The sequence below is a fragment of the Lagenorhynchus albirostris genome, chromosome 14 (genome assembly GCF_949774975.1).
Source record: "Lagenorhynchus albirostris chromosome 14, mLagAlb1.1, whole genome shotgun sequence".
Lineage (NCBI taxonomy): Eukaryota > Metazoa > Chordata > Mammalia > Artiodactyla > Delphinidae > Lagenorhynchus > Lagenorhynchus albirostris.
Window position 1 is genome coordinate 23,902,879 of NC_083108.1, and position 144,179 is coordinate 24,047,057.

Here is a 144,179-nt window from a genome sequence, read left to right on the forward strand (position 1 = left end):
TCAAGGTGGTGACAGAGCCTTAAACCAAGCGAGGTCCTTTCCGTCTCCTGCTTTAGGTCTTGATTTCCCTCCAGTGAAAGCAATGCTTTTCACCTGTCTTACCTTTCTTCCTGTTAATGTAAGAGTCAAACGAGGGACTTTCCTGGTGGTCCAGTGGTTAAGAATCTGCGTTCCAATGCAGGGGATGCAGGTTCTATTCCTGGTCGGGGAACTAAGATCCCATATGCTGCAGGGAAATGCAACTACTGAGCCCACAGGCCACAACTAGAGAGAAGCCTGTGCTCTGCAACGAAGATCCCACGTGCCGCAGCTAAGACCCGGCACAGCCAAATAAATTAATTAATTATTTTTTTAAAAAAGAAGAGTCTAATGAGAAAAAGCCATGTCCTGATTCCTGGGTGAGCATCAGGGTGATTCAAATGTGAGCCACTTAGATCAGGGGGCAAATGGCACAGGGAGGTGGCCCTGTGTGCTCCCACCCTTTACAGGGTGTCAACTGCTCTGGACCGAGTGTTGCAGGTGGGTGAGTCAGAGCGGAAATACTGATAAGGAGCAACAATCAACAGCTCAACCCCTGCCTCACTCCTGGAAAGGGTGCAGGGTTTCTCCTTTGTGAGTCACTATAAGAAAGGAAGAGCCTCTCAACTTCCGGACTTTCTTTCAATCTCTCCTTATAGATGGCGACGTTAGCTCCCTCAGCTGTCGTAGTGCTGCCCTCCTGCCATTCTACCAGCATTCCTCGAGGCAGGAGGAACTTAGCAATGGCTGTGAGAAAGGTCAGAGTCACATTTGTGGGCTCCCGGGTTGCAGGGAGTGAAGACTCTTGGCTCCGATTTATCTTTTCTTCTTTCATTTCCCCCAGATTTCCTGTGTATTTAGACTTTCCTCGAAACCGTCAGGAAAATTCACCGTGTAAATAAAAGCAAAAACCCAACAAAGGTCAAGAGCAAGACAATATAGCTCTTGTCTTAAATGACTAAATGCAGAAATACACAAATTCTCAGCAGAACATAGGCATTGTCGTGGGTCAAAATAAAAAGACTGATCCAGGAGTTACCTCAGTCAAATAACTTTAATCCAATCATGTGGGCTTTGAGCCCTAGTCTCTTCTTGTGTCAATGGGGATAATGTTTACTACTTCCCAGAGGTGCTGTGGAGACCAAATGGAATTGGCTTTAGAAAGTCCATAAACCCCACACAGATGAAACTCACAAGGAACTGCCCCTCACATCATGTTGGGCACAGAGAGACCCCCTGATCATTGCTCATTCCACCCCACAGGACCAAAGGCCAACGGTTGGTTGTGTGCAGATAGCCAGGAGGGCTTTTAGCAAAGCTACATTCTACTCTGCAATTATGCCTACCTCTGTTGTCCTTCCAGCAAGATGTTTGTCCCGTGAGTTTGTGTACCTGGCCCCCCTGGTTCGAGAAGAACTGTCTTAAAAGTGACACCAGGATTGAGGGTCACTGTCATAGTGCCTGTGTTGGAATTTGTTTATGATATTTTGGTATAAACAGTAGGATGTAGGTATGTGAAAATCAGCTTACATATTTTTATGCTTAGAATAGGTAATACGTTCACATGGTTAAAAAAAAATCAAAGTACAAAACGTATTACAGCGAAAAGTCTTGATTCCACTCCTACACTTATTGGTCCTATTTCCAATCCCCTTTCCCACCTCTATCCTCAGAGGGAACTTATTAGTTTCTTGTGTATCCTTCCAGAGACTCTTTTCGCAATTATAAGCAAAAACAAATACAAATTCTCATTCCCCTCCACCTCCACATACACAAAACGAAACATATTCCTCACCTCCACAGCTGCACCTTGCTCATTTCACCGAATCCTGCATCCTGGAAGTCTTTCCGCACCAGTTCCCAGACCAGCTTAATGTTTTCATTTCAACAGCAGAGTGTTTCATTACACAATGGTTCCACATTTTATTTAAGGAATCCCATCGGTGCACATTTTGTTATTTCCAGTTGTAAGCTAACTTTAATGCACATCCTAGGAGTGGCCAGTTAGCATTTGAAGCAGTCCACATTCCAGAGGTGGTGAAAGCAAGATTCAGATGTCTTGGCAATCTAAATGGTTCAATAATTAACATAGAAATTTTGGAAAACAATTTTTTATTGGGGAAATGAATGTGGTTAGCCAGAAAAATACTACAATACCCACCACCCTTGCAAGACCAGACCTAGCCCCTCTGGAGTACTGCCTAGGTCTAGAGCAACCTTTGCAAGATAGATCAGCTTTAAAGGACCAAGTTCCTCTCTCTCTCTCTGTGTCTCTCTCTGCATTTGGAACAGTGATTTATCAAAAACTTTTAACAAAATCCAGTGGCTGCTTTCAGTAATTTGGATTTAACCATTATTATGGTTTTCCTCTAACTTCTTTGTATACCTTTCCTATGTTTATAATGTTAAAGAATGATTAAAATAATATAACCATATTGCAGACAGTGGGAAAACAGAGAAGAGGTAAGATTGTTCACTCATAATCCCATCATTGTAACACAACCATTCAGGTGTATTCTCTCCTAGTTTTGTTTCTCTACTTAGCTAATGTCAGAGTGAAGGTAAAATACCGTGTGCTCCATTGTGGTTTTTTCCCTTTCACATTGTGCCATTAACAGATTCTCCCTGGAACTCTGTGGTCACCATAAATCATTCTAGTGTTTGTAGAATATTAAAAGATGAATATCTTTAACACTGTTCCTTACTTTTTAAAATTTTTACTTTCAGGAGAGCTATTCATTAAAAAAAAAAAAAGTGTTGGTTTTGTCTCCCTGTGCCCAGTTTTGAATGTCCCGTTTAGCTGTCTTCATCTTGGCTTTTGGTATCTAGGTCTCTAGAGAGTCCCTGCTTCTTCAGGGCTCTTCCTTTTAGCTACTCCACAGGGAAGGCACAGAAGTTGTTCCTTTAAACCTGACCTCTAGACATCACTCCTCTTGCAGCGTTTATGGTCGACAGCAGTGGATGCCATCGGGTCTGGAACAGTGTGGCAAGGCCTGGGAAATGAAAGTATGGGTCATTTAGAGTGGTTCCTGACCAGTGGCCAAGAGAGTGGAGCCTGTCTGCAAGTGGCCAAGCAGATGGATGATGGTTTTGCCAAGGTCCTTGAAGAAGAAATGAAATAATAAATTACAGGTCCTAGAGACGCCTTGACTAACAATGACAGGAACTGATGACGGGCTACATACACAAAACTATGTGTGGTGTAATTGTGGGGAAATTTAAGGGATTTTCAAGGGTAATTTTTAATTTCTACTTTCGTTCTGATGTTAGGATAAGCTATGACTCCATGATTGCTGGAATGACCTAAGCTAATTTGGTTGGTCTTCCAGCATGTTCTCTCAGTAACCTCTAAGAATGGGAAGTAGATAGAGGCCATTGGTCCCTTCCCCCAATTTCTCCCCGTGGTGGCATGTTACAACACAAGCAAATCTTAGGCCAGATTCTGCCAGGAGCAGCCTGCATAAAAGCAATCCACACAAGCTTTTCTCGTAAAATCAGGCTGTTTCCACGCACAGGCACACATCTAGCACCTTGCATGAGATGTTCATTTGGAGGTGGATAAACTAACATTCTGATGGTAGGATCAGCTGGCTACAGTGAGTCAGGCAACAGGCTGATGGTTCTAAACGGACAGAGCAGGGGGCAGGCAGCCAGCAAGCATCCCATAAACAGCTGTGTCCTTGACATGCCTTCCCCTCCACAATCTGAGCAGAGAAGGAGCTTGCACAGCAGCTTCCCGGCAGCCCCTTAGCAGTCTCCAGCCCTTTTCTGGCCCTGGCACCAGGGAGCTCGTGTTTTCCCAGAGTCAGGAAGCCCCCAGGAAGTGCCGAGAGTCGCCCTGGTCCAGAGCAGCTTGGCAGGATGCTGTCCTGGGATCAAGTTTCTGGCAAAGTGCCTAGAACTATAGGCTGTGGTTTTTCTCAGTATATAACCCCCACCTCCCCCTTCTGACTATGGGAGTAAAAGGAGCTGACTGTGGAAGCAGCATCCTATGAGGACAGGGCACAGGGACACGGTGGATCCCAGCAATGGTGTTGCTGGTGGCCTCTTCCCAGTCTCCTGTCCTCAAAGGAAACCAGGATCGAAAAATATGGAGCCTGGTCCAGTCTGGTTCATACCCAATCAGAAACCATGGCATGAAGTGAAAACTCTTCACAAACACATTTCTGAAGGTCTATTATGTGCCAGACACTTTGCAAGGTTCTAGGCTAGTGGGAGAGAGGAAAGGTCTCCACCGGAACCGACTTGGATATTCTAAGCGCTCTCAAGGTAATTGTATGAGCCGAGAGGAGGGAGTTTCTCACTGTGCAGGGGAGCCAAGAAAGGCTTTACAAAGAGATGATGCCTGAGCCAGATCTTGAAAGGCAGATTTGCCAGAGAGAAGATGACGGTCCCCTCAGAAGGAATGGTGGGGTGGAGGCCCTCAAAGGCGGGGTCTTCAAACTTCTTTAACTGAATTGCAATCATGCCAAGATTTTGAGTAAATGACTCTGAGGTCACTTTCCTCAACTGGAAATCTCCCAGTACAGTAACATGCTCTTTCTGGGAACTTAAAGGGGATTTCGTTTATTTTAAAACTAATAAACACTACAATACCCCAGGAGGCTGAAATTAGGTTTTGAAGTCAGCGAAGCTGAGTTTTCCAGCTCAACTTCCAGTTGGAACAAAATTAGTAAAGAATGTGTTATATCAAGAGAGAGTCGTTTTACTGAAATACCTTGAACTTTTGCTCACAGAGATAGCCAAGAAGTCTTAGTGCTGACTTTGACTTTCGTTGCATCTCACATATAGCTCCTCCCTGAGTCAGAAGCCTGGTAACAGGACTGACCGGAGATGGAGGTGAGTGGGCATATGGAGAAAAAGCTATTGAACCCACTCTGCAAATAGCAAGCGCAATAAAGTGAAGACAGCCAGACTGCCCACACCCTGTTAGAAAGTCTCTTTAAACTCTGTGGATTAATTAACAGCTGTTTAGGGGCATTTCTAGAAACTCTCTGGAAACCAAGCAAGTCTGAACTCAGCCAAAACTGTGTCTTCACCACTACTTAGAAACAAGCAGGTCCCCCACCTGCAAACTGCCCTTAACCTGTGCAGAGGCTGCTTTCCAGGCACGAGGCAGCTGACCAGCCTTATCTAGGTCTATTCAGACCCACCTAGAAGGAAAACAGCTGTGAATTGCTCAGGGGGGTTCTAACTTCCTTATCTAATATGTTCTTTGATAGGACGTTCCTTCTCTCTCACCTCTCCTCTACCTTCTCAAATCCCTGACCCCTACACCTCTGTCTGACCACCAACACAGAGAAGCAGTACAGCTTCAAAGTTTCTCTGGAGACTGACGCCTGCACAGACAGATCACATTTCAGAGATGGACGTGGTAGTGTTTGTCTCACCACCATCCAGAACTACTCCATGTGGCGAAAGACAAAAATGCAAACATCATGTCTGTTGAAAATTGGAAATATTTGAAGAGATAAGATATATGTATGAGGTTCTCCTGGTATTCCATTATATTTTCCCCTTTTCATTGCTGAAATCTTCTAAATATTTTATTACTTAAAAATTCACAGAGCCACATAAAATGATGTTCATCATTACCGATCATTAGTGAAATGCAAATCAAAACTTTAATGAGATAGCACTTCACATCCATTAGGATGGCTGTTATCCCCAAAATAAGGAGAAAATAACAAAAGCTGGTGAGGAAGTGGAGAAATTGGAACACTTGTTCATTGCTGGTGGGTAAAGGGCTGCAGCTGCGGTGGAAAAAATAGGGTGGTTCCTTAAAAAATTAAACATAGATTACCATATCATCCAGCAGTTCCACTTCTGGGTACATACCCACAAGAATTGAAAGCAAGGTCTTGAAAAGATATTTGTACACCAGTGTGCATAGAAGCATTATTCACAATAGCCAAAAGGTAACAACAACTCAAAAGTCCATGGATGGATGAATGGATAAATAAAATGTGTTGTTTATACAACAGAATATGATTCCATCTTAAAAGGGAATGAAATTCTGGCCCATGGCACAACATGGGTAAGCCTTGAAAATATTATGCTAAGTGAAATAAGCCAGGCAAAAAAGGAGAGATATAGTATAATTCCATTTATATGAGGTACCTGGAGTAGTCAAATTCAAAGAGACAGAAAGTGGAATGGTGGTTACCAGGGCTGGGAGATGTAATTGTTTAATTTTGTACAGAATTTCTGTTTGCGATGATGAAAACCTTTGGGAGGTAGGTGGTGGCCATGGTAGTATAACAATGTGAATGTACTTAATGCTACGGAAATGTACACTTACAAATGGCTATTACAGTAAATTTTATGTCACATATATTTTACCATGATAAAAAAGATTGAAAAATAAATAATAAAGGAAAATTTCACAGATATCTTAGAATGATTTAATTATAAAATATTTAAACAATATAGATAAAGCCAAAGTTCTGCTTGATTATACCATGCTCTCATCAGACACTACCCTTGTTTTCAGTCTGAGGAATTTCCCTGCAGGTAGTTTATGTATATTTCCAGTGGGGTACATTTACTTATAGAATTAACATATTTCCGTTTTTTTTTTCAATTTTCACATAATTATTGTCACACTCAGCATTGTGTCCAATCAAATTAAATTCCACTCTATTTGTCTTACTACATTTATTTCTGCCTTTATCATTGGACTTTCTTACCATTTCTTCCTCTCCTTCGTGTTTTCTAAGGCTTAGCCTTCTCCTCCCTGCCTGATGATTCTAGGCCAGAGGGTCTCCCCGTTTCTTTATTTAAAAAAATATTAATTTATTTGGCTGTGCCGTGTCTTAGTTGTGGCGAGGGGGTCTTTGTTGCGGCATGTGGGATCTAGTTCCCTGACCAGGGATCAAACCCGGGACCCCTGCATTGGGAGCACCGAGTCTTAGCCACTGGACCACCAGGTAAGTCCCTCTCCCCTTTCTTTAATTCCTAACATTTTAGAGGCATAAGGACACTTAGAATGTCTTTGGTGTGGGCTTGAAGTAGCACTGACTGCCCTGCCCCAGCACTGAACTTCATTACCCCCGTCTTGCCTCTGATTGGATCATCATCTCACTCAATCATGAGCTTCCTGTGTGTTTCCCAGCGCCCAACACAGCACTAGGCACTAAAGTTCCTGAGAAAGAATACAAAAGCAAAAGTTAAAGCAATCGGACCAACACCTTGCTGCGTGTTGAGTACTTTCCTGGTGAATCTGAGTCCTGCTGGGGACCTGGAGGCTCACGGCAGAGAGGGAAGTAATGTCTGCCTTGCTTCTGTTTTCCACCTGACAGCACAAGCGTGTATTTTCCATTTCATTCCACAGTTTGGAAAATCCATGAGCCAGAACCCAGCTCCATCTGCTGACCGCATGATGACCCCCTCTCTGGAGAAGCGGTTCCAGGGCACAGGTCCTCTGATACTGTCTTCAGCGAGCCCCAGGTGGGAACAAGCCCTTTCAAGAAGACGATTTAAACATTAATCAGAAATAAAACTCTACGAGGGTGGAGGTGAGAGTCGAGTACTTTTTGAAAGGCTCATTAATGGGAACATGACCAGGCCTGCTGGTGAGGACCCAGCAAGTTAGACTATGGGACTCTTGCTGGCAGTCACTTGAAAATAGAAAAGTGTGGATTCTAATGTTTTTTGCCAGCAAAAGGCAAAGAGGTTTTCTCCGGTGGCCTCCTGGAAACTCTGCAGACTCTCGCCAGCTGGGTCATTGAATGCCAGCAGGACAGGGGTTGGGTCCAACATTGGTCACAAGGCTCTGGCGAGAACAAGGTCCCAGGACTAGATTTGGTGAGAATTTTTGTGCTTTTGTAAGTTAGCTCTCCAAGATAGAACAATCTGGTGGCCTTTTTTTTTCTTTCTTTTACAACTTTATTGAGGTATAATTAACATACAATAAATTTACAGTTTACAGTTTGATATGTTTTGGTATACATATACGCTTATAAACCGTCACCTTAATCAAGATGTGGAACATTTCCAACACCCTAAAAGTTTACTAGTGCCCTTTGGAATCATTGCCTTCCTTCCCAGGCAACCGCTGATCTGCCTTTAGTCACTATAGGTTAGTTTGCGTTTCCTAGAGTTTCACACAAATGGAGTTGTATAGCGTATACTTTTGTTGGTTTGGCTTCCTTCAGCTCAGCATCACGATTTGAGATCCATTCATTTTGTTGCACATATCAATAATTCATTCACTCTTTTCATCGCCTGGCAGTGTTCCATTGTACAAACACATAATTTGTTTTTCCATTCTTCAGTTGATGGACATGGTGGTTGCTTCCAGTTTGAGGTTATTACCAAAAAGGCTGCAATGAATATTTGTGTACAAGTTTTTGTATGAACCTGTTTGCATTTCTCTTTGGTAAATACCCAGGAGTACAATGGCTGGGTCATATTCATGGTTTTTTTCTTTTTAATTTTTGTTATTTTTAAAATTTTTATCGGTGTATAGTTGTTTTACAATATTGTGTTAGTTTCTACCATACAGGAAAGTGAATTAGCCATACGTATACTTATATCCTCTCTTTTTTGGATTTCCTTCCCATTTAGGTCACCACATAGGAGGTTCTCATTAGTTATCTATTTTATACACATTAGTGTATATATGTCAACCCCAATCTCCCAGTTCATCCCACCCCCCCTTTTCCCCCCTTGGCGTCCATACGTTTGTTCTCTACATCTGTGTCTCTATTTCTGCCTTACAAACAGGTTCACCTGTACCATTTTTCTAGATTCCACATATATGCGCTAATATACGATATTGGTTTTTCTCTTTTTGACTTACTTCACTCTGTATGACAGACTCTAGGTCCATCCACGTCTCTACAAATGATCAGTTTTGTTCCTTTTTATGGCTAATATTCCATTGTATATATATGCCACATCTTCTTTATCCATTCATCTGTCGATGGGCATTTGGGTTGCTTCCATGACCTGACTATTATATTCATGGGTTTTTAAACAGACCCCAAAGGAGCACTGGGGTTTCTGCTTAAGCTGAGGGAGGAGCAGGGTCCCAGGGTTCCAGTTTCCATTTCAAACACAGCAGAAGTTCCAAGGGCATCCTCACATGGTTGCCTTCCCCTGTCAGCTTTTCGTTGAAGAAATGTTTCCATAGCCAAGAAGAAAAAAGTTTGAGAATCCAACTCTTTCTAACTACCCCACCCCATTATTTTATAGATAAGGAAAACTGAGTTTGCAAAAAGCCCATGGCCAAGGTTGGTAGACTGGATGTCTCTGCACCTTCCTAGGCCTGGGACTCTAGGTCAGTGACCTTGGCTTCTTCCCATTCATGACTTCCACCTCCCTGGGGAGTGTGGGAGCTGCTAGTAGTATCAGGTTGGCATCAGATAGAATCATATCTCAAATACGTGGACATTTCCTTTAAACGCCTGTGAAGCCGGATATAGCAGACAATTTAGGCCAAGGGGTCATGACTGTGGAGACTTTCCACAACTGCAGAGCACTCTTCCAGAGAATTATACTTAGAGGCCCTTGAGTCAGTCTGAGCCAGACAATGTCAGAGGGGAAGGGCTTATTGTTCCTGTGTGTCTTTCACCCTCCCGTAGGAGAGAGGGGAGGCTTGTCTGGGGGCTCATATTATTTTCTTTTAATTTTTATTTTATATTGGAGTATAGTTGATTTACAATGTTGTGTTAGTTTCTGGTGTACAGCAAAGTGATTCTGTTGTGCATATACATATATCCATTCTTTTTCAGATTCTTCTCCTATATAGGTCATTACAGAATACTGAGTAGGTTTCCCTGTACTATACAGCAGGTCCTTGTTGATTTCTTTACTTCACTCCTCCTGCAAGGAAAATGAAAGTCCTTTCCTCTAGGCCACTCCAGCCTGGCAGACCCCAAAAGCACCAAGCCTGAGGACGAGAGCTGAGCCCTTTCACCTCTGTTTGCCCAGCTGTTTGAGATGATTTGCATACAGTGTGCCTTCCTCTGGTCCCTACTCTCAAGCAGTTTACAGTTGAGGTGGGAGAGAGAGGCCGGATCATGCAGAGTCTTGAAGGCAGGCTCAGACTTGGTCTCCAGTGCCAAGGGAGGCCAGAGGGGTTTCCACCGGAAAGGCCTGGTCATATTTCAACATAGCTGAGCACACCTGGGAGTTAGGGAGGACTGTGATAATCCAGCTCTCCAGGATCAGCCTCTGGTGAAACAAGACCAAAGGAGGTCAAGTATGAAACAGAGGTACAAGCAATCTGATGTGAAAGCCAAGAGGTTAGTCCCAACTTGAGGATTCACAGCAGGCTCCCTGGAAGAGGTGGCATTTAAGCAGGGCCTTGAAGGGTGTGGTGGTTTGGCTGGGCAGAGGGATGAAAGGAAGGCTTAGAGGTCTGGAAGTGGAAAGCTTGCCTCAGGACCAGGTGGTCCATCAGAGTGGGCTGCTGAGAAGCAGGTTAGGACAGAACAGCACAGTGTACCAAATAGGACGCAGAGGATCTGTGGCTTTTTGTGTAGCAAGAGGGGGCTTTCGAGCAGGGATCTGGGGCCAGGCTAGCTGCCCAGGTAACACCAGGGTGTTACTCATCTGTGGGGGGTTCTGGAAAACTGAGCCTCACTAATGTCTCATATGCAGGTCCTGACTTGGGTTCATCTCTGAGCAGAGAAGCAAGGGCCACTCAGCTGCATGTTTTCCCCACCCCCATCCCTTTATTCAGAGAGATCAGGTTACAGGGTATGGGGCCTGGAAATAATGAATATTTACTGATGAATAAATGAATGAACAAATGAGTGAATGAGCGGATAAATATGTAATCGAAACCTTCTAAGGGAACTCACAAAAATACGGGGTGTGTGTGTCTGTGTGTGTCTCTGTGTTAAAGGAAGGTGCTCCAAGCCCACACTTTGTCTTGGGGTCATGGGGGTGGGAGTGCTTCTGAGCAGAAGCTTCAGGGTTGTTATCCTGCAGCTCCATCCCCATCATGGATTTCCCATACACACTCCTCCACCCCCAGGCTCCACACACAGGGCCAAGGCCTAAATTCCCCAACACTGGCAGAAACTCCACCCCTACCCTGGTACTGGGCCCAGATTCCAAGATTGTGAGGACTCCACGCTCTCTCTTGCAGGCAGCAAAAAGCTCAGGAGAAAGCCTTCCACATTTCTCCAACCAATAGTACTCTTTCTGCCAGCATTTTCTTCCTACTGAGTCCACGTGTGAAGCCCACCAGCTAAAGCGTCAGCCCACCCCAAGCCATGCCATGCTTTTTCCTTACCCTAAACACCTTTGTCATTCCCCAGCTCAGTCCTTAAACCTCACCTGAGTACACCAGCTTCCTGCTTAATCTCACCCTTGCACCTCATGATCTCAGAAGGCAGCACAGAGCAGTGGTGCCCGGGCAATCAGGCAGGACCGAATGGAAGCCCAGCTGCTTCTCATGGCTTCTCCAAACCTCGTCTGTAAATGGGAATAGTAATTACTTACCTCACAGGATTATAAGAACCAAATGGCCAAATAATAAATGCCAGAAAGGGTGTGAAGAAAAGGGAATCCTCCTGCACTGTTGGTGGGAATGTAAATTGGTACAGCCACTACAGAGAACAGGATGGAGGTTCCTTAGAAAACTAAAAATAGAGCTACCATATGATCCAGCGATCCCACCCTGGGCATGTATTCAGAGAAAACTCTAATTCAAAAAGATACATGCACCCCAATATTCATAGCAGCACTATGTACAATAGCCAAGACATGGAAGCAACTTAAATGTCCATCAACAGATGAATGGGTAAAGATGATATGGTATATATATACAATGGACTATTACTCAGTCATAAAAAAGAATGAAATAATACCATTTGCAGCAACATGGTTGGAGCTAGAGATGATATATGCTAAGTGAAGTAAGTCAGACAAAGAAAGACAAATGTCATATGATATTGCTTATACGTGGAATCTAAAAAATGATATGAATTATTTACAAAAGAAAAGCAGAGTTATAGACATAGAAAACAAACTTATGGTTACCAAAGGGGAAAGGGGGAGGGAATGGATAAATTGGGAATTTGGGATTAATAGATACACACTACTATATATAAAATAGATAAACAACAAGGTCCTACTGTATAGCACAGGGAACTATATTCAATATCTTGTAGTAACGTATACCGGAAAAGAATCTGAAAAAGAATATATATATATATAATATATAACTGAATCACTTTGCTATACGCCCGAAACATTGTAAGTCAACCATACTTCAATTTTTTTAAATGGAGGGAAAAAAACTTAAAAAAAAAGAACAAAATGGCAATTTACTATATGAGAAGTGATTACCCTTCAGTCTACACACATGAGTGAGCAAAATGATTTATTTTTCTTTCCCTTTAAAAAGTAACGCAACTCTGTCTCCCAGTTTCTGTCCTAGATGCAGCAACCTGGAAAGCGTATTGTTTCCACCACTGCAAAGATTTTTTTTTTTAAGCTGGAAAAATGGCAAGTTGACAACTTTTATTGAACCCATGAGAGAGCTGAGGGCAACCAACTAGAATGAAATCCAAGAAGAAACAGGTGCCCTCAGGGAGAGACAGGGAATGAGTACTGGCTTACCTGGGGTAGACACAGCTGGACAGCAGTAAGAATTCAGCTGGAACGCGTAACAGACTAGTAGAGACAGAGTGTGGGCTGCCAAGAATATGTGAAGCCCAAGGGGGAAATTTGCTTTTCTCTCCAGACCCCAAGGTGAGGGAGAGCCCTTGAGAAAGCATCTCTTGTGATCCAGGCCTGGGGGAAGTGAACATCTGCCACCATGGAAGGGACACGAAACCCCACCCAGATGTTTCTCCCCCATCCCCACTATGGGACAAAAGCCTTAATCTGTAGAGGAAAGGGCAGCAACACCATAGCCATAGGATGCACCATTTATAACCAATTTGAAGATGAATAAAATATTAACATACATTTTGTTTCCTCTAAAACATTATACGTAAATCAACGCAGTGCTCTGATTACCATCCTACACGTGCATTTAGATTGCAAATGAGCTCAGTTTTAAACCCTTTTGTAAGAGCAAGTGAGAGATGCATTATGTGGCCATATTGATATTAATGATGGTGACCTCCAGAATTGCCCCTTCCCAAGAGCACACACAGACACAAGAAGTTACTACACAATAGTTTTGCCTATATCCCATTGGTCCAAACTTAGATGATGTCTGAGAGACTGGGGAATGGTCTTTATTCTGGGTGCCCACACGTCCTGCTCAAAATATCAATTACTGTGGAAAAGAGTAGCATGTATCTTCCTTGTTAAAAAAAAGGCCTCATTTTCTATCACTATTTTTGCTGTAATTCCACTTTGATTTTCCAATATTAATTCCATATTAATATTGTTATACTATTTTTTTGCATGGTAAACTTGTTCCCATTTCTTTCTTTTCAACTCTTCTGAATGAATTTGTTTCAGCAAAGTGTCTTGGCTATAGCTCGTAGCTGGGTTTTTTTTCTTTTTTATTCAGTGTGATAAACCCATCTTTAAATAGGTAACATATCCATTATACTTATTGTGAACCATCTTAATTTTGTCTTCTGTTTGTCATGCATTTTTCCTTTATTTTTTTTCTTTCTTTTCCCACTGTCTATGCTGTATGTTGAGCTGGATAGTGTTGTATAGATCTTTCCACCCCCTTTTATCACTCTACTGTGGGGAAGCTATTTGTTCTACTACTATTCATGTAGTAGTTTCCATTTAAATTTTAATGTCATATCAACCACCTGAGGCAGGTAAAATGTCTCATGCTCAGAGATATTCAGGTTTGGTCAGGAGCCTGATGAAACTCCCTGGGATGTGCCTACTGGTTCTGATCAGCCCTTCTGGTGTCATGTATATACGCCTAAGTCAGCCATTGCCACAGGGATGGGAGTGGTGGAGGTAGCAGTACTCTCCTTGGTCATGACTGTGTCATGGACCAACCTGGTATTCAGGGGGAGGGATTAGACTCACCCACACAACAGAGACTAGGCATGGGAAAGGGGTGTTATTGCCAAAAGAAGGGGAACTAGATGCCTACCCAGGAGGGTCCATCATAAATGTGTATGCACCTAACAACAGAGCTTCAAAATGCATGATAGAATTGGTAGAACAGGAGAGACAGACAAATCCACAGCTCATTGGAAAGTCCACTGCTTTGTTTTCTTTGTCTCCACAGCATTGGAAAACTGGAATATAATTAATATTCTCTCACATCCTTGAAAAATTGGAAGATTAATAGCTCCTTGCCCTCAAGGGAGGGAAATTAATTTTTTCCATTGTTCATTATTCTGATTTAGAATTTAATGGGCCGTAGAAATGGTGGCAGAAGAAAAGGAGAAAGGAGAGGGTGCCTTTGAGATTGAGCAACGGAGGCAGGGATTTCACGCAGAGTAAGAGAAGTCAGCGATGAGAGTGGAAGTGAATCTAAGAGCAGAGCCACACCCCACTCAGTGGCAGAGTTCAGGGACGGAGGAGTTAAGGCCTCATCTGTGTGGCAATGTGGAGCCCTAGGGAGGTGGGTATGCAGGCATGGAGAGCTTCAGCCTTTCCAGAATTTTCTTCACCCAGTTGAATGAGAGCTGCTGGACCTTAAGCAAGATGTCAGCTATGACAGGGGGTCTAGGCAGTCTTCAATGGGGATAGGCTACTAATGAGGGCAGGGCCTTCCCTGATGTCTTGGTGCAGCCTAAGACCCCAGAACCTATGTAAAATCTGTTGGGAAGTGGAGGGGATGGGGATGGAGATAGAACAATGAGTGAAACTGGATTATCATCGTGGCCCAGTGGTAGATGGTAACAGTATGCTGCTCCCATGACAGGAACAGATGGTGTTTGCAAATCATAGAAGAGCCTCTATGTTGCATCAAGAAGAAAAAATTTCTCCACAGAGTACAAGTAGAGCCCCCATACCCCGCCACCTTCTCTCACTCAGCCTCTCAGCTTAAAAGGCTCTTGGAAACACAACACACTCCGAGCCCTAAACAATCCTGTGCGCGGAGCTATCCTCGCCCGCTGGGCAGGACGAGGCACAGCCCCCGGGCGAAGACCGCTGCCCAGCACGTCCCAACCCAAGTCGGCGGCATGATCCCCTCGACCTCCACGTTGCACGTCCCGGCTTCTCTTAGGTGTCCACGCAGAGCTGTGCCTTTCCCTTCCTTCCCAGCTAGAGTTACGTGATACGACATCCCTGACCACACCCTTCAACAACCCACATGCTGACTAGCTTTGGAAGGCCAGTCTAAACCAGTTGAGTCCGTGGCTGCCTCTTTTTAAAGTTGTTTATTATGCGTAACTTGCTTTTTACTGCACTTTAGTTTAAAACTTGGCTTCATGTAAGGCCTGTTCTTAATCTTCGAGAACCAAAAATGCCTTGTTAGAGTGCTAAGGAGTGTAAAAAGCAGTGATTCCATAAATGCAACGGCTTCCTGTCCTACGTGCTGTCTTACACCCTCATTCTCGCCATCCCTCTGGGTTACTCCCTCTGCTGTCACTGGTTAATCACCGGGTGCCAGGGACTCACTGAATAAAAGCTTGGCACGTAGAATAAATGGGGTGGGGGAACCTCGTGAATAGTCCTCTACTTAGCCTAAGAAATGCAGGTTTAGTTCTCCTCTTCCGAAGGTAAAGGTATTTCACTGGAGCTGTACTTGATCTATATAAACTTAAAAAACAAGTACTCTTTTATAGACACCAGGAATAAAGGAATACAGTAATCAGTTACTTAATGTTTAGATCTGCCCTATTTAATGTAACACTTGGAGACTGGAAGAAGCATCTTTAATAATCAATCTTTTGTTAACATTTTTCTTCTTTACATTTTTTTAAAAGTCAGTTCAAATCATTTTCCAACTTCATGAAATCAATAATGACTTTTAACTGAAATAACAATTCAGCATAAAGGTTTGAATTCTGCACCAGATATCTTTCTTTATTTCTTTACTTATGGCTGCGTTGGGTCTTTGTTGCTTCGTGCAGGCTTTCTCTAGTTGCAGTGATCGGGGGCTACTCTTTGTTGCGGCACTCAGGCTTCTCATTGCAGTGGCTTCTCTTGTTGGGGAGCATGGGCTCTAGTAGCTGTGGCTTGCAGGCTCTAGAGCACAGGCTCAGTAGTTGTGGTACATGGGCTTAGTTGCTTTGTGGCATGTGGGATCTTCCCGGACCAGGGCTCGAACCCGTGACCCCTGCACTGGTAGGCAGATTCTTAACCACTGCGCCACCAGGGAAGCCCCTGCATTATTTATCTTAGCTAGATCTTCTGGATAACTTGCTGCAGCCTCTATATCAGCACTTGCTGCTTCACCTTGCACTTTGATGTTATGGAGACGGCTTCTTCCCTTAAACCTCATGGACCAACCTCTGCTAGCTTCAAACTTCTGTTCTGCAGCTTCCTCCCCTCTCTCAGCCTTCATAGAATTGAAGAGAGTTAAGGTCTTGTTCCGGATTAGGCTTTAGGCTTAAGGGAATGTTGTGGTTGGTTTGATTTCTATCCAGACCATGAAAACTTTCTCCATTTCAGCAATAAGGCTGTTTCGCTTTCTTATCATTGTGTGTTCACTGAGTAACACTTCTCATTTCCTTCAAGAGCGTTCCCTTCGCATTCACAGCTTGGCTAACTGTTTGGCCAGGAGGCCTAGCTTTTGGCCTGTCTTTGCTCTTGACATCCTTCCTCACTAAGCCTAGTCATTTCTGGCTTTTGATTTAAAGTGAGGGATGTGTGAAGTCCCTTCATTTGAACACTTAGAGGCCAGTGTACGATTTTTAATCAGCTTAATTTCTTTTCTAAAAATTAATTAATTTTTTATCTTTGGCTGTGTTGGGTCTTTGTTGCTGCGCACAGGCTTTCTCTAGTTGCGGTGAGCAGGGGCTACTCTTTGTTGTGGTGAGCAGGCTTCTTATTGCGGTGGCTTCTCTTGTTGAGGAGTATGAGCTCTAGGTGCGCAGGCTTCAGTAGTTGTGGCACGCAGGCTCAGTAGTTATGGCTTGTGAGCTCTAGAACACAGGCTCAGTAGTTGTGGCACACGGGCTTAGTTGCTCCACAGCATGTGGGATCTTCCCGGACCAGATAATAGACCCGTGTCCCCTGCGTTGGCAGATGGATTCTTAACCACTGCGCCACCAGGGAAGTCCCCGGCCTAATTTCAATACTGTTGTGTCTCAGGGAATAGGGAAGCCCAAGGGGAGGGAGAGAGATGGGGGAACAACCATCAATGGAGCAGTCGGAACACACACATTTATTGATTAAGTTCGCCATCTTATATGGGTGTGGTTCGTGGCCCCAAAAAACAGTTACAACAGTAACATCAAAGATCACTGGTCACAATCACCTTAACAAATATAATAATCATGAAAAATCTGGAAATATTGTGAGAATTACCAAATGTGACACAGAGACACAAAGTGAATAAATGCTGTTGGAAAATGGCACCAATAGGCCTGCTCGATACAAAGTTGCCGCAAACCTACAATTTGTAAAAAACATAATATCTGCAAATCGTGATAAAGGTGAAACACAATAAAATGAGATAAGCCTGTATACAAGTCAGAATGAACTTTTTTTTTGCGGCACCCTACTTGATGAGAGAATTCTAATCCGTGGCAAAATGTCCTTGAACATAAGCTTTCATTTCCTTCTACTGAGTGGTCAGAACTAATGTCAAGGTTTGCTCTGTCACCTTCAAAAATTCCCTCTTCCTCTTCTCTTGCTCCGTTTCCCCCCTCATTCTCATTCTTGTGCCTGTGCAAACATTTGAGTAGCTGCTAACTGCTTTCACTTCTGCTGCGGAAATTACGACACAATTCTTTAAAAGGCAGAGAAAAGGGAAAAAAACATAGATCTTCTGATACCACGTCATTGGACTTTGGGGGGTCAGCAATCTTTCAAGCCCAGCAGGACCATAAAATTCCCATGTGTCTGAGAGAAGCACTGGGGCATGAGTGGGGAAGAAATTAAAAGAGTGAGAAAGGGAATAGGGGAAGAAAGAAAGAAAGAAAGAGAGAAAGAGAGAAGAGAGATAGAAAGAAAGAAAGGAAAGAAAGAAAGAAAGAAGGAAGGAAGGAAGGAAGGAAGGAAAGAAAGAAAGAAAGAGAAAGAAAGAAGGAAGGAAGGAAGGAAGGAAGGAGGGAAGGAAGGAGGGAAGGAAGGAGGAGGTAAGGACAGAAAAAGAATTGATTAGTGTGAATATTCATGCATTCATCTCTTGTACAAATCCCTTGTTGAGTGTAGGAAATTGCCCAGCACCAATCACATGTTGATGTCCTCTAAGGTCTGACGTGACAGCAAATATCTGCTGAATCAGTAGCTCTGAACTGAACCGGGAAATTCACCAAAATTAGGAAAGTCACAGTATTAGTCAGGGCCACTCCAAAAAAAGTTACACCCAAATGCAAGAATCCTCGGTCTGAATTTTTCTCCTCTTGTGAAATTCTCTGCTTCATATCCAAAGCAAAGAACACACAAGTAGCAGCTACTTGTCCATCAAATGTTGTGCAGTTGGTTTCTTCTGGCAAAAATAACCTGCTGAATATTTAAGTTAGATTTTATTATTCTGTTGCCCTCAGAGCATTAGCCCACAAAAGGGTCCAGCTTCTGTGATGACTGCTACAGAAACAGGTGCAGTCAATGTGCCATAGATATTAACCTTTTTAAAATGTCCATTATCCTTGCTATAAGTTAATTTTTATGAGGCCAGGTCTATGTCTCTTTTATTCATCATTGGACAATCCTTTGTCCAATCCTCCTTTGTCAAAAACTAGTTGACCATAGTTGCATGGATTTATCTCTGGGCTTTCTATCCTGTTCCATTGATCTATATTTCTGCATAGTAGAAGCACAGTAAATATTTCTTGAATATACAAATTAATACTGTTGGTAAATCCAACCTACAGCCATGTAGCAATGACAGAAAACACTAAACTAACTGATAATTATCATTATAATGTACTGAAAGAGCTTTGTCATAAAGAAGTTAGGCAGTCCATTATGTACAATGTCTAGTGCTCAAGCTATTTGCCTTATACATTCACTGACACCTAAAAAAGGATGTTGATTTGCATTTCTCTAATAATTAGTGATGTTGAGCATGTTTTCATGTGCGTCTTGGCCATCTGTATGTCTTCTTTGGAGAAATGTCTATTTAGGTCTTCTGCCCATTTTTTGATTGGGTTGTTTGTTTTGTTTTGGCTTTTGATATTGAGCTGCATGAGCTGCTTGTATATTTTGGAGATAAATCCTTTGTCAGTTTCTTTGTTTGCAAATATTTTCTCCCATTCTGAGGGTCGTCTCTTCATCTTGTTTACAGTTTCCTTTGCTCTGCAAAAGGTTTTAGTTTCATTAGGTCCCATCTGTTTATTTTTATTTTCATTACTCTAGGAGGTGGGTCAAAAAAGATCTTACTGTGATTTATGTCAAAGTGTGTTCTTCCTATATTTTCCTCTAAGAGTTTTATAGTGTCCAGACTTACATTTAGGTCTTTAATCCATTTGGAGTTTATTTTTGTGTATGGTGTTAGGGAGTGTTCAAGTTTCATTCTTTTACATGTAGCTGTCCAGTTTTCCCAGTACCACTTATTGGAGAGACTGTCTTTTCTCCACTGTATATTCTTGCCTCCTTTGTCAAAAACTAGTTGACCATAGTTGCGTGGGTTTATCTCTGGGCTTTCTATCCTGTTGCATTGATCTATATTTCTGTTTTGTGCCAGTACCATACTGTCTTGATTACTGTAGCTTTGTAGTATAGTCTGAAGTCAGGGAGCCTGATTCCTCCAGCTCTGTTTTTCTTTCTCAAGATTGCTTTGGTTATTTGGGGTCTTTTGTGTCTCCATACAAATTGTAAGATTTTTTGTTCTAGTTCTGTGAAAAATGCCATTGGTGATTTGATAGGGATTGCATTGAATCTGTAGATTGCTTTGGGTAGTATAGTCATTTTCAAAATATTGATTCTTCCAATGCAAGAACGTGGTATGTCTCTCCATCTGTTTGTATCATCTTTGATTTCTTTCATCAGTGTCTTATATTTTTCTGAGTACAGGTCTTTTACCTCCTTAGGTAGGTTTATTCCTAGGTATTAATGTATCACCTCACAAGGGTCAGAATGGCCATCATCAAAAATATTTACAAACAATAAATCCTGGAGAGGAGAAAAGAGAACACTCTTGCACTGTTGGTGGGAATGTAAATTGATGCAGCAACTATGGGGAACAGTATGCAGATTCCTTAAAAAAACAAAAATAGAATTACCATATGACCCAGCAATCCCACTACTGAGAAAACCATAATTCAAAAAGACACATGCACCCCAATGTCCTTTGCAGCATTATTTACAATAGCCAGGTCATGGAAACAACCCAAATGCCCATCAACAGATGAATGGATAAAGAAGATATGGTACATATATACAATGGAATATTACTCAGCCATAAAAAGGAAAGAAATTGATCATTTGTAGAGACATGGATGGACCTAGAGTCTGTCATACAGAGTGAAGTCAGAAAGAGAAAAACAAATATCGTATATTAACTCATATATGTGGAATCTAGAAAAATGGTACAGATGAACCTGTTTGCAAGGCAGAAATAGACACACAGATGCAGAGAACAAACATATAGACACTAAGGTGGGAAAGGGGGAGGGGGATGAATTGGGACATTGGGATTGACATATATACACCAATATGTATAAAATGGATAACTAATGAGAACCTGCTGTATAGCACAGGGAAGTCTACTCAGTGCTCCGTGGTGACCCAAATGGGAAGGGAATCCAAAAACAGAGGGGGTAAGTGTAAACATATAGCTGGTTAACTTCACCCTACAGTAGAAATTAACACAACATTATAAAACAATTATACCCCAATAAATAAAAAAAGGATGTTGAATTAAATGAGCAAGAGTGACATCACAGAGGAATAACATGAATCCTCTCTAATTTTGTAAAGGAAATTATTCAACATAATCAGTTCCTTATTATTAGTTATAACTAACTTATAATGTATCTCATAATATTTTGATTGAGGACTAACGAAGTAGACTATACATGCTATAATTGTAGACTAAATACAAGTTTTCTTCAAAATATTCAATGAAAATTATTTCAGACTCTTTTTTAGGATCTTATATCTGTTTCATATTTTCATGAACACTGTGAGCATCCTTCAATGCGATTCAATATTGTACCGGATTTTTTCATTGAGATATAATTGACATATAATGTTATATTAGTTTCAGGTGCACGACAGTGTAGGTACTGCAAAATGATCACCACAATAAGACTAATTAACATCCGTCACCACACAGAGTTAATACCTTTTTTCCTTGTGATGAGAACTTTTAAGATCTACTCTCTTAGCAACTTTTAAATATAGAATACAGTGCTATCAACTGTACTTGCCATGCTGTATATTGTACCCTAGGACTTATAACTGGAAGGTTGTACCTTTGGACCACCCCCAGCCTCCACCTCTGGCAACCACCAGTCTGTTCTCTGTATCTGTTAGTTTGGTCTTTACTTACTTACTTATTTTAGATTCCACATATAAGTGAGATCATACAGTATTTGTCTTTCTCTGCTTTACTTAATTTCACTTAACATAATGCCCTCAAGGTCGATTCATGTGTCACAAACAACAGGATTTATATATATATATATATATCCAAGTTTTCTGTATCCATTTTCCATCACTGGACACAGATGGTTTCCATTTCTTGGCCACTGTAAATAAAGCTGCAGTGAACATGGTGCAGATACCTTTTTGAGTTAGCGTTTTGTTTCCTTCATATAAATACCCAGAAGTAGAATTTCTAGATCATATGGTAGCTCTATTTTTATTTATTTATTTATTTATTTTGCAGTACGCGGGCCTCTCACGGTTGTGGCCTCTCCCATTGCGGAGCACAGGCTCCGGATGAGCAGGCTCAGCGGCCATGGCTCACGGGCCCAGCCGCTCCGCGGCATGTGGGATTTTCCCGGGCTGGGGCCCAAACCCGTGTCCCCTGCATCGGCAGGCGGACTCTCAACCACTGCGCCACCAGGGAAGCCCGGTAGCTCTATTTTTAATTTTTGAAGAACCTCCGTACTGTTTTCCACAGTGACTGCACTGATACGTACCCACCTATAGTGCACAAGGGTTCCCTTTGCTCCGCATCCTTGCCAGCACTTGTTATTTCTTGTCTTTCTGATAATTGTCCTTCGTAGTTTCTTCCTCCTATTTGCTGCTTAGAATGCATCTATGCTTTGGACCTAGAGATGGTGGAGGGCTAAGGGGAAAGAGTCCGAGTCCCTGAGGGCTCCATGGGACAGAGCTCCCCAACCAGCCTGACAATGTACATCTGTGGACTTTCTATCTTTTCTTGAGGTATTTAGTTACAGCTAAACTAATCTCAGTTATATACACTGATGCTATGTTATCTTTTTATGCTCACATATCTCTTTCTTAGTGGGATTAGATGTCCCTTGAGGAGGAAAGTGGTGGCTAAGAACTTCTTGGTATCCCACTTAATATCTAGCTTTGTGACTGGCTTTCACAATGGCCCAGTCTAGGACCAAGGCCTGGTGAGTATGTGTTGGCTTTGTAAAAATTCTAGAGACTAAGTATTTGTATTAGCCTCCAATGGTTACCATAGGACTGGAATCTCTCACCTGTGCCAATCAAAGACTGCAGGTCTAAATTTAGAAAGAGCTCGCACTGTCTGGAAGCCTAATTTCTTTTGGAGACTCTTACACAGCTGGGCGCTGTCAGAAACTCTATTCACGAGTCTGCTGTTCTCCACGCTAACTCACACCTTCCCTTCCAAACCCTCTGCCTCTTGTCTGGGACCCTGGGCATCCCCAGAATCAAACAAGTTAACTTGCACTGAGGGTCTGTCTGCAGTGCGCTACTGTTGTTAGCAAAGGCTGTCACTTTGGGAGGAAAGCACAATTAGTTCAAGATTAAAATGGTACATATCTACCGGCAGCTTCACAGAATTCACACCATGGAACACAATTCCTCTTATTCCTGGCTCCTCCCTCCTTTGTTGACCCTCGTTCACCGAAGTGCCCTGAGAGACGGCTCTCTGTCTGGCCCCTACATGAAGGAGTCAGTGCTCACAGAAATGACATAATTCCTTAGGTGCTGGAGGGAAATGAGGAGGCTTGGCCGCTAAAATGTTTGGTAGAACAGTCAAAGCAGAATTTGGGGAACCTTGTAAAGGAGTTTATATTTTGAGAGGGGGTTTATCTTTTTAGAAAGCACAGACAGAACCCAACATGCCCTAGACCAGGGCGTACAATAAATATCTTATCTTCTGCAGGCCATATGGCTTCTGTCACAGCTAATCACTCTGCCATTTAAGCATGAAAGTAGCCATGGACGATACACCAAAAGTTGGACACAGGGTGGCTGTATTCCACTGAAACTTTATTTACAACCCAGGCAGTGAGCCAGAAGAGGTCCATGGGCTTTAGTTTGGCAACATCCGCCCTGGGCCAATTCCAGAAGCTTGAGGTCTCCCCTGTAGTGGACAGATTTTCTCCTGCCTTTGCCCAGACTGGTGCTCTGGCTGTGTCGGGCCACTCCACAGCCCCCGCAGAGGCCTCCCACTGGAAGATGCTGCCAAAGTCCGCCCTGAACGGTCACTGCCCTGGGCCAGGTTTGTCCCTGTCAGCATCCTCCCTCCCTGTCCAGGGATGTCCAGCTCCTTCTTGAAGCCCTCTTGCCTGCAGGCTGCCCAGGGACCCCCTTCAGTGTCCACCCGGGATGCCCATCCTGGACCAATGCCTGTGCTCCTCTGACCTCCTTGACCTCTTTTCCCACTGAAACCGACCTATTGGGAGCGGTAACTCAGCCACCTCATAAGCCTAAAAGTGTTATCACCCATCATACACCCATTCAGCACTCATCCAATGGAACAAAGCCATAAGGTGGTAGGTATTTCATGCCTTCTGATGAACAAAATACCACGAAGCTGGTGATCTTCATGGGCAAGCTCTGAAGTCGGTGACCTTCAGAGCACCTGGGCATAAGGCTGGTGGACCTGACTTGTCTTAAGTGATGGACTTGAGGCTGGGCTGCCATGACCTGCCTGCAGGAGCAGAACAGAGGTGTCCCTCAGGTTGGAGCTCATTTAATGGTCCAGCCACTGGCATCTTTTCCCAGTGGGGCTCCTGGTCCATTTCCTAGCAGGCCCCACCCCAGACAGGACACTGACACCCTCTGTTTTTCTGGCTAATAGGGCCACTAGCAAAGGTATATGTAACTCTGACCATGCTCCAGAAAAACAGGCTCATGAATTCCCTAACTTCTGTTTCCCTCAAAGAGACCCTTGGCCAGCTTGTAGCGGCCCTCCATCCCATCCCCCACCCCCACCCCTACCATGCCTCCTTTACACAGAAGTTCTCCTTTACACAGAACTTCTGCAGAAGTCTCCTACGGGTAGGTCTGAAGACACCACTAGCTCTCCGCCAAGGTCCTTCTGTTCTTCTATCCCCACACCTTCCTCCCCTTTGCAGGCTTTTCCCCCACTTTATCCCTCACCGTAGCTACAACCAACTAATTCTGACAAAGCTGCTTCCTGTTTGGTGTGGATAGCAAATTCACTGGGGGGTCGGGGTCGGAGTGGAGTAATTATTTAGCTAGAACATCAGGAAGCAGGAATCTGTTACACAAAACCTTTTGGGAAACCAAGCTGATTCAGATGACTCAGACGGGATTCATTTCTTCTCACTCCAGTGCTTTTAGTTTTCTGAGGCACTGTGGCCTTGGAATGCAGAAGCAATTTCTCTTCTTATGCTACCTCTGAAGAAGTTAAACCAATAGCCACTTTAAGTTTTGCCTCCAAATTTTTTATTCTGCTTTCCTTTAGAGTCTTTTCACTGCTGGGGAATGAAAACGTTTAATGCATGATTGTATTTTAACTTCTGTCTTCTAGGATTGAGTACACAGAGGGTACAAACTGGACATATAATGCAAAAATGAGTTCTGTGTAGTAGCTCAGCAAGGGTGTGCTAGGAGGAGGTCGGGAAGCCATGGGGGATTTATCTATATTTGACTTTGGATCTTTGGTGCAGCAAATACGTAGGTGGTATTTTTCAAAACTTTTTTTAAAATGTAATTTTAGATTATGAAAAAATTGTAAAAATAATATACGTGTCCATAAACCCATCACCCAGCTTCCCCTGATGTTAAATTTTAATAACACAAACACTCCTATTATCAAAAGCAGGAAATTGACATTGATACAATATTAACTGAACCACAGATCTTAGGTGAATTTCAACAGTTTTCCCACTAATGTCCTTTTTCCTGTTCAGGATCCAATCCAGAATTCCACGCTGCGTTTAGTCATCATGTCTGGTTAGTCTACTCTGGTCTGCAGAGTTTCTCAGTTTAGAGGTTCGTCTGGTGTTGTCTTGTGATTAGATTGTGATTATGCATTTTGGCAAGAATGCCACAGAAGTGATGCCGTGCCTTTCTCCATGCATCATATCAGGAGTATATGATGTCAATTTGTATTATCACTGGTGATGTTTACCCTGACCACTTAGTTAAGGTGGTAAAGTCGCTCCATTATAAACTTACCATTTTTTTCCTCTGTAATTAATATCATATGGGAAGGTATTTTGAGACTCTGCAAACATTCTGTTTCTCATCATACTTTTGTCCACTGATTTTAGTACCCATCAGTGGTCTTTTATTGCTCGTAACCATTCTTAGTGTGATTTTGCCCCGTGTTCAGTTTCTATTTTCTTCATTTACTCTACATTTCCTGACTGGAATTCTGTCCGACAGAGCTATCCCTTCGCCAATATTTCTGTATTTAGTTATTTATTTATAACAGTATGAACTAATGGATATTTATTTTATTCCATCAGTTATAATATATCACTATCATTATTTATATTGTTACTAAACTTATTCTACCTTTGGCATTAGAAACTCCTTCAGGCTGGCTCCTGTGTCCTTTGACACCCTATTTTCTTTAAGCACTTCTTTACTTTCTGGTACCATAAGATATTTCAGGCTAATGTATCTTTCCATCCCCAGCCCTGGAATCAACCATTGCTCCAATGAGCTCTGGTTCCTTTTATTTGAGAATAATGTTTAGAAACCAAGATCTGGACACTTGATGTACTCACTGTTAATGAGGTGTTGGTTCTTCTAGGGCCCCTCAGCGCGCGCGCACACACACACACACACACACACACACACACACACATCTATATTTCTGTATCCATCAATCTGTCCATGGGTGTTTCATTCTAACCTTCCACCTTTCCTTATTTGTTACTTTTCTTGAACAGTAAAAAACCTGGCTTTCATTATCCACAATATTTTTGCCTATTTGTTCAGCCTTAGTATAGACATAAAGTAGTTTCAGAATTGCTAACCCATACCCCATGAAAAACAAATTTACTAACTAGAGTACAGCATTTGCATACAGATATATATGTGTGTGAGTGTTTTTGCAACTTTTCCTAAAATTTTTTTAAGGTTTTTTGTTCTTTATTCCTTTAGGAGTTCTTTGTGTATTAGGAATATTGATGTTGTCTGTAGTATATTGTGCAAATATTTTCTCCCCGTTAGCTGACTTTAGAGTTGTTTATGGTGAATTTTTGCTGTGTGGTTGGTTGGGGTTTTTGGTCATTTGTTTTGTTTTAATTTAGTCAAATTGATCAGCGTTTTCTTTTGTTGTCTCTGGGTTTTGAGTCAGAGTTAACTGAGTTAACCTTTTAACTGAGGTTAAGAGGGATTCAACTGTGCTTTTTTTTTCAATACTTTTTTGGTTTCCTAATTTTCATTTATTGCTAATCCATTTGGAATTTATTCCTGTGTATGGAGTGAGGTATGGATCTAATTTTATCTTTTTCCAGTTGTTTCAGCACCTTTTATTAAAAAGATCATCTTAGCTCTAGTAATTTGAGATGCTACCTCTCTCATATACTAAGTTTCCATGTGTACTTGGATCTATTCTATTCTCTTCCACTAGTCTATTTGTCTATTCCAGCACCAATACCATGATGTTTCAATTATGGCCACTTTGTGATATGTTTTAATGCCCAGTGGAGCTACTCCCCTCAGGAGTTTTTCTTTTCTTTTTTAATGTTTTCCTGTTTGCTCTTGTATTCTTGTTTTTCTACATGAATTTTACTTTATCAACCTGTCTAATTCTATAAAAAACTTGTTGGTGTTTTTGTTGTGATTTCATTAAACTTATAAATTAACATAGGGAGAACTAACATCTTTATAATGTTGAGTCATCCTATCCAACAACAACAAATGTCTTTTCCATTTGTTAAAGTCTATCTTTGTGTTTTTCAGAAGTAATTTTAAATTTTCCTCTTTTAGATTTTACATGTTTCTAACAAGAATAAACTTAACAAGGTTTATCCTAAAGTATTTCATTTTCCTCATACAGTTATAAATGAAGTTTTCCAAGTTTCTAGCATTGCTGTCTGCACATACACTGCATACTTGACTGTATCCTTCCTTGCATCATTCTCTCCATAAAAATGTGGGGCCTCAGTAAGACCTTAGCTTACTTGAGCAGGGACCTAAATTTATATTTTCCTCCTCTTGTGTCCCCTACTTCACTTGGTTGAGATTGTCTCTATGACTAATTGGTGAAATGATATGAAGCCTCCGTGTCTGACCCCGAATGTTACTCCACAGACATGTCTTAGAAACAAAAGGGTATTTCCTGTTTGCCCTTCCAAAATCATGCCCCTGTTGCTTCAATTCCAGGCAGCCAGTCTTGGTGTGGAGACAGCTTTCTTCCTGCCTAACATGACAAAGTCTTCCTAGAGAGGACTGGTAATTGGTTGTAACTTGCTCTCTGCACATACTTCCTGGAGTTGAGCCAGTGGCCAGAATCTGAATATTCTGAACCTCTCTTGTTTCACAATTTTATCTAGGGCCTGCCTAGTGGGTATCAAAATTTACAAGAACCAGAGTCCACAGCCTGTTGGTAAATGGCCAACTAGGAGTGCCTCTGGGTCACACGGGAATAGCCAATCCTGACCTTGCCCCTGGAGGCTTCTACCACCATGGCTACAGCAGTGCCTGGCACACACAGTGGGTGCTTAACAAAGATTTTTTTGGATGGCAGGTGGTTGGATGTATACATTGACAATGGACTGACAAATGGATGGATGAAGGGATGGATGGGTGGATATATGGATGATTTTTAAATGTCATCAATTGTCCCATGGGTTAGTAGTGAGTGTTTAGAGTATGAGTGTCCACAAGCAGTCTTTCTCAAGGTGTAGACCATGAACCTCTTGTATCACAATCCTCTGGAAAACCTTTTTAAAAAGAGATGACTCAGTGCCACTCCTGGAGATTCCTGCTCAGTAGGTCTGCAGTAGGGCTTCATAATCTATAATTTGTCAGACTCCTTGGGTAACTGACGATCAGCAAGGATGGAGCCTTCAGCCCTTTCTCCTGGCCTTGCAGGTGCTGAGCTTTTAGCTTTGAGACTAAGAAGGGGATCAGAACCTCCCTTCTTACCTTGAGTTAATATTATCCAAAGACCCACCGCCTGCGTACTGAGAAGGGCCTTCTGGGTTCACCCATTCAGACATGATAAGCCGTCAACTCTCAGTTTGAGTTTTGTTTGGCCTGCAGTACTTTTAAAAAACCTGAATTAGTCACCAACACTTAAAAATCAGATGAGTTTTCAAAATATGAATTTCTGAATTTTGTTGGGAAAACAAAAGAGAAAGAAAGAGAGATCTGATTTATTCCTTTTTTTTTTTTTTTTTGGCCATGCAGCATGTGGGATCTTAGTTCCCTGACCAGGAATCGCACCCACACCCCCTGCATTGGAAGCGTAGCATCTTAACCACTGGACCGCCAGGGAAGTTCCTGGGCCCTTACTCCTAAATGGAACTATCTGGAATCCAGTAGCCACCACCCCTCTCCAGTTGGCCACAGTCCCCAATGGTCCTGTTTCACTCATTCCCTTTGCCTCTTGGCCCTTGTAGCCATCTGAGATGGTGTCCATTGCATCACAACCCATCCCATCATTTTAACATAAGGGATCAGAGACCCAGAGAGAGGAAGTCATTTGGATGGATTCAGGCCGTTAGCAAAGGGCAGGGCCAGGTATACCCACAGTTTACCTGCTTCATGTTAACCATCAAAGTAGGTGAAGGAGACTGAGATCAAAAACTTTGGAGTTCCTGGTGGCTTAGTGATTAGGATTCCGGGTTTTCACTGCATGGCCCGGATTTGATCCGTGGCTGGGTAACTGAGGTCCCACAAGCCACGCAATGCGGCCAAAAAAAAAAAAAAAAGCCTTTCGGGAATTCCTTGGCGGTCCAGTGGCTAGGACTCAGCACTTTCACTGCCAGCCGCACAGCATGGCCAAAATAAATAAATAACTAAAATATTTATTTTCCAAAGCTTGTTTAAAAATGAATTAGCGAGAGGCAGAGTCAAGATGGCAGTGTGGGAAGATGCAGAGTTAGCATCTCCCCACAACTAGGGCATCTGCCGGCCTCTGGTGGGGAACTCTGACGCCCAAGGAGACGGGAGGAACCCCAAAGTGAACCGGTAGGATGTAGGGGGACTGAAGGGGGAGGAGAAGTGGAGGCCAGACAGGATTGGAGCCCCTGAGGCTGGGGAGATCAGGAGAGGAACTTGGTAAGTGCCTCCTGGAGGAAAGGGAGAAGAGCAGAGGGCGATCGGCTGGCCCAATCAGGCCAGGGAGCCTGCTGAGCTCCCAGGCCAGTCCCCCCTGTACTCCAAAGCCCCCTCCAGGCCACGTGGGTCCTGGGGACATAGGAGGGAGGCTAAGGGGAGAATAGGAATGGCAGGCAGTAGGGGCCCTCCGGGAAGAGCGGGAGAGGAGCAGAGGGTGATTGCCCTGCCCACTCGGGCACAGGGAGCCTGCTGAGCTCCCAGGTGATCACCTGCCCTCCAAAACCCCTCCACGTTGTGTGGGTCCTGGGGGCATAGGAAGGAGGCCGAGGGGCGAACAGCAGAGGCAGGCGGGAGGGGCCCTCCCAGAGGGGAGGAGCAGGAGAGGAGAGGAGGGTGTTTGACCCACCCACTCGAGTCCGGGAAGCCTGCTGGCTCCCAGGTGAGGTCCCCTGCCCTCTGAGACCAGCGGTGGGGGGCACGTCTGGGCCCCTTCTGTTCCTTGAGCCTAAGCCCCACTCCCCACAGCCCCCAGGGCCTTTTCCAGCCCTGTGGGTCCTGAGCATAGGCCCCGCCCACCACCAAACCTTGCCCTTGCTTAGACCTCGCCCTCCACAGCCAAGGCCTTTTCCCCCTTTTTTTTTTTTCTTTTCCCTCCTCCTCTTTTTCACTATTGTAGTATTGATGTACCTTCTGGTTGTTGATTCATCTATATTTTTATTTTTGTATTCTTTCTAACATATCTGTTAGTTTCCTAGTCTAATTTTATTTTTTACTTTGTTATTTTTTTTTTTTTTGCTGCCCCACATGGCTTGAGGGATCTTGGTTCACGAGCCCTGGGTTGGGTCGAAGCTCCTGCAGTGGGATCTCCGAGTCTGACCCACTGGACTAACAGAGAACCCCAGACCCCAGGGAAAATTTATCAGAATGAGGTCTCACAGAGTTCTTCATCTCAGAACCAAGACCCAGCTCTACCCAATAGCCTACAAACTCCAGTGTTGGAAGCCTCAGGCCAAACAACCAGTCAGACAGGAACACAATCCCACTCATTAAAAAAATGAGACAGCAAAAAAATATGTCACAGGTGAAGGAGCAAAGTAAAAACCTACAAGAGCAAATAAATGAAGAGGAAATAGGCAATCTACCTGAAAGAGAATTCAGAGTAATGATAGTCAAGATGATCCAGAATCTCACAAATAGAACGGAGGCACGGATTGAGAAAATAAAAGAAACGTTTAACAAAGATCCAGAAGAACTAAAGAACAAACAGAGATGAACAACACAATAACTGCAATGAAAAATTCATTAGAAGGAATCAATAACAGAAAAACTGAGGCAGAAGAACGAATAAGTGACTGGAAGACAGAATGGTGGAAATAACTGCCGAGGAGCAGAATAAAGAGAAAAGAATGAAAAGAATGAAGAATCTCGGAGACCTCGGGGACAACACTACATGCATCAACATTTGAATTATAGGGGTTCCAGAAGAACAAGGGAAAAAGAAACGGTCTGAGAAAATATTTGAAGAGATTATAGTTGAAAACTTCCCTAACATGGGAAAGGAAATAGTCACCCAAGTCCAGGAAGCACAGAGAGTCCCAAACAGGATAAACCCTAGGAAAAAGACACCAAGACACATATTAACCAAACTAACAAAAATTAAATTCAAAGAAAAAATATTAAAAGCAACAAGGGAAAAACAAAAAATAACATATAAAGGAATCCCCATAAGGTTATCAGCTGACTTTTCAGCAGAAATTCTGCAGGCCAGAACAGAGTGGCAGGATATACTTAAAGTGATGAAGGAGCAAAACCTACAACCAAGATTACTCTACCCAGCAAGGATCTCATTCAGATTCGATGGAGAAGTCAAAAGCTTTTCAGACAAGCAAAAGCTAAGAGAATTCAGCACCACCAAACCAGTTTTACAACAAATGCTAAAGAAACTTCTCTAAGTGGGAAACACAAGTGAAGAAAAAGACCCACAAAAACAAACCCAAAACAAATAAGAAAATGGTAATAGGAACATACATATCGATAATAACCTTGAATGTAAATGAATTAAATGCCCCAACCAAAACACACTGACTGGCTGAATGGATACAAAAACAAGACCCATATATATGCTGTCTACAAGAGAAACAGTTCAGACCTAGGGACACATACAGACTGAAAGTGAGGGGATGGAAAAAGGTATTCCATGCAAATGGAAATCAAAAGAAAGCTGGAGTAGCAATACTCATATCCGATAAAATAGACTTTAAAATAAAGACTGCTACAAGAGATAAGGAGGAACACTACATAATGATCAAAGAAGAAGATATGATCCAAGAAGAATGATCCAAGAAAAAGATATAACAATTGTAAATATTTATGCACCCAACATAAGAGCACCTCAGTACATAAGGCAAATGCTAACAACCATGAAAGGAGAAATCAACAGTAACACAATCATAGTAGGGGACTTTAACACCCCAGTAACACCCATGGACAGATTATCCAAACAGAAAATAAATAAGGAAACACAAGCTTTAAATGACATGATAGACCAGATAGATTTAATTGATATTTATAGAACATTCCATCCAAAAGTGGCAGAATACAATTTCTTCTCAAGTGCACATGGAACATTCTCCAGGATAGATCACATCTTGGGTCATAAATGAAGCCTCAGAAAATTGAAATCATATCAAGCGTCTTTTCTGACCACAATGCTATGAGATTGGAAATCACTTACAGGAAAAAAACTGTAAAAAACACAAATACATGGAGGCTAAACAGTGTGCTACTAAATAACCAAGAGGTCACTGAAGAAATCAAAGAAGAAATTAAAAAATACATAGAAACAAATGACAATGAAAACACGACGACCCAAAACCTATGGAATGCAGCAAAAGCAGTTCTAAGACAGAAGTTTATAGCAATACAAGCCTACCTCAAGAAACAAGAAACATCTCAAATAAACAATCTAACCTTACAGCTAAAGGAACTAGAGAAAGAAGAACAAAGAAAACCCAATGTCAGTAGAAGGAAAGAAATCATAAAGATCAAAGCATAAATAAATGAAATAGAAATGAAGAAAACAATAACAAAGATCAATAAAACTAAAAGCTGGTTCTTTGAGAAGATAAACAAAATTGATAAACCCTTAGCCAGACTCATCAAGAAAAAAAGGGAGAGGACGCAAGTCAATAAAATTAGAAATGAAAAAGGAAAAATCACAACTGACACAGCAGAAAAACAAAGGATTATAAGAGACTACTACAAACAACTATATGCCAATAAAATGGACAACCATGAAGAAATGGACAAATTCTTAGAAAGGTGCAATTTTCCAAGACTGAACCAGGAAGAATTAGAAAATATAAACAGACCTATCACAAGTAATGAAATTGAAACCATAATTAAAAATCTTCCAACAAACAAAAGTCCAGGACCAGATGGCTTCACAGACAAATTCTATCAAATATTTAGAGATGAGCTAGCACCTATCGTTCTCAAACTCTTCCAAAAAATTGCAGAGGGAGAAACACTCCCAAATTCATTCTATGAAGCCACCATCACCCTGATACCAAAACCAGAAAAAGTTATCACAAAAAAAGAAAATTATAGACCAATATAACTGATGAACACAGATGCAAAAATCCTGAACAAAATACTAGCATACAGAGTCTAACAGCACATTAAAAGGATCATACAGGGCTTCTCTGGTGGCGCAGTGGTTGAGAGTCCGCCTGCTGATGCAGGGGACACGGGTTCGTGCCCTGGTCCGGGAAGATCCCACATGCCGCGGAGCGGCTGGGCCCGTGGCTGCTGAGCCTGCACGTCCGGAGCCTGTGCTCCGCAGCAGAAGAGGCCACAACAGTGAGAGGCCCACGTACCGGAAAAAAAAAAAAAATTAATGGACACAGCAAAATATCAGGATAAATTCAATCAACTCTAAATTGTTAGATCCAAAGGCGAAAGGAGAGCTTGGCCATTTTCAAGTCATAAATAATCCCCAAGTCTTATTTTAGGCCAGAAACTTACTAACCTTTTGTAAGTGCACAATTCTGTCCTTGGTCTAAGTTTCATACCCCAACCCTCTCCTCTCTCCCCTCTCCCTTACTCGCTCTTCCTACCTTCCCTCTCTCCTCCCCAACTATTAAGCTCTTACTCCAAAAGGAAGCTGACAAACTCATTAACTTTGAAATGTATGCAACTCATACTAGTATCTGGGATTCCTGCGTCCAAGGGGATTTAAGCTTTAATGGGAGCCAGGAACCACACTGTTTTTAGCATAGTATGGTGCTTTTTTTTATATTGAAGTATAGTTGAGTTACAATATTATATTAGTTTCAGGTGTATAACATAGTGATTCAATATTCTAATAGATTACACTCCACTTAAAGTTATAGAATAATGGCTCTACATAAAAAAGAATGAAATAATGCCATTTGCAGCAACATGGATGCAAATAGAAATTATCATACTAAGTGAAGTAAGTCAGAAAGAGAAAGACAAATACCATATGATATCACTTATATGTGGAATCTAAAATATGACACAAATGAACCTAACTAGGAAACAGAAACAGAATCACAGACATAGAGAACAGACTGGTGGGTGCCGGGGGGAGGGGGTTGGGGGAGGGATGGAGTGGGAGGTTAGGGTTAGTAGATGTAAGCTTTTATATATAGAATGGATAAACAACAAGGTCCTACTGTATAGCACAGGGAACTATATTCAATATCCTATGATAAACCATAATGGAAAAGAATATTTAAAAAGAATGTATATATATATATATATATATGTATAACTGTTTAACTTTGCTGTACAGCAGAAATTAATACAACATTGTAAATCAACTATACTTCAATTGTTAAAAATTTAGTGACTCTATTTCCTTGTGCTGTACAATATATTCTTGTTGCTAAGAACCACATTTGTAAGTGAGCATTTTCAAAGTATATCAAGTCAGGTAGGAGACCCATATTGCGGGTATATTTTCCCCTGTGTCCCTGAAATCGCTCCTACCCAACTCACATTCTTTTCAGGGTCCCCAGCCTCTCAGGAGAAACAGCACCAGCCAGGACCTGAGACCAAGCTGCCCCAGTGTCCTGCCCTGGAAACTGGCAGACCCTGGTCTCTGACCTTTAACCTACTACCCCCAGTGCCCAGGGATCCAGATTCCAATGGGACCTTCCTCCTCCACGTTGTAAAGTTTTCAGGAAGGACAACAAACTTTGACTTGAGAAATGACTCTTGGTAAGAGCTAGCAGGACTTATCTCTGCCCACAGCTAATCATCTAACAGTGGGCAGAACATCAAAATGAACAGGAGGGCCGTCCGCCCATCCAACTTGCTGACACTTACTCTTTTCCAACATTTCTCCATCATTTCCTCACTTGGTCCTCCCAACAGCCATAAGTATCATAAGCCCCAGTATTCAGAGACGAACACTGGCCCAGAGAGGTCGTGTGACTAGCCTTAGATCACGCAGCCCAGGCATTGTAGACTCTGGCAGGGAGTGTGGGGCAGCCTCAGACTATCTGCCTGGAAGACTACCTGCTCTGTTGGATGGTTCCAAATGAGAGGCACCTACACCTGGAAAATTCTAAGCAGGTCAACAGCCCAACAATTTGCCCAGCTGGTTTGTAAAGGTTGCCCCAGCCTGGAACATGGTGAATATCTACACACATATACACATCTCAGAAGTAGACTGTTGACCAGAGTAATCCAGGTACAAACCAGCACATGGCACTGCCTGATGTGTGGTTTTGAATTTCAAGTGGTTATTGTTCTCTGGTCCCATATAAATCAACATTGTTAATTAGATAAGGTCTGAGGATGATTCTCGGACAGCTCAGCTAAAGGTTAATTCAGGACGGCATGCCCAGACTGGATCTTCTCTCTTTTCCCATCCAAAGGCTCCTGTTGACAGTGTTTTTACCTCATCAAAGTTTAAGCAAACAAGCAGTGAGGTAGAGATGGTGGAAACCAGTGTAGGTAAGCTACATGGAACCTGCCTTGGGAAGATCTGAATTCTAGCTCTAGTCCTGCCTTGAAACCACCAGTAAGACCTTGGGAAAGTCCTTCCTTTCTCCAGGCTTCAATCTCCCGAAGAATGAAGTAATAAAACTGGAGTTGATAACGCTGAATTTCCTTCTGGCTCAGACATTTTGTGCTTCTGAGATCTGAAAAGGAGGAAACTGTAACCCAGCACACTGGGATGTACCCCAAACACAGGAACATGCTCTGGACTCCAGGTGAGAGGAGTCGTGAGTTCACTCACTGACTTGCTGTTGCCTTAGGCACGTCCCCTTCCCCCTGGTAATGTCACCCTCTGACCCAAATACAAACACCATCATAGGGTAAACCTCATCTCAAAGACTCCCTGGGATTCCCTAAGAGCTCTGAGAAGTAGGAAATAAACAGGCCTTCTCCAGACTAAGTAAATACCAGAGTTGAGGAAATTTCCTGGTAAGTTTCCCTGTGAAGAGAGCATCTGAGGGTTAACACACCCCCATGAATCTTCAGATCAGTCAGGAGCTGTGTTCAGGGCTGGAGAGAACAGACCAGAGCTCGAAGACACGTCTCTGTTCTAATGGAGGCTACTGTTGATTAGAGAGAGGGAAATGACCTCCACCCACTTCCCAGTGAGACTTTATCAATAAATCTGCAGCAGCTGTAGCTGTTGAGAAGTTGTTGCATACGGGGACTGACATTCGGGATAACCGGGTCTACCAGATAGCTGAGGGGCAGCCCAGCGCCTGGTACAGTGCCTGACTCACAGTGGACCCTCAGTGATATCTGTGGAGTGAATGAATGAGTAAGCCCTTTAGGAAATATGATTTTAATTTAACACATTTTAATGTGGACTTTCCTATAGTGATACTTCTTTGCAGATAGCGTTTTATAGAAAGATCTGGCTCCAGGGAACATGGTAGCTGTTAGTCTACGACCTTGTGCAAGGTGCATGACTTCCTCTGCAGACCAAAGATATAATAATCTGTATCTCACAGGGTTGTGATGAGAAGGAAATGAGACAATTATGCAGAAGCTCTTTGCAAACTGAAAAGTACTATGTACTGTAGCCATCCTATCCTCCTCTGTACAGGATCAACACAGAAAACAATCTGTTCCTCATCGTTTAAGACCATTATTGCAAGCATCAACCATCACAGTGTTCTTTCGTTACAGCTGCAAGTGGACATGTGGACAATGTCCTGTGTAGCAGAAATGCCCTAACCCCAAACCACCCACTCCACAGAGATTCAGTGGGTCAGTGTGTTGGGCACAACCCAGGCATCATCTGAGTAAAACATCTGATTCTAATGTTTCAAGAAGCTATACTTATATATCGAAATCAAACATATTTCTCCCCTTGCCCAGGTGAGGGGCAGCATGGGCAGCTGTTCATCCCTCTTCTCTCCAAGTCAGTGGAGTCAGGATGTTTTCTGTTTCATGATCACCATGTACCATCAACTTCACCTTGGGACTGTTTGCTGCTCACCACCCGAGCACCAGACTCCTTGCTGCTTCTGCTGATAACCTCAATTGTTCTCATCCCTCCGTGCTCACACCTTTGCCCCACCCTCTTTTTCTCTAGGTCCTGTGGCTTTTCCTTCACTCCATGACTTTTGTATGTGAAGATTGGCCTTTGGTAAATCTCACCAACCTATCCCAATGCCCTTCTGCTTCTGTCTGCTGAGCAACCCCATCTCAGCCTGGGCCAGTCTGGCTCAATGGATCTCCTTCCAGTACCTGGCGGGTGAGGTGTTGTTTGTTTGTGTTATGGCCTGAATGTTTGTGTCCCCTGAAAATTCATGTGTTGAAATCCTAACCCCCAGTGTAATAGTATCAGAATGTGGGGCTTTGGGAGGTGATAAGGTCATGAAGGTGGAGCCTTCATGAATGGGATTAGTGCCCTTATAAAAGGGAATCTCAGCCCTCCTACTGTGTGAGGACACACTGAGAAGTCAGCAGTGTGCCACCTGGAAGCAGGTTCTCACCAGAGCTCAACCAGTCTGGCATGCCGACCTCAGACGCCCAGCCTCTGCTCTTGATGAGCTACTTGGTCAGTGATGTTCTGTCACAGCAGCCCGAGCTGACCAAGACTATTTGACAGGTTGGCTTTTTCTGGAAGGCTTTGAAACAAACAGTACATGTGAATGAGTGCCTGAGAGACCCAGAGGAAAGAACTGATTGATGTTTGTAGGCGTTTATCGAGAGAGAAGCCCGATAGGGCTTCCACAGATAGAGCTTGAATGGTTGGCCTGACAAATGTGGCCCCACTTCCTCTAGGAAAAATGCAAAAGGACTCCCAGCTGATGTCGACTACCCTCCACTAATTCATGATAAGAATAGAAGAGTCACGTTTACAGATGCAAACTTTGCTTCTTTCATAATTTAGCTGTCTTCTTCCTTCCCAGTTTTTGCCACAAAGACAAACAGCCCAAAGCAGACGAAGCTGTTGTTAAAAGCAGAGCAGGTCCCAGAGAGCAAAGGCGAGAAGCACCCAGAGATGGGACAGAAAGCAGGCTTCCTCAGATGCAGCTGCCCTGCTGCCCACTCCTGGTTTATCTGTGGGGCTCCTGCTGGCGGTGGGGCACTGTGCCCTCTCAGTGCTCCCGCCCAAATCACTGGTGGCTTCACTGAGGGGGGACTTTCTTGCAGCGGGACTGTCTTGGGTTACTTTGGACTTGCAGATCAGGTCAGTCACTGCTTCACGGAACACGTGGAAAATGCAGTCTCTTTGTCTTCTAAATGTGTTAGTTTGCCAGAGCTGCCATTTCAAAGCACCACAAACCGGGTGGCTTAAACAACAGAAATGTAGTCTCTCATGGTTCTGGGAGCTACAAGTCTGAGATTGCCAGCAGGGCCGGTTACTTCTGAGGGCTGTGAGCGAAATTCTGTCCCGGGCCTCTCCTCTAGCTTCTGGTGGTTTGCTGGCTCTCTTTGCTGTTCCTTGGCTTGTGGAAGCATCCCCCCAAAGTCTGCATTCATCTTCACATGGCGTTCTCCCTGTGTACGGGTGTGCCTGTGTCCAAATGTCCCTTTTCTTTGTAAGAACACCAGTCATATTAGGTTAGGGCCCCACTTACTGCAGTATGACCTCATCTTAATTGAACTACTTATATCTTTAATGAGCATACTTCCAAATCAGGTCACATTTTGAGGTATTGGGGGTTAGGACTTCAATGTCCGAATTGAGGGGGGGCACAGTTTAACCCGGAACACTATAGTATAGTTGATCTGGTCGTCTTCATGAACTCAAATTTTCTGCACAGTGTGTGGTGTGGAGGGGCAGGGGGATATTAGAGGCATATATATAGTGCAATCCAGTAAAAGAATTCAAACGACCTCTCCAGAAATGTGTACCTCTCTAGAAAAAAGAAAATGACTGTGTCTCTGAAGTCACTCCTCCCTGCCCCATCCTAAGGTGACAGATGGGTTTGTGGCAGAGGAAGGTGCTTAAGCCACCTTATGGCTGCAGGAAGAGTCGCATCTTCTGGCATGATGGCCTAAGTTACTTTCCCTTCAAGGCAATGTCCCCCCTCTTCCTGATTCTGCTTGTCTGGCTGGCATCTGAGGCTTCGGGCAGCAGCTGGTAGAGCTCAGTGTCCGTCTCCTTAGCTCTCAGGGTCCAGGTGGTACACCCCACTCTCGTCCTCTCCACCGTCTCTTCCTGGAGCTACAGATGCTCTAAGGTCGGGCTGCAGCTCCCTCTGGTACTTGACCCAGATGATCTATCCAGGGACCCAGACCTACAGGACCACTTGCCCATCCCCTTCTCCACCTGAACTTGTTTTTCAAAAATGTGTTCTTTTATTTTTAAATAATATTGAAAATCTTTATAATCAGGTCAGGGGCCATGTTTTTAGTTCACCACCCAGTCACATTCAAGGGGAGGATATATCAGACCCTGGAGGTTACAATACTCCAGGAAAGATCTAGTACCCTCCCCAAAACCTGGAGGAATCCTGAGAGAAAACTTACCAAGAGCTGGAAATGGCCTGTGCTTTCTTTGGGGGGCACTAAAGCAGCTCGGCCCTTCTCTTTCCCTTCTTCTTTCATCATTGAACCACTTTTGCTACCTGCTGCCCCCTCTGGTTCAGTTTACCTTCCCTATTACCCATGTGGCCAAGCTCATGTGGCCACTACTGGTTGCCGGGGAGGGGGACAGCCAGAGGCAGGAAGAGAGGCAGAGATGAAGTTTCTGATCCTCAGGGCCCCACATTCACGTCTGCTATGGCCCCTGGTATCTCTAACTGGGGCAGTAACTGCAAAAAACCTAATGTTTGTTGAACCAAGGATTTACAGTATCAACCAGAAAATCAAAATATCATGTGTGCACGTGGTCTGAGGCACAAATGCAACGCTCCATCAAACTTCAAAGGGGGATTAATCAAGGCATCCAAGAGGCAGGAATGAAACCACAGAGGCAGGAGGGAACAAGTGTGTTCACTCACTGCTCATCTCCCACAATCCGGCTCTCTAGCCCCATCCACCACCAGCCCGCAAAACTGTTGCCTAGGGACTTCCCTGGTGGTCCAGTGGTAAAGAATTCGCCTTCCAATGCAGGGGACGGGGGTTCAATCCCTGGTCGGGGAACTAAGATCCCACATGCCACGTGGCAGCTAAGCCCGCTTACCACAACTACTGAGCTCACGCGCCTCAACTAGAGCCTGCGTGCGGCAAACTACAGAGCCCACACGCCCTGGAGCCAGTGCGCCACAACTAGAGAAGAGAAAAAAACCCCGCACGCCACTAGAGAGAAGCCCGTGTGCTGCAACGAAGACTCTGCGTGTTGCAACAAAAGATCCCGCATGCCTCAACAATGATCCCACGTGCCACAGCTAAGACCTGACGCAGCCAAATAAATAAATAATAAATATTTTTTTAAAACTGCTGCCTAGGTTGGACCTGTATAGGACAAATCCCATGACCACATCTCCATTGTACTTTCCCTTGAATTCTTTGAAAGACTGAACACTCTTGGTTACACTCATACTAGTTAACGTTTATCCTAAGTTTATTACACTAGGCAGCCTTCCAAGGTCTTTTCAGTTTTTATCTCAATGTATCATCAAAAGAACCCTATGAGGAAGGTGCTGTTATTTGCCCAAACTTACAAAGGAGGAAATGGAGGCACAGAGAGGCTGACAATCTTGCCCAAGGGCACACAGGATGTGGTGGAGCTAGAAATTAGACTTGGGCATTTACCTCCAGAGATCATGTTCTCCTTGACCTTCCCAGAAAGAGGGAAATGTATTTAGGTCTTTGATGCAGACTTTGAAAGGCAAGTTTTGTTGGGATTGACATATATACACTAATATGTATAAAATGGATAACTAATAAGAACCTGCTGTATAAATAAATAAATAAAATTCTAAAATTCAAAAAAAAAAGAAAGGCAAGTTTTTTGGGGGTGAGGGTGGCGTAATGTGTGTCCACATGTGCAAGGCTGATATTTTTTTAAAGAGTTTCTTGGTGGATCTTGGTTCATTTCATGGTGGGATGAAATGTATGACTCATGTGGCCATGTCCTCCCTTCTAGTAAAAAAAATCTTCATCCTGGAGTCCTGGTCTTCCCTTCCCTTTCTCAGTTCACTGAGAGTCCTTAGGACTCTATTTGCCAAGTATGGCTTTGGAGGCCACTATGGGCAAATGCTACTGTAATTCTCTTCTCCACTGAGACCCATGCTCTCTGAAGTCCTTGCTTCCCTAACACCTGAACCAGGGTGTCAGTGTCCCCTGCCTGATGTCACCATGTTGCTGTGCAGACAACCCCTGGGGCAGGGGTAAGGTGAGGCGAAGCTTTACTGCAAAGGACTTGAAAATCCATATGTAAACCTGGTTCTACTATTCAGTGTATAAATCCTTGAACCATAATTCTTACAAACTAAATAAATAGTATGTCTCACACACATATTTTAAATGTATAGAGATATTGCTGTCATCAAAAGGCAAATTCATTGAAAAACCTGGGTGATTTTTGGTGATAATAATACTTTCATAGCATTTACTCTTTACCGGGCTCTATCCTAAGCACTTTACATGTATCAACTCATTTAATCCTCACAATAGCCTAGGAGAAAACTACAATTATTATAATTATCCCTATTTTATTTATGAGGAAACTGAGACACAGAGAGGCTAAGTAACTTGTCCAAGGCCACATAGTTAATGAGTGGCACAGTCAGGACTTGATCACAGTGTATGGGCTCTGAACCATTGCACCATGCTGCTCTGTGTTTGCTCAACCAATGGATACTACAAACATTCATCTCATCCCATTATCACGTGGATGGGAAAAAGCCCCCAAACCTAAAAAGTTCCCAAACCTTAGCTCTATGGTAGATGTCCTATTTTTCTTAATAAAACACTTTTGTTTGGGAATTGTATTAGATTTACAGAAGGGTTGCAAAGATAGTACAAAGAGTTCCTGCACACTCCTCATAGTTTTAGTTCTCCCTGGTGTTATCATCTTTCACGGTTACATTTGTCAAAACTAAGAAACAAACATTGGTACGTTATTATTAACTAAACTCCAAATTTTGCTTGGAATCTTCCAGTTTTCCGATCAGTGTTCTTCTTTTGTGTTCCAGGACCCTATCCAAGACCTCACATTCCATTTAGTCCTCATGTCTCCTTAGCCTCCTCTGAGCTGAGACGGCTTCTCAGATTTTCCTTGTTTTTTGTGACCTTGACAGTCTTAAAGAGTGGTTCAGGTTTTTGGCAGAATGTCCCTCAGTTTGGGATTTTGTCTGATGTTTTTTCATGATTAGACATGAGGTTACAGACCTTCTGAAAAGGATATCATGGAAATGAAGTGTCCTCATCACATATCAGGTGTGATGGTTAATTTTTTGCGTCAACTTGACTTGGCTCAGCGATGCTCAGATAGCTGGTAAAGCATTACTTCTGTGTATTTCCAGAAGAGACAAGTATTTGAATCTGTGAGTAAAGCAGTTCTCCCTCACCAACACGGGTGGGCATCACCCAATCCGTGAGAGCTCAAATGGAACAAAAAATTGGAGGAAGGGTGCATTTGCCTTTTGCTTGAGCTGTGACATCCACCTTCCCCTGCTCTCAGACATCAGTGCATGTGGTTCTAGAGCTGTTGGAATCAGACTGGGACTTACAACATCTGCCCCCTATTCTCAGTCCTTCAGACTCGGACTGAATTATACCATCAGCTTCCCTGTTCTCCAACTTGTGGACGACAGACTGTGGGATTGCTCGGCCTCCATGACCATGTGAGTCAATTCCTGTAATAAATCTCCTCTTTCTCTCTCTATGTATCTTACTGGTTCTGTTTCTCTGGAGAACCCTGATTCATAGAAGGGGCGAGCTATATGACATCCATATCACCAGCCCTAACAACCTGGTTAAGATGGTGATTGCCAGATTCCCCACTGTGTGAGGCTACCACTCTCCCCTTTCTGTGTCTGTCCTCTGGAGGGAAGTCTCTAAGTCTGGCCCACACATGGGGTAGGGACTCCAGTAGATTAAGGCCCCGTCTCCTGGAGGTGGGAATATTGACATATATTGTTTGAACTTCTGTAAGGAAGAAGTTCCCCTGCATTTATTCACTTATTTGATTATTTATTTATTTCACTATGGAATCTTGTGTCAATGCCACTTTTAACATCCAGTTTTGCTGCTTCTCCAGAAAGTCCACGTGCAACTCTGGACACGCTGGCCTGGGTCTGAGCCTCCCCTCGCCCACGCAGGCCTGGTTCATCCCCCTCCATATTCTGGCTTTTGCATTATTTGCTAAGCCCACAATGTCTTACACATGTCTTTCCTCCAGCCAAGTCCTGCCTGTTTTCCAACGACCAGCTCAAGACTCATCTCTTCAATGAAGCATCCCCCACTCCACGTTCCTCTTTCTCTCTCTCTCTTTTTTTATAACTTCTATAACACCAAGTGACTGCATTATCCAAACTGACGCTTATGTTGCTGTTGACTGTTTCACTAGGGTAGCTCTTATAATTCTATCTGCTCCTTAAGGAGGGAGATCATACTGTCTTTTCTTCTTTTTTTCCCTTTCCAAATAACACATATCCAACAATTCAATTCATTGAACTGAACAGAATCAGAAGATCAAATTCAAACAGAACAGAAAAGAAATCCAGATAGATCTGGATCAATTCTTTAAACCATGCTATTTCCCAAGAGCAAATGAGCAATTTTATTTCATGACCAATATATAATTTTACTGTAATCAATGCACCAAACTGAAGGCTTCTGTCACTCTCTGGACCAAATGCTAAGTCTGTTCTTTTCATGACTGAAAATATCTAATCCCTTTCTCTTCTTTGGCAGATCTCACTAGCCAATTTGTCTGATCAATGTTCATAATCAAGGAATTAGCTGGCTAATTGTAAATTGTGTTAATATTTACAAAGCGGGCAGGGGACCTTTGTCCTGGTGGGCTATGTGTAGGGGGCAGAAGCATTTCCCTGGAGCTCCACGTGAAAAAACAGCCTTTGGAAGGTAACACTGCAGGACTGTAAATGCTGGTTTAAAGAGGAAAGCAACGGCAGGTGGGCATGAGGGGTGCTCAGTACATCCTCTGTTTCCACACATCATGTTAAAACAATCCCCTGGTTTTCAGGTCACCCTATCACTCTTGAAATATAACCCTGCCCCATAAATGCCTGATCAAATGGAACTGTCCATCAACGCAGGGGGCAGGTCTGCCCTCCATACCAGCCTTAAAGAAGGGCTTCCCAGTGGCCAGACCAAGCCTGTTTGGCGGGCTTTGGTGGAAGGGTTGGTGGGAGAGGGGTTGTTCCTTTCACTGCCTGGTGAATTTCAGGCTGAAGGACCCAGCTCAGAGCTGGGACTCTGTGGTCGTTTAAATGACCATTTGGTGAAACCATCAGCTTGACGCTGTTCTCTCAGCCACATGACCGGCTCTTGAAGTGATCGGATGTTTATTATGTCAGTGTCTCTCACATGCAGCTTTTACCCTTCTTGGGGGACTTTTTGATTAGCCAGGAACCTGCCCACTATGAAATTGTCTGCCCCACTCCCCAGAGCTCTCAGGCGACACTGGGGAGTCATTCCAAGCCTGATTTCAGGAGTTACAAGGTCATGAGAACCTGCTGAACAGTTCATATGGTGTTGCCATCTATTGACAACGTTTCCACCCTCAGCCCTGTGAGTAGAATTGCTAAGACTGTTCCGCCACTTCTGCTCCAAAGAAGGGCTCCTTTTTCCATGCCTGAGGGATAGGCACTGGGCAGTCATAGCGCCAGGGCTTCTATTCATGAATTCATAACACTGCCCACATTGTTCACAGTTGGGCTGCACATAAGCATAAAATTATTGTCCAATGGTTGCCATGTGTTACACTGGCAAAGAAAGTCAGTTCCAAATACCTTGATGTCAAGTAGCCAAGTTACCTCATTAGGACTGTACTTTCAAGCTCAGGCCAGAGATGGGAACTTTACAGACAACTCACTGAGCAAATTCAGGCTTCTTTTGCCATCCTCAATCAAGAGGAAAGAATATGAACTTGGACATGCAAGAGGCAGACGAAGGAAATTGCTCCTATCTCCCACCCAGGGAGAGGCTGAACACGAGGCCACCTGGAGTCCATCAGAGGCTACTCTCACGTTCCCAAGCCTTACACAGCCAATAGAGTCTTTCCACAGGCCGGTAGTGCATTTTCACTTTGTGGTGATTAATTTTATGTGGCAACTTGGCTGGGGCACAAAGTCCAGATAGTTTGTCAAACATTACTCTGGATGCTTCTGTGAAAGTGTGTTTTTTTTAAATGAGATTAACATTTAAACTGGTGGACTTTGAGTAAAGTAGATGACACTCCATAGTGTGGGTGGGCCTCATCCAATCAGTTGAAGGCCTTACTTAATAGAAAGAGGCCTCACCTCCCCAGGCAAGCAGGAATTCTGCCAACAGATGGCCTTTGGGCTGCAGCTCTTCCTTGGGTCTCCAGCCTGCCAGCCTGCCCTGCGGATTTTGGACTCACCAGCCTCCACAATAGCATGAGCCAATTTCTTAAAATAAATCTCTCTCAATAAAGATAGATAGATAGGTGATAGAAATAGATACAGACATAGACATCCTACGGGTCCTATTTCTCTGGAATACTCTAATTTATTTAACTCCTGTTTTCATTGGAAGGCTCCCAGGTATTTTGTGGTGGTGGTTTTCCTAAAGTGTTATCTGAGCTCCTAAGTCCCCAAAGCCTCTGAGTCACCATTTAATTCAAAACCACTGCTCGGTCTGATACGAAGTCTCTTTCACCCCAAATCCTGGCATCCCATGTCCTTTTTCAGACCTCTGCTGGTTACAGAACGTAGGCTCTCCTTCGTTCACACATCTTAGGTCAAGTGTAGGCTAGTCATGGACAAGACAAGAGGAGACACATAGTCTACAAATCTCCCCTTGGATCTTCAAGCCCTTGGTTCCCAGCCACTCCATGTTCCCACCACCCAAGGAGGTAGATGGTTTCATTCTGATTCCAGAATGCTCTTCCAAATCCTCTGTGTTCAAACCAGTTTTCCGGAAACTCTCCTCAATGAACGTACACACTTTTCCATTTTTTAAAAATGAAATATGTTCTTGGGTAAGGACCATTCTGTTGAACATGTGTTTGCATCCTGGCCTGTGACAGAGGGCTGCCCTCAGAGTTGATGACATGAACAAGGTGGTACCTTTCCCTATGCTGACTAGCCCAGCTCACTCTGCTTTTTTGGTTATTAGGCCTGTTTTCTTAGACTTGCTGCCACTGCCCCACTGTTGGGCTGTCTACCATCTTTTCTCCTTACCATAAAACCTGCCCTCTCAGCATCACCCACCATCTGGTTTGCTGTAGGTTGGAGACCCAGTACCCAACTTCCAAGAGCCGTGGAAGCAGGTCCTGAGGGAGGTGGCGCTGTTGTGTAGGGGCGTCCCTGTAACTGTTATACACTTCATACTTGGCCTCTGGAAGGTCCATTTGTAACCTGGATTCAAGCCTTCATTTCCTCCCTTATAAATGATGATAATAATTACTACCTCATGGGCGGGAATTAAGGGAGATAATATGTGTAAAAAACCTGTCATATGTAAATATGTACTTACATATTTATATTATATGTATAGCACTTTACACATAAAAAGCATTTAGTAAATGGTAGCTTTAATCTTCTTATTTTGACTGCCGTAGAATTATTACATTTTTTTCCCTTCATCTCTTCTGTAGTATTGAGGTTGTCAAAATAAGTTAACACCATGTGCAATCTGATCTCTGTATTATTCTAGCTACACTTTTAGTGTCACCATAAAAAAAATTGTCTTTTTACATTTAGGGTCTCTTTTGACCCTGATGACCTTCTGAGGGTGCTCAGTCAGTCTGTCCTAATTTACCAGGAGTGGAAAGGGAGCTTGACATGCATCTCACAGCTCTTTTCTTTCTCCTATGTAGGGTGTATACATATATTACATGGATCCAGAAGACCGGGAGAAGAGCCAGACTGCAAAATCCTTTGGGCAATTTTGATAAGTATTGGTTGATGACGGTGATGCTGTTGGAAACTTAAGTGGCCTGACTCTTCCAATTGTAAAGAATGTAGTGAATTAGAGAAGTTAGGTGAAAATCAAATCTTTTTAAATGTTCACAGGGAATTTGCCTTTAAAAACCTTTCAGTGACTCCTTTTTTTCCTAGTAAGGATTAAATTGGGAAGTGAATAACTAGCCCAATTTTATCCATTTTGCCAATCTAGATTGCCCCATGCCCACGTGATCCAAGGGCATCACAAAGAGAAAAACCCAGATTGTTGAAGCCAAAGTGGACGCAGGGAATCACAAGGCCAGCTGACTTGGACAAATACCCAGATGGTTTTCCAGTCTACATCTGTCTCTCTTCAGTCTTGATCTCCCACAGATACTTCAGGTCGAGACTCACACTGGGGCAGGATGAGTCTTTCTAATCCATTCCTTCAAGCAGAAGTGGGAGGGCAGGGAAGGGGAAGGGATTTGTCTTCGGTGGGTGCTTTCCTTCCGAACTCTAACTTTAGGAGCAGAGAGTGGACACACCCCCATATGGATGCCTAGCTCCTTAGACGGCGACCTGCATGGGCTGATAGTGTTTGAATAGTTGCTTGTCTCATCCAGATCCTCCTTCATTTATTTAAACTATGACACGATCAGAAACCCTTCGAGTGCCTTGGCCTCCTTTCCCTTCTCTCCACTCCTGATCCAGTCTAACTGAAGGTTCCGATTTGATTTGGAAGGAGAATAGATTTCTTTAGTCAAGAGCCAAGTTCTTAATGGGAGACTCAGGAGTCAATCCGATTGCGTGGCATGAAGAGCTCCTGGGCTGAGCCTCACTGCCGCCACAGATGCGATAGGCTACTCTCCCACGCCAGCAGCAGTAGAAAGACTAGTTCTCCACTCCTACACTGCTGGTGGTGCAGCCACTATGGAAAACAGTATGGAGTGTCCTCAGAAAACTAAAAATAGAGTTGCCATATGACCCAGCAATCCCACTCCTGGGCACATATCCAGACAAAGCTGTAATTTGAAAAGATACGTGCACCCCTGTGTTCATAGCAGCACTGTTTACAATAGCCAAGACATGGAAACAACCTAAATGTCCATCAACATGAATGGATAAAGAAGATGTGTGGCGGGGTGTATGTATACACACACACACACACACACACACACACACGCAATGGAATATTACTCAGCCACTAAAAGGAATGAAATAATGCCAATAGCAGCAACATGGATGGACCTAGACATTATCATACTAAGTAATGTAAGTCAGAAAGAGAAAGACAAATACCATATGCTATCCCTTATATGTGGAATCTAAAATATAACACAAATGAACATATCTACGAAACAAAAACAGACTCGCAGACATAGGGAACAGACTTGCGGCTGCAGAGGTGGGGGAGGATTGGGAATTTGGGATTGGCAGATGTAAACTATTATATAGGGAATGGATAAACAACAAGGTCCTACTGTGTAGCACAGGGAGCTATATTCAATATCCTGTGATGAACCATAAAGGAAAAGAATATGAAAAAGAATATATATTTGTATAACTGAATCACTGGGCCATATAGCAGCAATTAAACACAGCATTGTAAATCAACTATACTTCAATAAAATTTTAAAAATATAGATTAGCTCTCCAGCAGGGTGACGCTGGGCAAGAAGCTGCTGGCTCTGCCCAAGGTGACAAGGACCAGAACACCTGCAAGGAAGGGGCATGAGCAAAGCCAGCACAGGACTGAAGCTACCCAGAAAGGGGGGTCCTATGACCCCCCCATCCTGTGTCTCCCCAGCCACACTTCTCCAGCCTGCCACCTTCCACTGCCATCTGCTCACAGCTGAGAGGGCGCCCGGGGGGGAGCAGGCACAGAGCAGCTGGCCGTTTGGAGAGTGAACTCAGACTTCCCAAGAAAATCCCCGGAAGTCATGGACATGGGAGAGAAGGGAGGGGCTGGGTGGAGGAGAAAGGGGGGTTGGAGGCAGGAGAGTTACCAGAAAGGCCAGGGAACTTCCCACAGTGACTGAAAGGTAGACGAGCTTTACATCAGAGCTAGAAGGGACTCAGGGACAGTGGTTGAAGACTTTTTGGGGTCACAAACTGCCTTGGGATCCTGATAAAACTGGAGCTCTCCCCTGAGAAAAATGCATCTGAGCTCACTCACCTGTACCTCTCACACGTGCACGTGTGCACATACACACACAAAGTTCACATACCATTTCAGGAGGTTCACGGACCTCTCAACTTATCTTTGGGAACCCCAAGGTCTATAGATTCCTAGCTGAGAAACTCTGCCTCTAGTCCTGTGGTCCTGTGTCCTCAGCTGAGGGTAATTTCGCCCCTGCATCTAGTGGGCAGAGGCCAGGGGTGCTGTCAAACATCCTAAGTGCACAGGACCACGACCAGCAAAGTGTTTTCTGGCCCCAAATGTCAATAGTGCCAGTGTTGAGAATCCTGCTGCGTCATCGTATCATAGACATGTCCAGTAATCCACCTAAGATCACACAAGTAATTATTAGCAAGGCCAGGACTACTACCTGATAATAAATAATGATAGCCCATTTACTGAGCACTTACTGTGTACCAGACACTGTTCCAAGTACTTTACATGAATGAATTCACTTACGTCTCACAACCATCCTCTGAGTTGGGTGTAGTTATACCCATTTTACAGATAAAGAAATTGGGACAGAGAAGCTGTGTCCCAACCAAAGTCATGTGGCTGATAAGGAGTGAAGCTGGGGTTTGAACCCAGACAGTCTGGCTCTAGGGTCTGTCCAGGCCGTTAACCCTTGCAACACTCTGCCTGGATCCTAATACCAACCCGTATTCCAACAGGTCAGCAAAAAGTAGCATCCTTCTGGGTGGGCAATACCGGTCCTCTAAAGTCCTTCTCTCTTTTCTCTATTGTTCAGACCCTGGTTTTAGTTTCCTATTAGACGCTATAGTTTTTCTTCTTGGAGTCGATTTCCCCTCTCCCTATGTAGATCTTATATTTCTGTAGTTATTTACAGTTTTCAAAATATATTTTCATCACTATTTCATCTGATCTTTAAAACAACTCTATAATGCAAGAAGGGCACTTTGCAGATGAGAAAAATGGAGAACGAGGTCCCTGGCCAGGCAAGTGGTTAGAGCCAGAACTGGCAGCCTCGGAGTGCTGTGCACGCCAGCTCTGTCTGCTACCTCTGGCCACCACTTAGCTCTTGTTCAGACCTCAGGGCCTCTGCAGCTTCCGTGATGACAGAATACTTATTCCCAAGCCTATTATATGAAACATTTTATTAACCTTCAACAGGAGGATAAATCTAGGTTCATAAGGCCAGACTTTAATTGAAACCTATTCATTTAACTTTTGCTACTAGGGCGAAGCAATCTAAAATTCCCAAGCATCGTCCTAGCTCCTGAATTGCTTCATCAGGCTCCTTCTGGCTCCTTGCTGCACTTCCTTGCTGAAGTTAGGTTATGCTGTGGGCGACGCTGCTCTGTTTTGATTTTTCAAAAAAGTGAGCTGTGCTGGGCTGCCTGCCAGCTGGTGCTCTCACCTCTACCCAGAAACTGCACCCCTTTACAAATCGCTGTGTGTCCTCAAACTCCACATTCCAGTCAACAGGTCCAATCTACAGTTTACATCTTCTCTTGGCAGAAATCTCAAGAAATGATTACCGGTACCTGGATAAGAACCAGTCTTTGAAGCAATGTTCAAAACTAGATCCCAGAACAGAAAAAAAAAGTTCCAATTTCCCTTGCCTCTTCCCCACAGCACACAGGCCTTGCCTCTTGAGCCTGTGTAGTGAACAGAATTGCCTCTAGTTAGAGATAAAGTGAACGAGGAGCTTTCCTTAATTTAATTGTGAATCTATTCATTGACTCACCTAACTGTATATACTTAGGGTCTATTAGATGTTACTTTTTATACCCCACTGTGCTCTGAAAAGGAAGTAAGGCAGATGCAGGCTTTCTTTGTAAAGATCACTAGTTCATTTCAGTTTAATTCAATAGCTATGTCTTTATTGTTGGCTGACTACCCTGCCTCAAACCCAAGTCTCCTGCCTGTGAGACCTTTCACATTTCTTTGGACAAGGAAGATATTCACACACGAAGTAGCCTGAGGCTCATGAACAGTCCCCTCCCACTCACAATAGGTTAACTTGTGTTGATCAGGATTTTTTCAGATACCAGAGACACAACGTCTGCTGTGGCAGAAGGGAAGGAGATGTGTTGGTCTGGAGACAGGAAAGTAACTGTCTCAGGGATGGAGACTAGGGGCTCCAATGAGGCACCGGAAGTCTCCCTCCTACTCTTGACTCAGCTTCCCAGCATCAACCCCCAGGTCAGCCTGATTCTCTCCTACTGTGGAAAGCTTTTTCTGAGTGGCGTGGGAAGCAGGACAGGGGTAAGACAAGACTGTCAACAGCCCATGTCACCCCTGCTCAGGAGCCCCCAGCAGAAGGAAAGAACCTTTCTCTATGCTTAAGTATGTCAAAATGTCCAGGTAGGACAGTGATTGGCCAGACTTTAAGGGTCATGGATCTCATGGACCAATCATTGTGTGAGTGGAGTGGGGTGACCACTATGATTGGCCAAGCCTGCGTCACATGTCCATCCCTGTGCCCTGGCAGTGGGATAATGCGATGGCAGCCCCAGCAGTATCACACATTTGGAGTTGAGGAGGACCACTTCCTCAGAGGAAGAGGGGTGGGTGGTATTGTTATCAGAAGAAGACGAAAAGGTCATTGGGCAGACCAAAAACAACAGATGGCCCCTACAATTATATTCCAAGAATTCATTTGAAAGTGGTTGTTTGGAACTCAAATTATATTTCCCTATAAAAACCATCTTATAACAAGCTCTTGTATTTATGTGGTGTTTTGGTTTTTTTTGCGGTACGCGGGCCTCTCACTGTTGTGGCCTCTCCCGTTGCGGAGCACAGGCTCCGGACGCGCAGGCTCAGCGGCCATGGCTCACCAGCCCAGCCGCTCCGCGGCATGTGGGATCTTCCCGGACCGGGGCACGAACCCGTGTCCCCTGCATCGGCAGGCGGACTCTCAACCACTGCGCCACCAGGGAAGCCCTAAAAAAATATTTTTAATAAATAAATAAAAGAAAATCCTGCAGCCAAAAAGAAAGAGAAGAAAAGTGAAGCCAAAGAAGAAGGTAGGAGTGATACTGTGGCTGTTCTGGGTGGGGTGGAGGTGGGATGGTGGTGGGGGCAGTGGAGACTGCCAGTCTTGAGACCCGAAGAGCTTCAGATTTAATGGCCATTAACAGAGACAGGAACAGGGCCTGAGGCCAGCATGCACTGGAACTATAATTCCCACATGGAGCCAAGCCCTTTTAAAGCTTTTACCCTCCATAAAACAATGACGGGGGTGGGGGGTGGGGAGTGAGGAATCTGCTCTCTTACAAAGAGAGATAATAAGGTGGCTTGTCTATCTTGTCCAGAGCTCTGATAGAAAATATATCTCCCCTAATAATTTATAATGAGGGACCCACCTTTATCTAGATTAGGGATTCACATTTATACTATCTGTATGATTCAGTAAGCCCTCACCTCGCCCCAGGTAAGAGATTAACATCTCAGGCTGAAAGCACTGTGAGATTCAAATGCAACACTGCTCTCCAGAGACCACAGAGGAATTTCACAGATGAAACCCTGCAAAACATGAATTCACAATCCAAAATTCAAAATATGCAAGGAAATAAGCCATCATGAGTGAAAATCAGCAGACAAACTCCCAATCACTTCAGATAATAGAATTGTCACATATATACCATAGGGTTGTTTTAATTTCCAAGAAACATTTTGTTAAGGTAAAATGCCTCATTCTGTCAAAGACCAATTCCTGTTCAAAGCTTTTTAATCAAAGTCTTAGTGAAAGATACATATTTGTCAAATGTATAGATTATACATAACTTGAAGATATCACAGATCTTTCATATGCCAGAATTACATGTTCAGCAAGATTTTGGAAAGATAAAACGATGGGCTAAAACAACAAGATGAAATGTAACGGGGAAAAAATAAAATAAATTTCTGCCATATTAAAAATTATCAGCTGCAAAATACAGAACAGAAATACTTGGACTGAAGTAATCCAGGTGAAGAAAGACTAAGAAATGAGTGGAGAGGTGTGACAGGCAGGGAGAGAGAGGTGTCACTTGATAGCTACATTTTTTTTTTTTAGGTATAATTCACAAACCACAAAATTCACCATTCTAAAGTGTACAATTCAGCAATTTTTAGCTTATTCACCACGTTGTGCAACCATCACCACTCTCTAGTACCAGAACATTTTCATCAGCCCAGAAAAGAAATCCTATATGCATTGGCAGTCACTCCACATTCCCTCCTCTTCCCAGCTTCTGCAACCACTAAGCTACTTTCTGTCTCTGTGGACTGACCTATTCTGGACATTACATATAAATGAAATCACACAATATGTGGCCTTTTGAGTCTGGCTTCTTACACTTAGCATGATGTTTTCAAGGTTCATCCACATTGTAGCATGGAACAATGTGCCATTCCATTTTCTGTGGGTGAAAAGCATCCCATTGTTTGCATGGCCCATATTTTGTTTATCCATCCATTCTTCAGCTGATGAGCATTTGGTTTATTTCTACTTTTTGGCTGTTATGAATAATGTGAACAAGTTCTATGAATATTTGAATATTTGTGAACTATGAATATTTGTGAACAAGTTCTTGAGTGAAAATATTTTCCCCTGGGCTTCCCTGGTGGCGCAGTGGTTGAGAGTCCGCCTGCCGATGCAGGGGACACGGGTTCGTGCCCTGGTCCGGGAAGATCCCACATGCCGCGGAGCAGCTGGGCCCGTGAGCCATGGCCGCTGAGCCTGCGCGTCCGGAGCCTGTGCTCTGCAACGGGGGACGCCACAACAGTGAGAGGCCCACGTACCGCAAAAATATATATATATATATTTTTTCTCCTTTTCAATGATTGGTCATTTTATTTTCTTGATAGTGTCCTTTGAAGCACAAAATTTTTTTAATTTGGATGATGTCCAATTTATCTATTTTTTCTTTTTTCAGTTGTGCTTTTGGTGTCATATCAAAGAAACCATTGTCTATTCCAAGGCCACAAAGATTTACTCCCATGTTTTCTTCTGTTTTACAGTTTTAGCTCATACATTGAGATCTCTGATCCATTTTGAGTTAATTTTTGTATATGGTGTGAGGTAGGGTCCAACTTCATTCTGTCGCATGTGATATTCAGTTGTCCCAGCACCATTTGTTGAAAAAACTATCCATTTCCCCCATTGAATTGTCTTGGCACTTGATAGTTACATTCAATATAACTGCCAGAAAGACCCCCCAAAAATGCTAAGAGCCAAGTGAAATGTAGGATTCATTAATAACCATGCCCACGGTACCAATACTTCTTCTCGGGGACTTACATATCCAGTGGTGTCCTATCATTGGGGTCATTTCTGTCTGTTCTCCAGACTTGATGTTTTTGAGTTGTACCTGGGTGTCAAAGGCAATTATGGCTTTGTATTCACCAAGGTTGTCCAGAAATTTCAGGGTTTTTTCAGCACCAGGACCAAATATTATTTCTCTGAATCACTGGCCATTTGTTTCCCATAAACAATTAAAATGATAGAAAATTCCATCAGTTCAACATACCACTGACTTTACCCTGAAAGCAGCTGTTCCCAGCTCCGTAAGTCTGGAGTGACCTCAAGAGAACTTGGGCCCAGGCCATATTTGAGGAGCCAAGTTCCCCACTTCTGGGAGACAGCCCACAGGCTTGGGAAAAGCCACATAGGATGCTGGATAACTGGATTTACTTGGATATTCCTGGTTTCTGAGACTTGTTAAACCCGCAGAGATGCACACAGACAAGCCTCCCTGGATTGCTTTGGATAACATTCCTCACTTAGGCATTTCCGGCTTTCTGCTGACATCTTTACTATGGTTTGATCACACTGTATTGTGATAAGATTAATAGCTAACACATACTGAGAATTTATTATATGGCAGGCATTGTTCTAAGAACATTACCCATCCTATGACTAGCTACTGTGATTAGGCCCATTTTATAGATGAAGAAACTAAGTGTTTAAATAACTTTAGAAAGATCACACAACCTGTAAGGATTCAGATGCTTGGAGCCTGGCCCCAAATCCTTAATGGTTTAAGGATTAAATGGTTCAAGCACCCAGAATCAGAATCTGAACTCTTGGAGGACACCCTCTGCCTATACTGCTTTCTGCAGGCAGATGTTATCAGGAACTAGATAATGTCATAGCTCGAAGTAAACTTAGAGGTATCTAGTCCAGCTCTCTCACGTTACACATAATAAAAGCAAGACCCAGAAAGGGGAAGTAGCAAAGTTGGGACCAGAATTCCAGGTTCTTGACTCACAGTAAAGCACTTTTCCCTTCACTCTTGATCCATTTTTTAAGGCAAGAATGTCTACAATGTAAGGAATGTCTACGTGAGCAAGGCTTTTCTGCGTCTTTGGAGGACACAGGATTTGCCTCTTGCCCATTTTCAATCCATGTCACATAGTCCCTCAACTCAAGAGGGCAGCAGGGCCCCAGCCAGCCTCCATGCTGGGCCGTACCTCATGAGGAAAGTGACCAAAATCAGCTCACGAGGTCCAACCAAAGCTCTCCCCTTGCTTCCCACTCCCCAGGGGGTCAGAGGCAGGCTGAGAAACACAACTGTGGGATTCCTGGGATATTTCAAAGGTATGTGGGGACTGTGGGACAGAATATTTGAAATCAGGTTTCTCATGGAGACCTGTCTATATAGTCTCCATAAGTCTCTAGGCCAACAGCTTGACCCAGTGGTGGTTCCAGCAAAAGGATAGTAAAAATGCGTAACGCTGGTCTTATCGCCATGCAAATTTCTCCAAAGAGCTCCCAGCTCTGGCTGGTATTTTATGGCCCTTATCTTCACCTGCATGGTTAGGAAAACACTACTATTTTGCTGTATTGGGGGTTAGCACGTTGAAGGTTCCAGAAGGACAGCTAGCCTGCCCTAGCCTGTGGGACTAGTTCACTGTAGAACTGGTCTCATCGTGCTCTGCTCGACACACAGTTTGCTAGACCCTGTCACTCTTTCCTCATTCTGAATTGATCTTTAATCAAATTCAGGCCACTAGTTTGAACTCTGAGACGCTGACACATGGCATTAAAGGCTTTAAGGAGATCAGTGGTTCTCGGTTGGGGTGGTTTTGTTTCCCAGGAGACATTTGGCAATGTCGACAGATGTTTTTAGTTGTCACAACTCGGGAGGTGCTAGTGGCGTGGGCATCTAGTGAGTAGTGGTCAGGGGTGCTGCTCAACAACTTACAAGGCACAGACAGCCCCACAGCAGAGTCATCCAGTAGTGGTGGGGGGAGTATTGGTGGGAGTAGTGGTGGGGCTGTAGCTTCTAGAGTATGTTGGGGGATTGAGGGTAAGAGGAGATATAGGGGGAGTTATTCCAGATTAATCCAAGAAAAAGATAAGCCCAAACTGCTGCCTTGGATCCAAGCCAGGGGGACAATTAGAAGCCCCAGATTGGGACTTCCCTGGTGGCGCAGTGGTTGACAGTCCGCCTGCCAATGCAGGGGACACGGGTTCGTGCCCCGGTCCGGGAAGATCCCACATGCCACGGAGCGGCTGGGCCCGTGAGCCATGGCCACTGAGCCTGCACGTCCAGAGCCTGTGCTCCGCAACGGGAGAGGCTACAACAGTGAGAGGCCCGCATACTGCAAAAAAGAAGAATCCGCCTGCCAATGCAGGGGACACGGGTTTGAGCCCTGGTCAGGGCAGATCCCACATGCCGCGGAGCAACTAAAGCCGTGCGCCACAACTACTGAGCCTGCTCTCTAGAGCCTGCGAGCCACAACTACAGAGCCCACGTTCTGCAACTACTGAAGCCCGCACCCCTAAAGCCCGTGCGCCTAGAGCCCGTGCTCTGCAACGAGAAGCCACAACAATAAGAAGCCCGCGCACCACAACGAAGTGTAGCCCCTGCTTGCATGCAGCAATGAAGACCCAACGCAGCCAAAAATCAATCAATAAATAAAATTAAAAAAAAAAAACAAAAACGGAATGTTTTGGTTTAAAAAAAAAAGAAGCCCCAGGTTTGGTTTGCTTGAGTGTTTATGTAAAGGGGAGATTGTTTGCCTTCTTAAAGAGCCCTATGTAATCGACTCTGCCTATCAGTCTCAGGGAGGCCTGTGAGCCCCGGGCAAGCACATTTCTCCGGAAGGAAGTGAACCTTGGCTGCCGGCTGCCCCAGCCCCACCTGGGCTAATGAGTCATCCAAGTGAAAGTGTCTGCGCACCCAGGCTCCAGGAAACTGCACACCCAGGCATCCTCCCTCCCGCTTCTCAGGACACAGCTCTCCCCGATTAAGGTGCCGTCTCTCAGGCTCCCCTGGAGCGTGGCCCACACCTGTGGGGGAAGAGGAGGGGCCTCAGGTAGAAATTCCTGCTAGTGAAGCTCTCCTGCAAACACACCCTTCACTTCTAGCTAACACCTCACACTCTTTCTTTCTGACCTGATTCCTCACTTTTAACCTACTTCCTGAAGCTGAAAGAGACATGAAGATAGAAGCAAAGAGTCACATGGTAGGGAAAAACGTTTACGGGACACCTAATATTTCGGGCAAGCCTATAGCAAGGAAAATCATTAGCAGATTCATGTATTAGGACCAGATTATGATCTAAGAGTCAACTCTATTCTTTATCTCATGTGGATAAAGGTTTTATGCCTCTTTTCAGGCATTGGTTCCCATCAACATGTGGCAAAATATTTCCGCTGCCTTAGATGCGTTTACTTTTGATGTCATTTGTATTTCAGGGCAAGAGCCCAGATCAGATATGAGTTTTCATTGGGTAATCATACTTCACATGAGAATCTTAGAGGCACTGTTCTTCCTTGCTAAGGTTCTCACTCGAGGGCCTTTTTCTTTTTTCTTCCCACACCACGTGGCATGTAGGATCTTAGTTCCCTGACCAGGGATCCAGCCCGCGCCCCCTGCATGGAAGCACGGAGTCTTAACCACTGGACCACCAGGGAAGTCTCAACCCCTGGACTGCCAGGGAAGTCTCGAGGGCCTTTTTCTGCAATCAATCCACTCAGCAAACATTGGCAGAGCTCAGATGGGGTCTTGGGTGTGGGATGGACCTAGAGACCCCCTTCTTATGAATAGAATACAGCAAAAATGAAGGAATGTCACTTCCATGATTAGGTTACTGGAGGAAGGGGCTGTGAGCCAAGGAATGCGGGCAGCTTCTAGCAGCTGGAAAAAGCAGGTGCACAGATTCTCCCCTACAGGCTCCAGGAAGGAACACAGCCCTGCTGACACCCTGATCTTAGCTCAGTGAGCCCCGTGTCAGATTTCTAACCTACAGAACCATAAGAAAATAAATGTGTGTTGTTTTAAGCCATCAAGTTTATGGAAATTGTCTACAACAACAGGAAATGAATACACCTAATGACCTGATGCTGGAAACTACATGGATTGTTTACTTTCTTGGCACCTCTAAGGTAGATACCATTCACTCACATATTTCAGATAAGGACATTCCATCTTGCCCACAGTCTCATTGCAGGTAAGTGGCCAGAGCCAGGATTTGAATCTGATCCACTTAGAGCAGTGAAGGAGTGAAGAAGCTGTGGGGTGCAGAGAATGGGGGTGCAGGTATGGCAAGAAATTGAAGGAGTTTTTTTTTTAAATAAATTTACTTATTTATTTTTGGCTGTTTTGGGTCTTCGTTTCTGCGCGTGGGATTTTCTCTAGTTGCGGTGAGCAGGGGCTACTCTTGGTTGCAGTGCACGGGCTTCTCATTGCGGTGTCTTCTCTTGTTGCAGAGCACGGGCTCTAGGCACGCGGGCTTCAGTAGTTGTGGCTCACGGGCTCCAGAGCACAGGCTCAGTAGTTGTGGCGCATGGGCTTAGTTGCTCTACGGCATGAGGGATCTTCCCGGATCAGGACTCTAACCCATGTCTCCTGCATTGGCAGGCGGATTCTTAACCACTGTGCCATCCAGGAAGCCCCTGAAGGAGTTTCTGAAAGCCCTCTTTTTGTCTGAGAAATAAGATGATGCAAATTCTGCTAAAATGACTTGGAAATAGTGGGTTGAGAGCTTGAGGAAAAGGTAAAGTTTGAGCTAAAATATTTCCTTGATTCTAAGATGACACGAATTAGAAGAAATGCCATCAATCTAATAGCAAGTTATTGCCAGGGAGCACTGTCATATTAAAAATTTACACATAGGTTATAAGACACATCTTAATTAAGGTTCTTTAAAATATTTTTTAAGAGTGAGTCTTAGAATGAAGGAAATGATGCCCTTGTTTTAGGCAGTCAGAGGGGAGCTGACTAGGGTCACAGGGCAGGGCTGTATGTTTGCCTGGAGTCCACAAGGATGGACCCCATGGGTTGGAGTGCTTAGAGTACCACTGTGTGCCGACTCCCTTGCTGGGCACCAGGATATAAAGATGATACAACGTGGAATTCACTGTTAAACAAAGGACAGGCAGTGAAGTTCCAGAAGAGGTGATTAATTCAGAATGGAGGAATCCTCACTTGTGAGTCAGTTAGTCTTGGAGGCTTCATGGGAGCTCAACAAGCCAAGAACAGGAACACTCCAGAAAGAAGGAACAGGATGAGTAAGGCAACAGGCATTGGGAACTGCAGAGAGTTGGGTTGGCTGAGATGTCAGGGATGAGGTGGGAGCATCAGTAGATGATTTTGCAAAGGCAGGCAGAGAACTGTGGCCTTTTGCTCTGAGGAGCCACAGCACGATATCAGGCAAGGGAATAAAATGATCAGATTTGCTTTTTGGACTCCACACAGTCAAGGCTCTGCCTCCGCCCAGGAGCGAGACTGCGCTCTGCCAGAAACCCGTATGAGTGGGGCTCCCTTGGGAGACTGTGGACCCAGCTGTTCCCGGCTTCCTCATCAGGGCGGACTGGAAGGGTGTCAGCTGGGAGCAGCCAGGCCAGTTCAGAGGCTACCACATTAATTCAGGCCAAAGGAAAGAAGCAAGTCTTGGGTGGGGAGGGGGTTGGGGGTGGGGTGGGGGGGAGTTTTCAATTTGCAAGTCATTGAGGAGAAAACATCCCAGGAGCAAGATGGATGGTTGGAGGAGGGGCTCAAGGAAGGGGAAGCTGGGACGGAGTGAGAGAGTGGCATGGACATATATACACTACCACATGTAAAATAGATAGCTAGTGGGAAGCAGCCGCATAGCACAGGGAGATCAGCTCGGTGTTTTGTGACCACCTAGAGGGGTGGGATAGGGCGGGTAGGAAGGAGACGCAAGAGGGAGGAGATCTGGGGATATATGTATACGTATAGCTGATTCACTTTGTTATAAAGCAGAAACTAACACACCATTGTAAAGCAATTATTATACTCCAATAAAGATGTTAAAAAAAAAAAATCTCCCCTTTCCTGACTCCGGGAAGTGATGGGAGGGACTGGGATGTTGTCCCCACTGAAACACACAGGAACAGCATTTTTGGAAAAGAAGGGGGTCAGGTCAATCAGGGTCCTATGAAACAGTCAGGATGCCATGAAGCAGGCACCGGGCTAGACGGCTCAGCTTCCTGCCCAGAATCCAGGACCTGGCTGGAGAGGAGGAAGTGGGAATCGGACCACCAGTGTTCCACCCGCAGCCCACCATCCCCAGCTGTGCCACAGCTCTGGGCCTCATGCCCATCATCTCTGAAATGGGCTTAACACTAAGACCTCCTGCCCAGGGTGGTGCTGAGGATTAAAGGATAACACACGGGGGAGCTTTCAGTGCCCAGCCTGGCACAAGCTGGTGCCCAGTGAACAGCAGCTGGGGTTATTTCTGTAGGCGACTAATAGATATTGGATGAGACCAGGACTGAATAAACATAACTAAAACCAACAGGAAGAGCTGATGAGACAAAAAGGAAAAATACTGTATAATTTCACTTATATAAGGTACCTGGAGTTGTCAAATTCATAGAGATAGAAAGTGGAATGGTGGTTGCCTGGGGCTGGGGGGAAGGGGGGAATGTGGAGTTATTGTTTAATGGATGTAGAATTTCCCTTTGGGAAAATAAAAATGTTCTGCAGATGCAACACTCTTTGACATAAATTGTAGCAATATTTTTTTGGATCCTTCTCCTAAAGCAAAGGAAATAAAAGTAAAAATAAACAAATGGAGGACTTCTCTGGTGGTCCAGGGGCTAAGACTCTGCACTCCCAAAGCAGGGGGCCCAGGGTTGACCCCTGGTAAGGGAACTAGATCCCACATGCCGCAACTGAGTTCACATGTCACAACTGAAGATCCTGCATGCCGTAACGAAGATCCTGCACGCTGCAATGAAGATCCTGTGTGCCGCAACTAAGACCCAGCACAGCCAAATAAATAAATATATATATAAATATTTTTTAAAAAGAGTGGGACCTAATTAAGCTTAAAAGCTTTTGCATTGCAGAGGAAACCATCAACAAAATAAGAAGACAACCTACTGAATGCGAGAAAATATTTGCAAATGATATGACTAACAAGGGGTTAATATCCAAAATATATAAATAGCTCATACAACTCAACAGAAAACCAAACAACCCAATTTAAATACGGGCAGAAGAACTGAATACACATTTTCCCAAAGAGGAAATGCAGATGGCCAACAGGCACATGAAAAGAACCTCAACATCACTAATTATCAGGGAAATGCAAATCAAAACCACAATGAGATATCACCTCACACCTGTCAGAATGGCTACCATCAAAAAGAGCACAAATAACAAATGTTGGTAAAGACACAGAGAAAAGGGAGCCCTCGTGCACTTTGGTAGGGATGTACATTGGTGCAGCCACTGTGGAAAATAGTATGGAGGTTCCTCAAAAAACTAAAAATAGGGCTTCCCTGGTGGCGCAGTGGTTGAGAGTCCGCCTGCCGATGCAGGGGACGCGGGTTCGTGCCCCGGTCCTGGAAGATCCCACATGCCGCGGAGCGGCTGGGCCCGTGAGCCATGGCCGCTGAGCCTGCGCGTCCGGAGCCTGTGCTCCGCAACGGGAGAGGCCACAGCAGTGAGAGGCCCGCGTACCGCAAAAAAAAAAAAAAAAAAAAAAACTAAAAATAGAACTACCATATGACCCGGCAATTCCCTCTGAGCATATACCTGAAAAAAACAAAAACATTAATTTGAAAAGGTACATGCACCCCAATGTTCATAGCAGCATTATTTACCATTGCCAAGATATGGAAGCAACTCAGATGTCCATCAAAAGATGAATGGGTAAAGTAGATGTGTATATATATATGTATATATATATACACATTTATATATACATGTATATATATATATATATATATATAATGTGTGTGTATATACACACAGACACACACACACACAATGGAATACTACTCAGCCATAAAAAAGAACAAAATTTTTCCATTTACAGCAACATGGATGGACTTGGAGGGCACCATGCCAAGTGAAATAAGTCAGAGAAAGACAAATACTGTGTGATATCACTTATGTGTGGAATCTAAAAAATACTACTAGTGAATATAACAAAAAAGAAGCAAACTGACAGAGAAAACAAACTAGTGGTTACCAGTAGGGAGAGGGAAGCAGGGAGGGGCAACATAGGGGTAGGGGATTAAGAGGTACAAATAATTATGTATAAAATAAGCTACAAGACATATTGTACAACACAGAGAATATAATCAATATTTTATAATAACTATAAATGGAGTACAACCTTTAAAAATTGTGAATCACTGTATTGTACACCTGTAACTTATATAATATTGTACATCAACTCTACCTCAGTTTTTTAAAATGTTCTGAATCAATATCTTGTAACAGCCTATAATTGTAAAGAATCTGAAAAAGAATATATATATGTACATATATATGTATATATACATATAATGTATATATACATATATATGTACATATATATAGGTACATATATATATGTATATATATGTGTATATATATACATATATATATGTACCTATATATATGTACATATATATGTATATATACATTATATGTATATATATATACATATATACATATAAAACACTTTGCTGTACACCTGAGACTAACACAACATTGTAAATCAACTATACATCAATTTTTAAAAATGTTCTGGAGATGGCTGGTAGCGATGGTGATGCAACAATGTGAATGTTCCTCATGGCACAAAACCATACACTTAAAACAGCTAAAATTATAAATTTTGTATTATGTATATTTTATCACAGTAAAAATCAATTAAAAATGCAAAAAAAAAAAAAGAATAAACAAGACAACCCTGGGAAAACGAATGGGACGAGAACAGAAGAGATGACTGAGGTGCTTTAAAAACACTCTAACTTTATCTGTGCAGATAAAATTTATAGTGAAGAATGTGGCCTGGTTCTTAGTCATTTCAAACACCGCTGGGTTCCCTGGCTTCACACACCTGGGGTTTATCACACTGGGAGCTAATATTCACACAGCTCTGGGCCGACACTCTGTTAAGTGTGTCAGCAACTTTAAGGTTCCTAAGAACAGAGCTGGGGCACCCGCTTTCCTAAGAACACAGCTGGGGCGTGTGGGGGAAAAAGAGGTGGGTGACATTGGTGGGGTTGCCAAGGTAGAGCCATCAATTAGGTCTAAAGAAAATCTGAAGAAAAAAAAAAAACCCACATCAGATCATTTCTGCAGCTATGACCAAAACCTGGGGAGCCAGGTCAGGGAATGGTGAAAGAGTGTCACTAAATTCCCGACCCAGGAAGCCAGGCCCCAGCCTGGACATGGCAGCTTGGCAACTCCACATGCTTCTCACCGGGGCCTGCAGGGAAGGGAGGCCAAGACCCCAGCACCAGCCCTGCCTCCTGCCCTGGAGGCCCCACTGCAATCTTTCCCAGACTCTGAATTGGATCCTCCATTTGGCCTCCCATCCATGGGGCCTCAGACCAGTCCCAGCAGAAGCACATGTGGCTGCAGTCTCCTCGTGTCAGAAAAGTCCCAACCCCACATTCCCCCTCCTCGGCCTCCCTCCTGTTCTCCACTCCTGCACTAAGCCAATGTGACTATGTGCACTGCTGCAAAACAAAAGATGCTCCAGACCACACTGGCAGCCCTGATGCCAGTCGTGGAAAGGACCAAGAGGAAGAAGAGACAGGGTGTGGGCCTGGCCCCAGCCACACCCCGGGACATCAGCTGGAGGGCTGCACATGCCCTCCACACAGGAGAACACACCAAAACATAACACAGCCCCGTATCTTTGCAAATGACCAGAGCCTGCAGCCAAACATGACAGAGCCTTCCCAGCTGCCCGGCAGATGGAAGCATCGGCCAAGCTTGCCAAGCTTGAGTTCTGTCAAAAAGACTCTGGAGGGGGCCTGAACCACAGCCTGTGCTCTCAGCGCAAGAGCAGAGCCAAAACAGCCTGTCATATCCATCCAAGGAGCAATGGAGTAGAGAAAGTGGAGGATCTACAGGGCTCTGTCCTCAGGGCAGCCCCAGACATGCCTCTTAGAAGGAGTGGGCCTTGAGGACTTGATAACTTGTCTGAACCTTGTTTGCCACATCTGCAAAATGAGGCTAATAAAACCCCACAGGCTGACTGTACTAAAAGAGAAAATAAACAAGTGCTCCCTGATCTTAGTTATGATTATGCCAGTGATTATCCAGTGGCTTGGTTAATCAACATGAGTTTATTGATCACCTACTATATGCCAAGGACATTCTACACATTGCCTCATCTTATCTTCACAACAGCCCTAAGACGAAGGTATTGTTATTCCCGTTTTATGGACAAGGAAATGGAGGCTGGGCAGGGAGGTTAATCATTTGCTCAGAGTTATGTTGCCAATAAGTGACAATTCTTGCAGACGGGCGGCCTCCAAAGCCCATGCTCTTTGCACTGTAGGACTCTAACCCAGCTCTCCAGGGCAGAAAACGTGCACAAGAGACAGGACGCACGTGGGTGGAACAATTAGGGTAAGGTGTAGACTCAGGCTGAAGGAGTTCAGCCTCCAGGGACAGGTGAGCAGAAACCAGGGCCCAGTGTCAGGTGAGCCTGGAGCCCCCTAGGGCCAAGGTGAGGGCTGGGTGAGAGAGAGGAGCTGCGAAAGGGCTCCTCTTGGAGGGGGGGGGGTGAAGGGGGCTGGGTAGGTGCAATGGTTTACAGAGGCCCAGGGGGCAAGTCTCTGAGAATATTCTCCTTCTAGAAGCTGTGACAGCCCCTCTCCCCACCCCCAACTCAGGGCACAATTACAGCTCAGCCAAGTTTGCCTTTCATCTCCTGCAGCTTCCCCATCTTCACCCTCTATCCCCTTGCGGGTTCCCTTCTATCTAAGCACTCGAGACTCCGAGGTGCCCTTGTCCGTCCACTGATTCTCAACCCCTCCTGAGCACTAGAATCTCCTAGGGGACCCTTAAAAACAGACGTGGACCCTCCTCGAGAAATTCCATTTCAGTTAGTCTGGAAGGGGTGAAGAAGGCCGACAATGGCCTGAGAGATGAAGGGACTTTTCTGGGTCATAAAGCCGCTAGCAGGGAGGCCTGGATTCCCCTAAGTCTTCCTAACTTGGAGCTCAGTTCCTCCCCGTAGCAACCGCGTGCCTGTGGAGGACGGGCGCCCAAGCACTTGCCCACGCGTGTCTCTTAGTGTTGGGGTCCCAGGCTGGCGTTCCTCCCTCGGCCTCGCTCTGCCCCAGTCCACCCCCAGCAATGACCACTGCCGTTTCCCACTTGATGTCAGAAGCACGTTCCTCGGCAAAGTCTGAGTTTTGGACTTTGGACAGTGAAAAATACAGCTTTGACAGCCAGGTCGTGTAGAGCCCAAAATAAGTTTCCAAACTCCTGTTGGCTACAAGGCCTGCAAACAGACTTTGATGCCCCTCAGGTCAGCCCCTGGAGGCCCTTAGCCTTGGTTTCCATGTCTTGAATAGAGAATAAATACTAGTACTATTTAACTCACAAGGCTTTTGCAAAGGTAACTGGAAATGATACCCACAGAGAATAATGCCTGACAGAGGAACTGGCACTCAGTCCTCCCACAAATTCCTGCTCAGAATCTGCTGCAGACTAGGCATTATCTGAGCGTGAGGGGAGAACGTTTGTGTCCCTAAGATGCCCCCGTCTCAGGGCTCCCAGTAGAGGAGGGATTCAGGCAAGTAGAGAGGCAGTTAGTACGCAGAGAGCCGTGTGCTCTGGGGACACAGAAGGGACACAAGTAACCCATCTGAGAACACACATCAAGAGGTTCCCATGAGTCAGGCTGAAGGGGAAGGGAGTCAGGGCAGCCCTGAAGGAAAGGCGAGTACAAGGAAATCCAAGTAACCGCGTTACAGCTGAAACAGAAGTCGTGCTTTGGTTTCCTAGGGCTGCCATAACAAGCTACCCAAAACATGGTGGATTAAAATGACAGAAATTTATCCTCTCACAGTTCTGCCAGCTATAAGTCCAAATCAAGGTATCATGAGAGCCAAACTCCCCTCTGAAGGCTCTCGGGGAGAACCCTTCCTTGCTTCTTCCTAGCTTCTGTGGGGTCCCGGCAATCCTTGATGTCTGTAGCTACATGACTCCAATCTCTGCCTCTTCTCTCTGTGTCTCTTCTTCCCATGAGGACACTTAGCATTGGATTTAGGGCCCACCTAACCCAGAATGAGCTCATCTCCATCTTTAATTACATTTGCAAAGACCCTAGCTCCAAATAAAGTCACACGCTGAGGTTCCCTGGGATGGGAATTTGGGGGTCATGATTCAACCCACCACAGAGGGCAAGGGTGGAAGTGGAGAGAGATGAGATTCCCAGAGGTAGGCTGAGGACACACACAGACTTCATCCAGGGACACTGGTGAGAGGTGGAGGCGTTTTAGAATGTAAGCTTTCGAAAGATATGCTGCCTGCGGGATGGAGGGCAGATAGAGAAAACAAAGTCGGATGCTTTACAGTAATTCAGTGAGATGTATCTCTTGACAGTCAATAGGTATTTGGGAGACAGAACTGACAAGGTGTGGTGGTGATTTGGAAGTAGGGAGAAGGAAAGGAGCCACGTTGTGTTCTCAGGTTTCTGAGTAAGGGAACTGAATGAGGGCACGTGGCAAGGTGGGAAGGAAGGAGATAGGAGACCCAAGCAGAGATGCTAAGGAGACTCTGACTCGATGCAGGCGGCTCAAGCTCAGGGGAGCTCTCAAGGCTGGAGAGTGAGCCCATGGAAGGACCTGGCACTATGGGAGGAGAGTGATGTGTAGTGTGGGGGGAAACAGAGGCTCAGAACAGACCAGAGGAGCACCAATATTAAGGGCTCGGGCAGACGAAGAGCTCACGACAAAGACTAAGGAGGAGGGACGAGAGGCCAGGGGAGCGGACAACGGGCAGTCACACAAAGAGACAGTGCCCAGCGCTTTCCCTGAACCCGTCCTCGCCTCCTGTCCACTTCCCTTTCCAGTTTGCTACAGTGAAAGTACTTGACCTTTCTTGGGGTGATGGGAGGACAGCCTCACAGGGCAAACGGTAAAGCTCCCTATTTATTTACTCAAGCATGTTCTGTGCTTCTGTTACCTCATCACAGCCTGGACTGGGCAACCCTGGTTTCCCTTCCATCACCCTCCTCCAGCCCCACACCCCTGGGTAAGCTGGAGCCTTCTGTCCAGTCATCTCTGGCAAAGAGCCCACACCCTCCATCTGCTGTCTCCAAAAGGCAGCTGTCAGACCCATGTGGGCTAATGTTGATCACCTGAGATGGGGCTGGTCAGAATGGAGATGTGCAGTAAGTGTAAATTACATGTGGATTTCAAAGACTCACTCGGAAAATAAATGTAAACTATCCCAGGAATAATTGTATATTGATTACATGCAAAAATTACATTTCAATATATGTAATTATTAATTAAATCAATTAAATATATTCTAGTAAATATATTAATTAAGTATATATTAAATTAATTAAATGCAGATGCAGGTTAAATGCAGGTTAATTGAAATATATTATTTTAATTAAATTATATTAATATTAATTAAATTAAAATAATAAATATATTTAATCTATTAATATTAAATTTGATTTAATATTAATTCAATTAAATGCAGGTTAATTAAAATATATTATTAAGATTAATGACACCTGTTTCTTTGTAGTTTTTTTAAACCTAAAATTACATATGTGACTTGCATTATATTTCTTTTGGGTAGTACTGCCCTAAGACCTTCTTTGATATCAAAACTTACCTGAAACACAGAACAGTTTTGCATCTCCCCAGAGTCTGGCTGGCACAGGTCATGGGAAGGGAGAACAGCATGCTGTATGTTGCACCTGGTTTTTCACATTCGCATTTTATTTCTCATAACTCATGTGATTCCCCGTCTCTCCCCTAACTTTTTTTTTTTTTTTTTTTTGCAGTACGCGGGCCTCTCACTGTTGTGGCCTCTCCCGCTGCAGAGCACAGGCTCCGGACGCACAGGCTCAGCGGCCATGGCTCACGGGCCCAGCCGCTCCGCGGCATGTGGGATCTTCCTGGACCGGGGCACGAACCCGTGTCCCCTGCATCGGCAGGCGGACTCTCAACCACTGCGCCACCAGGGAAGCCCTCCCCTAACTTTTTAAATGAGAAAACCAGAGGGCAAATTTAACTCATGTCTACTCAATTCCTAAACCCATAATTTGTCCAATACACAATGTTGTCAAGTCTAAGGAACCCCCTTAGATATAATAATAATAATCCCTTTATGCACATAAAGTGTCTTATATGACTTACATCATCCCATCTGCTCCAAAAGAAAACCTTAAGACTTCCAACGTAAGATATTTTCATTTAAAAATTTTGTTTATACACGGCAGAAAATTAAAAGGTACAAAGAAATAGAAAGTCAACTTCCCACCTACCCCTAACTTGCTCCCTCCTGCCTCCCTCCACCCCTGCCAACAGCATGCTCTGTATATCCCCCTAGTGATGGTGATGCACAAACACAGTCAAACATGCGTGTGGATATATGGCCATTTTTCAAAAAACTCAAATAGCAGTAGGTTGCACCCATATTCCACATGTTACTCTTTGTACTTAGCACCTTATCTTGGAGACCCTCCATATCAGTACATAAAGGTCTGCCTTTAACTATGTCATATTTAACTGAACAGACTTTCATAAATTACAAAATACATTTAAATCAGGAAACTAAGTTCAAGGAAGGAGTCATTTGTTCTCCTTGACGGCGACAGTGACAGACTGAGGCCAACTAATTCCAGTCCGAGCCTGCTTCCTCTCCTTGACCCTCCCCGTGCCCCCATCTGTGAAAGAGTAGAAACAATTCCTGGCCCACCTACTGTGAAGCTGACATGGAGACTGAAAGAGCTAATGAAACCTGGAAAGCACAATTCAAACAAGAAGCATCGTCATTACTGTTACTGTAACTGTAATCGGAGTCACATTTTGGTAGAAATCTAAGCAATGTAGGGGAGGGCAAATGTATTTGGGCAGGACGATTCTACCACCCTTTGAATCACATCATCACTGGGCCCATAGTATTGGCCCCCACCCAGCACTGATCTAGCCCAAGGGGACAGATCCTGGCTGCCTCCTTAAAAAGGGTTGGAATGTTCTGAAGGGCTCAGGTGTGACTGTCCAGCCCCTCATCTTGCGGGGAGTAGGTGGTCACAGGTTCTGGCCCCCAGGGACAGGCTTTCTCAGGAAGGAGACTTCACTCACAAGGCTGAGACATAAACACACACAGACACAGGCCCTGGAAATCTGGAGCCAGGTGAGTGGAAAACTGTCCTCGGCCCAGGAGCGGCTGGCTGTTCATGTACAGTAGGTCACGGGCTGACATTTTCCAGGCCCAGGCTCAGCATGGGAAGCTGACTGCACCCACCAGCACAGCTCCAGCCCAGACACGGGAGCAATGTGACTGAGGGAACCGCAGCCAAGTTAGGCTGGCCGAGGCGTCTGGCTGGCAGGGCCCAAGCGAGTGAGCGACTGCTTAAAGGGACGCCGCCTCATTTCATCTGGCGGCCCTGCCCACCGCCTTGGTGTCTGGGGCTTGCTTTTCCTTGCTTGTTCCCAGCTCTCCCCTGTGACCCAGGGTCTTGGGGAAGAACAGGGGGGAGCGGGAGGAGACAAATCTCCAGGGAAGAAAAAGTAAACCCAGGCTTAGCCAGCATGTACCCCACATGCCTTCCCAGCTCCTCCAAGTTGGCCCCGTGGTCCCCAGATGTGCATGAGAAGTGTGCTTAAACTGTGTGATCACAAAGATTGAGCTTCCCCAGGAAATTTCTAGAGCCCATTAGAAGGGCTCACAAGGCACAGAGCCTCCAGAAAACGTGCCTTCCCTTCCCTTGGTTCCTCATCTAGGCAAAGCTCCACACTGTCTCCACCCAGACAGGTGGAAGGCCAGTCCACTCATCCTGTTTATAGAAGAAGGGTGGGGAGAGCGAAAGGACAAGTTCCAGCCTCTCACAGGGCTTCTCACCAACCTGCCCTGTCTGAGCAGTTACTCTCCGAGCTCAGTCGCCCATCCACTCTTCCTAAAGTCAGCCGGGCAGCACTCTACACAGTTGGTCCTAAGAAAGAAACAAGTGTTCAAAGCACATTGCCGACAGTCCTCCACTTAACAAAAGAATTAATTATGGAACTTCTTTGAAGAGACAACTTTCCTAGGGCGTATAAGGTACAATTTTTACTTAGCATCAATGTATTCACAATTTTGGGGGGTATAAACCTAAAAAGGCACGTATGTTTGGCTATAAATGTATTTGTGTTATTTTTCAATTCTCAGTATAAAAACTTGATTTAGGCAGGGCTGGTATCATTATTTCTACCTTTCAGGTGAGGAAAGGGAGACTCAGAGATTCTAAGCGAAAATGGGCGTTCCCACTGCTCCACAATGACCCGCTGAGGGTCGTATTTCTCAGCCTGCCCAAATCCCACTGTTACACCTGCGCTGTTTACAGAAAGTGGAGTAGAGGGTACCAGGGACTGGGGAGAGTGTGGGGAAGATATTATTTAATTGGTGCAGAGTCTCTATTCTGAATGATGAAAATGTTCTGGAAAAGGATAGTGGTGATGGTTGCATGACATTATGAATGTCCTTAGTATCTGCTGACTGTACACTTAAAATGGTTAAAAGGGTACATTGTATATTAAGTTTTTAACATAGAAAAAGAATTACCTAGCTGAAATTCTGAATCGTAGCAGGATTATGTTAGCTCACTTCCCCTCTGCCCTTTCCTTCCACCTCCCACTTCCCCCATATAATAAAGAGAACTAATCAAGAGAAAATAATTAAAATTGAAGTAACACAGAGAAATCACTTCTAACCCAGGAGATTGGCAAAAAATAAAGTATGATAATACTCTTTGCTAGTAAAGACGCAGAAAAAGGACACTCTTGCACACTGTTGAAAAAATAAACTGGGCAGACTGGAAAACAATCTAGCAATATACTATAAACATGTTTATTAAAATTAAAAATACACATACGTGGTATTGGAGACAGGGAAAATATACAGATCAAGTGAAGAGAATAGAGTTTGAGGAGAGGGATATTTCCTTGACTAAAACCAGGGGTGGGGTGTGGTCTATGGGTCACAAGATCAATTGGAACTTGCAACCTGTTCACTAAATGCACCCCATAATGAGAGACCCTCAGAAGGAATAGTGGTTTGGGGTATCCTGGGCTCTGGGATCACCATAGAAGCCCATGACCCAAAGGTGATTAGCAAGATGAAAAACCTGCAGAGACCACACCTGGGGTAGGGGCTTCTCCCCTGTGATCAATATGGACCCATGGCAAGGGGGCCTAGACACTTCACCCAATCCAGTGGCGGATCAGGTAGTGACCAGAGAAAGATTTCGGTTGCATTTCCTGACATCCCAGTAGGACGGGGTTGTGAAGTCAACATTAAGTTGTGTTTGGTCATGGTTCCCCAGAAAAACATAACCAGTAGGAGACAGATAGATAGATAGATAAATAGATAGATAGATAAGTAGATAAAGATTTATTATAGGAATTAGCTCACACAATTGTGGAGGCCAAGAAGTCCCGGGATTTGCCGTCTGTAAGCTGGAGAAATAAGAAAGCTGGTTGTGCAATTCAGTTCAGATATGAAGCCCAGAGAACCAGGAGTGTCTGTTCAAGCAGAGAGAGTGAACTCATGTTTCCTCCACCTTTCCGTTCTATTCAAGCCCTCAGTGGATTGGATGGTGCCCCGCAAATTGGCGAGGGGCATCATCTTTACTTGACCTATTGATTCAAATGCTAATCTCTTCCAGCACCACCTCAGACACACCCAGAAATAATATTTTACCAGCTCTCTGAGCGTCCCTTAGCCCAGTCAAGTTGACATATATAATTCACCGTCACAAACAGTTTTGCAGAAAGTAAAGAACTATGCTATCACCTGCATACGTGAGTTGGCGAACTGAGAGTCTTCCCACTTATATGAGATTTAGAGGTAGGTATTATGGATGAGGTGGGGTTCAATCTCACCTTGAGAACAACAGGTAGGGGTTGGGGTGAGCACAGGTGTGACAGCCCAGGTGAGCAGGGAGTGGGCGGCAGACAGTGAAGAAACGGGCTTGGCTGGAGTATACGGTCCCAATTAGAGAGTGGAAAGAACCCACTTTTAGTGTCTGTCCTCCTCATTATCAAAACACATCTGTCACTGAACACCTCCACGTACAAGGTTCCGGGCTGTATGCTGTGAGGTATGGAAAGGTGAGAAATGCAGGGTCAGCGCTTTCTGTGAGCTCATAAGTTAGCTTGATAATGTGCGTCCACGAAGAAAAACACTCAGAAGGTGGAGTGCCCGATTCCTGACATACATCATCCGTGCACTTGTTTCCTCAGCTAAATCTTACTGTGTTTAATCCTCACACCGGGCTAAGTATTAGGGATGCAGAGATGAATGATACAGTGCACCATTCCTGGGAAATGCATAGAAATCACCTCCGGCTGAGGAAGGTCTCCCAGAGCTGGACCTGGGTGGGCTGGTAGGATGTGATACGTGTCTGAGGAGGAAGCGGGTATACCTGTGGCAAGATCGGCACCTGGGACTGATGGCCTGTGGAACACCCAGGTGAGCTGGGGGCAGGGGCCGGGGGGTAAGGGAGGTGGGCAGAGAGTGGCAGAGAGTGGGCAGAAGATCCAAGTGAGGGCAAAGAGGCAGATGAGGCTGGACAGGACAGCTGGGCGCAGATGACAGAGTGTTCTGCACTCTAGACTTTGGACTGTGGGAACCCGGAGTTAGTGAGGATTTCTGATCTGCTGTGAGGTCCTACTGTGCCCACCAAGCTCCTGCCACCTCCAAAGTGAGTGGTAGATGGGGCCAAGCAGGAATGTGCCCAGCAAAGATCATCTGTGGCCCACTTAGCTAGTGCCCATCCCCGAGTCACTTCTCTCCTGGGGCGCCTGCCAGCCCCGGACACTCACCAGAGCCCATGGGAGCCCTCAGCCTCTCCAGCCTGACCCGGAGGCCTGGAGGGCCCACGTGCTCTCGAAGAGCTGAGCTCCAGCCTTCCTTGTTCCTCCCACTCAGACAGCAGGGAGTCCCTGTTACATCAACCTCTGCCCCCCATCGCCAGCTGAAAGGGGAGGGGGAGGAAGCCCTGAGGCTTACAGCAAAACCTCAGGGTGCCCCTGAGTCCCAGGTGTGCTCAGATGTGGTCTGGGCCAGCCAAGCCTGCTGGGCCATCAACTTGGATGCAGGATACACAGAATGTACCTGCACCTCCTCCGGCAGGTAGGGGTGTGTGTGTGTGTGTGTGTGTGTGTGTGTGTGTGTGTGTGTGTGTGCGGTGTGTGTGTGTGTGTGTGTGTGTGCGTGCGCGCACACGCGCGCACGTGAGGCTCCCGGGCACAGAGTGTTGGGTAACCTACATCTAATGTCGCAGCCCAACACGCAGCCAAAGGATTGGGACAGGCTTTGCCTTTGAGGATGCCGACAAGCAAATCTCCTTGTGAGAAGATCGTTGTCTCCACGAACCCTGACGTCACAAACCCATTGCAGCCTGTCCTCCCTCTTCTCACGGACAGTTGTGTCCAGCTGAAAGCAAGCACCAACCCTCAACTTGAAGCTGTGTGCCTAAGTTTTCACCAACACCAAGGGATGCAATAAGTGTGTGCTGATTTGATGGTAAAGGGGTCATAGAAAGACCAACCCCACGGGGTTTTAGCATATGGAAGTGAAGAGGGCTTTTCTATCCCTTTCCTTTAGGGTGGTGGGGATGGAGGCAGAGGTGATGGGATTGATGGGGAAGGAGAGAAGCTACGGATTTGGCTACAGCAGAATCTCTGGGGCATTAGTAATCATGTATTAATATTTCCTAAAGCTCCCCAGATGAAGAAAAATGTTGAGAACCAACTGCCCCAAGGAGAGAGGTATGAAGAGGAGCCTTCTTTCAGATTGAATCGTGCCCAGAATAAATCAGTCCACCACTGCTGTAGAATCCACCTGCTGACGCTCACTGTGACCCAGATTCTTGTCTCATTCCATCAGCCCCGTTCCACGTCTCCCCCGCCCCCACCCCCAGCCTTATTCCAGTTCAGCCCCTTTAATATCCCTGCTACCCATCGACTGCCATTCCCTTAGGACTTCCTTCCAGCCCCAGTTAAGAAAAACATATGATCACCGGCTTCCAGACCTCACCGCTTCCATTCTGCACACTCCAGGACCCTCTCCCAGACTGGAAGGAGTGAGAAGAGTTTGGGGTCTTTCTCCACCCCCCCCAAGCGAGTGGGCATCCAGATATGGGCAAAATCAGAGCGTGCTCAGTACGTGACCTCCGGGTGTTGGGATGAACATGCAGGCCAGGCTGCAGCCCTGCCAGGGTGCCCGGCGCTTGGAATCTTTCAATGCAAATTTCCCTTGTGGCAGCCCTGGCCTCTTTTGCAGGGGTGGCAGCCGCCCTGGGAGGAAAGACGAGATTTAAATTGGTAATCAAGCACTGTACCAAACCGGACTTTGACCTTGTTCAGAATTCCATTGGCCCGTGTTCCCTGACCCACCACCGCCCTTTCTGCCCAATTGTTCCCTTGAGTAGCTGCCTGCTATCTATGGCAATAAGGCAGGCTGCCACCAGCTGCTGCTTCCCTGGCTGCCCTCCACCTGGCTGGATCGGAAGGCCTTGGAAATCAGAGAGCTTTGCCTTTCCAGCCACTTTGCTACCTCTGCTCCTGGAGCGAGACAAGAATGGTCTGGATGAGGTCTCTGGTCCTGGCTGTGCCCGCTGGTAGGGCCTGGGAGAGGTGAAGACAGCCCCGACAAACTTCTTTTATGCACTCTTGGTTACCAAAGCGATTCCCAGACGAGGCCTGGAATGGCCAGTGTGGGCCCACACGCCTGCTATGTCCACGGAAGCAGCATGGATCCAGCACCCATTCTCTCCAGCTCCTTCCACTGCCCCAGAACACCCCTGCTTGCTGCAAAACACCACGTTTTTGCTCATTTCTTCTGCCGAGAAGGCCTTCCACATTCTCTTCTACATGTCTAAACTCTGCCCTTCCTTCCATGGCCTGGGGGACCACTCTCCCCCGTAGAGTGCCTACTCACTCCCCTGCAACCCTACCATGCTTTTTCTCTGACCTCCTCAATTCATGACTCAAACCAAATATCTGGGGCATTTAGTCACATGCTGATTTGCCATGTTGTCTCATTGTTTCAAGTGTTATCTCCCCAACAAGATGGTACGCTCCCAAGGACTATGCATTACCTAGAATTGGCACTTAGTAGGTCTACTGGGAATCAGTGAATGTGAAAGGACAAATGAATGAATATAGACGTTGCTTTATTCAGAGCTCTGTTTTCTTTACACGCCTAGAATTCTTCCCAACAAGAGAGCCCTTCTTTCCATTGGCTGTTGTCACAACGAAGCTGCTGGTGGAAACTTTGCTTCCCATGCCTCCCAGAGCACAGGGGAACCAGGAATGTTTCACCAGGAGGAGTCAGTTGCCAGAACAGTTGGATTTCCACCAGCGTGCAGGGCACTAGTGGCTGCTGGGAGCAGATGTCTGCCCTCTTTGATCTAACTGGGATGCTAGAATGTGCCCACACGAAGCTTTGTTTCCGTTAATGCACACAGTATGTAAGGGCTAAGAATGGCCGGGTGCAGAAAGCACCCAGTCTAGGCTGTCCTAATCAGAGAGCATGTGAAGGAGGCAGAAAATAGGACTGTTGAATGGAGGCAGCAGGGAGACTGGGTGTCCAAGGGAGGCATGAAAGAGTGCCCCTACTCCCTCTTCCCCAGCCAGACTCCACCTGTCCATGTCTGCCCCCCCACCCAGGTAAGAAAGAGCCAAAGATGGGGCGAGGACAAGGGACAAGATTGGGGGTGGGGTGGTGGATGGATAGTTAACTCAGGGGGTTCATCTGAGAGGAAACGCCTTGGGAATGCAAGGCAGCTCTCACACATGCCCTATCCATCCGAAGGGGAGGCATAGAGGAGGCTCAAAAAGCCAGGAGGGGCTTCCGTGGTGGCGCAGTGGTTGAGAGTTCACCTGCCGATGCAGGGGACACAGGTTCGTGCCCTGGTCCGGGAGGATCCCACATGCCGCGGAGCAGCTGGGCCCGTGAGCCATGGCCGCTGAGCCTGCGCGTCCGGAGCCTGTGCTCCACAACGGGAGAGGCCACAGCAGTGAGAGGCCCGCGTACCGCAAAAAAAAAACAAAACCAAAAAAGCCAGGCAAAGACCAGACAGGCAAGAAAGAAGATCTAGAAAGACAGGTGAAGTGTGAGCTGCCACATCTTTGTACACAGAGGGCCCAAGGTTGGGGCAGGGGGTCGTTGATGAGCTCTGTCCATGGGGCTTCCACCTATTGTCTCAGAAGTAAGTCAGGAGCCGGGGGCCAAGCACGGAGCAGCCTATGTGTGGCCCCTGGGTGCCATTGCGCTCCTGCGTCCTTCGCTGTGGTTAGGGCAGAGAGACCCTCTGACAGAAAGACATAGGGTGCTTGTCTTCTGGGCAGAGGAGAGGCTCAGAGACAAGAATATGGGTGAAGGGGAGGTGGCAGCATCCAACCTACAGGCAAGCGGACCGAGTGTGGTGGGGTGAGCCTGGGTGTCGAGGAGTCATTCTGGGGCTCCCCAAGGAGCAGAAATGCCCACATGAGGTTTCCTAGCAGCGCCCTCCCCCAGGCCCTTCCCCTCTGGCCTCGGGCCTCTTGCCCACCAGTGCATGCAGTCCCATCACCGATGACAGTGAGCAGAGTTTGCCAATTCCATTACTTTTATTACTCATGCCTTTCATTACTCATGCCTTTCCCAGGGAAAGGAACAGACTCGAAGGAGAAGGCAGTTGCCATGGACTGGAACTTGCTGACGCACCTCTCAGCTAACTCGACCCCTTTCTTTCAAGAGGAATTTTACACAGCGCATTTTATGGGTACCTACTGACATCAAAACTGTTAAGTCAGAGGGCAGGCATCGAGGTCAGAGAACGCCCCACCTCTGGGGCGTATTTCCTCCTTCTGCTCCACAATGTCCCCCAGGATCACGGGAGGATGGGCAGGCAAAAAAGAAGAAGATTTCATACGCCCAGGTGTGTGTGCAGGGGAACTTTCTCTCCCACTCTAGCCAGAGACATAGAATTTAATAAATCCTCAGAACGGGGGAGGCAGGGGTGTGTGAGGATGTCTTTCATTGTGGGGAGGGTGGGTCAAACACCTAGAGCATCTGCTAACCGCATGCTCTTGAGAGCACGCCCACACACATGGTGTACCGCTGAGGCCCAGAAACAGGGAAGAGAAAGGGGGCCAATCTGGAAGCCAGGGCTCCATCCCCAGTCACTCCACGCTGGTTAGGACTGTGGTTCCCATACCTGGATGGATGGCAGAATCACCTGGCCAGCTCAGCAAACGTGCAGATTCTTGGGGTCCCACCGCAGTCCCACCAAGTCAGAGCCACGTGGGGTGGGGAAATTGGGGTATGCGTGTGTTCAACAAGCTCCCCTGGGATTCTCATGCCACATTCCCCTTCCTGAGTTTAGAGTTGCCGGATCCACATGGGGTTCCTTGAAAATTGATGCTACTCTTGTTCAAGGCCACAGGCAGACCTCCAAAGACAGACCCCGGAGCCAGCACATGGAATGGGAGAGCCAGATCTACTCCCAGAGAAGCACCCTGCAGCCTGAGTATCCTCATGGCACACTCGGCCACTGCAGGTGATCACCTGGGATGCATTGATTTCTGTTATCCCATAGGACCTCTTTTGTAGCACTTTGTTGTTTGTTTTCACAAAATCCACTATTACAGATATTTGATGATGGACTTGAATGCTATTCTTCTCCCTGTTTAACACGTTTGCCAACCAACCTTACCTGCCAAAGGTAATGTGGAAACCCATCACCCACTGGCTTGTTCAAGATGAGCCCAGGGTCACTAAACCATTATCCTATTTTCTTTGGAGCTTCTGTTTCCCTGAACAACAGGCTGCAAAGTGATTTGGAAAATCAAGGTTAGACCCATACCCTGGGCAAAATGCCTGAGAAGAAAAGACAGTTTCTTATCTTTTTTTTTTTCCTACTTTTTTTTCCAACCTAAGGTATATATAAGGTCACAGAAAAAAGAGTGTTGATTCCACGTGGCTGGGGCTGAACCCTTGTAATTTACCAATGACGTCTCACTCACTCATGAGTTTTCCTGGGTCTGAGTCACACACAGGGAGGCTTTTAAGCAGAGAAAAGAAAATTCCTGAAATGAATGAGTTACAATCTGGCCCGGGAGGCAATACCACAGAAGCACTCACTCTCACCCACACAATCAGGCCTGAGAGCTGATGGAAATTTGTGGGAAAGGTTGTGAAATTGGGGATTACAGAAACAAAGTCTAAGGCAGTGGAAGGAATTCTACTGGCAGACTGCCTCTGAACTTGAACTCTTCCTTGGGTTGCCAGCCTGCTGGCCTGCCCTGCAGATTTTGGACTCCCCCGTCTCTGCGATCACACGAGCCAACTCCTTAAAATAAATCCCTCTTTATATGCGCACATCCTATTGACAAATGCACAGTCCAAGAGACAAAAACACCCACACACGCCCACAACCAGCCCAGCAGGGAGATCTTTAGTCCCTACGATGGGCCAGACTGTTACAATAACAAAATCAATACTGACCTAGACTGCAGTTTCTACGTGGCTTCTATCAGGAACACAAAGGTGTATATGGAACAGAGTCCCTGTCCTCCAGTGACTTTCCAACTCGTCACCAAGTTAAAGAACCTCAACACTGAAAGGGGCCCCAGTGAACCTCACCTAGTCCAACCCCTCGGTTTTACGGACGGGGAAACTGAGGTTCTGAGAGGGGACAGGACCTGGTCCAGGCAGCACAGCCTGATGGTGGAAAAGTCGGGATGAGATCCCAAGGAAAACATTCCAGACAAGAAGAGCATGAGTATGAGTGATTGTGTGTGTGTGTGACACACACACTGAAGAAGGTGGGAAGGTGAGCAGCTGGAGCAGGGTAATTATGGGCTGCAGACAAGGTGGAAACGGGGGAAGGTGACCGTGGAGAGTGTCAGACACCTGAGTGTGAAGTTTAGAATGGGTCCACCAGATTGGAGAAGCTTCCAAACACTTTGGGTGTGGGGAGCGACACGATGAAAGAGTTCTTACAAGAGTGCTGCTGTTACAGGAATATTGTAAAAGAGAAAAATGTTGAAGAAAACCTTCTTCTTTTTTTTTTTTTTTTTTTTGCCACACCACACGTCTTGTGGGATCTTAGTTCTCTGACCAGGAATCGAACCTGTGTCCCCCGCAGTGGAAGCACAGAGTCCTAACAACTGGACCGCCAGGGAATTCCCAAAGAAAACCTCCTTAAAGCCAAACCTTATGACAGATATCTGTCTCTTGAGAGATTAGGAGGCCCGATACAGATTAGAACTGGAGTAGAAGAATTACCCAGTTAGAAGAATGTCAAGGGAAAAGCAGAATGAGACAGAATGAACTAGAAGGGACTTCCCTGGTGACACAGTGGTTAAGAATCTGCCTGCTAATGCAGGGGACACAGGTTTGAGCCCTGGTCCGGGAAGATTCCACATGCTGTGGAGCAGCTAAGCCCGTGCACCACAACTACTGAGCCTGCACTCTAGAGCCCATGAGCCACAACTACTGAGCCCACGCGCCACAACTACTGAAGCCCACGTGCCTAGAGCCCGTGCTCTGCAACAAGAGAAGCCACCACAATGAGAAGGTCCCACACCACAACGAAGAGTAGCCCCCGCTCGCCACAACTAGAGAAAGCCTGCGCGCAGCAATGAAGACCCAACACAGGCAAAAATAAATAAAAATTAAAAAAAAAAAAAAAAAAAGAATGAACCAGAAGAGTAGAGATCATGAGCCAGTCTTCCAAGGAGCTATCCAGGCTGTTCAAAACCAAGAACAGCAAGGAGATGCTGGGCTTTTTGCTCAGAGCCTGTGAGGAGGTACGAGAACCTCTCCACCAAAAGCTGGATGGTCGAGCCCCACTGAAGGCTCAGGCACACCCTTGGCCTCTGGTCTCCCCACTGGAGGTGAAGAGGGCTGGCTCGTATCATCTTCGGAGTCTCCCTGCGGCCTCTTCCTCCCATAATGGGCCCCCTACCCTCCCAGGCCTCCAGGGTCTGTTTGCCTGAAGCTGAGTCCCTGGGAGATGGTGGGTGTCCCTTCTTCCCTCCAGTGACGCCAGGCTCCTTCAGCAGCGCTCAGCAGCCCCTCCCTGGTTGTAATGTCAGGACGGTGGCACCGTCTGCACGTCCAGCCTTTCCTCCCTCCCCGCCCCCACCCCCACCCCCACCCCCACCCCCGGCCCTGTCCTAGTCACTGCTTCTTGTCTGGGGACTTCAGCTTTTGGATCAATGCTCTGCTGAGGTGCCTGACCCAGACCCAAGCTCAAGAAAAGATCAGGACTATTTTCTTGTTTGGGTTCATCCTCAAGGGCATTCTCTGAAGTGTCCTCTGATGAGGAATCTGCCAGAATCCTGCATTGACAACTTTTCACCATTAACGTGCTGTAAACATGGATAAAACATGTCACAGATGCTCAGCCTTAGAAAAGAGATCATACGCTATCTCATGCCTCTATCTCTCTCTCTGTCTCCTTCTTCCTCTCCTTCCCCACCTTCTCTCTCTCCTTCCAGAACCTACTTTCCTGGGGTGGTGGGAGAAACTGTGGGCTCAAGGGAAATGTTCATGTACTCACCATTCACCCCACACCTTACTCACAAAGCCAGGTTTCTGACTGAGTAACAGAGTTACTAACCATGCTGCTCACTGGAGCACAGCACAGGGAGGGAGCCGGCTCACGTACTTACTGTGGGTGTCCAGAGACATCAAAACAGAGCTCAGGAAATCTGCCTAGGCCGGAATCTGAGACAGGTGGTGGATTTTGCCTTGTATAACTGGATGAAATAGGTGAGGGTGAGTGTAAAAAGAGAGAAAGAGAAGAGAGCTCAGGACACAAGAACAGAAACTGGTGAGAGGAGACAGGGCAGGAGAAACTGGAGACCCAGGAAAAGCAGGAACGTGTGTGGTGTCAGGGGATTTAAGGAAGGAGTGGGGGGTTTTCTCTTGTTAGGAAAAAAGAGGTCCAAAGAATCAAATCTGCTGAGAAAAGGCACACTGGCTCTACAGACGGGCCTTTGGTACCACACTGAGAGCAGTCTTGGCCCAGTGGTAGATGGACAAGCCAGAGAGCAGTGAGATCAGGCGTGAACACGATGGGGGAAAGTGGTGGAGAGGGCAAGTATAGAAAACACCTTCCAGACGGTGTGAGAAACAGAGTGGCAGGGCATGTGAAGACAGGAGGGAGGCTTTTATTTTTTTGAATGAATGAGACTTGATTGTGTTAAATGCAGGTGGAAGGCAGACTAGCCCAGGGAGAAGGGATAAAGACCTGGGAGAGAGGAGACATTTAACGAGATCAGTGCGTTGTGAAATTGGGGGTGCTGGTGTAGGAGGTGGACAAGAGGAGATCACAGACACAACTTGCACTGTGACCCAGAGAAGGATCAAAGGGTGCAAACAAATAAAGGAAAGTTTGGTGACCAGGAAGGGGAAGAGGCTGCTTCTGATGGTTTCTATTTTTCTTTTCTTTTTCTAAATAGGAGGGCCCTCATCTTTGGGACACAGGCTAGTTCAAGTCAGAGGAGGCATCATAGGGTGACAGGCTTAGAGTCCCTGGGCAACTGTCTTCCAGGGCAGGTAGTCATCCCTGGGCACGCATCTGATATGGCCTATGAAATAGCTACTTGTTTGCCTCAGAAGAGACTGGCTTCAAACCCAGACTGATGAAATGATGCTCTCAGGCTACCACCTCATGGTGGCCAAAATGTGAGGCTCTGTGGAGACACATGGTCATGGCCATGGGTGTGGTTGTACAGCTACCCACCAACCAGCAGGCTCCTGGGACTCTCCCGACAATATCTGTCTTAGTCCATCTGGACTGCTATAATGCAGTGCCAGAGACTGGATAGCTTATAAACGACAGACATTTATTTCTCAAGGTTCTGAAGGCTGGACGTCCAAATCAGGGTGCCAGCATGGTCGGGTGAGGGCCCTTTTCTGGTTTTCTCATTGTACCCTTGCATAGTAGAAGGGGCTGGGGAGCTCTCTGAGATCTCTTTTATAAGGGCACTAATCTCGTTCATGAGGGCTCCACCCTCATGACGTTAGGGGCCACTTCCCAAAGACCCCATCTACTAATACCATCACATTGAGGATTAGGCTTCAACATAGGAATTTTGGGGGACACACATTAAGACTATAGCAAAACTCTAAATCCCCCTTCACACAGTGTTGGTACCTCCCTAGTAGTGGTCACCACAGTCCCCCCGGGTCATAACCGTATGTGGCTATATTCGATATCCTTTCCTGTAGTTTCCGGAAGAGTTAGAATCCTAAGTTATTGATCCTTGCTTCCCTATTCAAAGTTGCTCTCTGCATGAAATTGATCTGTTCCTGGCTAAATTCCACAGTCCTGATGCCGACATTTTGGCTCAGCCACCACTCAGAGATGGTCCCCAGAAAGCCCCTCTTCTGGCACTGGCCTGCTTCATATAAGAGAGTTTTAACAAGATGATGCCCAGAGACTTACAAGTCCCCTGCCCCACTCCCAGCAGCCAGATCAGAAAGAATTCCAGATCTTCGACCCTTCCTAGCACAGCTGCCTCCCGACCAAAAGAGAATTGCTGGGAGTTTGTAAAGTCCCAGGCTCACAGCTTTCATTGTCCAGCACATGATTCCTTCTCCTTCCCCCTTATTAATCTGACACCGGCAAGTACTACAAAGACATGGGCTGAATTCCAGCCATGTCATCACTGGGGAAACAATAAAATGCCTGACTGACTATAAAGGGTCTAACTGTCACAGAGATAAAGACCAGTCTCCGATCTTCTCCAGCAAGGCGGGGCTCGACGTACAGCCTGGGAAAGCTTGGTTTTCTCGTGGCAGAAGCTGTGAAAACATTTCCTGCTTTGAAGCGTGATCACTGGCTCTTCTGTAGGACAAAATGAGCAAGAGACACAAGGCAGCAGACTGTGCTGCCAGCTGGAGGACCCCAAACTGGGCTGAAAGAGCCCCACACCCACATATACCCGTGTGGACCACACTCTGTGGGCCCATGTGTTCTGATTTAGCGAATATCTGGAGGAGGGAAAGTCCAGCTGATTTGTAATCAAAAGTACCATCCCTGGGCTTCCCTGGTGGTGCAGTGGTTGAGAATCTGCCTGCTAATGCAGGGGACATGGGTTCGAGCCCGGGCCTGGGAGGATCCCACATGCCGCGGAGCAACTAAGCCCGTGAGCCACAACTACTGAGCCTGTGCGTCTGGAGCCTGTGCTCTGCAACAAGAGAGACCGCGATAGTGAGAAGCCTGCGCACCGCGATGAAGAGTGGCTCCCGCTTGCCACAACTAGAGAAAGCCCTCACACAGAAACGAAGATGCAACACAGCAAAAATAAATTAATTAATAAACTCCTACCCCCAACATCAAAAAAAAAAAAGTACCATCCCTTACCGCAAGGGCTCTTTCACATTTTTAGCTCACTTGATCCTCAAGACTAGCCCGTGAGGGCCTAAGACAGGTACTCTTATTCCCATTTTAGAGACGCGAAAACTGACACCCAGGTTGTGAAGGGTTCTTGGCTCTTAAGTGGCAGAATCACTCAGGTCTTCTGACTCCTAATTCACGTTCTTTTCCTGTGAAAGAGCACTACCTCCCCTTTTTAGAGAGTGGTTATTGCACTGAAAATTACAAACAGACTCTGAAGATCCTGTAATTTCTTCATCCTCTCAAGCCCAATTGGCAACAAAGCATCAGGGATGGTCTCCTCAATTTGAGATGTGATAACCACTCCTTACAGCGAGCTCTGACCGAGTCACAGCATACACTCTCACTGCCTGATCAGAACCAGAGGGTGAAGAAAGCTCTCGCAGAATCTCTGCTCTATCCACCAACTGAGACTCCAAACCAGGCCTTCGTGGCGTAGCGTCTTCATGGCATCAAGGGCAGACAGAGGTTCCTTCGGTGCTTTCTCTGTAGAACAGCGAGATTGCCTTTCCTCCCGATGGGCTGGGTCTGATCTGGCCCTGGATTACCTTGAGAGGTTGGTTACAGCACAGGACAGAATTAGAGGCTGTCCAGGCCAGAGCAGATCCAGTGAGCAGATCCCAGAGAGAACGGTCCCAGGAGTTCTGAGACCACCTCATGGGCCTTTGGGTTACTTTCAGGGCAGGTCTGAACAGATCTGGTCCAAATTTCCACTTCCCATTGGAGCCCATGTATATGACTTCACATGAACTTGGATCACCAAGAACGTGCTTTGATTGTTAGGCTATCTCACGGCTGTGGTCATCCTGACTCCTCAATTGTGTGGGAAGTGACGTGAGGGTAGGGAAGTGGGCAAGTGTTTCCCAGAGCCGTAACCTCCCATTTCTCAGTCCCTCACCCTCCACAGAAGCCCTTCTTCCCTCTCAGGTACGTAACATCCTTCCAGGCTCTTCCTATCAAAACCTAATCTCAAGGAAAGATCTAAAAATTAAGCAGAATCCAAGCCGACTGGAGCTGGAATGACGCCTTGACTTTCCAGATGAGGAGAGTGAGGTTACGGCAGGTACAACTTACCTGCCGTACAGGTAAGGTACAACTCACACCCTCAGAGATCAAGAGAATTCCAGGATCAGTGAGGAGGGAACATCGTCTGTGAGTGGTCAGAGCCTTTCACTTACAGCCCCTGTTTACAAAATCATCACTGATGACCCTGCTTCCTTTGAAGACTGTGTGACCTAGTAGGGATAAGACTTAGCACACCCTTGGCACCCACAGACAACAGTTCCAGGAACGCAGGTGAGCCACTCTGGGTCCACATACCTCATATGGACATGCTTGAACTTGCACTTAGACATTTATTCCCAAGGCATTGGCTCCGGGTTGACAAGCAGGGAAACCTCAAAGCCCTCAGCTCTTCACCATTTTTCTTGATCACACGAGAGTCACCAGAAGCTTTGTGGCTCCAACACCAGGACAATCACAGTTCACTCCACCTGGGTCTCCCCAGGTAGGCAGTGGCTGGAAGCAGGAGCCCTCATCTACCATCTCATTCACACAAGCTGGTTCAAGGCACATTTTTTGAGCACCTACTTTTTGCCAGCCACTGGGATAGGTTCTGGGAACCCCTAGATACATGGGCTCAGTTCTTGTGCTCCTCACAGTCAAGAGGAGGACACTGGGCTTCCCTGGTGGAGCAGTGGTTAAGAATCCCCCTGCCAATGCAGGGAACACAGGTTCCAGCCCTGGTCCAGGAAGATCCCACATGCTATGGAGCAACTAAGCCCATGAGCCACCACTACTGCGCCTGTGCTCTAGAGCCCGCGGGCCACAACTACTGAGCCTGTATGCCACAACTGCTGAAGCCCGCATGCCTAGAGCCTGTGCTCCGCAACAGAAGCCACTGCAGTGAGAAGCCTGCGCACCGCAACAAAGAGTAGCCCCTGCTCGCTGCCGCTAGAGAAAGGCCGCACGCAGCAACAAAGACCCAACGCAGCCAAAAATAAATAAATTTATTAAAAAAGAAAAAAAAGAGGAAGACACGTAAGAAACTGACAACCCAGTTCACCACCTGTGTGCTTTGCCAGAGCTCTTCACAGGGCTGGGGCTCTGAGAGAGGAGCAGCCCCTAACCCAGACTGGGATGCGTGGGATGCTGGGGTGGTCAGAGAGGCAGGCATGCACCCGCACAGAAAATTTCAGTGAAACTGGGAAAGTGAAACGATAGAGATACATACAAAATCTGTCTTAAAAAGAAGTCTTCCCTACCCCTGCTCCCCTTTCGCTTCATTTTATCATCTCCCACCCTTCAAAGCGAAGCTTTTTGAAAGTATCTTCCACTTATTCCCCGCTCCACTGAAACTGCTCTTAAATCACCAGTAACCTCATGATTGATAATCCAACACGCCCATCTTCATCTCATAAACCCCTGTGGTACCTGGTCTCTCGGCCCCTGCCTCCTCCTTTCTCAGTCTCCCTGATCCCACCCTCCTGATGCCTCCCTAGTCTCCCCTTCCAGGTCATCCCCCACAGTCTGCCCTCCGCACTGTGGCCCTCTCTTTCTAAAACTCTGACCACACTACCCCCTTATTCAAATCCTTCACTTGTTGCACAGTGCCCTCAAGTCAACCTCCAAACTCTTTGGCTTGGAAGGTAAAACCTTCTAGGACCCAGCCACCTGCCTCTCCAGTTCGCCTCTGCCGCCTGTGACCCCAGAAAAGCCCGAAACTCTGTCCTACCAGGTGACTTTGTACAAGCTTTTTCCTCTGTCTGTAACCCCCATGTGGTAAACCCTACTCATCCTTAATCTTGTTCAAATGTCACCTCTTCCAGGAAGCCCTCCATTGCTCCTCCTTTCACTCCTTCCCAGGCACATTTCTGTAACCCCCTTCAATCTTCCCAGAGCATCCTCTATTCACCACTGGCATGTAACTGATCACTTGGCTATGTACCCCTGCCCCCCTAACTAAGTTGTACAGGCCTCGTTGCAGATGGTGCCTTACTGATCTTTGCACGGTGCTTGGCAAAAAAGCTTTCTTTAACAAACATTGATTGATTGTTTGGTTGATTCATTAATTAAGTATAAAACAAGGTCCCCTGTGAAGAAACCACAGTCCAGATGGGAAGGAAAGCCAATCATGGGTGAGCTGATGGAATATACTCATGCCAAGAGTAAGCATATTTTCCTGACCACAGAGGACTGGGGAAACCTGGAGGAGGAAGATACTGAGAGAGCTTGAAGGACTGGAGCAGCAGGTTTCCTGATTGGGAAGCAGGTTAATCAATGCACGAGCCCGGGCTGTGGTTTCACCTACACCTGGTTCATTTCCAGCAGCAGCAACATTGCGGCGAGGATTTGGTGCCAACGGGCACCCAGGGTCCCTTCCACGTAATTAACATGTCTCTGGGGGAGGCCTGAATCCCACAGTCTGGAATGTAGACAAAGAGGATCTGTTCCAGTTATGCTAATTGCTGCCTCTCTCCCACAGAGGATAGGGCGGTGAGAGATTCCAGGAGGCAGCTGAGCAGAGCGGGAATTCCTCAGCTCCTGCAGCCTGGCCCGAACCCAGGGAGGGGCCCCGCCAGCCCTCACCGGGGAAAGCTGGAGGCAGAGCCGCATTCATCTATCCCATAGGCTGTCTCTGAGAGGTGTGATTTGAAGACCAGGCAGCTTCCTAGCCAGGCACCCTAAACCTTAAAACTGCACTTTAGAAACATTGCTTTCCCCTGAAAGCACTTTTTAATGCAAACGACCCAGGAAGAAGTAGCACATTAAGTTCCTAACACCTTCCATATAAGTGGGTGGCTGTGCAGCTTTCCCAAGGGGTCTGGGGACCTGGGAAGGCAGGTGCCTGAGCTGTAGAAGGGACACAGTGAAGACAGGAGGCCCTGGGTCACAGATTCACTTCTGCCACAAATGTACCCCCCCACCCCTGACCGTTGTTGCCCCACGGCCCGGTTCTGTGCTGGCCTTTCCTTCTGCCACCATCCTGGGCTGAAGACCTCGTTAGTCCTCAGGGGTGCCCACCACCCCACTCTAACACCTCCTTCTCTACGGCTTCCTTTGCTCAGAATCAGTGGCCCCCTGAGGCCACTGGCATCTCTGAGTTTACAGCCCTCAGCTCCCTTATTGGGATGCTGGTCCAGGCTTTTGTGCGAGGCATTTCTGGGGGGTAAGAGCACTTGCTGTGCATCTGCAGTGGTCCTCTGACCCCAGCCTGCAGCAGAATTACTGTGAGGGCTTGTTGAAACAGATCAGCTACAGAGCTTCTGTACGTCTCAAGTAGAGCCTGAGAATCTGCATCTCTAATGAGTTCCCAGCTGATGCTAATGCCGGCCCAGAGAACCCACTCCGAGAACCACAGCTTTATAACCTTGCGACTCAAACTGTGGTCTGCAGACCAGTATCCCTGGCATCATCTGAGAGCTGGTTAGAAATGCTGAACGAGAAGCTGCATTTTAACAAGGTCCTGAGTGACTTTTATGCACATTAAATTTTGAGATCCCTTCCCCAAAGCAGTGCTCTCAACGTGTGGTGCAGACCACCTGCATCAGCATCACCGGGGAGCTTGTTAATCAAAGGCTTGCCTACGTTCATAGCAGCGCTATTTACAATAGCCAAGACATGGATACAACCTAAATGTCCATTGACAGACGAATGGATAAAGAAGATGGAATACTACTCAGCCATAAAAAAGAATGAAATAATGCCATTTGCAGCAACATGGATGGACCTGGAGATGATCATACTAAGTGAAGTCAGAAGAGAAAGACAAATACCATATGATATCATTTATATGTGGAATCTAAAATATGACACAAATGAACTTTTCTATGAAACAGAAACAGACTCACAGACGTAGAGAACAGACTTGCAGTTACCAAGGGGAAGAAGAGGTGGAGGACGGATGGATGGGGAGTTTGGGATTAGCAGATGCAAACTATTATATGGAGAATGGATAAACAAGGTCCTACTGTATAGCACAGGGAACTCTATTCAATATCCTGTGATAAACCATAGTGGAAAAGAATATAAAAAAGAATGTAGAGCACTGGAGCCTACCTGGGCTCTTTGGTGGGGCTAATGGCGGACTCTGGGAGGGCTCACGCCAAGGAGTGCTTCCCAGAACTGCTGCTGCCAGTGTCCTTGTCCCCACGGTGAGCCACAGCCACCCCCCGACTCCGCAGGAGACCCTCCAATACTAGGAGGTCTCAAGATTCTGCCCTCCAGGAAAATCTTGCCATGATTGGATAGGACCCCCAGATAAATATTCAAATCTTCGACCTGTTCACTTCTACATCCCTGAAAATGAATCACCATTGGAACAAAAGTTAAGAGAATTAAGACAAGAAACACAAGAATGGAACCAACAGTTCTGGGAGAACCAGAATTTGACTTTTCTTAAGGAAAAAGAAAAATTTATTGACTCAAGACTGAAAGCCAAAGGCCTGGAACTGAGAGCTGAGTCAGGTCAAAAAGCAATATTGAATGCAGAAGAAATGGCTGACTTTTACAAGGAATTTTTAAGTAAAAATTTTCAGAAGCACATGTATTACAACAGGTAGAAGTCGCTATCAACTTAGTTTTTGCACTTTTAAATAAAATTGACAGATTAAAGTTACTTGCATGGCAGCCCTAAAGCAGCTTGCACCCCTAGTGCATAGACAGTGGGTTCTACACAGGGGAAACTAATATTATAGAATAAAAGAGACTTCATGCCGTGTGTAGACATTGCTTGGATCCTAATACGGACAGACCACCTATAGAAAGGGACTGGTGCAAGCGTAATTTTGCCATCCCCTTCTTCATGGGAAAAGTGGCCCTGGAGAGGATTTGGAACAAGCTTAGACTGAAACGAAAGAAGACCAGCAATTAGGAGCCCACCCTGACCCACCCGCCAGCGTCTAAGTTTCCACGAGAAGCAGCTGCTTACAGGAGCTCGTTTTACGAGGGCTCTAAGAGCTGTGTGTGCAGGGCAGGCTGGGAGGACGCGGGTCCTGGTGCGCTGTGGCCCACGTGGCTCCATCCTGACTGTGGATTCCAAGCTGGCTCTTGGTCATGGAAGTGATGTTAAATAAAACCCAAGCACTGTGAAAAAAAAAAAAAAGAATGTATATATATGTATAACTGAATAACTTTGCTGTACAGCAGAAATTAACACATTATAAATGAACTATACTTCAATAAAATAAAATTTTTTAAAGAGTTCCCAGTGCCCCCTTCCTCCTCCAGGCCTCTGGTGATCACTGTGGCCCTCATGTTTAGGAACTTGCGCCTCACAGTATCCACTTTGGCTACTGTTAGAATTCCCTGAGGAGATTGTCCAGGCCGCCCCTCTAGAACAATCAAATCAGATTTGGGGAGTGGAGACCCAGACATGGGCATTTTTAACCGTCCCCAGGTCATGGCAATGTGCATTTAAAGCTGAGACCTTCAGTTTAACACCATCCTCTTCTCGCTAGCAGAAGAGGTTCTCAAATTTGGCTACAAATCAGGATCCCCAGAAAGTTTTTAACTTTTTATTTTTGAGATGAAATTCACATAACATAAAATACATCATTTGACCATTTTAAAGTGGACAATTCAATGGCTCTTAGAACATTCTTCACAATGTTGTGCAACTATCACTACCATCTAGTTCTAAAACATTACCATCACCCTGAAAAGAAATCCCATGCCCCGCAATGCCTCCCTCCCCCAGCCCCTGGCAGTCACTAGTCTACTTTCTGTCTCTCTGGATTTGCCCATTCTGGACATTTCATGTAAATGGAGTCATACAATATGTGGCCTTTAGCTTGTATCGCTTAGCGCAATGTTTCTGAAGTTCATCTATGCATGCATCAGTACTTCATTCCTTTTTATGGCAAGTGATATTTCATTGTATGGATTTACCACATTTAATTTATTTATTCATCTGTTGATGGACATTTGGGTCATTTCCACTTTGGGGCTAACGTGAATAATGCTGTTAGGTCCATTGATGTACAAGTTTTTGTGAGAACATATGTCTTCAGTTCTCTTGGGGACATACCTGGGAATGGAATTGCTGGATCATATGGTAACTCCATACTTAACTTTTTGAGGAACAGCCAAACTGTTTTCCAAAGCAACTGCACCATTTTAGATTCCCATCAGCAGTGGATACATGTTCTGATTTCTCCGCATCTTCACCAACACTTCTTTTCTTTTTTTCTTTTTTACTTTTTATTATAGCTACCTTATCAGGTGTGAAGTTGTATCTTGAGGCTTTGATTTGCCTTTCCCTAATGACTAATGATTTTGCACATCTCTTCATGTACATATTGGCCACTTGTATGTCTTCTCTGGAGAAACATCTCTCCAAATCTTTTGACCATTTTTCAGTTGGTTTATTTGTCTTTTTATTGTTGAGTTGTAAGACCCTGGAAGGCTTCTAAAATAATCCCTACATAAGCCCCAAAACAGCTCAATTGAATCAAAGCACTGGAGTGTACCTGGGCATTGATTATTTCTTAAATTCCCCTAATCTGCAGTTAGGGTTGAAAAGCACTGGTTTACACCACATGGCCAAGCAGGAACAGGGATACCATGTAAGAGCTCTCAGAGTTCATGACTTTATCCGACCACCTGGAGGTGGAGGTGAGTAAGACACAGCCACTGCTGTGTGAGAGCTCTCAGTGTAATAGAAATGCTGGCCCCTAAACAAATAATTATAACACAATGTCTTAAGTGCTCTAATGAAAGGATGTACAACTTGTCAAGGGGACTCCAAGAAAGAGTAGCTCAACTTCCTGCGTGCATTAGTATTGCTGAATGTAGGGTGGTGGTCACTAAGGACCCTCAAAAGGTGGTCCCTACTAGCCATGTTAGCACCCCATGGGAGCTTGATAGAAATGCAGACTCTCAGGCCCCACCCCAGATCTACTGAGTTAGAGCCAAGTTTAACGAGAGTCTCAGGTGGTTCATGTGTCCATTAAAGTTGGAGATACGTTGATCTGAGGTCAATTAAGAAGCATCCAGAAAGCCCAGCCACCTAAAACAAATACAAAACAAAAAATTCCACTGTAATGAGGTATGGGTTCATTAAATTGTTCCTTAAGGTAACTGACTTCCTTTCTTAAATTGCAACACATTAAATAACTCTTAGTCACACATATCTTAGCATGAATTTGTTTATCAGAAGGTTTTAGCCTAAGCCATTCTCTTCCTGAAGCTTCTCTACTAGCCAGCTTAATAAGAGACAGGGGGAGGGACTAGATTGGGGTAACACTGGCACTTGGGCATCAGCACAGTTGAATTGAAGTACAGGGGTGATGGGGAAAGCACAGGATGGCTTCACCATTTCTTTCAAAACCAGTCCCTGCTCAGAGTTTTATACCAGATTTGTAGATGCAAGTGTCTTGCCCTAGCATAACCCAATAAATTAATGTAGCAAGAGCCGGTTTAAAACTTGAGTGAAATGACCCATTGGACTGTGTTCATCCCACTAGACCACACCTGAACTTGATCCCTCAGCAGGTGAAATTGCAGCCTCCATTGACCACGGGCTTTCCAGAGGCTGAATAATCCACGTCCCAGTCTCATAATGGGTTGTATCTAATTCCCATGTGTCCTCATACATAAAGGTTTCCACATCTTCCCAGAGATGACTCATTTCAGTGTTTGGTGAGCTTTGCTGCTGGAGAAATCTTCACGTTTAACTTATAATGCCACACGCTACAATGGGAGATGACATTTCTCAGGGCAGCTGGTTTCCCGTTCCAGGTTTCCATGTTGGGTACCAAATGAAGGCCTCCCCCTCTCAACCCCTCAGCACCAAGACCTCGAATGAGGCCCCAGAGGCAGTACTCTCTGAGGAGTAAGAGATGTGTGAATATACAGTAATGTTGGTTCTATTAAAACCTTACTTCAAAATTGCTTTGGGCCACCCTCAGAAATGCTTCCCAGCTCCAAATCCTAAGACTTAAGCCAAACTCTTTTCTCTCCCTCCTCACTGATTGGGCCTTAACAAAGAGGCAGGAATTTCAATACTTGTTCATTCAGTTATTGAATGCCTACTGGCTTCAGCCTCCAGTGTGTCCAGTCCAGGCTCTCTCCTTCACCCCTTGCAGTGGCACTCAGCTCTGGTCCCAGGACTATGCCAAGAAGTCCAAAAAAAACTGAGGCTTCCCATCGACAACACCCCACATCTTACTAATGGTCTCTCCTTACTGGTTTTTAACCATTTTATTGAGATATAGTTAACATACAATTCACCCACTGAAAGTGTACAATTCAATGATTTTTAGTATTTTCACAGAGTTGCAAAACCATCAGCACAGTCAATTTTAGAACATTTTCATCATTTCAGAAAGAAATCCTGGGGACTTCCCTGTGGCGCAGTGGTTAAGAATCCACCTGCCGATGCAGGGGACACAGGTTCGAGCCCTGATCCGGGAAGATCCCACATGCCATGGAGCAACTAAGCCCGTGCCTCACAACTACTGAGCCTGCGCTCTAGAGCCCACAAGCCACAACTACTGAGCCCGTGCTCTAGAGCCCACGAGCCACAACTACTGAAGCCCGCACGCCTAGAGCCCGTGCTCCGCAACAAGAGAAGCCGCCACAATGAGAAGCCCACACACCACAATGAAGAGTAGCCCCGCTCGCCACAACTAGAGAAAGCCTGCGCACAGCAACAAAGACCCAACACGGCCAACAATAAATTAATTAATTTTAAAAAAAGTAACCCTGGGCTTCCCTGGTGGCGCAGTGGTTAAGAATCCACCTGCCGATGCAGGGGACACGGGTTCGTGCCCTGGTCCAGGAAGATCCCACGTGCCGCGGAGCGGCTGGGCCCGTGAGCCATGGCCACTGAGCCTGCGCATCCGGAGCCTGTGCTCCGCAACGGGAGAGGCCACAGCAGTGAGAGGCCCGTGTACCGCAAAAAAAAAAAAAAAAAAAAAGTAACCCTGTATCACCCCCTCACCCCTAAGTTCCTCAGCCCAAGGCAACCAATAATCAACTTTCTGTTTCTATAGATTTGCCTATTCTGGACATTTCCATATAGATTCTACTCTATTCCACACAGATGGATTCATACAAATGTGGTCTTTTGGACTGACTTCTTTATCTTAGCATAATGTTTTCAAAATTCATCCATATTGTAGTATGTATCAGACCTTAATTCATTTTTATGACTGAATGATATTACATTGTATGATATCCTCTTTTTGTTCAACTGTCCTTCAGTTGACAGACATTTAGATTGTTTCCACTTTGGGCTATTACGTATAATGCTACTATGAACATTTGTGTACAAAAAAATGCCCTTTGCTTTCTTAAAGGACCAGAAAAAAAACAAGAATCCTGCTGGTCACCCCAACATTTTGAGTGGAAAGAAGCTGATACAGGGAGAGAAGACATCAGGATACATTCCTTTGGTCCATTTACTAAGTCAAAAATCTCAAGTTAGGTGTCACTGAGCTGTGAGATCTTAGCTAATCCACTTGCTTTTTCTTTCCTTCATTTTCCCACTTTAATTAATGAATTTAATTTCTCTTTCCTAAGGAAATTGGAAGACCATTAATTAAATCATTATTAGAGTATCGACTTATTATGCATGAGAGACTTATTCCAGAACAAGGTAAGGGAAAATCGACATCATGATGGATAACACAGTAGAATTCAGATGTTACATTCACAGTCAGATGTTCCAAACCTGCCTGCCTGCCACTGTGGTGGCCAGACCCACTGCACCAGCATCTTCCCCTGGCCTTCATGACACTCCTTTATAGTGTTAGCTGATTTATATCTTCATGGAATTTGTTCAAACCCACCAGTAGGCATTGGGAAGTTATGTACACATCTGCAGGCTGGGCTGGTCCAACTTCCACCAGGAAGTTCAAACTCTGCCAGCACCAGCCGAGTGTTCTTCCAGAGTCTCTCATTCATGGAATAACCTGCACATCTTTAGAGCTCAGATGAATCTTGTGAATACCAGGTGATCACCCTTCCTGCTTTACATAGATTAGGACAGGCTCCTCGACACCTCTAGGCTGGCTTACCTCCTAGACAGAATATTCATCTTTTGTGTTTCCTTTCTCCCAATAATTACCAGCCTTCTGATAAGCACATCATAGCAGATGCAGGCTTCTCCTGAGTCTTCCTTCCTTGCCAGTCACCTCTGGTCATCTTTTCCCATTTCTCTTCTTTATTCCCACATACCCACATCACCTGTGCACAATCTTTTAGCTTACCTTTTCCTAAATGTTGAAATTGGCTTGGGTCCAGTAAGATTTGCACCATTGTGAACTGAATTCTGGTAGAATACTAATTCCTTGATGGAAAACTGTCTGAATGACTGTATAAAATTATAGTTTTAAAAAATATTCAGTTCATGGACTTCCCTGGCGGTCCAGTGGTTAAAACTCAGTGCTTTCACCACCGAGGGTCCAGGTTCGATCCCTGGTCAGGGAACTAAGATCCTGCAAGCTGCATGGTGAGGCCAAAAGTAAATAAACAAATAATATAAAATAAAAAATATTCAGTTCAAGTCCTATTCAACAAAATTCCATGGACTTCAGCCTCAATAAAACACGTAGATGATTACAGACAGTAAATCAAATGAAGAGAATAGGCCATTGGTTATTTACCATGTTGTGCAAATCCTGGGGCACACTTCCTGGAAGATGGTTCCCCTATAATCCAAACTTCTTACAGATTAAGGTGGATAGATGCAGGATGTCCTTTGATTTCCTGGGGCTCTTGGCATTCTGAGGAGAAGCAGGGGATGTCTCCTGGGAGGAAGCCACCCAAGAAGGTAGCAAGCACCAGGTCCCCTCAGCTCCTGTTCTCCTGGCAGAGAGGAGGGTTCCTGCACCCCTGCCGTGGAACAGGAGTGGCCTGGCCAGATGGAGGAGGACCAGGTGGAGCCAGCACTCCCAGGCAGGCTGCCAGCCCTGAGCAGAGCCTAGGAGCAGGCCGTAAGGAACGAAGCCAGGGGCTTCCCTGGTGGCGCAGTGGTTGAGAGTCCGCCTGCTGATGCAGGGGACGTGGGTTCGTGCCCCGGTCCGGGAGGATCCCACGTGCCGCGGAGCGGCTGGGCCCGTGAGCCATGGCCGCTGAGCCTGCACGTCCGGAGCCTGTACTCCGTAGAGGGAGAGGCCACAACAGTGAGAGGCCCGCGTACCGCAAAAAAAAAAAAAAAAAAAGAACGAAGCCAGGAGACAGAATGTGAGACTTTTCCAGAGTGTCCATGGATGTGGTCTGCGGTGACCACATGGGGAGCAGCGGCAGCGCCTGGGATCCAGCCTTCAGCACCACCACGTTCCTGGCGGTGCTGTTTATGAGGCCGCCACTCAGGCACTGAGCGGCTTGTTTTTATAAGGGATACTCTGATGGGCTAATTAGGATGGAGAAGACATACCTCCCAACTCAGGGGAGCTCAGGGGAGCTCAGGGGAGCACAGTGCTGCCCCTGACTGCCTCACAAGGAGGGAGGGGATGCTGACTGCAGGAATTTGTCTGCTGAGGGAAGTATCCACGCTGGGTGCTGCCCCCTCATCAACCTGTCCCTCTCAGCCTGGACCTTTCCACTGAGTAAATGTTGGAGAAATATTTTAAATATGCAGTGCAGTTCATTATCCTTCCTACCTCCAGACTCAATAGAACCGAGTGATTAAAGACAGCAGATTTGGAGTCAGAGACCTGGGCTCAAATCCCACTTATTGTTCTGACCTGTGACAACTCAGCCTCTCCAAGCCTCGGGTTCCATGTTTGAAACAAAAGGAAAACTCATCTCATAGCAGCGGAGTGAGGATTAAATGAAGTGGGGCTGGATAGGGCCTGGTTTCACACTGGCTCCTCTATTCTTCCAGAACCCTCTGGGCCTGCCTCACTAATAGCTGGAGTGTCCAGGCCTCCCTTGCAGCCCCTCCTCTACGGCAGCTCCTGTCCCCCAGCTGCTTCTCTCCTCGGGGAGCATCCCCTCCCACCGTGTGTGTTGGTTCTGCGGTAAAACATCTCTAGGACATTTCTTCAGGAATGTGGGCAATTCTGGTGTCCCACAGCAAGCCAGTTAGGCAAGTTTGGAAATCTCAGTGAATGCCAATCTCCCACTCACCTGAGCGCCACAGAGATTGTTTCTTCGTTGGTCGTTTTCTTTCTTTTTTTTTTTTTTTTGCGGTACGCGGGCCTCTCCCTGCTATGGCCTCTCCCGTTGTGGAGCACAGGCTCCGGACGCACAGGCCCAGCGGCCATGGCTCACGGGCCCAGCCGCTCCGCGGCATGTGGGATCCTCCCGGACCGGGGCACGAACCCGTGTCCCCTGCATCGGCAGGCAGACTCTCAACCACTGCACCACCAGGGAAGCCCCATTGGTCGTTTTCTTACGAGAAAGTTTTGCAATGGGTGTTCCTTCAGAGAAAGCAGGTGCCCCCCACCTTGTAATAGGTGAACATCCAGATTTATACAGAGAACAAACAGACTCATAGAGGAGTCTTCTGGAAGGTAAATTCTTCTAGTGCTATTTTAAGGGAAGGAAATAACAGGCTTATTGCCTGTAGACCCAAGTTTAAATCCAAGTTCATCCACTTACTGAGAGGCCCGGGACCACCCACTGACATCTTTGAACTTCAGTTTTCTCCCCTGCCGTATATTGTTGTAAAGGGTAAATGAGGGAACATAGATGAAAGGACTTTATAATGCCTTTAATTAGTCATTATTACATAACTAAATTTACATAAATATATCTGTTGTGCAATGTGAAACTCATTTACATGGGCTAACCCAAGGTTGTTTTTAAAGGCCCTATTCTAACTTTTTTTTAAATGTGGGGTGATTCTGTGAGGAATCGGAGTAGGACAGGATTTATGTCAAAATGGAAGGCTGAATGCTGGCTAACATCTGTAGCAAAGAGCGATGAGGAAATCCATTCCTGAGGCTCCTGGTTGCCCACCTTTCAGTTCTGATCGCTCTGGGTTTCATTAGCATCAATAAGTGACTAAAAATACATTTGAGTATCACGATGCTTAATATTATAGTTGTTTTTGGTACTATTTCCTCCTACTTCCCCTCTCACACTCATGCTCCCATCGAACAAGAGTTGAGAAAAGTTATAAAGTGAGTCTTCACCTTCCATCGGCTCCCCTCCAGCTGTGATACCCTGTTCCCAGAGGCCGAGCTTCTCCATTCAGCTTCAGTTGGCCTCCGGCTTTCAAGGGACGAAAAGTCTTCTTTCCCTCTCTCTCCCATGTGTCATCCGTGTCCCTGCCACAATGAGGAGGCAGAAGCCTGCCAGGTGCTTTCTCCTCCTCCCAAAGTCAGGGTGATGTGTGAAGGGGAAGCCCTTCTGAGTGAGAGACGTGACTTTGACCGTAAGCCAACAGGCATAAGAGGCCAGTGATTATTGGCTTCCTGTTTTCTCCATATCTCACCTCTGGGCCCTATGGGCTGACCCTGAGTCTCTGTCGCCACTCCTTGAAGCTCTTGCATCAGCTGCAAGCTGATTAGGAAATTCTCATCTGTCTTAACTTGGATTCCCTGGGAGACAGACTGTCTGAGATGGAGGTTTGAGGGCAGGACTTCTGCTGGGCAGGGGAGAGGTGAATTATGATGTCACAAAGGCCCTGGCTGATCCCACCAGGAGCTGTGCAGCTCCTACAGTCCTCCAGAGTTGTCCTGTCTTCAGGCAAGGAGGTCACTGGTTGTGGACTGCCTCTGGGGAGGGGCTGTGACCATAAGCCCCTTTGTTGACTGAGGGTAATTCCTGCAGACAGACTCAGATGAGAGCCCTCAACTGCCGACGCTCCCAGCAGCCAGGGGGGTGAGTGCCTCAGTTCTGAAGGGGGCCTCTAGTTGGCCCTCCACACACCCACTACACCATCTGAGTGGTATCTTGGCATTTTTTAATGTTCAAAATTTTGTTTAAAAATAAAAATGCCATTGTAAATAAGTAATTGTGTGTTTACTTAAAGTTGTTCTATCCAAAACATAGGTTTTGGGAGTTCCCTGGTGGTCTAGTGGTTGGGATTCAGCGCTTTCCCTGCCGTGGCCTGAGTGCAAGCCCAGGATGAGGAACTGAGATCCCATACGCTGTGTGGTGCGGCCAAAATGATTAAAAAAAAAAAAAGAAGTTTTGTATATGTGCAAAGAGCAATTCTGCAGCAGTGCAGTTGGGTCACCAGGGAAACGAACTGCAGGGTCTGTGAAGCCACGTTGCTGAGGGTTTCTTTTTGATTGGCCAAAAAGAAGCCTGTGTAGAGAGTTTGGGGCAGCCTAATCAGAAAGAAGATGAGCGTGTCTTAAAAAAGGACACAGGACCCACAGGAGGACAGATATCTCCGACAGAATACAGGCAATGAGTTGAGGTCGTGATGGAATATGCTCGTTCGCAGTGACTGGTTGAGGCTCTAGCTTCACAGCAATCCCACGGAAGTTGTCCTGGGATGATGACCAGGGCAGAAGCAAAAATATGTTTACTCCTATAGTATACTCTTAGTTTCTCCATTCTGATAATCTCCATTCAGATAATCCCACCCTCTGCTCCCGGCCTCAACGCTTCCAAGTTTGTATGTGGCATCTGACTACGATCACCCACTTCCTGTGAAATGATAAACAAAGTTGAGTGTGAATACCTCTGGGCTGAGATAATTAGCGCTGGTCCAGATAACTGCTCCTTGCTGCTACAGCTGACCTCTGGTCCTAAACCCTTGCCTGCTTAGACCTGTCCTAGCTTCCAGACTCTTCCCACTGTTACCAACCAGAGTTCTTGGCCTTCCCCAATCAGTAGAGGGGAAGACAATTTCTTATCTCTAGAGGCCAGACAAGAAATTTAGGCGAGGCTTTATTGGGGCCCCTGCTGCAGCACAGCGGAGCGAGAACAAACAACAGGTTCCATTGCTTGCTGACTCCCTGCTCCTCGAGGGGGGCGAACTTGTTTTTATAGGGGGTGAAAGTAGGGATGTGTCCAGGGGTTGGGCCGGAGGTGTAGCTTAGGTGGTTTGCCCACCTCTTAGGTGGTGCTGCGCACAGGGGCCATGCTCAGTACCCTGCTTTTGCTCCCAACACGCCTGTTTTTGCTCCAGGCTCTTAGAAAGTGGCAGCTGGGTTTTTTGTTCTCTTTGTATATTTTGGGTCCAGAATTTGCCCCACCTGCTCATGCACGCAGTTTCCCGTATAGTTTTAGTCCCATATAGTTTCTTTATGTTTTGTTGCTCAAGGAGAGGTGTGTCCAGGTGCAAGCATGGCGGCACTGCAGCAAATGGTCCGAGGTCCCAGCCTGTCTCACCACCACAATACATACACGCGCTGATATTACATAAGGAAAGTCAAAGTTACACTGTATTGCTAACCACAGACGTTTAGGAAGACAAATGACTTGAACCCTAGTTTATAGTTGTTTTACTCTTATTCCTTTTATTTACTTATTAAGCTTTTTTTTTTTTTTAGGAAAAACCACTCCCAATTTATAGATAAACCCACAGTTAACAAAGACAGCTTTGACACCTTTCTCTCCCTCTCAAGGCAACTACTGCTGCCATGGAAATCATTGGGTAGGAGGGGGATGGAAAAACAAATGCTGGTGCTTAGAGGCTCTGCAGCATCAGGAGTGGAGGAATGAAATCAACTGCGGAAACCCAGCAATATTTTAGGGGACTTGATTAGAGGAAAGATTCCCAAAGAGGACTAGCCTATTTGTAAGGTGACCGCCCTGACCCAGTGATCTCCTACCCTAACAGGAAATTTTCCTTTTGATGTGCTTGGCTGCCTCGAGGCAAAGATTAATTTGGATAACAAGCATCTTCTTTTAACAATGTTTATAACTCTGAACTGGTTAGAGGTCTACTAGCCATTGATACATGAGCAGGACTGAGTTCGTTTCAAAGCTTCCAACGGATCCCTTGCAGATGTCAGCTACTCTGAATAAACAAGAGCCTGGGTTGAAGGGTAGAAAGTAGCGCTGAAAACAGGTGAAAACTGAGAAAAGTACATTTGGTAACAGTGGCTGTTCTAGTACCTACTTGGCATCCATCCTTCCAAGGAGTTCAGTGTTTCAGTTTGTTCATATAGTCAAAGGAGGCCCCATGGAAGCACGTTGACTCTAATTTGTAGAGGGGGCGCCACTGAACCCCCAAGTCAGACAAGACACAGTGGAGGCACCCAGACTATACTTCTACCTTTCGGCAATTTCAAAAAGCTCCTTTAGTCGGCCAGAAAGAAGGCTTCAGCCCTTTCCTCTGTCACCTGAATTAGGTTAAGAATATATTTCTTAGTCTCTAACCCAGTCCCCCCACCATGTCCATGATTAAGCCTGGTATTTCAGAATGTCTTGGGTGGAACTGAAGACCAGCCACTTCCCACCATCATGAAGGCCCCTTGCACAGAGTTTTCTTCTCATTTTAAAACGTTTTAACATTTAAGGCTAGAAATAAAGTCAAATGTATGTACTTCATCAAACTTCATAGTGATAGATCAGTTTAAATTTACTAAAAGTTGACTACAAGATGGAATGATTTAAAGGGCAACTTAAAGGGAATAAAAATGAATTCCTGGGACTTCCCTGGTGGTCCAGTGGTTAAGAATCCGCCTTCCAATGCAGGAGACGTGGGTTCAGTCCCTGATCAGGGAACTTAAGATCCCTTGTGCCTCAGGGCAACTAAGCCCGTGCACCACAGCTAGAGAGAAGCCCGAGCGCCGCAAGGAAAAGCCCGCATGCCACAACTAAGACCCAACACAGCCAAATAAATATTTAATTGCATTTTCAGCTGGGCCCCTGGGCACCCTGAAGAAAGACAGTATTTTTCATCTTCTGGTGTGATCATCTGACTGATTTCTGGCCATATAATGTGGGCAACTCCTCACTGATGCTCTTAAAAGGTAACATTTCCCCCCCTTTCCACCCTCCCACGGGCTAGAAGTGGACCTAATGGGGGACACTTTGGACTGCGGGGGTGAGGGGAACATCCTATGAATGTCAGAGCAAAAACTAAGAGCCTGGCTTTATGGAACAGAACCTCAATACCAGCTGAGAATTTAACACAATAGAGAATTCATCTTCTATCTGGTTTAAGTCACTGTTATCTAGATCCCATGGGACCAAACCTATATCCTCACCAACATTCCCCAGTACCCAGCCCTCCTCCCCGGTCCTCCCAAACATCCACCTTCAGGACTTTCTACTGCGATTCGAATAATTTCTCCTCTTGTTCTTCAGTGAAAGGAGTTGTTGTCTGCTTCTTACCAACAATTAGTATCAAATAGAGAATATATCCTATATTAAAGTAACTTTTTGTCAAAACCTAGGCTTAGGCAGGATAACCCTTTCAAATTTTGAGAACTGAGCTGCTAGACCATGAAGAATTTTGTAGATTTTTATTATTTTACTATTAAAATTTTAAATCTTGAAATCGGTTAATCATAAAGTAAAAACTAACCATATATTTATTTTTATACATTATATACACTTGAGAAATAAATAGTATTCTAAGCATTTAAAAAAGCATCATTATATACAAATAAGGCTTCAAGCCAAATGTATAAATACAGGACCCACTGAGGATTCGATTCCCAAGGCTTCCATTACAAAAGTAGAAGTAACCAGGATGCACAGTCAATAATACAAGCTCTACTTTGGCTAGAATGCAATCACAGAAGCAACAGAAAAGGCACACAATTGGATTGAGAAAATACCTTGAATTAAGGTATTTGACTGGTTATGTCTTCAGAGGTTTGGCACAGAACAATGACACAACCTTGGCACAATAGAGATTAAAACAATGTCCTTTAAAAACCTAAGTACAGAGAAAATCGCTCTCCCCCTTTCCCACCTGACATCACATCTCCTTGCAAATCAATCTTATCCATAAAAATCCCAACCCTTGGCCCAGCTGTTCTCCCAGTTATATATTAATAAAAGAGTTTCGGGTTTCATGGATGGCTCTGAAATAAATTCCTTGTTACATCTGGGGCATATTGGTGGGAAATGGCTATACGAGTCCTGATGAAGTTGCAGAGATGAGCATACCATGGGCATTGCCTCCAGGAAGTCTAGGTCCTCACCTGGCTCCTCCACCAACCTGGTATATAATTCTAGGCTCGTGCTGAACCTCACTAAGCTTCGGTTTTGTAAAATAGAGATAATAGTAACTGCCCTGCTCACCTCCTGTTGTGAGTCTCTAATTAAGTGATGCATGTTCAAATCTTTTGAAAATTATAAAAGGGTTCCTCAGATATCATGTATATTAATTCAAACCAAGATCTAGAATTAAGGGCTTTTTGAAGAAGTTCAGCACAGAAAGGGCACTTGTATTGGAACAAGATATTTCAAGAAGGAAAAAGCATGGCATTAATTCAATCTTGGTACCAGCTGTGTGTGACAGGTGCTGGTTTCTGTATGAACAGACATGTGTAACATATGTAATAGCCTCTAGCTTCCTACACAGAAGAGATTTTGCCAATCATATTCAGCAACTGACACCATTCTGTCCCTAACATGTATAACACTCCGCTTGCCACTCTGCTGGTGATCAAAGATGTCACTCTTAAGGGAAATGCACTTTAACTAAGAAGAAATAGGTAGAAATCACTTAAAGCCTCAGGGTCCCCAACTCTCACATCCTGTAGCCCTCCCAGTGCCCCTCATGCCTTTCATCACGTGCATATCCATGGATCATCTAAACGGGAAGGGAGCCTAGACATCCCAACCCCATTAGGTTTCAAATGAGAAGATGGTCTGCAAAGATTTACTAAGGTGTCTACTGCCATGTGCTAATTAAGTTTCAGTGCTTAATAAACATTTGTCCAATCAAAAAATGAGTAATGGAGGGGCTTCCCTGGTGGCGCAGTGGTTGAGAATCTGCCTGCTAATGCAGGGGACACGGGTTCGATCCCTGGTCTGGGAGGATCCCACATGCCGCGGAGCAACTAGGCCCATGAGCCATGACTACTAAGCCTGCACGTCTGGAGCCTGTGCTCCGCAACAAGAGAGGCTGCGATAGTGAGAGGCCCGTGTACCGTGATGAAGAGTGGCCCCCGCTTGCCACAACTAGAGAAAGCCCTCGCACAGAAACGAAGACCAACACAGCCAAAATAAATAAATAAAAATTAATAAACTCCTACCCCCAACATCTTCTTTAAAAAAATAAATGAGCAATGGAAAAAGAAGAAAGCCAATGATGTGTGCTTTGGAGAAGGAGCTGGGGAGCAGGACTGAATAAAATGTAACCAGTCCACGTCACCAGTTACCCATCGAGCCCCAAGAGCGAGGGCCGCCACCCCTCCCCAGATCTACTCTCCCTCCCCCGGTGAACAAGGTCCCAGGTCTGCCATCCTGACACGAGTCAGCTCCCAGCAGCAAGACCCCTCACTATGACTCAAGTCAGGTCAGGCAGCTGACAGCCTTCCACGCAGAGTCACTCGGAGCCTGTGTTCCTTGTTGGGTGAAGCACCGGCTCATCCAGTCCTGAGAAGCCAGCCTGGTACGCATAGAGGCCAGGGCATTGGCCATTTGCGCACAGGTCTGGAGTTAGAGCTATCGTAGAGCAGCAGCGGGAACAGCAGGAACAGCAGGATGTGGTCTCCTCTGGAGAAAAGTCCCAGCCATCATGGGAGGCACGGTGCTGGGCCCAGCAAGTGGGCTCCTCCCATTGCTGCAGGGTCAAGGCCAAGAAGGGTCTTTCCATCAGGTGGGTCCTCAGCAGTAACGTTCCTCCATGTGCTTGGAAATCAGGGAGTGGGGGGCCTTGCGGGGACCTTCAAGGATGCTCCGGGGTTGGGCTGAAAGGAACCACATGGGAGTGGTGTTCATTAGCTGGCTTTGCAAACATGCAACTCTGTTTACCACAAGACCAAGCTTTCTTCCATACCTATCAGCCTCCTTTATTTGCTTCCCTTTCAGAACAAATGGAGAAAGTCCTGAATGCTCCCTCCTCCCCCTCCCCCAACAAACCACAGATTCACTTTGAGAAACACCACACCGGAGCCTGCTCCGGGTTCCTAGTTCCATACACCTCAGTGTTGACATCTGCATATTTAGCAGAATACTCACCCACAGCACGCACATGTGCACACAAGCACACACACACACAAACACAACTTCGGGGAGAACTATAAAGTGCTCCTTTGCTTTGATCTAGAAACACAGGAGAGCCGGCAGTGTGGCGGGAAGGGGGCAAGGCAAAGTCAAGACATCTTGATTCTAGTCTCAGCTACAGTAATGCACTATTGAGCCTCTTGGAACCTCCGTCTCCTCTGTGAACAGGTGAACGGTCTCCATGGCAGGAGAGAGAGTACTGACGGTGTAATATATGTCCAGGGATTCACCACTTCCTGGTGTTAATTTATTACTCAGGCTCCTATTGTTTTCTGTTCCTTTGAAGGCAAAGGAAAGGACCTGTTTTCTCAAAGAGGTATTCTGAGGCGAAGTATAACATTCTCAACTGTTATGAAGTTCTGGAGAGGAAAAGAAGTATATAAGAATAAGAATAGCAATCCTTCCTGGGTGTGTCCAATTTACATGGCTGTTCTGAGGATCAATGAAGTTAGTACATGTGGAAGCACTTGGAAAGGTATAAATTTGAATACAAACATAAAGAATTAAAATTATTACTATAGCAGGAAATCATATCCAGACTAGACCGAGTCACTTAATTAGATGGGCAGTTTTCAGAATCCCACAAGTCCTGTGATCGCCGAGCTTGTGGTCACGTCGATGCTCCTGAACAGGAGACAGAGCAGCCAGGGTGTAGCCCGGCCCTCCAGGCTGGCAGACAGTTAATCACAGGGGATCCCAGCACGGGCGCGGCTGCTTGATAATTGATACTCAGATTGAGGAGAGGTGACTTATCTGAGCAAGTGGAACCTCCATGCGTGAGAAAGAGCACAGGCTTTAGAGTAAACCAACCTGCTTCAAATCCTTACTCTGCCATCACCAAGGGGGGGACCTGGAAAGAGTGACCAAACCTCCCTGAGTCTCAGGTTCCCCAACTGTTCACAGGGTTACGACACCAGCATCATGAGCTTGATGATCGAAGTAAATGAGATGATGTATGGAAGGCACTGACACAAGGTGCGCACACACTCCGTGCTCGGTGTAAGGCAGCAGCGTTATTATCTAGTACCTCTGATGGACCCAGGGGTAGGGGCTGGTGGGGGCCATCTCCCTGCTCCTCAGCAGGCATTTAGACTCAGAGGGTGTGTGACGGAGCCCCCTTTTGGGTGCACCCACTGCCTCATACCACGAGATCATCCTTCCTCAATTCTGAGATCATGAGACTTGCATGGAGCAAGGAGGACCCTGAAGCAAGAGCACATGAGCATTCCTGCTTCTCAAAAAGGGGGAGAATTGCCCACTAATATCCACTCACACCAACCTGGGTTCCAGAAAACCTTAAAGGGGGGCTATGCCTTATGCTTCTCCCTTACCTCCCACGCAACTCCCCACTCCAACCTGGTGCCCAGAAAGAAGCTGGGAGCCCTGGAACTTCCCACAGCCCCAGTCACTACAGAGAAGCTCCATCTAAGATGAGGACATGGGTACCAAGCTTGGGACTTAGTCACTGAAAGACCTCATTCCAGCAGGACCATGGCCGTGACACCTACAGGAGGAAGCAGAGCAAGAGGCAAAGGGACTTTCACACCATCCAACATCCTACTCCTTCCAGCAGAAGGTCATCTTCATAAAGCAAGGGACTTTTATCTGTTTTTGTTGACTTATGTGTCCCAAGTGTCAGACACACGTCCAGCCTACACTAGGGGACCCATCAACATGCATTGCATGAACCTCTGAGAATGTCCTCCTTACCTGGTTTCATTTTTCATTCTCCAGCCATCTCGACACTTGTGAAACCAGAGCTCTTGGCCAGGGGATATGCGGGTGTTCTCAAGATCTTCTGCACAAAAAGTCAATCTAGGAGGAAAAAGAAACCACTGATGTAGCCAAAACTCTAGGGGAAGGTACATGGCTTACACCAGCCATATGGTGCTCTCTGGACATGAGGCAGATGGAATAAGGAGAAAAGAGAGGCTTTTATCATGTGACCCCTGACTCAAGACCCTTCAGAACTCTCCACTGCTGCTACAAGCACACTGAAAGCGTCTCACTTTGATGTCTCCCATGATTCAGCTCATGCAGACTTTAATCACACCCCTTCCACCTTCTTCCTTCTGTCTATCCAAAAGCCTGTACCAAGGCATATCCTCTCTGAAGCCTCCCTGATTGCCCGAGACCTTATTAATCTAACCCTCCATTGACCTTCCAATTTCATAAATAGGCACATCCTTATATAAATGTTGCTTTTGTTATTGTCATTACTTCTTATGGCACGGAGTTAATGAAAGCTTTAGCTCATTTTAACACATTATATCTTGCCTTGAAGAGCTTGTGGATTCTTGCATCCATGGTGGACTATAAACTCCTTGAACGGAGGAACTCCAGGTCCCTCCAGCATGGTGTCCAGAAATACCCATTGACAAGCGTAACTGGAACTCAGCTGTGGGCTAATATCAAAGATTCAAGAAGTAGACAACCAAGATCACAGGAAGAATCCGTGATCTAATAATCGTTTCAACTGTAACTTACAGCCCAACCATGTGGGCTGCCCCAGCTTCAGTGGTGTGTGGCCAGCATGACCTCATGACCAATAGACATGTGGTACACCTGACCGTGATGCTTACCAGCAGGACAAAAGCCACATTCCCAACAGCTTTCAGAACCTTCGCCAGGAAGCCCAAACAGCCCATAAACACCCACAACACTCACAATCAGGAAATACAAATGAAAACAACAGTCGGGGACCAATTCACACTCAACGGAATAGCAAAAATGTCCACCAAAGGTAGGTGAGGAGGAGGGGAAAAGGAAGCTCTTACTCTGTGGATAAGATTAAAAATTGGTCCAACCACTTTGGAGAGGGATTTAATAATATCCCGTCCAGTTGGAGAATACATACACTATAACCCAGTGATTCAGCATGCCCCAAAGAAGCTCTCACACACGTACACAAGGAAAATGTCCCAGGATGTTCATCTCAGCACTATTTGTAACTGAAAAATGTAGCAACAACTTAAATATTCATCAGAACAGTGGTGAAACTATTGTTTGTGCAATGGCAGTTTACATACAGGAGTTGAACGTGAATAGACCAGATCTGTATGCATTGGATAAATCTCATAAACTACGTTAAATGGAGAAAAGCAACTTTTAAAGGAATGTGTCCACTCACGTAAACTTCAGAAGCAACCAAAACATTTCTGTAGGTTGTTTATGGATAAAACAGAAGTAGGGAAAGTATAAAAATCATGAAGAGGAAAACACTGACATTAGTTAATGTTGGAAGATCGGTACATTTGGTTTGAAAGGGGAGGAGTCGGATGGGGGAGGGGCACAAAGGGGTTTCAGCTTTATCTGTAATGTTTTACTGTTTAAAATCTTATATCTGAAACCAATATGAAAATGGTTTACATTTATTAAGTCTCAGTGGTTTATTAAATTTGAAATATTTTATAAAAATGATCATCTTTCTTCTACCCCACATCTTTCTGGTACAGGCTGCACTTATAAGCACCGAGAGAAGGAAAAAGACACGCAATTATCTAGATCACAGCCTTCATACTAACAGCTCCCCTCACCTGGCACCCACCCCTGCCACATACACACCGGTGCACAGGGTTTTCGACCAGAATCACTCAGACAAGCAACCTAGGCCTCCACCCCCTGCACGGCCAAGCTGCACCATAGGTGGTGGATGGAAACGGGACGCATGAAGAACTGTAATGGAGAAAATGCCAGAAGAGATAGAAAGAAGGTGGAGGCTTCTTCCCACCATCCCAAGGCTGGCAGTGACCTCCCGGAGGTCTGCTGAAGGATTTGGCCAAGGAAACCCTCCTCTCTTGACAAAGGTCTTCCTGGCTGCTCCGAGAGTCAAGCCGCGTTTTAGCGGCTGATTTAGGGGTGGATTTTTTGTGTTAGGCTTGGTTAACGTGGGGAAACTGCCAGCCGGCGTGGCACAGAGGAATCTGTTACTTGACATTAGCGCCCCATGCATGTCCTTGAGTCAGAGCCTCCCAAAGAGAGGTATAATGCTCTGAAAATTGGATGCAAGGGAAGCCAGGACTCCCACAGACCTCATCCATGCAGGCTCCCTAAACTGGATAGTCTGGTTTGCTCTGGACTGGAGCAAGCAAAGGCTTTTGGTTGCACGGACCCCAGAGCAAACAAATTAACAAGGCAGCACTCCTAAAGAGCCCTGTCCAGGAGAAGCCCTCTTCCTCCGGGCCAGCACAGGGCTTGGCCAATGGAACAAGGGCTGGATTCCAGCCCCCGCTTGCCCACCCCTCTCAGCCCAGGGCCTGCGATCAGGGTACAAGCTGCACAACAGTGGACAGAGGCCTTGGTCTGGAATTCAGTTCTCCTCACAGAGGGTTTGCAGTTTTGCCCATGTACTCTGGATACGGAAAGATGGAAGCTATACGCTTAGCAAAGGAAAGGACGCTGCAGAGACGCACGCCTTCCGCTGACCACGGACCCAGAACAGGGAAAGGGTCGTGAGGCACTTACTTCCTCTGGGTTTCCCCGGACTTGACGCGGATGCGTCTGATATTCAGCTCTTGCTCGGACCTGCGGGGCTGAGACAGGTAGCTGCGAAGCTCTTTCCACAGGTTGTACCAGGACTGAGAAGTCCTCTCCCAGGTGAGTCTGATCTTCAGGAGGTCTCCCAAGTCCTCCTCGGTGTAGACCAGGAAGGTGTTGGTGGCATTCAGCTCGATCTGCTCCACTCTGCAAGGGGAGAGGGAAGCTGGTCTCAGTCCCCCCGCCACCTGGAAAACTGCAGCACCGTGGGGGTTGACGCAGTGGCAGCACCTGCCCCACTCGGATGGGAGAGAAATGCACAAGAGGTCCCCCCTACGTTCTCCACGTCCCACCAGCAGGACCAGGATGAAAACTCAGCTGTGCTCCACATGGGCAGAGAGATAATGTTGCCCACTGCACCCCAAACCATTCCTGAGCATCTCCCCATTCATGCTACTTCCTGGGGGGACAAGACCAGGAAAGAACAGAAATGAGAAAGCGCAAAGAAGTCACATCCCCACTCGATAGCGCCTCCTCTTCTCAGCCCACAGGCATCCATCTTCCTCGGAACTCTCAGCCCCTCCTGCCTGTCTCACGTGGCACTTGGGGGAGCCTGTCTCACCCCATGTGCGTGCATGAGTGTGTGCGTACAAGCCTGTTCCTCCTGCTAGAACCCCAGCCCTGAGAGTGAGTATTCTGATGACGTTACTTTGCAAGCCCAGCATTACTCAACGTGGCGCTTTGCACCTTACAAGTGCTCAACACATACAGATCACTGTGTGCCCCTCCCACAGATAATTAGAAACATGCCAGGGACGATGTTTATCAAGTTCCAAATTTCCTAAAGCCTCAGGAATCAGGCGTTCTCTGAAATGAAACAGCAGTTTCTGCCCAGCTGATCCAGCAGATTCTCACGCTGCTGATTCATCCCAGGAGCTGCCCTTCCAGAAACGTTCTGAGTCAAGGGCTAGGTGGAGAGTGTGAAGCAGGAGAGGAACCACACCGCTCCTCCCTGGCACGCAGACGAGCTCCCCTGCACTTGTTCACCTTGCACACAGAGAGCTCCTGTGCTCTCTCTCCTTTTCAAACCAATTCGTTCTCTGTCCTGAACTCAGCAAAGGAAACCCGTGACTTACATTTCCAAAGGCAGATTCTGGGAGTCTGCATTGGTGCCATAAATGGTGACATGAAAGGTGGGCTCGATTTCTCCCATGTTCTTGTAGCTGAAGACATGGATTTTCATCTGATAATGGTAAACTGCAGAGACAGCAGAACAGAGACATTTGTGAGCCTTGCTTGTCATCTTAGGGCACCCTGACCCAAACTGAGTCACCCAGCACAGTGAGTTTTTAGGGATTCTCATCCTTTGGGTCCAGCCCAGCCTCTAGCCTCCCTTTGATCTCATTCTGTCCAATGGCGTAAAAGGTCACTGCAGTATAGAAGAAAGAGCCTGAACTTTGGGTTTGGGGGACCTTTGGGGGATGCTGACCTAGGTACTTTCTAGATGTGTGACCTTGAATTAAGGACCAAGGTATTAACTTCTTGAGCCTCAAATTCCACCCACAATACCCACAAAACCTTACGGTTTTATAACATGCTATAAAAATGCGAGATATCATTTGGATCCACTGTTAGTCCTATCACAGATTATTCTGATGATCAAATGAGAAAACAAATACGAAACAGCTTTGAAAAGCTAAATGCAAGATAGAAACTTAAGATAGCGATATTGTGATCATAGAGTGGTGCTTCACATCACAAAAGGAGTCCCCATCATTTATTTTTAAAGATCTACTTTCCTAGGCATACACAATTTAATGTGATTTGCAGTTATTTGATTTAACTGCAGGAATGTGCCCGTCTACAATGTGGTATTTAGAAGGAGGAAAAAGGTCCTTCCCCAGGGCAATGCAGGTTTGGATGAAGGTTACCTCTGAAAGGCATGCCTGCCCGGGTTTTTAGGTACATTTTGCTATTCCTCTTGTTCCTCATTTTCTTGGCATTGTAGCCAATGCTATTACAACGGTTCTTCCGGCAACTGAGGCAGATCCCCTTTTTGAAGCGGTTGGAGTCCGTGCACTGGAATGCGAAGCTCGGCTTGTCCTGATTCACCAGAGAGTCGACAAAGAGGTGTACTGCCCGCTCGTGCTCGCATCTCACCACCTCTGCAATTGCTGGGGGAGAGAGAGACGGAGACCATCAGGCTGAGCTGCTTCTCGGTGATCCGCCCACTCCATCAGTAAGTACTGTACACTTCATCAGAAATAACTGCTTTTCATGTCACTGTTAGTATGCTTGTTTGTGTCATTCTTTTATTTCTTTTTTTTTGCAGTATGCGGGCCTCTCACTGTTGTGGCCTCTCCCGTTGCGGAGCACAGGCTTCGGACGCGTAGGCTCAGCGGCCGTGGCTCACAGGTCCAGCCGCTCCGCGGCGTGAGGGATCTTCCCGGACCGGGGCACGAACCCGTGTCCCCTGCATCGGCAGGCGGACTCTCAACCACTGCGCCACCAGGGAAGCCCGTTTGTGTCATTCTTAATGCATGCCCAGTGATATACTGTCTTTAGAACTGAAAGCCAGTCCTGCCACCAGACTGCTTGCCCTCCAGGTGGGAAGACAGCACTGATACACATGAAGCAATAAAGAGCAAGAGAATGCATAGCACAGGCACTAAACAGGGTGATGGAGACCAGCTGTGCAGTAAGAGTCATTAAGTCCTGATAGAGTCATGCGGTCACAAAATGCTGGAAATGGATCAGATGCTAAACATCATCTAGTCCGGGGCTCAGCAAACTGCACCTTGCAGGCTGGCCCCATTTTACTAAAGTTTTATTGGAACATAGCCACATGCATTCATTTATCTATTGTCTCTAGCTGCCTCCATGCTACGGTAGCAGAGTAGAGTTGTTGAAACAGAGACAGTATGGTTTGCAAAGCCGGAAATATTTACTAGCTGACTCTTTAAGAAAATGTTTGCCAGCCTTCCGTGGTGGTGCAGTGGTTGAGAATCCACCTGCAAATGGATGGGACACAGGTTTGATCCCTGGTCCAGGAAGATCCCACATGTCACGGAGCAACAGAGCCCATGCGCCATAACTACTGAGCCTGCGCTCTAGAGCCAGTGCGCCACAACTACCGAGCCTGTGTGCTGCAACTAGAGAAAGCTCACAAGAGCAGCAACGAAGATCCAAAGCAGCCAAAAATAAATAAACAAAATAAATAAGTTTATAAAAAAAAAACTTAAAAGGAAAAAGGAAAGAAAATGTTTGCCAACCTCATTCTAGTCCAATACTTTCAGCTGTAGATTATGGGTCCAAATGCCCTTAGAGATGAAGTCATTTGCTCAGGGTCACAGAGTCAGTTGGTTGCAAAGCTAGGAGTATAATTTGGATTTTTGTGACCCGCAGTAATCATTATTTCTTGTAACCAGAGGCTAAAGCCAATAGTTTCAGTAACTCCTTGGACCTTAAGAAAAATTTGGCAAAGCTCCCCTTCCCCTTCCTCATTAATTATCACCAGCCTTAAGAAATGCCATCATCTGATCCCCCCTGCAGGGCTGAACTCCCCTTGCATGAACCCCCAAGCCCCACAGGGGCTCCTTGGATGTTATCACCTTGGGAGAGAGCAACTTAAGACTGAGTGACAGAGTGGACATCCCAAGAGCAGAGCATCACAGTGGAGAGAGCCAACTGGGGCCAAGACTTAGAAATGCTGCCAGGATGCAAGGCAGTGAGCAAATGAGAAACCAAGCACCTCAGTTTCAGCAGCAAACTCACTCCAGCCCAAGACTGCTGGGAATAGGCTTAGGCATCCAGGAAGACAGATTATAAGTGAATGGAGGACGAATCTTGAGTTTATTTCTTTAAAATGTTACCAAAAATTAAATTATAGTACATCCATGCTAAAGAATATTATACAGCCTTTTAAAAGAATAAGGTAAGTAGATATATGTACTCTGATGTCTAAGAATGTCCGTAATATATATTAGGACTGAAAAAGCAAAGTTGCAGAACAATGTGATTTTGAAAAATATCACACACACACACACAAATAAATTTGCAAAGTGATAAGAGTGGAAGGATACACACAACATGTTCATATTGGCTACCTCTGGAGAGTGAAAGTAGGAGTAGGTGTGGGAAATGAGGGGGTATTTTCACTTCTTGCTTTAGGCAATTTTATAATGCTTGATTATTTTCCCAACAAATATGTATTCCTTTTGTTATAAAAAGAAATTAATCAATAATAACTGTGACCTCAAAGCACAAGAAAGCAGAGCAGAGACCACGGGGAGGCTGTTGATTGGCTTGCAGGATGATGAACTGTAGAATAAACAGTGTTGAAGGGCCACTGGGGGGTAGTGGGAATAATGAAACGGATGCTGTCGGGAGCACGAACAGCTCTGGCTGATTTAGGAGGAGATGCTATAATTGAGTCAAAACAAAAAATAAGGAACTCGGGGCTTCCCTGGTGGCGCAGTGGTTGAGGGTCCGCCTGCCGCCTGCGGACACGGGTTCGTGCCCCGGTCCGGGAAGATCCCACATGCCGCGGAGCGGCTGGGCCCGTGAGCCATGGCCGCTGGGCCTGCGCGTCCGGAGCCTGTGCTCCGCAACGGGAGAGGCCACAGCAGTGAGAGGCCCGCGTACCGCAAAATAAATAATAATAATAAGGAACTCACTTCCATATGCAATTGACCCCAAGATATCGTTGAGTCCACAGCCCGGCTGGAAGTCACCTCCATTGGGGTAGATGTCAATGTGACCCACAGGCATCTGAATCCCGATGCTCAAGCCAAAGGAGCGCGTGTAGGTGTGCAGGACATCCACGAAGTCTGCGTCGTCAGGGGACAGCCTCCTGTGGATGTCAACCCCTTCAAACATGGGCCCTGCAGGATCCAAACCTACAGCAGAAGGGGGAGCCAAGACCAGCTGTGTCAGGTGCGCTAAGGCAGTGAGTCCTGGTGGATACCTAAGCCGGCAAGTGTAAAATGAAGACATCCCCACCCTGGGAATCCTAAAGGGTGTGGTGCCTGTTGCAGAGGAACGTATGCTTTCTTCTGAAGCCTTCACCTGTCCTGACAACTCAGCTGACTCAGTAAATTGGCCACGGGGTTCAAGTGACACGTGGATCTGAGGAGCCGTGCACTGTCAGAACTGAAGCAGTTCTAGAGGCTTCCCTGGTGGCACAGTGGTTAAGAATCCGCCTGCGAGTGCAAGGAACACAGGTTCGATCCCTGGGCTGAGAAGATCCCACATGCCACGGAGCAACAAAGCCTGTGAGCCACAACTACTGAGCCTGTGCTCTAGAGCCTGTGTGCCACAACTACTGAGCCCGTGTGCCACAGCTACCGAAGCCTGCATGCCTAGAGCCCGTGCTCCGAAACAAGAGAAGCCACCGCAATGAGAAGCCTGTGCACCACAACGAAGAGTAGCCCCCGCTCACAAAACTAGAGAATGCCTGCACGCAGCAACGAAGACCCAATGCAGCCAAAAATAAATACATTAAATTAATTAATTAAAAAGAAAAAAAAGAAGAACTGAAGCAGTTCTAGAAAGAACTTGGGCTGGCTGAAACTAAGCCATTCATTCCATTTATTCTGCCACTGGGAGCCTTCCACAGTCTTAATTTTAGCAGAATTTTGACAGAATAACTAAGCTACCTACATCTTCAAGAGGGAAGACTCAGTCTCCCCAAACTGAGCTATTTGTATTTGGACTTACACTTCCGCTTCCTTTAGTTATGAATCAGGCCCAGGAGTGGAATGGCAAGAGGGGGGCACACCAGGCACACTGAGCAGCCGTGTCTCAAGCCTCCAGAATTCCTCTCCTTTGCAGCCACAAGGAGAAAACCTTTTGTCTGCAAACTTGCTGTATCAAACAAACAGCACTGCAGAGAGCACTGGTTCTCACATTTGAAACAGCACAAATATCTCTGGGGAGCTTCTTACAAATTTGGATTCCACCGTGTAGCTATGAAAAACTCTGGGAGGACGCACAAGCCCCAGGTCACCTGTGTGTATGTGTGTCAGGGGAGAAGGCAGGGTAGGCAACTACAAAGATAGTGGCAGCAACAGAGACACTTTCACCATCTTGTATAATAGTTTGGGAGCCACATGAGTGTAAAACCTTTCAAAATAGAATTTGCAAAGCATAAAATGCAGATTCCCTGACCCCCAAGAGATTCTGATTGGTAGGTCCGGTGTAGAGCCCAGAAATAGAGGTTTATTCCCCAGCTGATCCTAAAAATAAGTGGTCTGTGGACCAGATTTTGGAAAAACTTCTCCATGGTTCAGTAGCATTTCGAAAATGAAATCTGAATGTCTTGATTCATACAGTTCTTGTGCGATATTAAGGAGTAAGGGCTTGTCAGGGTAATACTAGCTAGTATTAACAAGCTTAAGTAATTATGGGAGCTGGATTCATCCCAAGCTAGAGCCCTACAGACACAGAGAGAGGACCTGGAGAAAGTTAAGAAAAGATTATGTGCAGCAGAGGAAGGGGGTTTGTTTAGTCTAGAACAGTGGTTCTCAACTAGGAGGGATTTTGCTCCCAAGGGAACACTTGGCAACCTCTGAGGCATTTTTGGTTGTCACAATTGGCGAAGAGGGAGAAAAGAAGCTGCTAGCATCCAGGGAGTAGAGGCCAGGGATTCTGATAAGCATCCTGCAATGCACAGGTCAGCTCCCACACAAGCATTACCTGGCCCCACATATGAATAGTTGCTGAGGTTGAGAAACCTGGATCTAGAAACACCAAGGTAGGGAGGAGGTATGACCAAGAACAGAGCTGTGAAAGCAGCAGATGAGTAATAGAACAGTGTTTCCCAGACCCCAGTGCAGTGGAACAAGGGAGCACATCGTGAGGCTTGAGGGGGGTCATTTTAGGATAAACAAAATGTAGAATTGTTGTCCAGAGCGGAGAGTAAACCTGTGGAACTCGCTACTCATGAGAACTGGTAATGATTAACACTCTGAAGTTGAGAAAAATGTATGAATGACAGAGGCAGAAAGGGAGCCCAGGCTGCCTGGGGGCTCATCTCTAGCCCAGGACCCAAAAGAAAGATGGCGCAAAAACAGTGGCCTCCCGGAATAGCCCTCGATGACTCTTTTTAGGGACTGAACGGACGCAGTACTGACACAGGTGGCCTCTCCCTGCCTCTCACCATGTCCTCTGGAGAAAAAAAAAAAGAAAGAAGAGGAACATTCTGCTTTGCAGCCAATAAGAGAGGGGCTCTTGTATCGGTGAACAAAAGTCTCCACCAGACAGTCAGTGCCATGGAAACCAAGCTGGTCTGGAGGAATGCAGGCGGCTGACGGGGCTTCTGGAAAGGCCAGCTGGCAGGCAGAGCTTTCACCTCCCTGGACTGACCCCGCCTGACACGTAGCTAGGGCCCACCGACTCTGGGGAAAAGTTTCACAATTTACTTCTTAACTAGGAATGGGAGGGTGAACGCATCCCCTCCAAAAAAAAGAGATGATGGAGAACCACCTCTTCTTCCATTCAGTCAGACTCCCCGCAAAGTGTTCTGTCCAGCAAATGGAATATACACATGCATGCACATGCATGCACACACACCCTGTCGTGCACATGCATACACACAGGAAAACCTCCACCTTCTGGCCTGGCAGGGCAGAGGCTGCTGTGCTGTAACAGCTACTGCATCTCTCCCAGCAGGAGAGCGGCAGCATTGTGCAGTGGTGAGGTGCAGGCTCTGGAATCTGATGGCCTGCCTGGGTTTGAATCCCAGCTCTGCTACTCAGGGTGTGAGATATCATTAAAGTACATACTGAGTCCTATTTTCCCCATCTGTAAAATGAAGCCCAAGGACCCTTTTGCCTGGACGCTATGTGGCTCACATATGGCATAAAATACCTGTCACACATTGAGCGCTTGACATTAGGTAGCATCTAGCCCACAGCCTGCAGGGTGGACACTTAGTTCACATCTCTTGAATGAATGAACAGATCTGCTTGCTTATTTATTTATAACTAACAAGACACAAGTTCAATTAGAAATATATGACCTCTTCCCTAATATGTCACAGAACTCCCTCCGAAGCCTAAGAGGATAAAACTTTAGCAAACCTCAGTCCAGAGCTCTCTGGTCCAAGCAAGACTGGGGTTCAGGTACCTCCTGCAGGTCCAGGCTAAGGACCCCTGCTGGCCTCAGTACAGCGGCGTCACTGGCCTCTGCCCCACACGAGCTGCAGTTTCTGGTGCTCTTACCAGTCAGGACCACCTGGTTCCCAGACCCATGGGAAGTCTGAGGGCAGAGGAGAGGGCACAGGCCTCTCCCATCAGACATGCACAGCAGCATACGTCAGGTCAGCCAGATACCCTCTGCGGTGCTGCCTGGCAACTGGACAGAGGCCACTCCTTCCTGTTATGTTCACCCCGGTCCCCTGCTCCACAGAGAGGCCGCAGAGAAGGGGCTGTGCTCAGGACATGCCGGCCCCAATGCTCTACATAGACAGCCCAGAGCACTGATTAGCATTCTGCCAGCAAAGCCCGCATCTCAGCTGCTCCCACCCAGACAGGCAGGGGGAAAGAACTGGAACTCTCCTACTAGCCCCATCTCATTTCAGACTTAGAAAGAGGAAGAGGGAGGATCTGCAGCTTGTCTTTGTTGCCAAGGACACTGGCTCTGGTGCTCCGGCAGGGGCCTTGTGTGTGCTGCAGTTTGAGCACAGCTGGCCGAGCTCTGCAACATCTTGCCTCTTGCTGGGGGCTATGAGGAGGTGCTCAGCCAATAGAACCCTGAGGGGCTTGAGGCCCAACGGCTTTGCTCCAGCAATGGGTTAATGAGCAGTCATGTGTGGCCACATTACCCGTTAGACAGGTCAGGCCCCGCATCTTGATAACCAAAAGTAAAGCTCTCAAGCTATGCTGAATCAAACAGTTGGATCTAAAGGAGTGTGTGTGTGTGTGTGTGTGTGTGTGCGCTCATTAGACTTAAGCCCAGGGACAATGATTTAAGCAGGGCTACTAAACCTCACAAATGTATATATTTTTAAATCTGCCCCACTGGCTTGTTGTTGAAACCAGAAACTCTACCTCTACTAAATCATTCTTTAGCTAAGGACTCCCTTCTACCCGAACCCTGTTTTCAAATGAAAACATTGCCAGGAAGGAAATGATTAACTCTTTCCTTCTGGGTGGCCAGTTAGGCCCTTAGCATGTTGGAGGTGAGGGAGAAGCTGGGAGGGAAAACAAATAAAAGAATGCTAGCAGGGGGATAAAAATTCAGGGCAACAAATTTGCCATTAAGGACTTCCCTGGTGGCACAGTGGTTAAGAATCCACCTGTCAATGCAGGCAACTCAGGTTTCAGCCCTGGTCCGGGGAGATTCCACGTGCCGCAGAGCAACCAAGCCCACGCACCACAACTACTGAGCTCATGTGCTGCAACTACTGAAGCCCACGCACCTAGAGCCCGTGCTCCGCAACAAGAGAAGCCACTGCAATGAGAAGCCCGTGCACCGCAATGAAGAGTAGCCCCCACTCGCCGCAACTAGAGAAAGCCCACGTGCAGCAACGAAGACCCAAGGCGGCCAAAAATTAATTAATTTTAAAATAAATATATAATCTTAAAAAAAATTTGCCATTAATTTTCTCCTAGAGGAGAGTATGTTTTTTGAGAGGGTCCCCAAATGGGGAAGAGAATCCTTTCCACTTTTCACTATCATTCAATGATTTAAATCAAACTCTCATATCAAAAGGTCATCAATTATTTGCCAAGGGGAAGGGGGCGAGGGAAGGATTGGGAATTTGGGATTAGCAATTGCAAACTGTTATATATAGGATGGATAAACAACAAGGTCCTACTGTATAGCACAGTGAACTGTACTCAATATCCCATGATAAACCACAATGGAAAAGAATATGAAAAGAATATATATATGTATAACTGAATCACTTTGCTGTATAGCAGAAATTAACAAAACATTGTAAATCAACTACACTTCAATAAAATTTAAAAAAAAAAAGCTCACCAATTCTGCCTATGGAATGTTTATCTCTCCAAATAAACTCGCCTTCACTTAAAAAAAAAAAAAAGCTCACTAACGTGGAAAATTCAAATTTCTATCGACTACCTGGGTACCAATATCAGATAGAAAGGTCTCTTTAACGACAACATTTAACCACTCATTCTAAACAGGTAATTATCACTAATAAATATGCCAACTAAACATGGGAAAGAGGCTGTTAGTGGATGAAATAGAAACCAGAGGCAGAATTCAAACCACAGCCCATCTCTCATTCCTTTCCCTTGAGGTCCTGGCATTACCATAGGCAGAGACTAGAAGTGAGCACCAGAGGCTTGCAGGCCTGGGCTCCACCCCAGGTCTGCCCCTGAGTCTTAGCTCTTTGCCCCTGGGTGTTTCCTCACCTGTTGCACTAGACCTGGTTTTCAAACTGTGCTCCCTGGTGCTCTGGGACCCGGAAATTCCTCCAGAAAAGGGGGAGGCTCAAATAACAAGGTTAACACTACTTGCAAATACCCAGCTTTGACCAGAACACACCTTCTATCTGTTTCATACATTGGGGACCTGCACATGTTCAATTTGAAAAAGGGCTCTGAGACTTTTGGACATTTGAAAAGCCCTGGATTAGATGTTCTCCAGGTTTCTTCCAAGGCTAACCCTCTACGGCTCTCTCCTGCTGCCTCTTAGGGAGCACTCTGGTTCAGGAAAGCCTGGTGGGCAGAGCAGCTGAGGGAGCTCCAGGATCAGCCATGAGTGAAGGGAGCAACACTTACCCGTGATTCTGCCCACCGTGCCTTTCACGAAGTTGCCGGCATACCCGGCCACGTGAGCTCCAAGGCTGTAGCCGATCAAGTGAACATCCCCGAGAGAAAAATCCTCCTTCCCCTGCAGGAAGTCACAGAGGTGTGTGAGTGAAGAGTGTGGTCCTGAGCCCCAAGGCCACCAACAATTCGACAAGTCAATCACGTTGGGGAGACGCGGGAGGGGGGAGGGGGTGGCAGTGTGGAGCTCAAAGCCACCGGGCTCACTGGAGACTAAGTGCCAGCCACAGCCTGCAGCAGGGTGACCCCTGCCCACCCTCTTATGCCCACGAGCTGCCGACCTCCTCATCCCAAACCTGCCTGGGACCCCAGAGTTGAAGCATCAGACCCTCACAGGGCACTCAGCAGTGGGGGTGAGGAGGTGGTGATTTGACCCCATGGCTCAGGAATCGAGCTCGACAAAACAACCCAGGTAGGGCTTTCCTGGTGGCGCAGTGGTTGAGAGTCCGCCTGCCGATGCAGGGGACACGGGTTCGTGCCCCGGTCCGGGAAGATCCCACATGCTGCGGAGCGGCTGGGCCTGTGAGCCATGGCCGCTGAGCCTGCGCGTCTGGAGCCTGTGCTCCGCAACGGGAGAGGCCACGGCAGTGAGAGGCCCACGTACCGCAAAAAAAAAAAAAAAAAAAACAACCCAGGTAGAGGACTGAGGACTGTTCAAGACTCCTGACCAGAATTCTGCCAAAATTATTCAGATTCCATCGGCTTCTAAAAGGAAGCTCAGGCTGTAATTACCCAGATAATAGGGTCACTTAGCCAGTGTACCAGCCAGTGTACCCCTGCATCCCATTAAGTCCACTGAGCTCAGGTAAATCATTAACCTATAAAAAGTAAATTTAAGACCTCAAGATCTGTTTTCCACATTTTATGCAAGGCACTAGCTACATTGGTTTGAACCAACCCTCCGTACCCTCAGCCCAGCCACCCTTAAGAGGCCAGAGCAGACTTCAGTAGGTATTTAAGATTACAAGCTGATCCTGGCTGCTGAGGGCATCAGCAATTAATGAACCAAAAGGCAAATTTTCTTCCCTCAAGTAAAGTAAAAGGAAAAATCCAGAAATGTGTCAATAATTAGAAAGCTTTCTAAAAGTCCCAGCTTCCAAATGTTTCAAGCAATACTTAATTCCGTAAAAAATTGGAAGCTCAAAGATATTCTCAGACTCCTGAAGTTCACTGAAACTGACCTGTCTGACCTGTATTTTTTTTTTACAGTCTTAGAATTTTTAAAATAAATTTATTTATTTTATTTTTATTTATTTTTGGCTTCGTTGGGTCTTTGTTGCCGCGTGCGGGCTTTCTCTAGTTGCGGCGAGAGGGGTCTACTCTTCGTTGCAGTGTGCGGGCTTCTCATCGCAGTGGCTTCTCTTGTGGTGAAGCATGGGCCATAGGTGCATGGGCTTCAGTAGCTGTGGCCCACGGGCTTAACTGCTGCATGGCATGTGGGATCTTCCCGGACCAGAGCTCAAACCTGTGTCCCCTGAATTGGCAGGCAGATTCTTAACCACTGTGCCACCAGGGAAGCCCCTGACCTGTATTTCTTAAAAGGGTTCAGGGTCCTGCTCGTAAAAGGAGATGACTCCCTTTGGTCCCGTTACCTGCAGCCAGTTGAGCATCCTGGCGACGCTGTGTCCCACCTCCCTTGTATTGTTGACTGCGTCTGTGTAAAGCTGGTGAGCCAGCGGGAGCCAGTCCACCACCACGACGTTGGCTCCTTTCTCTCTTGTCTGCAGGGCTGACACGAGTTTGTACAGCCAGCTTTCAAACATGCCGCTCATCTGCAGAGAAAACAGGGCTTTTTAAAAAAATTTTTCTTCTGGGTTTCAGAAATCCTAATGAATATGGAATTCAGTTCCACGACCTTCTCCCCAGCCACTTCCGGAACCTTCACATTGGCTACCCAGGCATCAAACACTTGCACATGAGCCGGGCCAGCCACAGGCAGGATTGCTACGTGGGTGATTGTCTTCCATTGCGCTTGACATCTCCAGTTTTTCCCATCAAAGATGTCAGAGCTGGTGTCCTCTGCTGCTGCCCCACTGACCGATAGGCCCCCTATGAGATATAAGTTGGTGGCGATGCTGGCCTGAGGTTAACCCAAGCCCCTGTCACAGTCAGGCCAGTAAGTGGCCTGGTCTGTCATTCAAAGGCAGCTGAGAAGGGTTGCCTGGAGAATTAGTTTCTTTCTCAGAGATGCAGGGAGATTCTGTCTCTTAGGCAAATGCAGAGTTAACAAATGACCCCTTCCCACAAGCCATCTCTGCCATCCTTCTTGACCCCAGAGTAGAGAAGATCTGTCCCTGGAATCCCAAATTAGAACTCAGAACACACTTTCCCACAGAAACAAAGTGTAAATGGTGACTAGGTCGAGCTGTAAACCCATCCACAAGTACATTATTAGATAAACAAATTTTCTGTGCCTGGCCTGGGAACCCTAACGCCATTTACAATCTTGCTTCTATGGGAAACTGCTATTCCAAGTTCCAAACAGATTATAAAAGAACTTTCTGGAATGCAACCATTTGTAAGTTGCAGGCAGTTTGTACTTGCATTTTGACAGGGGGCCTTATAAAGGTTCAAATGCATAATTCTAATCGTAGGCTGTGGGGTGAGGATGGATGGCAGGCCCTTAATCATCCCTCCAATTACATTAGGTAGGTAGGTGCCTACATACCACCCACCCCCACCAGGTCTGACCCCAACAGTTGGTGATAGACCTAAAGACCCAGAAAGCATGTAACGGATATGAATTTCTCATCATTAAGAGGAGGAATGTCCCCTCCCAATTAGCCCAGGCAGAAACCTGCTCACTTAATAGTGCCATTTTCCTACAGACTGCCATTAGATGAATGAATAAATCCCTCGCTGGTCAAAAGCTTCTGAGGCTGAGTGTTAAAGCCCTTTTTTGTTGAAGCTCGTCATGGGCTTTTCAATGTGAATTGCTCAGCTAGGTCATATAAAGACTCCAGTGCCTTTAAACGGAGCCATCTCTATGCAAACAGGAGGGCACCATGCCAACCAGGGCCAGCCAGCCAGGCCAGCTGCCTCCTCACAGACTCTCTGAGCCAGTCAAGTTGCTTCCGTTCAGCTCAGCTCTTACGGAGGGATGGCCCCCGCGACGCAGTGGTTGACCAATGTAATTAAGCATAATTAGAGGGCCCCTTAAGAGCCAGTGGAGCTGGGCTGCTGCCCTCAGGAGAGCCACTTTCTGAAAGCCCGCTGTGTGCGTGTTCAATACCGCCCTGCTGGAGCCCAGATTGCCCCCTTAGCAAAGCGCCCATTACATCCTTCACAGCTGTCTGAAATACAAGCAGCCCACAAGAAAAGAGGGGGAGGCAGAGTGGAATCTGGAAGCACCAGTATTCTTTCTAATTGACCAAAACAAAGGAAACCAAATCTCCCGGAAAGCTGTAGAGCTCCCTCCCCCAGAGGCTCACCGTCCATCCATGAATGATGAAAAAGGTTTTGGCTGTCATGTTGAAGCCACAGTCTTCTAAGGGCTGGTTGTGGTCAAAGGAGAGGTAGCATCCTTCATGCTCTGGGTCCTCAGAGGTGCGGAGGTTAAATCTCACAGGGGGTTTGGCAGCAGCCGGTACAACCCTGGATTTGTTGAGCTCATCTGGGGAGAAATAACAGAGCAAGGGTATAACTAGCAGGCCTGGGTGGTGAGAGATCTAGGGTCTAGTTCTAATTCACTCTTGAGCGAATTACTTAACCACACTGGGTTTCAGTTTTTACATCTGCTGAATGTTTCCTCCTCACCTCCCAGAAGAGTTGCGAAGATGTTATAAAAGGGACATCTCACCAATATTTGAGTATTAATGAGTCACTAGGATCAATTACTGTGAATCTGAAATAAGTCTCTCTTGCTTTTCTTTCTTCTTCCCCATCCAAACCAGTTCTCTTTCCTTCCCTCAAGTTACTAGTTTCAGAGGATGGGTCCTTAATTCTCTTCCTGAAATGCTTGGGACCAGTTGAGTTTCAGAATTCAGAAATTCTCAGATTTTAGAAAGGTATTATGGCATATATCTATATATCTATATATCTATATATCTATATATATAGATATAGATATAGATATTATATAACACCCCCAGCAGGGTCTGGGACATTCCCATTCATCAAATACACCAATAATATTTCTGCAGGGAAATACATAACTACTCACACTCGAGGGGAAAAAAAAAAAAAAGATTCTAAATATCCTCTTATCGGTTCAGGTCAGTTTTTGCTGCCAAATGAGTAAGAGTTCAGGTCAGGTAAGGCCAGTTCTTGCTGCCAAACAAGTTACCAAACAAATTTTTCAATTTTCAAAGATTTTGGATTTTGGAATTGGAGGTAAGGAGCTGTTGACCTCTTATGCAATGGGCTTCCCTAATGCTCTCATCTCGATTTCAACACTTGCTCCAAAGACCTCATGCATCCTCAGTGCTCCTTGCCGTACCAGACATGTGCCAGACAGTCTTCTAGTTTGTTGAATAAATTAAATAAGTTATTGAAGCCATGGAGAAGCTCATAAGCGCAGCAAAACCTCTCTTTTCAGCTCCACTGCACACACACAGTGCCGTCTAGGAGATGGCCCTACTACAAAACACAGCCCATGTCACTGATGGTCCCTATGGCCTTTTAACACTAGGTACTGTCATCACCACACTATTTCAGAAGGTCCTAAATGAGCCTCATCTAGCATTCTTCCAACCATCCAGGATACCATCCCTTGATAACAGGCTAGGAAATTAGAAAATCAAACTGTCCGGTCACCCAGAAATCAAGTGAAAAGGTACCGAATGACCATCCCAGGAGCTTCATTTATCCCAGAGTTAAAAAACAAATGGAGTCATGGAAAGAGAGACCAGAGTGGTGGACAGGTTGGTGGTGAAGCGGACAAGGGGGAGGACAGCTATGCACCAGATGTAAAAAGGGTAAGGTTCCAGAAAATGCGACTAAATATGCACGAGCAGAACTTTGTCATTAAAGTAACGGACAAAAGCCCCAACTGACAGAAATGTGAACCACGGACATAACTCATTCAATATCTCCCAATTTCCACCCAGATAGCCACTCACAGAGACCAGGTGGGAAGTCCAGGAGAAAAGGAAAGGGAGTCTGCTGGCTTCCTGCCACCGACTTGTGGATAAACTCACAAACTGACATAAAAGGTTCATCTTAGCAGCTGGCTCTCTCTGACACCACAGTTCTCTAGCTCATTTCTACTACTTCCAGCCTGAGTCACTTCAGCCTCTGGAACTTCATGATCGTCCTTCATCTGGATGTCCTCAGGCTCATTCTCTTACCTCCTTCAGCTCCTTGCTCAGGGGTCAGCTCCTCAGGGATGGAAGCCTGGTCCCAGGCTAACACTGCACCACCTTCTCCCACCAGCCCTCTGTACTTTCCTCCTCTGCTTTATTTTTTTCCATAACACTGAGCACTATTTATATATTTTAATTAGTTGACTAGCTGTTTTCCCACCACTGAAATGTAAGATCCATGGGGGTAGGGGTTTACACCCATTTTGTTCACTGCTCTATCTCTCACTCTGAGAAGCATGCCTGGCAAATAAATACTGTTTTGAATGAATGAAATGGCCCCCAAATACTCAGAATCGCAGAACATAGGAGTTGGAAGGAATGTTAGCACTTTACAGGAGAGGAACTGGAGATGCAACCTACCCTGGTTCAACTGCACTAGAGTTGGGAACATGTTAAATAAAACAAGTTTTTTCCATTCATTCCAATTAACCTCCTGCATGCACATAAGCAACATGGACCAGCATCATTTGACCCAACCTCAGCAGAATAGTAGAAGATGAAATAATAGTGTGTGGTTCAGAGGTTCCCCGCTCTCCTCTGCTCAACTAATTGACTTGGTACTCCCGCTGGGTGACCCTACCCTCGCCCCTCGGGGCAGGTTCCTCCAGTAGAAAAGACTGCCACGCAGAACTCAGAAGAAAAGCTGGCAGCTGGGAGGAGGAGGAAGACGGAGAGGTAGAAGAGGAAGAGCAAGGGCTGGAAAGACTTGGGGAAGAGGAGGCTGGCAACCCGGGGAATAAGCCCAGCAGCTTCTCTGTACAAATTACTCACCTAATACTCCCGGCAAGCACTACTCAAACCAGAGCCAGCTACCCTGATACCTTAACTTTCAAGACACCTACACCGAGATTAAAAGGAAGGGCACCAGGTGATAGAGCTCTAACAACCTTCTTGCCTCGAAAACCCCAGGTTCAAAGAGGAGGACAAGGTTAAACAGCTGCTGGCAGCCAACTCTGCTGACTGGACAGCACCGAGAGGAGAACCGTATAACGACAAGGGGGCGGGGCGAGAGCGAGCGCGGGCGAGCCTGCGGCCTCTTGGACGCCTGGCCGGGGATGTCCTCGTCGGAAGCGCCGAGGAACAAGTGATCTCCAAGGCTGATTAGGAGGACCCAATGGACAGCGCAGGGGGTAAGGAAGAAGAATGTCGCAGGATCGAGGAAGAAGGGTGCGCAAGACAGGGGAACTGGCACAGAAAAGAAGTTGTGGGGTGTTAATAAAAACAAGGACACGTTACCTTGCAGCCGACCCTCTGGACCAAGGGTTGCGGGACCTCCCGCGGCAAAGCAACAGTAAGCGCTCCAGAGGCAGAGCAGAAGACCGGAGTTTCTCATCCTTCCCGGCCACATCACCTTCCCCCAAACGGGACTTCTAGAAAGACCACAAAAAAAAAAAAAAAAAAAAAGAGCCGCCTCTCGATGTTTCCAGCAGTCCGAGCCCGTAAGACCCGAAGTGGGAAGGCTTCTCTCGACCAGAGAGAGTGGTGGCCTTAGACAGCTGCAGGTGGAGAAGGTGGAAAATGAAAACTTGGCTAAACTGAGCCACGGGGTGGTGAGGGGAGTGCGAAGATGCTCCAACCAGAACCAGATCTGCCCTCACCCGTGCCGTTCTCCCGGGAAGCCAGGGCTCGCCACTGTCACACCGCGAGCTCCCCGGCGAGGTAGTTTTTTAAACTATTGGAGTCATCTGACCCATCGCCAGATGGTGATTTGCATAATTTATTCCCGTCCCCGGACTCTGATTGGTCACACCTTCTCTGACGCCGGAACCAAAGACTCCCCAAAGTTTGAATGAAAGCGCCGCACACCCACCGCGTGGACACTCTGCACGCGCCGCCTTGTCTCCTCCCCAGTCAGCTTCGCGGGCAGCCGCGCTCTCGCCACCCCACTTTTTCCTAGTGTCCACTCCCGGACCCTAGATTCTCCGCTCGCCCCTGCAGCCCCAGGAGGGTCCTTGCCCCAAAGCCCTGTTCCCGCCGCGCTTTCGATCGCTGGAGAAGGAAGGTTGTCCTCTCCAAGGCGCAAAGCCATCCCCGCGCCCGAAATGATCTCTCCTCGCCCCGGGCCAAGGGTACGGATGGAGGAAAGCCACCTGGTCACCCTGTGGTCCTTCTTTTCTCCCTTTCCTCCTGCGCTCCTGCCTAGCGAGGCCCGCGACAGGTGCAGACGGCGTGATCAGACAATAACCCGGCAGAGCGGAGGGGCTGCGGGCTGTGGCCTGGGCATCAAGATCGCTCAGACCCCTCTCGGAGTCCTCGCTCAGCCACTAGCTGCAAAACTCGCGGCAAGCCACCCAACTTCTCCAAGCCCTTTCCTTCGTCCCCAGTACGCGGGCGGTAACAGTTCCTGTCGCTTAGGGATGTTGGGGAAATTTAAAAACCTACTATAGTACAGCGCTCAGTGCGGCGCCTGCCGCGTGGTAGGCACTCTCACACCTGCGGGTAGAGGGCTAGAGGGATGCCGGCGACACTCCCCAAAGGAAACTGTAAGCCAGGCTTGGGGATCTCGGGCGCGTAACCAGCGCCGAGAGTCGGCTGACGCGCGCAACTACTTATTGAGAGGAATTAGGCAGCTTCTTCCTCTCCCTCCTCATTTTTTCCTCCTCTCCTTACCTTTATTGCGCGTGTCCCTGCTCCTCCCACGGGTGCCGGCTCCATCTCCGCCCGGGGGACCCCGGGACCGAGGGCGGCGAGCGCCCCGACCTTGGCGGGGAGCCCGGGGCGCTAGGCCGGCAGCGGCCGGGACAGCTAGGGAGCGGCTGCGCCTCAACAGCCCTCAGGAACGCCGAGGAGGTGGGAGAGATACAAAGAGCCTCGGCGGGGCCGAGCACCGTCATCCCGCCTCCTTCCAGCCAGAACTGGCTCTCCCAGACTACACCTTTGACTGGGCGTAACCCCGCCGTCGCCAGAACCGGTCCCGCTCCTGCCTGGGGAGGAAAACGGCCCGAGCAGTCCCGCGCCCGTTCCTCCCTGGTGTCGGGGGGCCCCTCCTGGAAGATCTGTGTGGGGAAACCAGTCTGGAGGAGCAGGTCCTGTTCCAACCTATCCTCGTTACTTTTGTTACTCCAGCTGCCCAGCAAAGCATGCTTTGTCCCTCCTGTGTGCTATAATTCATTAACAAGAGGCAGGCCGGCTTTATTTTTTCAGTGTAAAACTCAATGTATTTTATGGGATGGTAAATGGCACCCCCGGATATGTTTTTTCCCTCCTCTTACCGCTCTCCTTCTCCACTGGCAAACTATACAGACATAAGTCAGGTATCGTCTCCATTTTACAGATGGGAAAACTGAGTCTCAGGAACAGGCTGCCGGTCTGAAGCAAGTCGGACAACCAGATCTCTCTCTTCTGCTCTCAGCTTGATTTAGCCAGTTGACCTCTAAATATGAGCCTTTGGGAGCCATGTCTCCATCTCTTCAGTGGTCCAGTCAGTAGATAACCTGTGAGTCAAAAATACCCTTATCTGGGGACTTCCCTGGTAGCACAGTGGTTAAGAATCCGCCTGCCAATGCAGGGGCCACGGGTTGGAGCCCGGCCCCAGAAGATCCCACAATGCCCGCAGCAACTAAGCCCTGCGTGCTACAGCTATTGAGCCTGCGCTCTAGAGCCTGCAAGCCACAAGTACTGAGCCCGCGGGCCTAGAGCTCATGCTGCACAACAAGAGAAGCCACCACAATGAGAAGCCCACACACTTCAAGGAAGAGGAGTCCCTGCTCCCTGCAGAAAGCTGGTGTGCAGCAATGAAGACCCAATGCAACCAAAAAACAAACAAAAAAAACCCCTCTCTGTTCTGAGTTACTCAAATCACAGTCCCTAGAACCTTAACTGGACAGTGTGGAGAGTGTGTCTTGGGGACCTCTGTCACAAGTGAGATCCCCTAGGAGAGCTTAGGTACTCCTACAAAGTTGGTTATCCTACCTGAAAAAAATGTAGATTCAAAAGATCAACACCCATCCTTTTTACATTTTATTGCTGGTTGGTTAGAGTGCCCTCCTGTGTCTTTATATTAAAACATCATGTGAGAACTTCCAAAGGACATCACGAAATTATAATCACAGTATTAAAGTAATGGATAACATCAACTGCCTGTTATGCAAAGCATAACATATGTATAAAATATGCAAAACATATTTTTCAGAAGAACCATGAGGAGATTTGGGGAGCGCCCAGTGTGGAGGAAGTCCCTGCCTGGGGAGTTTCAGCAGAAACTTCTGTTTGTGTCACAGTCAAAATGTCAGGTTCTCAGGTTACTCTAGCAAAGGTTCTGGTCATTCTTTTAGGCAGTTTGTCATCTGAAGACACCTGCCTATGTTAGAGGAATGAATCTCCCTCTCATGAGAGGAGCCCACTTTCTACTTCAGAAGCCTCCCTTGCAGCTAGAGTTCCTGGTTTAAACTCAGCCAATCAAACCCTGAGGTGAAAGCAAACGAACCTGAAGGCACACAGCCACTCCACTCCACCAGCGGGGCAGCAGCAGCCAGCTCTAGTTTTAGGGGGCAGCAGTGGCATCACCCGCAGACCAGTCTGCAGTAGGACTTGGGCAATGCAGTCTGCCTGAGTATACTTTCCAAGCCTGGTTCTTTTGCCCTGCAGATATTCTGATTGCTACCTATTATGTTTTTAATGAGTTCCTCTTCTGCATAAATGAGCCAAAGACTGTGTTGCTTATAACTAAGAAGATGATTTAATCACCTGATGCTTATTGAATGGCTACTGGAGTAAAACACTGAGCACCCCAAGGAATGTTCAGGAGGCCATCCATGCTCTCACAGACATGATGTTGAAAGTGTGGTATGTAGGAGTTACCAGACATCTGGACCAGTGCTGTCCAATAGAAATATAATACAAACCACATGTCTTGGTCAGCTATAGCTGCCATAACAAAATATCATAGACTGGGTGGCTCAAACAACAAGAATTTATTTTCTCACAGTTTTCAGGGCTAAATGTCTGAGATTAGGATGCCAGCATGGTCAGGTTCTGATGAGAACCCTCTTCCTGTTTTGTAGATAGCTTCACTGTGTCCTCACATGGCGGGGAGAGGGAGAGCAAGCTCTCTGGTGTCTCTTCTTATAAAGGCACTAATCCCATCATTAGGGCCCCACCCTCAGGACCTCATCCAAACCTAATGGTCTTCCAAAGACTCCATCTCCAAATACCATCACATTTCGGGGTTAAGCCTTCAACATATGGATGGCAGTGAGGGAAGGGATTGTTGAAACACAATTCAGTCTAAGCACCACATATGTGATTTTTCCTTTTCTAGTAGCCACATAAAAAGGTAAAAAGAAACATGTGAAACTAATTTTTTAATAATTTTTTGTTTAATGCAATATATCCAAAATATTATTACTTCTACATGTCATCAAAAAATTACCGAGACTATTTACATTCTTGTTTTGAAATCTGGTGTGTTTTTACACTTACGGCACATGTCAAATTGAATTAGCCACATATAAAATGGTCAATAGCCACATGGAGCTAGTGGCTACCCTATTAGACAGCATACATAGATTTAGAGTGTTAAACCTAAAATAAATCTGAGACATCACTTAGTACAACCATCTCACTTTACAAATCGTGAACCTAAGACCCAAGCAGATTGACTCACTTGCTCAAGGGCACACAGCTGGTAAAAAAGCAAAGATGGAACACAAATCCAAGTTTCTGATTCCAGGACCTCCTCTCCCTGTTTGAAGACAGAGAAGATGATGGAGAGCTGAGAGGACCAGACTTAGCGGAAAGTCTAGAATAAAAATCATACCACTGGTTCAAAAAAAGAAGGAAAAAACTAGCACAAACTGGACCCCTTCAAATATTTATTAAACCTCTGTCATAGGCCCAGCATTATGCTAAATGCTATAAGCAACTCAAAAAGAAATGGAAAATATAATTAAATGCACAGCATACTCAAACTCCACTTTCCAAGGTCAGAGAAGAGAAAAATATAAGTGAATCAAACTGATAGAAAAGACTATTAGGTGGAGATGGGACTTAAAAAGACTTTAAAGAATGAAAAGGCCTTAAGTCCCAACTCTTGGCTGGCACTTGGATCCCCCTGAGTGAAGTACTGACCACAAAGTTTGGAAAGGGAGTGCCAAACCTCCAACAAGGGGGTAGCATTCCTCTGCTTACTCGGCTGTTAGTTCTGGGTGACAAGCAGGAGTTAAAGTCGCCAGACTCTTCTCTTGATAAATTCAGAGAGGTCGCCAACTCCTGAAGCTTATATCACTCAGAAGCAACATTTCCTCCAAAAGGAATAAGCTAGAGAAGCATTTCCCCATGTGGGCCTGGGATGTTAATAGGCGTTACATGGAATAAATATGGGAACACTGAGTTAAACAAGCTAAAACAGGCTTCTTCACTGCAGGACTTCTCCGGACCTTTATTATACTTTAACCCTTCAGTAGCTTCAGGTTCGAGATTAAGACCCTTCAAATGGCCAACAACACCCTCCACGGACTGACCCAGGCGAGAGGCACCACTCTGTCTCCCACCACCCTCCTCTCCTCTCTCTGCCTTCCTGCTACCCTGGCCTTGTCTTAGCTCCTTTATCTGCTCTGTCCAATCTGGTACCCACGGCCCCCTGAGCACTTGAAATGTGGCAAGTCTAAACTAAGTGTAAAATGCATGCCAGATTGCAAAGACTTAAAACCAAAAAATATATTTAAAATACTGTATTCATAATTTTTATGTTGATTAAATGTAGAAATGACAATATCATGGATACACTGAGTTGGGTAAAATATATTACTAAAATTAATTTCACCTTTTTCTTTTTACATTTTTAATGATTGCTGGAGAATTTTTCATTACATATGTGGCTCGTATTATATTTCTAGTGAATGTTCTAAAGCATCCAGATTTGGCTTCTGACCTAGTTAATGCTAACTCATATCAAATTTCAGCTATCTGCTTGTGTCCCTTCTTCAGAAAAACTTTTCCTGACCCCTGGCCTAGGTTTCCTATAAGAATACTGCTTTCTTTTATAGAACTTACCTAGGTCTTTAATTAGACATTATTTGTTTGGTTATTTGATTAATATCTCTCTCCCTGTTGGTGTATAAGCTCCATGAAAGCAACAACTGGATTTGGTTTTGCTTATTATTCTTTCTCCCAGAGCCCAGCATAAAACCTGGTGCATAGAAGGCTCATCAACTATTTGTTGAATGACTACGTAAAGGAAGTGTGTGATGAATCTCCAAGAAAGGGACAAAGTATTCAACTTTTGCTAAATTAAGTTAACCACAGAACCCTCACCCCACAAGGGGTTTAGTGAAGGATCAGAAATCCCCAGGAACACAGTTTGGGAGGCACTGGATTAGGGGTTGTAACTACAGAGAGAGAGTTAACTGAGCCCCGTTTTAAACCTCCATCTGCAGTACGACATCAGCTCGCCTATGTGCTGAAGGTAGCTCTGGGCAGGTTTGTTTTGTTTTGTTTTATGTTTCCCTTCCTCTGCAAACCACAAGCTCCAATTCCTTGAATTCTTCCACTTAGAAGACATCTAAAGGAAGCTGAGTTATTCTTTATTCTTCATAAAGAGATTTTTATGCAAATTCAGACATGCAGTTCATGAATGACTGTACGTTTTTTCTCCTGAATCTATACAAGCATGCAAGAGGTGAAATATTGAGTTTAACCAGGACTTGGGGTAGTTTAAAGGAATTTACCTAAGAAAAGAGTCAGGCCTGACACATTTCTTTTGGAAAAGATACCATGATAATGGGCTACATGATCAATTGACCCAGAGGATAAGACCCAGGGAAAGGTTGTCAAGTCACACTCAAACCTCCCCCAAAAAACAACCAGAGTGGTTCAGCTCACATGCCATTTTAACTCACAATGTTAAAACATGTCTTCTGCAACTAGCCCTGCACACAAAAGCTAAATGACCACTACGGGATCAGCGAAGAACTTGAGGATTCTGAGCAGGCTGGAGACCAGCACCTCCCAGGGAGAGGATGGAGGATGGCAGCCAGCCCTGCTCGGAGGAAGCACAGCTGAGCAAACCCCGCCGCTCCACCTGCCAGACCCTTTCACTTGTCCATCACTTCCACACCACAGAACAGAGAGAAGAAAAGCCGAGGCAAAGGGGCTCATTGCCAAATTGAGAAGCATTTAAAGTGTTTCCAGTGACAGACTGGAGGGGTGGATCACCAAACTAAGTCCATTTTTAAATGCTCTGGGCCTTTCCAAAGCTCTGTGGGGAAAAACAAGAACAAAAACATTTAAACCTGATTCCAAAAGGTCCATTCTCTAGCAAAATATGTTACAAAGAACTGACCTCAGGGCTTCCCTAGTGGCGCAGTGGTTAAGAATCCACCTGCCAATGCAGAGGACACGGGTTTGAGCCCTGGTCCAGGAAGATCCCACATGCCGTGGAGCAACTGAGCCCGTGCGCCACAACTACTGAGCCAGCACGCCACAACTACTGAAGCCCCGCACCCCTAGAGAAGCCACCGCAATGAGAAGTCCGCGTGCAGCAGCAAAGACCCAACACAGTCAAAAATAAATATAAATAAAATAAATAAATTAAAAAAAAAAAAAAGAACTGACCTCAGAATATCTAAATAGACCAGTAGGGACTTTCCTAGTGGTCCAGTGGGTAAGACTCCATGCTCCCAACGCAGGGGGCTCAGGTTCGATCCCCGGTCGAGGAACTAGATCCCTCATGCTGCAACTAAGAAGTCCACATGCCGCAACTAAACAATCCCACATGCCGCAATAAAGATCCCACGTGCCGCAACTAAGACCTAGCGAAGCCAAACTAAATAAATAAAATTGTTTTTAAAATAAAAAAATAAATAGACCAATAACCACAAGAAAAGATTGAGAGTGACCAATCATCCTATCCACACAGACCTCCAAAATGCCAGATGAATATGGTTCCCCAGGCAAATTCCCTCAAACTAACCCTTGATTAAATCCCATTTTTCACCTATTTCTGCAACTACACCTACAAACAAGCTTGCTAAATTAAATTAGTAACTACTAATCTCAAGGGGTCTTTTAATTCTGCCTAGCAAGCAACCATATTTCTCTAGACCCCTCCTACTCCTTCTCCTAGATGACACTCTCACACCTTCTTCTCTCCCCTCAGACCTCCAACATCTCTCCCATCCTTACTCTGAGCTGATGACCTGACTTCCCATTTTACTGGAAAAATAAAATCAATCAGAAGAGAACATCCACAAGCCACCACTGTCACACCCCCAACTATGTGCATCTGTACCCGTGTCCTCAGCCTCCCTGCCAGTTACTAAAGATGAGCTGTCTGAGCTTCTAAATACCCCTGTGCCCACACACACATTAACACACCAGATTCCATCCCCTCTCACATAAGGACATCACTCCAACAATTTCTCCCTCTCTATTGCATGATTTCCATCAACATACCAACACAAGTTACAAATTCTCCACCTTAAAAAAAAAATTCCAGTGACTCTACTTCCCTCCCCAGACTCACTCTATTTCTCTGCTGCCCTTTACAGTGAAATTTCTTTACAGAGTTCTCTACGCTCCCTGATTCCAAGCCCTCTCCTCCCATTTCCTCTCAAGCTCCAACTCCTCCCCACAGCCCTGCCCACCAAGGTCACCCCACACAGCCAGCTCTATCCTCAGTCTTCCCCTCGCTCCATCACAGTCACTGCCTCCTCCTTGAACTCATCTGGTCCCTCCTCCCCAGTTTCCTTTGCTGACTGACTTCTCATTGTTGGAGCATCCCAGGGTTCATCTATGGACCTCTTCTTTTTTGTTCATCTAAAATCACTCCCTTGATAATCTCATCTACTCTCATGCCTTCAAAGCCATCTATATGTGATTCTCCAGTATACACCTCTAGCCTGAACCTCCTCCCTGAAATCCAAACTTCTTTATCACCTTAGATGCCTAAAAGACATCTCAAACCTACCATGTTCAAAACTGAATCCCTGGACTTCCCTGATGGTGCAGTGATTAAGAATCCGCCTGCCAATGCCGGGGACATGGGTTGGAGCCCTGATCCAGGAGGATCCCACATGCCATGGAGCAACTAAGCCCATGCGCCACCACTACTGAGCCCGTGCTCTAGAGCCCGCGAGCCACAACTACTGAGCCCACATGCTGCAACTACTGAAGCCCATGCGCCTAGAGCCCGTGCTCCACAACAAGAGAACCCACCGCAATGAGAAGCCCATGCACCGCAACGAAGAGTAGCCCCTGCTTGCCGCAACTAGAGAAAGCCTGCACAGTAAAAAAGACCCAACGCAGCCAAACATAAAATAAATAAAATTTTAAAAATAAATAAATAAATGGGGAAAATGTTTTAAAGAAAAGAAACCAAATCCCTGATCTTCCCCCAAAATCTACTCCTGACTCTGTCTTCCCAGTCTCAATAAATGGAAAACTAACTGTTCCAGTCACGCAGGCCAAAAACTGGAGTCAGCTTTGACTCCCTTTTTCCATATCCCACAGCCAATAACCAGCAAATCCCTGTGGCTTCACCTTCAAGATCCATCCAGAATCTGACGACTGCTCACCACCTCCATTGTTCCCACCACAGTGCAAACCACCATCATCTTTCATCTGAAATAAACCACCTGAAATACCCTCCTATGAGTCCCTAATTCATTCACTGTAAAGACTAGTAACATATAGTAACGCACCAGGCTCTGCAAGGTCTCCCCTTGACCTCTCTGATATTAATTCACACTCTTCTCCCCTGGCTCACCCCCTCCTCATTCTGGTTTTCTGACTGTTCTTTCAACACGCCTGGCATGTTCCCACCTCAGAGCTTTTACATTTGCTCTTCCTTCTTCTGATCCCCAGGTATTTTCAGAGCACAGTTTCTCACCTCCTTCAGATTTTTGCCCAAATGTCACTGGTGCTTCCCTGACACCCACCTGAAAATTGCAAAGCTCCTCCTCTCTCCCTCCCCTTTATTTTTCTCCATAACACTTACCACCATCTGACACATATATCTTAGCTACTAATTTATCTACAGTGTGCCTTCCTCCACTAGGATGAAAGGGATTTTTGTGCATTTTGACCATTTCTGTATTCTCAGCCCCAGGACTTGTTAAATACTTGTTGACTAAATGCATGAACAAATTGTGAAACTAATTAAACTTTTTCAGAACCAGACAAAAAATAAAAGCTTCAAAATGTTTTCTACAAATTCAGGATAACACTGATACCAAATCTGACAAAGACTGAAATGAAGAAAAAGGGAAGAAAGAAAGAAAGAAAAACTATAAACTGATTTTATTTCAAATATTTTAAGTAAAATTTTAGCAAATAAAACTCAACAGTACAGATTTCCCTGATGGCATAGTGGTTAAGAATCTGCCTGCCAATGCAGGGGACACGGGTTCGATCCCTGGTTCGGTAAGATCCCACATGCCGCAGGGCAGCTAAGCCCATGCACCACAGCTACTGAACTCTCACTCTAGAGCCCGCGAGCCAGAACTACTGAGCCCGCGCACCACAACTACAGAAGTCTGCACACTCTAGGGCTTGCGTGCCACAACTACTGAGCCTGCATGCTGCAACTACTGAAGCCTGCACACCTAGAGCCCGTGCTCTGCAGCAAGAAAAGCCACAGCAAATGAGAAGCCTGCACACCACAATGAAGGGTAGCTCCGGCTCACCGCAACTAGAAAAAGCCCGCTTACGGCAACAAAGACCCAATGCAGCCAAAATTTAAAATAAATAAATTGCATTAAAAGGACAATATGTCATGACCAATTGAGGTACATTCAACATAGAAATATAAACATCGCTCAGTACAAGGAAATCTATAATTTGCCACATATATACATCAAAGATGGAGAAAAAAATCATTTCAACAGATGCTTGAAAAAATTAGAAATAAGATAATCCAGTAACAAGGGTGATTACATAATTATTATACAAAAATCTCTACTTTTCCAATATCATAGGGAAGGGGTTTTTTTGTTTTGTTTTGTGATAGGTAAGAAGTGGATTTATTTAGAGAGAAACACACTCCACAGAGTGTGGGCCATCTGAGAAGGCAAGAGTGGCCTCATAGGGAAGGGTTTTTAAGCAGAATATAAACACAGAAGATAAAAGAAAGACATAATAATCTTGACTACACAAAATTTTTTTAAAACTTGTCTGCAGTTAAAAAAAAGAGTTTAAACAAATTCAAAAGACAATTTAAACTGTGTTATAAATTATTTGTTACATATAAGAACTTGTTTTATTAATTTTCAATAAAATTTTACCAAAAAAACCCCAACAATTCAATATGCCACTTTCATGCAAATAACAAAAAGGATTTCCCTCCTTAAGATGCTTTACTTTTGGGAAAAGCTATCATGCTATACTAATTTTGTTAGGACAAGACACTTCATGGCCATCTGCTAGAAAAATGGCATAAGAAATATTGAAATCTATGATTTCTATCATGTGAATAACACCTGCTAGGTTGGACAGCATACAACCCCCACAACCATTAAAAACATCTATAGTCTAGACTTAGATCATTGAAAATAGTATTATTCACTTATATGAACATCCACCAGGATTAAAAGTTTGTGTGGGATACAACTTAAAAAAATTTTTTGTTTTGCAAAATTATAAGCATTCTTGGTCTCTTCCCAAATTCCAGTAATACCCTCTAATCATTGAAACAATCATAAACACCGTCAGTTTTCCAAAATGTCCCCAGAAGATGGCACTCCTCTTGGAGAACAAGGGTCTAGATTGATTGGAAGGCATAAAGGAAGACTTTAACTCTTCATTTTATGCTTTTCGATACAGCTTGAATTTTTCACCATGTGCATGCATAAGAAATGAATAATTAAATATAAAAATATAAATAAACTAAATTACTACTCTAGAGAGGAGCTAAGTATTAGGGATGAAAGAGTGATTCCAATAAAAGACACGCAATATTTATCCCAGTACGTAATAGTAACAGAGGTCTGAGGTCCACCAAGGTCTCAGCAGTAACTAGTTGAAAGAACTTGGTCCAGAAAGCCAAGAGCTTGAATCTCCCCCAAGAAAAACATCAGCAACCACCCCCGCTGCGTCTTGCATCTCTAAGTAGATGGATGGTATAGAGTGCAGTAGTGTTCAGACTTGTTCAGATGAGAAAGCACCTGAAATGCTTTTTGCTGAAGAGCATTAAATGTTAAAATATTTCGTTCCATCACATAAACTATGATCTCACATAAAACTGTTTGTTTAGCTAAAGTGCGTTGTTTTAAAATGTCAGTTTAATTAACTGTACACACTACAAAATAAAGTGAAAACACAATTACAAATACAGATGAAAAACCAGCTTTCAAAGCATTATTAGCCAGTTCTGAGTTTTTCCGTTACTACTCCTTTGTTACTTATTTGTGTTCTTTTATCTGTTGGAAGCACGGAAGTAGTAGAAAGCACAAAAACTTGAAGAAAAATTATGTCTTTCCTGTAAGCCTAAAATGAGTTCAAAATAAAGCTGTTTAAAATGGTAGGGCTTCCCTGGTGGCGCAGTGGTTGAGAATCTGCCTGCTAATGCAGGGGACACGGGTTCAAGCCCTGGTCTGGGAGGATCCCACATGCTGCGGAGCAGCTGGGCCCGTGAGCCACAACTACTGAGCCTGCACGTCTGGAGCCTGTGCTCCACAACAAGAGAGGCTGCGATAGTGAGAGGCCCGCGCACCGCGATGAAGAGTGGCCTCCGCTTGCCACAACTAGAGAAAGCCCGGGCACAGAAACGAAGACCCAACATAGCAAAAATAAATAAATAAATTAAAATGGTAAAATTGAAATAAAGACTGTGGTTTAGTTAAGGGTATTGTACCAGTGTTGAGCCCTTAGTTTTTTTTGGTGTTTTGGGGTTTTTTTTTGCGGTATGCGGGCCTCCCACTGCTGTGGCCTCTCCCGTTGCAGAGCACAGGCTCTGGACGCGCAGGCCCAGCGGCCATGGCTCACGGGCCTAGCCGCTCCGCGGCATGTGGGATCTTCCCGGACCGGGGCACGAACCCATGTCCCCCGCATCGGCAGGCGTACTCCCAACCACTGCGCCACCAGGGAAGCCCGAGTCCTTAGTTTTGATCATTGTACTGTGCTTATGCAGGATGTCAACATTAGAAGAAGCTGGGTAAGGGATATGGAGGTCTCTGGACTATTGTTACAGCTTTTCTGTGAAGTAAAAATTAAGGGGCTTCCCTGGTGGCACAGTGGTTAAGAATCCACCTGCCAATGCAGGGGACACGGTCCGGGAAGATCCCACATGCCGCGGAGCAACTAAGCCTGTGCGCCACAACTACTGAAGCCTGCGGACCTAGAGCCCGTGTTCCGCAACAAGAGAAGCCCCCGCACCACAACGAAGAGCAGCCCCCCCGCCTGCTCACCGCAACTAGAGAAAGCTCACACACAGCAACAAAGACCCAACACAGCCATAAATTAATTAATTAATTAATTTAAAATTTAATTAATTAATTAAAATTTAAAATTAATTAATTTAAAAAATTATTCCAAATAAAGTTTTTAAAATTATGGGAGAAAACTTGAATTTGAGAATATTATTTTTGTCAATTTTTTCTGCAAATTGGGAGAAGGCGGTTATTCCATTTAAGTTAAGAATGTTTTATCTTTTCTTGAAACTCACCAGAAGCAACATAGTTTGGAAAACACAGGCGGGGGTTGGGGGAAGCAACCTGAGATCTCAGCTTGCAAAAACCCCTTAAGTGATTTTAATCCCCAATTTTAATCCACACCCTCAGCAAGAACCACTGGAGAAGTGCACTCTAAGGTATCTTTCCAATCCCTTTGTCTTGTCCACTTGGCAAATTCCTGTTCATCCTTAAAGGTCTTAGTCAGAAATCACCTCCTCCATGAAACCCTCCTTGCCAGGAAGACAACCAACTAGACTTCTGGAGTCGCTGTTCCCAGATGAGGTGAATTTACACTGTAAACCAAAAGAAGCCAACTGTCTCAATGGTAGACCATAGTGGATGTCATGAGTCAAGACCCAAATGCCCCCTGAAGGTCCAAGGCAGGCACCCGCCCCCAGCTAATGGGAGTGTCAGCTGCTGAGGATTCATAGCTGAGTCTCCCTGGGTTTGCTCTTGGCTTAAGGGAATTGCCTGCCCAAAGTCACTCTCCCTTCCCCCAAGGCAGCTGGTATATAATGTCTAGTCAACTGTGGAGTAGAAAGGCCAGGTTCCCTTTGCCCCAGTTCAACACAGCTTTGCGGGACTGAATGTGATATCTCTGTAGCATCACAGTTCAACTCCTCCCTCTGCCCTCTTGTGCTGTCCTGGACCCCTCAAAGGTAAGATCCCAAGAGCACTTCCCTAATAAGCCACCTGCACAAAAAATTCTGTTTCAAAGTTCATTATCTGGGGAAACCATCCTAAGACAATCACAGCTGTCAATACCTTGGAATTATCCAATTTATTTAAAGAAATGTATCCTTCATTTTGCTGAAATTCATATACCCACAGGATAATTTATTGCAGCATGTTTGCAATAGCAACATATTATAAACAAAGTCCATCAACAGCGAACTGTAAATCATGGATGTGGTGGAATAATATACAGCTGTACAAAAGAATAAGGAAGCACTTTATGTCATGATATGACCAATCTTCAATTTATAAATTGAAGTAAAAAAGCAAGGTATAGAAGAATGTGTAGAGTATGCCATCATTTTGTTTAAAAAACAAAAAGAAAATATATATGTACATGTTTATATATTCATAGAATATTTCTGGAAGGATTTAGAAGAAACTAGAAACATTAGTTGACTCTGGGAAGGACATTTGAGTGGCTGGAGGAAAGGATGGAAATAACGTTTTGAGGTTTTTTTTTTTTTTAATCCCATAGCTTTTTTGAACCTTTTGAATTTTGAACCACATGAATACCTTATTCAAAACTAAATAGATGAGGGACTTCCCTGGTGGCTCAGGGTTCAGAATCCACCTGCCAGTGCAGGGAACACAGGTTCGAGCCCTGGTCCAGGAGGATCCCGCATGCCGCGGAGTAACAGAGCCCATGTGCCACAACAAATGAATCTGTGCTCTAGAGCTCACGAACCATAACTACTGAGCCCGCATGCCACAACTACTGAAGCCCAAGCGCCAAGAGGCTGTGCTCCGCAATAAGAGAAACCACCACAATGAGAAGCCCGTGAACTGCAACAAAGAGTATCCCCCGATTGCCGCAACTAGAGAAAGCCCGCGCACAGCAATGAAGACCCAACACAGCTGAAAATAAATAAATAAATTTGTTTAAAAAAAAAAAAAACTAAATAGATGAAAGTAAAGCAAAAGAAAATAAATGTTGAGGACTGAAAAGAGACCTTGGGCTTGGAGAACAGTAACTATGGGGGGTCCTCAGGAAAGAGGTTTCAACATAGTCATGGAAATAGAGTCTTCCTCAGTGCTCTGATCCCACCTTCACAAGTGGATCTTAGGCAAACAAAGCCCCTTCACCGGCTGGCAGCGGCAACCTAGAACCTTAATCAGATTTCTCTCCTTTCAGCATCTGATCTGAGAAATACTAAAGAATCAAGTAGGAGTGGAAGAGGGAAGCCAAAAAGATGCACAGAATGGCACAGGGGGCTTGTTAGGATCCAAGTGAGCCAAAACCAGCTATGGGAGATAAAGAAAAGATGCACAGGGAATTCCCAGGCTGTCCAGTGGCTAGGGCTCCATGCTTCCACTGCAGGGGTACAGGTTCAATCCCTGGTCCGGGAACTAAGATCCCACAAGCCGAGCAGCATGGCAAAAAAAAAAAAAAAAAAAAAAAAGATGCACAAAGCAGCAGGGGATTGTGAGGAACAATTCCTGAAGGATGAAAACATCAAAAACAGAGAAAGTAGCTGAATCACAATAATGGTGATTACACGAGGCTAAGGGCCAAGGTCCATGAACTATGCTCTTAAGGTTGCCAGACCTTGGAATTCCCTGGTGGTCCAGTGGTTAGGACTCCACCCTTTCCCTGCCAAGGGCCTGGATTCAATCCCTGGTCAGGGAGCTAAGACCCCACTAGTCTTGGGGTGTGGCCAAAAAAAAAAACAATAAAAGGTTGCCAGAACTGTCTTAGACAGGAGGGTGACAAAGTGCGGTCTTCAGACCAGCAGCCTCAGCATCACCTGAGAACTTGTTAGAAATGCACATTCTCTGACCCTGCTCCAGTCCGACTGAATCAAAAACTCTGGAGGTGGGGCCCAGCAATCTGTGTTTTCACGAGCCTTCCAGATGATTCTGATGTACCTTAGAACCACTGCCGTAGACCTTAGAACCTGAGGTCCAGCTGTACTAGGTCTCCTCTGTGTGGATGATTCCTGCCTGTGTGTGTCTTTACAACAAACCCCACTGCTAAAGCTAGCATAAGCTCTCTAGCAGAAGATATTGTTTCCTGCACCAAAAGTGCCTAATACAACCTTACCCCACTGGGCAAGCTAACTCCTACTCTTATTTGGAGACTCTGCTCAAGGGCCACCTCCTCCAAGAAGCCTTCCTTGCAGATCTCTCCCAGCCTAAGTTAAGTGTCACTCCGCTATGCTCCTGTAGCCACCCCCTAACCTGTGGCATAACACTTATCACCATGTCCTGTACTCAGGGACCTATTTGTACATTTCCCATTAGGGTGGGACTATGTCTTCATTGTATCTCCAGCCTGGATACTCAATTAATATTAGTTCTTAATAGCTATACTTATTAAGCACTCAATAAATGTATATATGGAATGATTGTTATTTTCCGTGGATTACAGCAGCTTCCTTAAACAGTGCCTGACTCCTCACTTGTGAGGTTTACCAGAAGGGCAAGCTTGCTGAGCCAAGTGATAATTGTTACTAATGGGCTGTGACAACCCAAGCTGAATTAACCCTTTGTTTCTATGCAGGGAATTCCAAGTAGTTGGCAGATAATCACTGGGCAGAAGCAACAGAACATGGCCAGGAGGTGTGCCCTGCTGACTGGGTCTGTGTTTGAGGTACAGATAAAAGATCCCTTCTTTCAAGGATCCTGTCTAACAGGGAGGCAGACACATAACAGATCATTTTAACACGAACTATCAGTTCTACAAAGATGATACAACAATAAGATAATCAAGGGAAAGGAAGAGGAAAGAAAATAAGAAAGTACTCAGAATATATGCATGACGTATATGAGTGAGCTAACACTATGAGTAGATAAATGAGGGAAAATAGGCATAGCTGCTTCTGTCCTCATTTCTATAACTGGTCACAAGGCTATAGTGGATATTTATGACTTTCTTCTCCCACTACCCCGTTCCACGTTCCTTCTGTCCTCAGCCGTTATCTTAACCGCTTCCATTCTTTACTTGGTGAGGCGGCCCAAACCTTCATTCCTGAAAAGTCTGAATCTTCACTGGGCTTGCCTTTCTTAGTGGCTGTATTTTTACATTAGCTTCTATTACTGGAAGTCCTAAGAGACACCCCAGAGAACGCCCAGAGTTCCAGACATAGTCCTCTTTGCCCCAACTG

General features: G+C 45.8%; 2 protein-coding genes across 3 annotated transcripts; one reads left to right on the forward strand and one right to left on the reverse strand.

Annotated features, from left to right (window-relative positions):
• The first annotated feature begins 4,851 nt into the window (after nucleotides 1–4,851).
• Nucleotides 4,852–90,186, forward strand: LOC132532180 (cytochrome c oxidase assembly factor 8). Its single transcript, XM_060170498.1, has 3 exons — nucleotides 4,852–4,857; nucleotides 89,307–89,662; nucleotides 89,872–90,186. Exons 1-3 carry the CDS (start codon nucleotides 4,852–4,854, stop codon nucleotides 89,975–89,977), a joined length of 468 nt encoding a protein of 155 aa, XP_060026481.1. The 3' UTR covers nucleotides 89,978–90,186.
• A 1,799-nt stretch (nucleotides 90,187–91,985) lies between these two features.
• On the reverse strand, nucleotides 91,986–127,354 carry LIPG (lipase G, endothelial type). 2 transcript variants are annotated; one of them, XM_060170771.1, is made up of 10 exons: nucleotides 126,968–127,354; nucleotides 123,860–124,041; nucleotides 122,021–122,200; nucleotides 120,381–120,492; nucleotides 114,303–114,524; nucleotides 111,558–111,800; nucleotides 110,763–110,883; nucleotides 109,615–109,833; nucleotides 106,861–106,965; nucleotides 91,986–92,113 (listed from the first exon to the last, which is right to left on the reverse strand). In XM_060170771.1, exons 1-10 carry the CDS (start codon nucleotides 127,077–127,079, stop codon nucleotides 92,086–92,088), a joined length of 1,524 nt encoding a protein of 507 aa, XP_060026754.1. In that variant the 5' UTR covers nucleotides 127,080–127,354; the 3' UTR covers nucleotides 91,986–92,085. The 2 variants fall into 2 exon arrangements, with proteins under 2 accessions (XP_060026754.1, XP_060026755.1); XM_060170772.1 differs by lacking the exon at nucleotides 91,986–92,113 and adding an exon at nucleotides 102,500–104,834.
• Nucleotides 127,355–144,179: the final 16,825 nt, after the last annotated feature.

What these genes read in the sequence shown, in the direction of transcription:
- LOC132532180 (XM_060170498.1), top strand. An exon ending in AAGCACATGTATTACAACAG is followed by an intron (nt 89,663 to 89,871) that starts GTAGAAGTCGCT and finishes ACCTATAGAAAG; the next exon opens with GGACTGGTGCAAGCGTAATT.
- LIPG (XM_060170771.1), bottom strand. Translation starts at nt 127,079, where the DNA reads ATGTGGCCGGGAAGGATGAGAAACTCCGGTCTTCTGCTCTGCCTCTGG. An exon ending in TCCAGAGGGTCGGCTGCAAG is followed by an intron (nt 124,042 to 126,967) that starts GTAACGTGTCCT and finishes ATTTCTCCCCAG; the next exon opens with ATGAGCTCAACAAATCCAGG. An exon ending in AGAATGAAAAATGAAACCAG is followed by an intron (nt 92,114 to 106,860) that starts GTAAGGAGGACA and finishes TATTTGTTTTAG; the next exon opens with GTGGCTGGGCTTTCTGGATG.